The sequence below is a fragment of the Natrix helvetica genome (assembly GCF_964273705.1).
Source record: "Natrix helvetica genome assembly, chromosome: 1".
In the NCBI taxonomy this organism is placed as follows: Eukaryota; Metazoa; Chordata; class Lepidosauria; order Squamata; family Natricidae; genus Natrix; species Natrix helvetica.
In genome coordinates, this window is record NC_138548.1 from 291,726,114 (window position 1) to 291,853,962 (window position 127,849).

The 127,849-nt window shown below is 39.7% G+C and overlaps 7 protein-coding genes across 15 annotated transcripts; 4 read left to right on the plus strand and 3 right to left on the minus strand.

Moving 5' to 3' along the window:
- The first annotated feature begins 1,305 nt into the window (after nucleotides 1-1,305).
- On the plus strand, nucleotides 1,306-22,956 carry SIMC1 (SUMO interacting motifs containing 1). The gene is made up of 10 exons (XM_081934103.1): nucleotides 1,306-1,466; nucleotides 7,944-8,705; nucleotides 11,495-11,736; nucleotides 12,095-12,164; nucleotides 14,364-14,512; nucleotides 16,284-16,472; nucleotides 17,740-17,868; nucleotides 19,915-20,071; nucleotides 20,268-20,352; nucleotides 21,379-22,956. Exons 1-10 carry the CDS (start codon nucleotides 1,323-1,325, stop codon nucleotides 21,597-21,599), a joined length of 2,148 nt encoding a protein of 715 aa, XP_081790229.1. The 5' UTR covers nucleotides 1,306-1,322; the 3' UTR covers nucleotides 21,600-22,956.
- On the minus strand, nucleotides 22,566-45,729 carry KIAA1191. Of its 4 annotated transcripts, XM_081934106.1 has the most exons (10): nucleotides 45,537-45,729; nucleotides 39,380-39,474; nucleotides 39,092-39,174; nucleotides 34,563-34,753; nucleotides 32,760-32,883; nucleotides 28,072-28,196; nucleotides 26,998-27,104; nucleotides 26,541-26,689; nucleotides 23,872-24,105; nucleotides 22,566-22,729 (listed from the first exon to the last, which is right to left on the minus strand). In XM_081934106.1, the coding sequence occupies exons 3-9, from the start codon at nucleotides 39,117-39,119 to the stop codon at nucleotides 23,897-23,899; spliced, it is 933 nt and encodes a 310-aa protein (XP_081790232.1). In that variant the 5' UTR covers nucleotides 39,120-39,174; nucleotides 39,380-39,474; nucleotides 45,537-45,729; the 3' UTR covers nucleotides 22,566-22,729; nucleotides 23,872-23,896. The 4 variants fall into 4 exon arrangements, with proteins under 4 accessions (XP_081790232.1, XP_081790231.1, XP_081790233.1 ...); XM_081934105.1 differs by lacking the exon at nucleotides 22,566-22,729 and having other exon boundaries at nucleotides 22,846-24,105; nucleotides 45,541-45,729; XM_081934107.1 differs by lacking the exon at nucleotides 22,566-22,729 and having other exon boundaries at nucleotides 22,846-24,105; nucleotides 26,541-26,686.
- A 760-nt stretch (nucleotides 45,730-46,489) lies between these two features.
- On the plus strand, nucleotides 46,490-57,739 carry ARL10 (ARF like GTPase 10). 4 transcript variants are annotated; one of them, XM_081970844.1, is made up of 4 exons: nucleotides 46,490-46,599; nucleotides 55,183-55,354; nucleotides 55,971-56,146; nucleotides 56,540-57,739. In XM_081970844.1, exons 1-4 carry the CDS (start codon nucleotides 46,522-46,524, stop codon nucleotides 56,732-56,734), a joined length of 621 nt encoding a protein of 206 aa, XP_081826970.1. In that variant the 5' UTR covers nucleotides 46,490-46,521; the 3' UTR covers nucleotides 56,735-57,739. The 4 variants fall into 4 exon arrangements, with proteins under 4 accessions (XP_081826970.1, XP_081826969.1, XP_081826968.1 ...); XM_081970843.1 differs by lacking the exon at nucleotides 46,490-46,599 and adding an exon at nucleotides 51,080-51,832 and having other exon boundaries at nucleotides 56,046-56,146; XM_081970842.1 differs by lacking the exon at nucleotides 46,490-46,599 and adding an exon at nucleotides 51,082-51,832 and having other exon boundaries at nucleotides 55,186-55,354.
- A 311-nt stretch (nucleotides 57,740-58,050) lies between these two features.
- On the minus strand, nucleotides 58,051-64,830 carry NOP16 (NOP16 nucleolar protein). The gene is made up of 5 exons (XM_081970888.1): nucleotides 64,604-64,830; nucleotides 61,653-61,755; nucleotides 60,903-60,972; nucleotides 60,405-60,511; nucleotides 58,051-59,561 (listed from the first exon to the last, which is right to left on the minus strand). Exons 1-5 carry the CDS (start codon nucleotides 64,708-64,710, stop codon nucleotides 59,421-59,423), a joined length of 528 nt encoding a protein of 175 aa, XP_081827014.1. The 5' UTR covers nucleotides 64,711-64,830; the 3' UTR covers nucleotides 58,051-59,420.
- A 91-nt stretch (nucleotides 64,831-64,921) lies between these two features.
- HIGD2A (HIG1 hypoxia inducible domain family member 2A) lies at nucleotides 64,922-68,770 on the plus strand. Of its 2 annotated transcripts, XM_081970898.1 has the most exons (3): nucleotides 64,922-65,176; nucleotides 66,109-66,323; nucleotides 67,599-68,770. In XM_081970898.1, the coding sequence occupies exons 1-2, from the start codon at nucleotides 65,035-65,037 to the stop codon at nucleotides 66,273-66,275; spliced, it is 309 nt and encodes a 102-aa protein (XP_081827024.1). In that variant the 5' UTR covers nucleotides 64,922-65,034; the 3' UTR covers nucleotides 66,276-66,323; nucleotides 67,599-68,770. The 2 variants fall into 2 exon arrangements, with proteins under 2 accessions (XP_081827024.1, XP_081827023.1); XM_081970897.1 differs by lacking the exon at nucleotides 67,599-68,770 and having other exon boundaries at nucleotides 64,925-65,176; nucleotides 66,109-66,786.
- Nucleotides 68,771-73,351: 4,581 nt separating this feature from the next.
- On the minus strand, nucleotides 73,352-85,578 carry CLTB (clathrin light chain B). Of its 2 annotated transcripts, XM_081936259.1 has the most exons (6): nucleotides 85,193-85,578; nucleotides 81,268-81,317; nucleotides 77,834-77,951; nucleotides 76,992-77,103; nucleotides 76,505-76,558; nucleotides 73,352-74,949 (listed from the first exon to the last, which is right to left on the minus strand). In XM_081936259.1, the coding sequence occupies exons 1-6, from the start codon at nucleotides 85,377-85,379 to the stop codon at nucleotides 74,778-74,780; spliced, it is 693 nt and encodes a 230-aa protein (XP_081792385.1). In that variant the 5' UTR covers nucleotides 85,380-85,578; the 3' UTR covers nucleotides 73,352-74,777. The 2 variants fall into 2 exon arrangements, with proteins under 2 accessions (XP_081792385.1, XP_081792386.1); XM_081936260.1 differs by lacking the exon at nucleotides 76,505-76,558 and having other exon boundaries at nucleotides 85,193-85,566.
- Nucleotides 85,579-96,007: 10,429 nt separating this feature from the next.
- On the plus strand, nucleotides 96,008-120,572 carry FAF2 (Fas associated factor family member 2). Its single transcript, XM_081939857.1, has 11 exons — nucleotides 96,008-96,160; nucleotides 107,690-107,758; nucleotides 108,521-108,655; nucleotides 109,445-109,521; nucleotides 109,993-110,131; nucleotides 111,653-111,738; nucleotides 113,205-113,296; nucleotides 115,016-115,193; nucleotides 117,122-117,293; nucleotides 118,917-119,060; nucleotides 119,802-120,572. Exons 1-11 carry the CDS (start codon nucleotides 96,098-96,100, stop codon nucleotides 119,982-119,984), a joined length of 1,338 nt encoding a protein of 445 aa, XP_081795983.1. The 5' UTR covers nucleotides 96,008-96,097; the 3' UTR covers nucleotides 119,985-120,572.
- The last annotated feature ends 7,277 nt before the right edge of the window (nucleotides 120,573-127,849 follow it).

Sequence of the window (127,849 nt, forward strand, 5' to 3'; positions counted from 1 at the left end):
AAGACACTCATGTAAACCAACAGACTGCAAAGTCAGTCTCCCAACAACTGCTTCAAGTGAATATTTCAAAGACTTAAGCCATTAAGTCAGTAATCATTGCATGGTTAAAATATAGCATTGCTATCATCTAGTAGTCATCTCAATTTTGGTAGCTCCTATCTGGTTTAAATGAGAGCATCTGGCTGATTTCACGTAGCACACTTAAATCTTATTAGTTCAAGATCTAGAGGTTGAACTGCAAAACTTACTAAGTTTGGTTGATTTAATCCTAGTTATTGTTTATGATTTAGCAAGTACTGTGCAAATCAAGAAAATTAAGAACCAAGAGACTTGAAGTATGTCTGTGAACTTGGCCATGTGTCCAACTCGATTACTTAGTCCATTAATCCAAATTAAAGTATCCCTGATAAACAGGTACAGAATCTCTGCTTGAACGCCTCCAGCACAACGATCCCATCCTCCCTCTGGTTTCTTTATGCAACTTCCAGGCTTAATACTGTATTAGCGCCATATTATCTGTTGGAAGAGCCAGTTTGGTGTTGTTAAGGCACTGGGTTAGAAACTGGGAGACTGCAAGTTCTGATCCCAGCCAGCTGAGCAGTTTTGGGCCAGACCCTCTCCCTCAGCCCTAGAAAGAAGACAAGGGCATACCACTTTCGGAACCTTGCCAAGAAAACTGCAGGGACTTGTCTAGGCAGTCGTTCTGCATTAAAACTGATTCGAAGCCATACTTCTTCTTGTTGTTATGCCATATCCGTCATCGGACGTTGGCGATCATGTTAACAATCCTATTTTCGTCAACAGCCGCATGAAAAAGTGACGCTGGGTTTTGTCCAAACCAGCCCCTTAGGTTTTGAAACCATGATCATCTTCTTCTGCCTGGACCTCGTTCGCCTTCAATCTTTCCCTGGAGGATCAAGTGAAGGGTGCCGTATTTTTCTGATCGAAGGCATACACATACACAAAATGTTTCCATTAATATTGAGGTGTGACATCTCTCATCTGTTAAGCTTCCAGTGTCAATATTTTGACATTGAAGCAAAACGCTTGCTTCATGTCAGTTCCTTTCCCTTTTGGAATAAGTGAAAGATTTCAGCTTCACGGCTACCGCTGAGCCTCGAGCGAGAACGTCCTAGAGCTGCAAAGAACACTTTGAAGTTAGGAAATCTAGAACGGATCAGCTGTGTATTAGCCGAGGCGAAGTAACAGAAGCCAACCGCTGCGTGGGCGAGAAGCGGGGAGGGGGGGCGGCTGTCAGGTTGACCGACCACGCCTGTTTCTCGGGCCACGCCCCCTGGAGGCGGACCGCGGAAAGGGGCGCGATGGATGAAGGTGCGCTGCTCCCCGGAGAAGCGCATTCGGGAGAGGAGGATTCTGCGAATCCCTCCCGGCTCCGTCGTGGGCGCTCACTCCAGAGGAGGAAATGGAAGCGAGAGCAACTGAACGGCAGTTTCTCGCAACCCCTGGTGAGTCAGGGAGGGCAGGTCAGGGCGTCGTTTGCCCGCAGTAAAGATGGTGGTGCTTCCTGTTTTCGCTGTTGCGGGAGAGGATTCCCTCGATTCTGGCCGTTCTTTACCGGCGGCTTCTGCCTGTCCCGATTTCACCCCTTGCCGGAGTCCTCCGTCTCTCCTTCCCCGAGCCGCTTCTTTTCTCGGCGCGTTGTGCGGTGATCCCGGGGGGGGGGTGCTTGCAAAAGCCGGGGGGCTCGGGTTTCCCCAGATCAGCTGAGTTTGACGAGCGGGGAAAGATCCGTCCTTCTGATGAAGAGAAAACGCGCTTCTGAAGCGAAGTTGCCTGAAGTGCCCGTTTAATGCTCGGTTTCCCTCTCTCTTTCCCTATAAAGCGAACCTGCGCCGGCTTCGGTAATCCTAGTATGGATTGCTTTTGCGTCTTCTTTATTCTAGGGTTCCCCTATGCGTTGCCCGTTCGCCTCTCGGGATGGGGTATATTGGGTTCTCCTGCGTTGCGTTCTCCTTCTGAATCCCGTCCCGGCGCTCGATCATGTTGCGCTTGTCCTCCTGTCCCTCGTTTTAGACCCGAGCCGGCTTCTCTCCAACCCCTCTTAGAGCCATTGGAAACTGCTACTCGTTTGTCCATCTGTCCCACTGGCAACGGGACTCCGGGGTCTGAGAGACCCCCTTCCCTGTCGCCTGATCGGTTTAGTTTATCAGGGATTGAACCTCGGGTTTTCTGCTTGTAAAATATTTCCTCCGTCGCGTTTCTATAGTAAATGCCCTAACGTCAGCTTGAAAAATAGTTACAATTTAAATGACAATGGCCGATAACGGTAAATCCCATAAAACAGTCTGTTGACAGATTAAACAAGGAAACTGTCCCAATCCTTGAGACTGAAATGTGATTACTTTAATCTTAGAGGAAATCCTTGTCAATTTCGTTGCTTTATGGAACTAGTACTATATAAAGAATAAACGTATTACTTAATTTCTGTCTTGTTGGAGACAGGGAGGGAAATTGGTGAAAGTAACATGACTCTCGCTGAAACTTACTGTTTTTTTTCCCTCTTGGAATGGGGAAGTTTACAAGTGTGTGTGTGTTTAAGTTATCATGATGTAATGTAACTGATTTACAATCACAGGATAGCAAAAACCAGGAACTATCTTAAGAAACAGAAGATGAAATGGATGTTGATTACATGCAAATCCATGAAATGTCAATATTAAAACATATAAAAATGCTACATGCAGACATCTAGAAACAAGTTCATCAGATTTCCCAAGCCTATACAGATAGTCCTTGACCTATTATCTTAATAGAGCCCCAAATGTTTGTTTCTAAGCAAGGCAATTGTTAAGTAAGTTTTGGTCTATTTAATGACCTTTTTTGACCACAATTGTTAAGCGAAACACTGCAATTGTTAAGTTAATGGTGTGGTCATTAAGCAAATCCAGGTTTTCCCATTGTTTGCTTGTCTGGAAGCCAAATGGGATGACATCACTCTTGTCATAAATACTATACTATACTAACTAGCATAAATATGTACATGCTAGTTGCCAAGTGTCCAAATTTTGATCATGTGCCCATAGGGATGCTGCAGTGGTCATAAGTATGAAAAACAGCCATAAGTCACTTTTTCAATGCTCTTATAATTTTGAATGTTCACTAAACTAATGATTGTACATGTGTGATTTGCTGTAAAGAAAAAGAAAAAGAAAAGCCATTAAGCATCACTATGAGAAAGGGGGACGGGACAGGGGGGTGGTATCTATAGCAATTTCTGCAACAATCTTTGCAGCAGAGGATTGACACAAAATGAAAAATGTAATGGCCAAAGTTCTATGCAAGATGATTTAATAGTACTATATTGACCACAGTTATTAATTCTCTAATAAGATCTTGCTAAAATTGGCAGCTCTTTGAAAGCAGTGGAAGTTTAAGCTGCTTTGGAACAGGTTTTTACTGAGGCTGATTGCTGAAACATGACATGCTAGTATTAAAAAGGAATTCAATTGTTTGCCAGTTCACTTTCCCTCAGTTCCAATTCTAGTATGGTCTACAAAATGAGTGGCTCCAGACGAAGGTCGTTCTGAATGTGTATATTTTTAGTGCTCGATTCCAATTGTTTTATTTTATTTTACATGGAACATTTCTTTCTCTTGAACTATGAACGTATTTTAAAATATTTTGAAAGTATTGTTTTTTTTAAAGGGATAGAACTATCTTTGAAATAAATGGTAACTACAATGTTGGAACTACACTTTCCAGAAGTTAAAAATTAAAAAATTAAAATTATCTGGCATAAATATAACATTACCATGCCAAAAGATGAGCGTCTATAATTCCCTGGAGAAAGCCTTCATTTTCTACCTTTTCCAAGATAATGCAGATAATTTAGCATTGTACTGCTTACTAAGCAACCTACCCTATGATGATACCCTCAGGTGCTTGAAAGTTTGTGAACCCTTTTGAATTTCAACATTTCTACACCAATGTGACCTAAAACATCTGCTCTCCACCACAAGTCCTAAAACTAGATAAAGGGAAGACAATAATACATTTTTCCATTTATTTATAGAGGAAAATGAGCCAAAGCTCTCAACACATTCATCCTTGCTGCAGTCCTCATTTATTTCCTCTGTATGATCCTCTTTCAGCTGATCACTCACTTTTGTATCAAGACATGTCACCCATTCATTCTTGACCCCCTTCCTTCTTGTTTTCACACACACACAACCCAAATAATTACTTCCCACTATAGTCGTTTTTGTTTCTCTTGATATACCAAGCTCTTGTTGTCAAATAACAAGGGAGAGATGCAATCTTATGCCCCATTTACACAAAAAGTCCCAGCAGAGGTGTGAATCCTGTTCAGGATCGTCCATTGCTGACATGGTACTTCATAGCTTGGCACCTTTTTTGTGGGGACATTTATATGTCTTCCTATGTCTGGGCATTCAGTGACCCATTTGGCTTTTCATTGGGAATTGATGTTAAAGTTGTCCAGCAGATGTTGTGCCAGTGGGCTTCCTGGATTTGCGTCTTCTGGTTGATAAATGAGGAAGGTCAACATGCATTGGTAGGAGTGAGCTGCTCATAATTTTTCTGTATTCTCTCACAAGTGCATTTTGGACTAAAGCTGGCAGTGCTATTTGGCTCAGAACAGGAAGCCAGCTAGTCAGAGTGGTTTTAATACATCCGCTTATAATCCTCGTAGTGTTGAGACTGACATCTAACTTACTAGTATGGCAGCTATTAAGCCACATAGGGGAACAGTATTCTGCTGCAGAGAAGACAAATCCTAGTGCTGATGACCTCAGGGTGGCATCTCCCCATTAATTCCACATAATTTCTGGAGTATGTTGTTCCTAGTATTGGTTTTTACCACTGTATTCCCTGGGTGTATCTTGTAGGAGAGAGTCCATTACTCCCAGGTACTTTGGATAAGGATCATAGGGGAGTAAGTTGTTGTTTAAGTAGACCTTTGGGGCTTCATATGCTAATTTGTTGTTAAGGTTGGAAGCACATAATTACTATTTTGCTGATGCTAGGAGTGAGCCTGCAATCATTGAAGAATTTTCCCAAGTTTTTAAGATCTTTGGACAGAAGGTTATCAGCTACCTCTATGTGCTTTTCTTGTTCTACTATGGCCAAATCATCAGGGTATCCAAATTTGTGTCTCTTTATCGCCAGCATATCTGATATATTATAAGATGAATAGCTGCAGGAGTTTGCAGCAAGAGCTCAAAAAGGCAGCTTTCAACTCTGTCTTGAGGTTTGACAGGTTTTAGAAGTAATATTATTTTAGCTTTTTTGAATTCTGGTGGGAGGCAGCTACTGGAAACTACATCTGAAAGGAATTTATCAATAGGATACAACAAATTCATTTTTATCACACTATTTTTTGCAATTGTTCTCTCCATTTTCCCTGTCAAACAGAACTATTTTAATACTCAGGATAGTAGCTATTGTCAAATCAGATTGGATTAATATATTGGCGCTCATGGGTATTTTGGCTATTTGAAACATGTTACTATAACAGTTATTGGGGGTGTGTCTTATAATAAGAAATATATTTCCTTTGAGAGTTTGGTGAGCCTTAATATGAAGAAGAGTCAGGCAGCTGGAACATCTGAGAATTAGTAAAATAATCCTCCCCTCCTTTTTTGTGCCTGCTGCAATCAGCTAAATGCTTTTAGAGGTAGCAAGGACAGGAAGGAGTGGGTGGTAAATAAACACCGATGACCCTCAGATTTAACAGACTGACTACAGTACTTGGCCTTCATTCACAGGCAAGGTCATCACTCTTGTGCTTTCTGCATCTGTCAATGGACAGCCAGAAAATTAAGGGGGAATCAACAACCATTTAGGGAAAATCCATCTTGTCTAGGGCTCTTAATATGTGTTTTTTGCTGCTTTATAAAATGAATTGTAAGCCATGTTACAAATGTTGGTATAAGCAAATCTAACCACTATTCATTCAGCAAGAAATTTCCCATTTGGATTCATCTTGTGCCCAACAAGTAGATCAGGACCATTTATTTTGAAAAAAGAGAAGCCAGTTTAGCATACTGATTTCTTTACTCTTTAAAATGCAGCCTTTGTAATTTTTCATGCTTCAGTTACAAATTACTCTTGTTTCATTAAACAAACACTGAGATTTGCAACAAAGCGTAGCAGTGCAAAGTACTTCTGTTCCAGAATCCCAAATTCACTTTCTTCCTGCTCCCCAATCTCTCAATTCTCAATTTTTCCCTTGGATAGCATTTTTAAAAAGCATGCTCGGTCTTTGTTTGGCTATGTTGCTCTTTTTTCTTTTCTTTTCTTTTTTGCTTCCTGCTTCCTTCCTCCCCAAACTTTTTCATCTTAAGCAAACCAGGATATTTCTTAGGCTTACTTCTACTTGGTTCTTTCTCATATAAAAATGATAACAGGTGTGGATATGACTATTTTGACTACATAAGGATCCACATTCAGAGCCTCGGTTAATCTTATGTACAGATACCAATTTAATAATTTAGTACCTTGTAACCAATATAATCAGTAGCAAGACTACTAAAAAGTGACTTTTCAGAAGTATTGAAAAATATTGAATAAGACCAGGTCATATTTCATTATTGTAATCCAAAAATCTGTGGAGAGCATCAGGTTTTCCAATCTCAGATGGTGAATACAGAATTTAGCATTTGCATTTTCTATCTATCCCTGTATATTTAAAGTTTATCCAGGATTTTAAGTGTGTTTTTCTCTTCAGTAGTGTATTCTAATATTCAGAAAACTGATTAACTCTAAAAAGTTTGAAAGACTAGGAAATGCTTTCCCATTGGGGAAAGTAAGTTAAGATCAAAGCTTTTGGGAAATAGGTCAGAGTGGTGGATAGTTTCTTACCCAGTCAATGAAAGTTTGCAGGTCACTTTTCTCCCCTAAAGAAATTTCGTTGACCCACTAATTCTGAGCATCTTTCAAATGCCACAAGATTCTAGCAAGAAGAGTTCAAAAACCTGAAGTAGTGGCAGTTTAGCATGGCAGCCTATGCCTTTTTCAACTTCAAGAAACCATTTCCCCCTTCATCCAAAGGTCAGTTCCTTTGAAGTTAAACCTAGCCTTTTCAAAGACTAACCAATATGAATTTATTCTGAAGTCTTTGAATACGTACTTACAAATGTTAAGATCAAAACAAACCTGGGTGAGAAAGAAAGGGATTTTACCTTATAAATTTGCTACTTGTAGAAGGGTATATATAAGATCCATGTCTTCTATTGATTCATGATGCATCAATCACAAATATCAAATGTATGCAATTCTATATTAAGGCATGAAAAGCCCCTGTTAATAAACCCCCTTTGCTTTGATTGAAGTAATTTGTACTTGGGAGGGAGATGAAAAACCAACTTTGCAAAAGTATTGAGTCTTTCTCAAATCCAGGAACTGGGTTCTTTCCAGCTCCATGCCAATCGTGTGCCTGAATTTCATAGGCAATAACAATGGTTTTCCTTCAGCTCCCCCACGTGAAGCTGAAAGGCTGTGTTTAGGCAGCAGTGTCTTCAGTACCTGGGCTGAAGCAATAGTATCATTTCTACTGATGTGTTAAGGTTCTCAGCATCCTTGTATAACGGGGATCTCCAAACTTGGCAAGCAATCCAGACTTGTGGATTTTAACTCCCAGAGTTCCTAACACCACAAATCTTAAAGTTGCTAAGTTTGGAGACCCCTTCTGTATAAGAAGGAATTATTGTGGTGTTGAGTTCCTGTTTGCCATTCTGTGTAATGCTCCAATAAATTAATAGAAGGTGAAGCAGCTGGCCAGAAATTAATATATAGGGGTTTTCTTTATTTTCCAGATTTCCTGGAGAGTACTTGTTGCTGCATCTAATCTGCCTCAAAGCCAACAAGCGTCTTGGTGTTCAAGTGAAGACTTGAAACAATATATGCTTCTTTGAATCCAATCCAGCATTTTAACTACCTTAAATTATCTCCTCTCTTTGTAGGAAATTATTGATCTCACTGGAGAAGACATAGTTGTGCGAACAGCAGCATGCAATGACTTGGAGATAATTGATCTTACAGAGCCTGAGGAGGTCATGATCAACTCCCTCCAGAACCATAGCTGCTTTGCCTGGGACTTGAAGCCATCAACTTCAGTCTGTGCTGAGCCCATCTGCTCTTCTAATGGTCTCACTGTTGTTGATGCTGAGAGCAAATGTACTGTGCCAGTGGCCATGTGGGTTCAGGACCGTGAGCGATCTTCCCCCAAAGTAGGTGTAGGAAAACTAGACTACCTTCCAAGTAACAGCTTCTTCTGCCATTCCAACTACAGTGAGGAATCTGAAGGCAGCAGTCACACCACTTACAACAGTGATTTGGGCTCTTTGGGAAGTCCTCAGCTAGAATCTGATGTTTTCTCTTTCTCATCAGGCAATGACGGTATTGAACGCCCCATGCCCTTGGACAGTGTAGAGCCTCCCCAGGCTTGCTCATCTGAAAAAAAATCCAGCTTGCAGTTCTATCCCCAGCATCAGAGACCATCCCCAAGCCTCTGCTACTCTTCTTTGAACACTGCCAAATCTGTAGCTGAAGCTGCTCGGCCTTTGCACCAGGCAAACAAGCCACGGCGTGCCATGGAATCAAATGTCCAGGAACAATCCAAGCGGACTGATATCAAGGTCTGGTTGAAAACACTGCAGTATTGTCATGGAATCCCTGTACATCATCCCCTTCTTCAAAATGTGGTGGAAAAGGAGTCAAGAAAGGTAATTTGCAGGAGATAAGCACATCCCAAGCAGGACTTTGAAGTCCACGCCAGTCTGGATTTTAGAATTTCTAAGACTCAGAATAGCCACGAGATACATTGGCTCCACAACTCAAATAGGCTTGGTTTAGATTGCATAGTTTGTTTGCAGAAAGCTATCAGGTTGTCCAGCTCAAATGAATTGCTAGGATACATTTCCTATCAAATAAAACAAACATGAGAAAAGTCATATTTTTTCATCAAAAAGTCAGTGCCACTATAAGTAGATACTGACATGGTGGGAAAAAACAGCCATTGCGGGGGGGGGGGGGGATTGTTTGTTATAAACATTTTTGGGTGTAAAAGTAGTAGGTGATTTTATGTACACACAGATTTGTTCTGCTGAATTTGCAGATCATAGGATTTAGTCTGCCTTTCTATCTAAAGCCAATGGTAGCATCAAAGCTGTTTGCACGGCTAGAGATCTTTTCTTCCAGGTGCATTACATTTACCCCATTAATAAGGCATAAGCTTTTTAGTCCAAAAATAGTAGAATAAAGTTTTGCCATATGACAGAGATGGAATGGAATGGATCAAACTGGGACTTTCAGCAGGCATGGCCAGACATTTGGGCATTATGTTATAATTCCACATTCAAGGCTTTGTTAATAACAATTATGAACATTAAAGCCTTTTCTCTGAGATACACCTGATAAAAGCAGAGTTCCTCTCTGATCTCATTCAGGTATCAGCTAAGCCAAAATATGATTTACTTGATTTTGGCTCAGTATGTTATGGAAATTCAGCCAACTGTATTAATTCAGTAAATTACAAAGGAATAACTTCTGGATTCTCACAATTTGCAAATCTATCAAATCTCAACTATCAGGTGGTGCCTTGTTACATTCTGGTTTAACTGTTTGGTATTGTGTTATAAAAACTTACTAACAATCTCACCTCCTCTAGGAGGCACAAAGTTCATATTAAAGTACAGAGAGCAACATGTTCTAATTCATGTCATCCTAGCAGTGTATGTTTCTTGTTAAATCTTCTTCCTTAATCAAGTTGTCAAACAGAATCTCCAGCTTGGTTACTTAAAGGTGGAAGGCATCACATCAGAAAGGATAAGGCTGAGACCAAGCAGGTTGTAATTGTTGTGGTCCACTGGCAGCCTGCGGAGCTGGCAGCAGAGTCAGACAGTGAGGAGGTTGGGGAGGAACATGGGCCAGTCCTGGAGTCTGGGGAAGGCTTGGACGAGGGCTCTGTCTCGGAGGCAGAGAGGGAGCCAAAGCCATCTGTTAGTTATTTGCTGCCTCCGGAGTCTGACATCATCGAGGCAGAAGAACAGCGGGAGCCTGTTACCAGTGTGTGAGTGCGCAGAGCTGCCAGAAGGCAAGAACAATTAAGAAAACAGGGTTGACTTGGGCGTAAGGCTTGGAAATGATTGGCCCCTCGCATAAGACATAAAAGAGGAGTGAACGGGAAGTGGGCCTTTGCAGGAAGCAATTAGTTCATCTGGTCGGTTCAAGCTTTGAAAAGTTCTGTTTGACTCTGTGTGCTAAGTTTGGCCTTGCTCTGCCTTTGGCAATTGGTCTCTGGCCGCATTCCAAGGGAGATAAGGTGGGTGTTTATCAACATTCCCCTGAAAGACTGTGGCAACTTGAGCAGACATCTGTCGGAATCTTCACAGACTGTTTGTGAAGCCTTGAGGGCTGTGAATGACCATAATTCACAGCCGTATAAATAAAAAAGGTTTTTGGGACTAAGATTGTGATTTATGCTTCCTCAGGAAATCTAGGTCAGAACAGTAATAGCCAACATCCGGATGAGGCTTGAGCCCAATAAGGCTATATGTGTGTTCAATCTAATGCATTTGGCATGATAAACCAGAACTGAGATATCTAATGTGGTACCTGTGGACACCTCCTTTAGTGCTTGTCAGAGCCACTGTACTACTCCACTCATTAATTTCATAAAGACTGTTGAAAAAGCAAGTACCAGCCTGTTTTTAAGAGTCCTTGGAGTCCATATAGACCTCTTAAAAAATAAAAATGGTGAATGGTTGTAACCCACAGCTTTGTTGATAAATATATCTAGTGCGCTGAAAAAGATCAAATGAAGGTGATGAGGAGTATCCTGGAGACAGCAGCATCTGCACAAGCTACAAAGATATTAAAATAATACATGTGAGATAACATAACTATGCAAATAGAATGACATTGAGATGTTTAAAGAAAGTAGAAGAGTCGTGTCATTTGTTTGATGATACTATCATGCAGGTACAGTCATTTCTTCTCCATCCTTACCTTCCAGCCTTATGTACCAATAGGGTGCATCAAGGAATCATATCACCAGCCAGCTAATGGATATTGTATGATGCTGGTTACACCACTATAGCAACCTTCTGAAAATAGACAATTCATACACACCCCCATTTTGTGTGTGTGTGTGAGGGGGTGAAACTTATAATGTGTGTCTGTTGCTCCAAAAGAGGTTAGGGATCACTGAACAACAGCAAACATTGTCTAATCTTCTTTTTTTACTGTAAAAATAGCTTAATTTCCCAGAACATTCAATTTAGTGAAGAGGTTCAATGTAAGACCAAACACACAAGTTTTGCAAGGTTTGAATGAGAAATAAAATTTCAACTAAAACTGAAAGAAATATTCTAACCAATGTCCATAATGTGTATGTAGCAATCAAAATTATTTTTAAAAATGGGCAATCTGAACAATAAAACTATCTGAAGTTTTTCACCCCATATAATTACTGCCAGATACTATATGCATGTTCATCTTCCTTTATGCACAGGATAAAAGACTAAAAATCCAACCTATTCCATTCCGGAGATTAAACATGGTGTCCAGCACAATTGAAGAGAATTTTTTCCAGGGAACTTTGGATTTCCTTATGGACTATGTATCCTCTAAATACTACCCACCAAAAGATGTCACAACCTATGTGGTCAGGCAGATTCTGCTGAGCCCAGAGCATCAAGAGGGGCAACAGGAGATACAGAAGGATGCTTATGTGTTGTTGATGAAAATCCAGGCGTAAGTGTTCTCCCATTCCTCCAGTTACTTGGTAGGATTTTGCATCAGGCCATTATGCCTTTCTTAGCTTTGGGTTATGGTATCAGGTATCAGATCATAACTGATAAGGCAAAGCTTTGTTCCCAGAGGTTTTCTTTGATATTATTTCTAAATGCCATAAGTGCCAGAGCTCAAAAGGATTAGCTATCCCTGCCCTAAACTGAAGGGATTTGAGTATTAATCTTTTTTTTTTAGCAAATACAACCCATAAAGAAACAACAATTAGTTTTAATTTGAAATGTATTACATCTAAACTGTTTAGCAGAAAGTTTTGACAAGTATGTTGTGATGGTATAAAAAGCTTAATTTTAATTTTTAGACTTCATCCAGCAACAGTTGATACAGTGGTGTGGGACTGGCAACTGCTAAACGAAGTCATGGAAGCGCAGGTATGTTGATGAGCCCCCTTTAGATGAGAAGAAAAATCCTTAATATGTAAAAGCAAACAGTTTGAATCAGACCGGTCTGCTTTGAAGATACAGCAGAAAAAGCCACTGAGGTTATTATTAGTAAACCAGAGCTTATTAAGCAATCTATCTTGGAACCACATGACTGTTCTGAAGGAAGAACTGAAATGAATTAACCCTATTATGTGTGGTTTTGATGCAGCAAAATGCTCTGCTTCTTATATCTTGGGCATCTCTACGTGGCCCTTTTATTCAACCTGAAAACCCTAATTGTTCTTGAAAACCTTCTCTGCACAATGTAGCCTCCCTGTCATCCGCAGCTCACAGTCAAGCCACCCGACTTCAGGTTTTCCTGAACCAACGCTGAGTTACATTGTTCACCATCTCTCCGTGTTTCATGCGCTTCCAGATTCCACTTATGGCCACTCACTCATATACTCACAGCCTGGTGGGGCACATGCATCTTATAAGCCCCACTTGTTTTCTGCCTGGGATTTCCAAACAGGTGCAGCTAGAACAGCCAGGAGTCACAGTCCTAGTCAACTGCTGGGAAGTAAATCAGGAACACACACAAATCACTTTCAACTGAGCTCTGGCATGTCAATTCTTTGGAATATCTGGAGTCCCTATACGTTTACAGAAGTAGAAAAACTGGTCTTTCTCCCCCCCCCCCCCTGTAAATTTGTTGATTTGCCAGCAGTTGATAGGATGAAGGGGAGTGTTGGAGCTGTGGTCACGCCCAGCCTTCTTTGTCTGCTTCAGCTGACATTTTCCCTTTGTTTCCCTAATCCTTTGTTTCCTTCTTATCTACTTCCTCCCAGGGACCTTTTTTGACAAAGTTCTTGGTTTTTGTCCTCTCTGCTTACAGCTTCATCTTTAGGTTACGGCAGTTTCAGCCTAGTATCGCATTAGATTATTTGCACCAAATGTTGCTCTTTGGCAGCAACAGAGTTGCTGATGTAATAGGGTGTAGGAAATGACCAGGCTAAGCCCAGGGGAGGGGGTCAAACACATAATCAGTCCTGAGTCCCTTCGCACCCACAAGAGATGGCTAGTTAAGCCCACTTTAAATTCCTTCTACTCTTATCTCCCGCTAATTTCCCTTGGCCGGTCAGATTGTTGTAGAGCTCAAGCTTACAATAAATTAGCTATACCCATTTGAACTGTTGGGATCTCCTAATTTTCCTGGCACTTGACATAGAGGAGGGATTTGCCCCGCAGCTTTTAGTCACTTTCAGTTGGTGAACATGTCAGCAGGCACAACAGCAGATCTTGCACTAGCTAAATGTAAAGGATTCTCCTATTCCCCCTAATGACCCGCAGCACTCTGGGCTAGGGGTGTGCAGGATTGCTTTTCTACCATGACCTTCGTGTTATGAAGATTTCCCCAATATTGATTGCCTGCCTGAAGCTGGTTTAATAGGAGCACTTCTGGAGGGTTTTAGTTTAGTTTAAATGTGGGATGGCACCAATCATGTGACTGTTCTGGGGTGGGGTTCTGTTTTGATTTTTTTTTTTTTTTTAGAATGCCCTAAATAGCTAAGTCTTGAATTCCAAGAATAAAGTTGGATGCTGGATCACCCACAAGATTAGCAAATATTAGTAATTCAATCTTTCTGTCCAGGAAATTTCCTGTTTTAACTGTTCGCTTTCACTGTTGAAAGAGCAGAAACTGTATGGATCACATGCAGCTGGCAGAGTCCTCTATGACTACCAAGCATTGTGTGCAGTACACATCATTTTGCAGCCAAGCCCATCTGTGAATCAGGCCCTCATTCTTGTTTTTGTTCTGGCTGCATGCATAACTTCCGCAAGTACCAACAGGTTCTTTTTAAAACCCTGGCTGGGTTGATTCCCCGTATCTAGCTGCACTCACATAAAATCTATACACAAACAAACAATATTAATGGATTGATAACGTGTTTTATCTAAAATGCTAAAACCACAAACTTTGACACAATTGAATTAATCTGATAGAACATGGTACAAAGCTAGTTATTGAGATATGCCTCATTTTTATTACTTCCTGGTGCAATACCTGTTTTTCACCTCAGTTTGTCCATTATGTTGGTAACCAGTTTACTTGGGTGCGCATTCCACTAAGTAGGCAGAACAATTGCTTTGTAGTGGTACACTAGTGTGATTCATTATTCTGTTTTTCAAATTGTCTGACATCCACAGGAAGAGATGATTCCTGGCCGAATCCTCTTCTTACAGTATGTGATACAGACCTTAGAAGATGACTTCCAAAAGATGATCAGGACTGGTGTTCTGCACAGATCCATTGCCAAGGCAGTGCTTTCGTGTGACAAGTGCTTCGGAAATGTCAAGTAATTTGCATTTTTACTCACTGAGAGGAATCCTGGGGTTCTGGGAAAATCTCTGTTTGCAAATATTCTCCACTGCTTTGATGTATTGCAATAGCAAACTTGGCAATAGCAAACTTGCCTGAGTTTCAGCCAAAGCAATGGGGTTGGAAGGTGTGGGATAAAGTAAATAGCAGGTAGGGCACTTCCTCCTCTCTCTTTATGCTTTTTCTGCTTCTCTTTTTCTTGCTGTGTGCAAGCCTGCCAAATAAGAGACAGACTGCTCTTTTCCAAGGTCTGGTTTGCCTTCATGCAAAGGGCTATGGGATTTAGGATGAGGGATGCAAGTTCCTTACTGCCCACCTTAGAACACTATAAAAATATTGTGAAAGATTAGTCCAAAACCCAACTATATATATGAATGGGACTCACAAAGAAGAAATGACAACGATGGCTGTGGCAGAGTGAAGAGTCAATGTGTAAACCAATTGTTCATAATTCCTCTCTAGATAAGGAGAGGACTTGAGATCACCCACAAATGCTTCAGACAGTTGCTTCTCGTGCAGAGGTTGCAAGCTCTAAACCTGGTGGGTTTACAGCTGTGCGAGATGAGGGTAATCACGGCTGGAAACTGCTTGTTAACTACTTTTCAGCTTTTACAGTGGCAGATGAGTTTCCTTCAAACCTTAGCAAAAAAAAAGTTTTAAATATAAGTTTAAGGACATTCTAAAAAGTTTCTAAAACAAACAGAAAAAGAATGGTTAAAACTCTGATTTTAGAAATCCAGATTTTAGATTTTGCAGACTAAGTGTCCAAATAAATTTGAAATAAGATTTTGGAATTAATTATAAAGAATATTTCCTGTAAGAAAATGCTTTTGTTTTAGATTCTTAAAAAAAACACAAGTATTTAAAGTTTAGACACTAAATGAAATTAAAGGAACAAAAGATTATAGTTAAAAGAGAACTCAAACATGATAATATAGAACGAAGCAAAATTCTTTAACATTGGACAAACTGAAGGATATTTTTGAACAATTGATCCAAAAGTTAATTTTAATTGTATCTATCTCTATAGATTTTGTTTAAAAGATAATATGGAAAAGGAACAAGTTCTACCTGACAAAATCGATTTGGAAATGGAAAGTGTCAGGCTACGTTTTAGAATGACATGAAAAAAAGATGTCACACTGAGCATATGAAAGAAACTGGCTGATGTCTTAATAATTAAAAGAAATATACAAATAAGAAACCAAAAGAGTGACCTGGATAATTTTCCTGCATTGGATATACAAAAGAGGCTGGTTTAAACTTTGAAGAATTTTGTGAAATGGGACAAAGAAAAAGTGAAAAGAAATCAAGTTCTAGGATCTTTGAAGAGATTAAAGATCAAGATCGTTAGAAGTAAAAGAAAGAAATATAAAATTAGTTTATTTGATCAAGGTTAAGATAGATTTTATCTCTGGAGATTCTTACTGGACTTTTGCTGACACAGGACTAAAATGACAAGGCTTTATGGATTTATTTATAAATAAGAGATGGGATATGGAAAAGTTATACTTGTAAAGAGGGGGGGGGGAATCATTTCATTTACTTTATTGTATTATTTTTTTCTTCCTGTTCTGTTTTTTCTTTTGCGCATCCTTATTTTTATTCTTTTGTTCTTAAAGTTCGTATTAATTTTTATTCTTGTGAATTGTATTCTTTAATGTAATTACTATATTTTTAAAAATGTATGAGCAATATGTGAGACTATATATCACATGTGTGCCTCTCTAATTCCGATTTCTGTTTAGGGAAGTGATTAAATGGCTAATAGCTGTGGTCACGGGGGCCAGAATTTCTCAGCACAGAAAATTCCTGCAAGAAACCAAAAATGTATTGATAGGCAAATCCAGAGATCAGAGCTGTAATTCTCTTCCAGAACTGTCCTTAAATGAGACACTGCAGAAAGAGGATGCCTCCATACAATTTCAGGTTCAAAAGTAAGCTGATTCAAAAGTTTGCTTTCTTTGAAATTCATGTTTTTCTCCTTGAATTCTCCTAAATCTGAAATGAAGCAGTATCTGTTGTTTTAGTAAATAAATGTTTCCAAACCTGGGGTGGCCTGAATACACTCAGAAAGTGTTAATTGTATGTAATGTGCTTGGTTATGACTGACTTAAAATGGAACTGTATCTATCTATCATCTACCGCATCTATCTATCAATCATCTATCTTTACCCACCTCACAAGTTTTACTCTCGGTGGCTCATATTAATTAAAAACAACAGAAACAGTAAAACATAAACACTAATAAAACAATCATGGTTGATGAATATAAATCATACATCCATTTAATAAAACAATTGCCAAGACTCACCACTACCGCTGGATCCTCAGGTATGAGGGCACCGCTAAGTCATCAGTCCCTTCATAAATCTACATTTTGGGGGAATGGCCTTCCAGAGGGCAAGTACTAAAAGGTTCTGTTCCTGGGTCTCATCAGATGTCATTTCCTACATAGTAGACAAGGCCTGCAACCTGCCTCCCCCGATGGATCTGATGGGATGGTAGATGTAACCAGGGAGAGGCGGTCCCTTAAATTTCCCTGCTCATTCCACATAGGGTTTTACAGCATCTTGAACTGCACCTGGAAACCAGTGAAGCACCTGGAACAAAATGTAACAAGTGCTGCTCAAGAGTGCACAAAACTGCCTGTACATTTGGCACCAGCTTCCAAATGCAGAAGAACAGCCCAAGTAAAGCATATTACAGCAATCCATTTATTGTATATACCATATGTATTACAGTGGCAATTAAGGTTCTCCTTTATCAATATTTTGGGGAACTGAACAGCACAAAACTCTCATCTAGTTTCAGCCAGTGCCAAGAGAAAAGATCCATAGTCTTTCCTTCCTATTAAGAGGGGTATAAAATAACAGACGTAAGTAATCTGACTGCTGTTCATAGGAAGAGCATTCAGTCCATCCCTGCTATATTGCAGGTCAACCAGGGAAAGTATTTTGATAGTAACTCCACCTCAAGAGCAAATTGTTTGGCTCTCCTTTCATTTGTTCACTATCCCAAGGCTACATGAGTTTCATTAAATTGCAGATTCTAAATGGCACTGTCTAGGGTAATTCAAGAAATGAAATTGGTGTGCTGTGTCTTCTGAAATGACTATGACCTTAAGGTTGTGATGATTATCTTAGTTTTCATACTTCCCCTAAATGGTGGTTAGTTGAGTAACATTTTGTTTCCCTGATTTAGGGAAGCTGCACTTCTACAAAGGATGCTTTCAATAGCAGTTGAAGTGGACAAATCTCCAAATTGCAATGCCACTAAAATTGCAGATATGATTTTTTCTTCTCTGCTGAATATTCCCAAGCGGGGCCAAAGGTAAGGGATAAATAAACTATTGAATTCACTCTTCCTCAGAACTGACTTCTTCTGTATTGATTGTGCAACTTTGCATTAGCCGTGCTCTCATAATATTCCTAGATCTGTCAGGCATTTCTGAGCAAAGAGCAAGTGTTGAAGTATGCTTTTTCTAAAAGGTTAAAAATCTACCACAGAGTTGGAGAGCCATGCCAAGTTATTTCTTTAAATACAGAAAGAACATAAACTGCATGCCTTTGCCTCTTTAACTACATGTTCTCAGGTGTATGCATTTATGTATACACCCGAAAATGTACAGTATGCATACATTATGTATTTTGTAAATATAGGATTCTTTGGAAATCAGCCAAGTGTCAGCCAAGCATATAGCAGAATCATAGCCGAGCTTGTAAAAGTCTATTAAAAGGTGGCCAGGAGAAATAAAAGTCACTGATCATGTCATTAATTGTAAATTCCAAATACTTTCTCAAAGGACCACCATGAATACTTTTGAATTTCTCTCACCCACCTTGGGGGGGAAAAAGATCCATGGAAGATGACGGGAGAGATTATTGACCAGCAGTATGGATCATGTCTAATCACTGATGTTTTTTTCCCATAATTTATCAACGTATCCTGTCAGTAATTACTATATTGTGTGACAATGAATTCCATAATTACATTTCAGAGAAAAAGTATGTGTTTTATTGACCTGAATTTGTTATAATTCAGATATATTGAACGATGGCAACATCTATTGTTGTATGACTGAAAAAAATAACTTTCCAGCAATCCACTACTTCCAGCCCTTCCTCAGTTTTACATACTTCTATAACCTCTCTAATTTAGAATATATATTCTGATAACACAAATTAACAGACTACTAATCCATTTGCCAGAATTTACCTGGTTCCCTCATTCACCCAGTATACAGAAGCTAGGTGGGTCTTTTGCAGTCTGCCTGCCAGATGGTTTGACTGCAATGTCCATTATGCCACGCTTGGGTGCAGTTCAGGACACCTAAAGGATGACCAAGTGAAGAGGACTGGTTTGCTTCACTCCCATGGCAATAAGGAACAATTTGGTTAACATTTAATTTTAAAGCAGTCAGGGAAAATATAGAAAATAAAATTCTTTATTGGCCAAGTGTGATTGGACACACAAGGAATTTGTCTTCGATGCATAAGCTCCCAGTGTACATAAAAGATACAGCTGATGAATCACGGTCATAGTCATCATAAATACATTCATCATGAATCATAAAATACAACAGTGATAGTTATAGGTTACTAAATAAGCAATCAAAATCATACTAATAAAACAATATTATTCGTAAGATACAAGCAACAAGGTTAGAGTCATAAGTAGAAAACGAGATAAATAATAGGAAAGATGAGAAGAAGAATAGTAACACAGTCTTAGCAAATAGTTTGATAGTGTTGTGCAAATTAGTTGTTTAGCAGTGATGGCATGCGGGGAAAAACTGTCCTTGTGTCTAACTATTCTGGTGTGCAATGCCCTAAAGTGTGGTTTTGATAGTAAAAGTTGAAACAATTTATGTCCAGGATGTGAGGGGTCTGTGGTTATTTTCACAGCCCTCTTTTTGACTAGTGCAGTACTCAGGCTAGGAGCGCTAAGAGTGTCTGCTTATCAAACTGAAATCAAGCAGATAAACTGAGAATGTAATCTAACCCAACCGTGACTGAACATTTCCTAGGTATCACAAAGTAAACATCTGCAGCAGGATAGCATGTTTTGAGTTTCCTGCAATAATTGAAGTTTATAAGAGATGGTGTTCAAACCTTTTAGGCAAGCTTCAGGGGTCACAGAATGAACTTGAAATGTTCTCTAATCCAGAGAATTGAGACCATCTGAGCTGCTGATTTATCTTTGTCCCAACAAGTTTCATTTCATCCCTTGATGCAGACCTAGAGAAGATTCTTTCATTTGACATTTTTGTTTTGTTTTATTGTTCCTTTGGTTTAAACATGAGCCTCTTTAAAAATTTCTGCTCCTAAACTAGTGCAGAACATAAAACTTCACTCTTTCCAATGTGTCAACTTGCAGGGACATCTTCCTGAGCACTATGGATTGTCACCTTCTACGATGCAAAGTGTTGGAGCTCATATTGCATCATAGCTGCTCTATACCACCCAACGAGCCTTTGTCTTTGACAAAAATATTGTATTTTCTGAACAACGTTTCCTTGCTGCTAACATATCAGGTAATTTGGGTGCTTTCTTCCTTTATTTATATTGATAGAACTGAAACTCGAAATGTGGTGGGCATCCCTACAATGTTTATGCATTGTTTTAATCTGTTGTTATTGAAAGTTATTTGAAATATAGTATTTTAGAGTCCTTTTAAAATATCAGTGCGTAGCACTTGTGAAATCCTGAATAAAATCCTTCTGTTTACAGGACAGAGAAAAATTGTGGCAGAGGTGGGATGAGATTCTTCATCAAATGAATTTATTATTGCTGAGTTACCGTACAATAGTTCTAGGTAAGGAGCTTGCTTATGGGTCATAAACTTCTCTTTATACTTTCTGAGTAGGGGTCAATACTGTCAGCTAGACTTATTAGGACATCTTGCATGAATTAGCAGAGATACTTAAAATACTGTAAGCTGAAATGGTTATTTCAGGTATTACAAGCTTAGAAGAAAATGTGCCATACTCAAAATGTTGTCCCTAGCTTTAAATAAAGTGTCTTCTTTCATGCATTTTTAAGTTCCAGTGCTTTGCAATTTGCTTATTTCTGTTTGTTCATAATTCTTCCAGACCACAGAGTTTGGGAGAGGCATGAGCCAATAATGTCAGGCACATCTTTTTTATCTGCTACCATTGGTTGGAGTAAATCTTATCTATAATCCATCCATCCATCTATCCCTACCTACCTACCTACCTACATGGTAGTCCATCTCAAACAAATGACCTCCGATGGTGAACAATCATAAAATTAATTTAAACAATTAAATACCCAATGCAAAAAAAAAAAAAAATAGAAGTCAAGAAAAGTATAATAAACACATATAACCAGGAAACAGGCCCCTTCACACATTCAGGCCCCTGGGCCAGGGCACATAACTAGTTTGTCAAAGGCCAACAGATTCGAGGCCATTCTATTAAATGGAAAGAGAATGTTCCAGAGGGCAACTGGAATGGCAGAAAGGTACACCTTGTAGACCTACCAACAGGCATTCCTTGACTGATGGGACTCAAGAGCATGCCCATCCAGACTGTATTGGACAGGTAGAAACACTGGAAGAAGATGGTCCCTTGGGTAACCTGTGAACCATTGAAGTTCACAAAATAGTGATCTTGCACATGTTGAGTTGTTTTGTCATTCAGTTGCCAAATCATGTCCAAATCATTGCAACCCCATGGACCACAGCATACCAGGTCCCCCCGTCCTCCACTGTTTCCCAATGTTCACTTATATTCATTGCTTTGATGACACTATCTAAACTATCAATCTGATGGTAAAACAAACTATAACTTTCAACAATTGCTTCTATCCTTTTTTACAGGGCACTTAAGAAACTCAGTGTATGAACGTATTAATTTAATTATCAAAGCTGCTAAACCCAAACTACAGTCAAAAGATTATATTGAAAAAAGCGATATAAAGCACAGCATTCACAGCATCCAGAAAAAACTCCGCCAGATTCCAGGACAGCCGATTCCCTCCCCCATCAATGAAAAGATTGAATTACTCCAAGTATTGCTTTCCACTGCTATGGATATCTAATTCTTGGAGGACTGTTAGATGCTGACAGATGGACCTCTTCCTAAGTCTAATAAGTTCTTTAAAAAAATTAAAGTATTCTTTCTTTGATTGCAGTAAGTTGCACTGTATTCTCAGTCACTGGATAAGTCAAGGACTTTTCAAGTTTATTCTAAATTTGTTAATAACAGTTTGTCTAGTTTTATTTCTATTTGTGTTTTATACAACTTTTATAATAAATTTTATTAACTGAAAAGAAGAATGAGCTTGGTCTTTTTAAAAGAAAGATCACAGGTTATAGGAGATTAGATAGATGTACAATATTATATTTATACAGATGTCAATCCACTGATAATAGGTCATGGTCCCAGATAAATCTTGGTAACAGATAATACATGCAGGGCTGGGAGCTTACTATTACAGTTAATTCTCAGTTAATGATAGTACTTGGGAGCAGAATTTCTGTCGCTAAGCGAGTGGACCATAAAGTATGATGTCACATGATTGCATTGCTTAGCGACAGCAATCCCAGAACTCCCCGTGCCATCATTAAGGGAGGATCACAGGTCATTAAGCAAGTTTCGGGCAGTTGTAAGCAGATAAAGATGGCTGTTGCCAGGCAAGGGAGGGCGTGCAAGTGATGTGTGAATGTGGCAGGGCTGAGGATGGCTCCTTTGGATGGGAGAGGATGGGAGAGGACTTATTGGAACGACTTGTGGCCTTTTCTGCTGGCTTCCCCATTGACTTTTCTTGTGGGAAACTGGCAGGGAATATCACAAATGGTGATTGTAAGACCATAGAACACTGCAACTGTCATGTCAACTGGCTGCCAAGTGCCCAAATCACAAGACCGTGTGGGTGCTAGGATGGCCAGAACCTTGAGGACCAGTCAAAAGTAGATTCATTCAGTGCTATCACAACTTTGAATGATCACTGAAGAAGTCATTAAACAAGGAGTACTTTGTACACTGTGCAATAATAGCCATACCTATTCATGTTTGTTTATTCTGCAAAAGTATTAGGCATAGAGACATCAGCACAAAACACTACCAAATAAATTAAACATTAACCAAAAAGCAAGATCACTGTCTCCTGGGTACAAGCAGTGATGAACTGACACAGCACAATCAAAGCAATGCAGGTCCAAGTTGCAGCTGTTGTGAAGAAAAATGGATTGTTTAAGTCAGATATAGCAGCACCCACAATTTATGTAATGGATTTAGTAAGATATAGGACATAAAAAGGGTTCATGAAAATCACAAATTTGGTGTTCAAGAAAAAAAGGTTTTAATGTAATGGAATGCTACTAGGTTTCCATCTCACTGTTGTAAAATAACACATTCACTTGACATTTAACATTAGACTAAGAAAACAAACATAATATATGCTTATTTGCCTTAAAGCATAAATATTTTTCATCTTTCAGTGAATGATTCTAAAATATACATCTGTAAAAATAGACATTTACATTTACTCAATCATTAATTGTAACACAAACTGAATAGCTGGATTAAAAATCTTCTCATGTTCTATTAAGTTATTTTATTTTGGATTCCTTTGCCTCCCAAGGAAGTATGTATAGGAATGTCTGGTTTCAAAGTCTTTTCACAGAAGCCACGACTACAATTTTCAAGGGATCTCCAAGGGATCTCAACTCTAGGATCCCTTTATTAAAAATAGAATCCCACTACTTTAGGAATTAAGGAATTTGCCTACATTCCACTTCATGCTGAATCAACAACAAAATGCACCACAAACAATATTTTATTCCATGCCACAAGTCTAGAAGGGGAATTTAGTTCTTAAATGTCCTTAAACATGGAACTTTTATGCATTTGAAGAATTATTATTCCAGAGCAACACCTTAGCAAAACAAAACAAAAAAATCCTTTTCCCCCCTAGATTCTGTTCAAGTTACAAAAAAACTATTTAGATATTAAAAAATAATGCGTTGTCTATTGATAATTTGGCCTGAATAGCAGCACCAAATTTAGTAGTGGGAGCACAAATATTCAAAACAGCTTCAACTATTTTATAGCTATCCTTTTAAAAGTTTAGCTATGTAAAGCAGCACACAATTTGTTGTCCGAATTTCAGTGGTAGATTACTTTGATTTATAATTTACCCAGAGAGCTACTTGAGAGGAAAAAGGCAATAAATTAAGAAAGGTGCCCAGATCTCATTTCATCCCCATTTATAATTCTGAACTAGAAGGCAAAGAGTCACCTTTTAAAATCAGGGATTCATGAGTGGAATGGAATCTACTTAAAGATGAGATCAGATGACAAGAACATACTTGCGCCACTTAAGTAGAAATACTCCTAAAAACCCGAGGGAGCGAGCACATTCAAGTCCCGGGGTTTAAGATTGTGAGAATGTGAAGACCGCCTCTTCTCTTCGATAGGAGGAATATCCATCTTGGGAGGCTTGAAATTTGCAGAGTCCTCTGACATCCTGGTGGCCTGTATACGCATCAGTTCCATTGGAGATGGCTTCTGAGAACCTTTATGTGTCTGAATGGTAAAGCCTCCTAAGACAATGCACAGCAATATGAAACAGATTACAATAAATGCTTCAATATATACCGTTGCTATTACTAGAATTTCAATAAAGATACCAATTTGGAGAGGAAAATATTGCTAACAATGTCTGATAACAGCTGTTCCAAAGTTATCAGGAATTTTTCAACTCTTTGAAGATAACTTGCTATGACACTACGATATTTCCAGACAGACTCCATCCCACTACTCTCTGCAACCATCCTCAAAAAAGGGAAAGTTGGGGACCAAGAGATAGAAATAGCACTTAAGATTTATGTATTGCTTCACAGTGCTTTACAGCCCTCTCTAAGTGGTTTACAGAGTCAACAATCTGGGTCCTCATTTTACGACCTTGGGAAGATGAGTCAACCTTGAGCCACTCAGAATCAAACTCCTGAAGTGAGCAATGGGTTAGCCCTGCAGTACTGCATTCTAACCCATTGCGCCACCATGGCTCAATAGTTGTCAATCTGGCAAGATCCAGAAAAGGCTTCAGGAGAACGCAATACCGCCTCCTCAAGATGGAGGATACAACTGCTACCTCCAGGAGACATTAGCTGTTTTCTGTATCTAGACTCCCAGTTCCCCATTCTCAGTGCTCTCTAAAAGAACCAAGAAGGACATGGATCTAGCACACACACGGCAGAGCTCATCCTGAGAAAATCCTATCATTCGGAGTCCAATCACCTCCTCTGACTTAACCCATGCACAGTCTAAGCCAGAAGTGTAATTATTTTATTAGCAAAATGTTTCCCCAAAATTTTGAAGTGATGCTCAGAAAAATCTTTCTGCATCCCAAACAGGCACGGAGCACCTTAAATAGAACTGCAAGAACACAATCAGAAGTAAAAAGTGAATGGCTTTATCACATCACCATCCTTATTACCACAATTTAAGCTTGTGCATAAGCTCTTATCTATTCAATGAATGGTCACTGCATTGACCCCCCGTTCATATTCACTTCCATATTCCAGAAATCAACCAGACGTTCAAAACAATTGCCTATGAGATTGCTGAGAACATTCCGGAGTGCCCCTGGAATCTATCCAGATCTATCAGACACCTGGGGCAGGTCATTTTAAGAGCGGTTTTTTGGGGGGGGAGGGGGGTTAGAAAAAAGAGTATTGTAATCACCAGAGTATGACTAGCTCTCATATTATACAATACAATAGCAGAGTTGGAAGGGACCTTGGAGGTCTTCTAGTCCAACCCTCTGCCTAGGCAGGAAACCCTATACCGTTTCAGACAAATAGCTATCCAACATCTTCTTAAAGACTTCCAGTGTTGGGGCATTCACAACTTCTGGAGGCAAGCTGTTCCACTGATTAATTGTTCTAACTGCCAGGAAATTTCTCTTCAGTTCTAAGTTGCTTCTCTCCTTGATTAGTTTCCACCCATTGCTTCTTGTCCTACCTTCAGGTGCCTTGGAGAATAGTTTGACTCCCTCTTCTTTGTGGCAACCCCTGAGATATTGGAACACTGTTATCATGTCTCCCCTAGTCCTTCTTTCTATTCTCCAATTTGAGGTCAGATGTCCATGCACAAAAACCAGTACCTTACATATGGCTGCCTATGTGTCTCAGAACTGAGATTAGTTGGAACAAACACAGGATTGCACTAGGACCATGAATTACTAAATCCTCTCAAGACCATAAAGATCCATAACATGAGCAATCAAGGATACTCTATCCCTAGAGCTATAATGAGCACTAGAAAGAATCTTGCTGCCCAGCAAGATGAGTAGTACACAAGCAAGATACCTTGTTCCTATAGCCCAACACAGGAATTCGGCACCTGCAGGCAACCGGCATCTGCAGGTATTCCATCAATCAGCACTACCCTCCCTCCCCTTGGATCAGGAAATCTGGGAAATAGCAACACTGCTGCTCTCCCCCAATCGTAACCTCCTGGGATTTACACACTCCTGTTCAATAATTGAGGATTCCACTTCTATTCTAATCCATTTACAAACATTTTTTCAAATTGTAATACAGAAAACAACACCATCAGTTAGATCTTAGAGAGTAGGGAAATAGTAATAATAATCCTAGAAAGTAGGGAAATAGTATTCAACATTCAAGACAGAGTTAATGCTCCTTCACTATCTAAGTCTAAGACCTGTGTTACCATTTGCAAAAGGCTTTATCCTTGTAACACGATAGAAGTTCTGCAATTCCAATTCAAAACTGCTTCAAATTGTATTTTATTTTTAAAGGTTTTGATATACTTTCTTCCTTCTAGCCTTATTTTTTTAAAATCTAAAGTTGTATTTCTGATCTTAATTTAAACTTTAACTTATCTATCTCATTTAGAAACTGCCCATCTCCCTCACAGAGTCACTTTTTAAAATTCTGAACCTTTGTAAAGTATATTTAATTTGTTTTTTTCTAAATAAAAATCATGTTTTCTCAAAATAATACTATACCCGATTCAGTAGCAGATCTCTGAAGAGCTCTAGGTCCAAAAATGCTCCATTTTTCAGTTGGTACTTTATCACTATCCCCACTGTTGGAATCCACGGGGCCACGATCAGGACTGGTGACCGAAGCATAAGCTCCATGACTAAACCAGCTTCTTCAAGGAAAAAGCAGAAATCAAAACAGGGGAACCAGATTTTGTGCATCCGATTTCCACAAACACCTTTCTCAACAGATATTCACACTCCAAGTAAATTTAAAAGATAACATATGTTTCATATGAAGTGTTTGATGAAACTTTATATGAAGTGTTTGATAAAATACTCAACTGTAAGAACCCTGGGAAATCTTTCATTCTGGAGAATCAAACAGATTCCTAATATGAATGCTTAACATATGCATGGAATCTGGGTAGCCAAGACATTCAGACAATTTGTGATTTTACTTTCCTTTTATGAAATGTACCTGTATGAGCGCTTGGGAGAAGAATGAGGAGTGCTGTTTGGTGTGGACTGGGCAGAAGAGGCCTGTTTATCTTCTTTTACCATCTCTCCACTTTGCATCTTCAAATTCTGTTAGAAAAGCAACATACAAATATCTGGAAACTTTATAAATTTAACCTAGATCCTATCAATAATAAAAAATGATTCCACATTTTTGGTCACTGCAACTTTATGAAAGTGTTTGGTGGTATGTTTTAAAAAGCTTCATTCAAGATTGTAGGTTCTTACGGAAATGAGTATACATAGCTAAGAGCCTACTATTTTGAAGCCACATTTCTCTACTGCTATTTAGCTATTCTGCCCAACTGCAATGGGCAACTAAGAAAAAAGACCAGGTAGTCCTCGACTTACAACAATTCATGTAATGAACATTCAAAGTTACAACAGCACTGAAAAAAGTGACTTTTGACTGTTGACTTATGGTCATAAGTCGAGGACTACCTGTAGTAGAAACTTGAAACGCCTTCCTCAGAAAGGTTAGATTGTGATACTATGGTTTACAGTGTTACTTTCATTGCCAATGCATTGATACTGAATCAAGAATTCACAATACATTGAGGATGTACTACTTCATCAAGAAGAGACCACTGTCATTCCATTTCCCAACAGATCATGCAGTTCTGGAGAAGTAGTTTCTAGAAGTAAATTATCTAGGCCAGAAATGTCTTGAGATGCTCCATTATCTTACATTAGCCACTTCTGGTTCAGAGGATTCACTTCTGGGTACTGCCAAACCACACCCATACAGTAATGGCATAGTCCGGGGGGCACGGGGACGGATGGACAGAATGTTGTACAGTTCGCCAGAATGTTCCAATTCTGGATTAACAAACTTGGCACATTCCCCATTCACGCACACTTTAAACACATAAGCCCAGGTCATCAAAAAAGTACAACACAAAAAATAATGAATCACAGCGTATCAAAGATGCACAGCAATGGATGTCTCTCCCTCCAGACTGTAGAGTAATAACTAACAATCTCTACCAACTAAAGTAACAAACTGGCTAATCACAGGAGGGCCCAAACACCTTACATGGAATGACTCAGCCACACGATGATATTTTGTTTCTTCTGCAGTGAGACCCTTGTGTGGAGTGTAGCCGACATCTCTTAGCCCTGCCTGCTGTTCAAATCGCTGAATGCTCTCCTGGGTTTGTTCTAGAATGGACAACAATACACATTCACACATTTCTCAAAACTCTGCCGCCCGCTACAGTTTTCTAAGAGCGATGTCATAAGCATTCACAATCACTAGCTAGCAAAGCAGAGTGTGGAAATTCTTTAAACCATGTGTAGCAAGTTTTCTAAAACATTCTGAACTTGGAAACTTTAGAAAATGGAAGGCGGGTGTGTTGCAGATTGTAACAGCAAGATAATGTAGTAAACTCTATCAATGGCTTAGGATTCTGTCATACACATGAAAACACACACTTTCCCTCTCCAATTAGTTCTATAATAAGATGGTTTAAGGCTTACCATAGGTGTTTCTAATATGTTCTAATAATTCATTACATATGTTCTATACGTACAAATAAAAACTCGCCAAAGAGGCAACCAAGCACAAGAGCAGTATTAAGTTCTACTACCCCCTTCAGGTTGTTTTTTTTATTTGTTAAGAACACTCCCATTTCCTGATGCTATTTTTGGTTAAAGATGAAGCAGACTATTAAGTCATCTAACTATACTATTTAAATTAATATCAGCTTCCAAGATTTAATCTTTAGCAGGGAACAATGGGCTGTAAACCATGATCCTTAGCTATTCAAATGAAGTATTTTACCACTAGGATATAGAGTTTAAAATATTATAATACTTTTTAATTTTTCTTAAATAAAACATTATCTACATTAAAGCAAACTTTGGAAGACAATTTTAATTCAATGGGAAAGAAAAGTAACCTTGGGTGATAGAGGTTTGTAGAACTCATTTTTTACACTGTTGTGATTAGTAGACAAATAAGAGTTGTAGTCCTGCCTTAGGCAGAAAAAAGCCAGCTGACTAACTTTGAGCCAGTCATTCCCTTTTAGCCCAATTCACCTTACGGCATTATCATTGTTTAGAAAATAGGAAGCAGAAGAGTTATGTGAACTGCCCGGAGTTCCACAAAAATAAAGGCAGCATATCACTCAATCAATCAAATAACTAAAACTCAAGAACAGATGTTTCTAAAGCTAAGGCAGACCAAACACAGAAAGGGGTAGAAAGCTTTAAATTACATTGTATTATAGTCTTAATTCAAGCATTCATTATGAAGTTACACAGCCTATTTTCTAATTATCTGCCCATTTACGGAAGGTACATTATTGCCAACTTTTGATTTTTCAACATAATTCTCCATTTGTCAATATGTTATTTCCCACAAAGATGTAGCAGCTACTAGTACACAAATGGCAAGAAGTTGCCTCTCACAGCCATTTGTTTAAAGACATCATTTGTTGGACAGATGAAATGTGTCAGCTGGAAACTAATGAATGGTAGATGGCAGCAGAGGATCAATACTTTCACTAAAAGTGCAATACAGTACTACAGGCCCTGGTAAACATGTTTTTTTAGTTTTTCACTGAGGTATTGTATTGTATTGTATTGTATTGTATAACAGGTATGAGAATCAAAGGGTTGTTATGACATTTTATTTATAATTTAAAGATCTGTTACCTCCCAGTATGGCATGCAATTTTTCCCTCTGCATAAATAGAACTATGTATGTCATAATTCCGACTTGGCTCAGTTGGGAGTGTGGCTATTGTACCAGCTTCCCTGCTACATGGCAACTTCTTTGTCCGAGTTCCTGATTTCATTCCTGATTGGCAGAGGATTTCCCCAGACTTATGTTCTTGGAGGGGACTTCCATCTGCCTTCCTTGGAAACAGGGTCTAAGAAGGGCCAAGATTTCATAGCTACCATGACAGCTATGGGTGTATCCCAGGTCAAGAGCCAAACATGGGACTGTGGTCACACACCAGATCTGGAATTCCTGTTGGGAGCAGTGGCTATGTGATCCTCAATTGAGGGAGCTTTTGGTGTCCCCTTTGTCATGGTCAGTTCATGCCTTGATTACCATGGGATTCTTTGGCACTAATATGCACTGCAGGGATGCTGGTTCTATTACATTGATCCACCCCTGATGGCTGATGGACCCAAGTGGGATTTCAGCGGGAGCTGAGGGTTGTTCCTATTGCTCTCCTGCACTGTCCTTCCAAACCTTATTTACCACTAGGAATAAAAGGGCAACAGAGGTTTTGGATTAGATCCTGAGTATGCGACCTCTCCCCCTCTCACAGAACTCATCACTCCCTATGGCCGTGATGGCGAACCTATGGCACGCGTGCCACAGGCGGCACGCGGAGCCATTTCTGAGGGCACGCGAGGCATTGCCCTGTCAGCTCCAGTGCGCATGCACCCTCTGGCCAGCTGATTTTCGATAGTTTTTTTTAATCTCCGGAGGATTCCCTGAAGCTTCCAAAGGGCGAAAAACAGCCCAATGCAAAGAGAGCTGCCGGAACGGGGAAAGACAAGTGGCAAGGAAAGAGGCTTCTTTCACTCCTGCTGGCTGTTCTGTTTCCCCCTCCCCCCTGCTACTAAAAAGGATCCTGCCCGATCGCTGAGAGAGCTGCCAGCACGGGGAGACAAGCGGCAAGGAAAGAGGCTTCTTTCCCCCGTGCTGCCTGCTGTGTTCCCCCCTCCCCCCTGCTACTAAAAAGGATCCTGCCCGATCGCTTGAATCCACAGGGAGAGAGCTGCCAGCACGAGTGAAAGAAGCCTCTTTTCTTGCCGCTTGTCTTTCCCCCGTGCTGCCTGCTGTGTTCCCCCCTCCCCCCTGCTACTAAAAAGGATCCTGCCCGATCGCTTGAATCCACAGGGAGAGAGCTGCCAGCAAGAGTGAAAGAAGCCTCTTTTCTTGCCGCTTGTCTTTCCCCCCCGTGCTGCCTGCTGTGTTCCCCCCTCCCCCCTGCTAGTAAGGAAAGAAGAGGCTTCTTTCATTCAACGTGGCTGCTGTTGCCCTTTTCTCCATTTCAGTGCTAGGGCATCGAGGTTGCCCCACCCACCATCGCCCAGGTCCTCGCTTCTCCCAAACATTTCTTTGCCTACCTGATTTCCAGCTCCATCGCGTTTCTTGCCATCGTGTGCAGAGAAACAAAGTTTGTGGGACTAAAAAAAACTTCAATCAATTACAACTTGGGGAGGGGGAAGAGATCTCGCAAAGTTGGAATTGATTGATTGAAAGGAGTTTTTTTTAGTCCCACAAACTTTGTTTTCCTGTCCAAAACGGCAAGAAACACGATGGAAAAATGCTACGGAGGGGAAATTAAATAGGCAAAGAAATGCTTGGGAGAAGCGAGGACCTGGGCGATGGGGGGTAGGGCAGGCTCCATGGAGTGGTGCTGAAATGGAGAAAAGGGCAACAGAGGAGCCACCTTGAGGGGGAAAAAGCTGCTTTTCCTTATTTCCTTGCTACTTGTCTTTCCCTCATGCAGATTGGTCTCTTCCTCATTTCCCTTTGGATTGCAGGGACCAGGCAGGATCCTCTGTGCTAGCACGGGGGAGGGGGGGGGAACAGAGCAGCCACCTTGAGGGGAAAAAGCTGCTTTTTCTTCTTTTCTTGCTGCTTTTCTTTTCCCTGTGCCAGCAGCTCCCTTCCTCATTTGTCTATTGACTGTAGTGCCCAGGATCCTCTTTAATAGAAGGGGAGAATTTAGCAACTGGACTCACACCTGCCATTGTAAAAAGGGCCCAATCTTTACACAGGAGAATGATAAGGGAAGGTTTTTTGACACAGGAGCACACTTGAGCATCCCCCACCCCCACCCCAATCTCTGCCCGTTAGTGGCAGAGCAACTTCTCCCCTCACTGGGTGTTAGCCAAGGGGAAGCAGCCAGAGCAGGGAGTGGCGAGGAAGCCTTGTGCAAAAATGCACGGTCCACACAGGTGAGCGGGGACATTACGTTATGTGGGTCGGCACTCGAGTTCGTGTGATAGCGCGCACGTATGTGCTTTTGGCACCCGAGGCGAAAAAGGTTCGCCATCACTGCCCTATGGTTTACAAAGGAAATGAGAGAAGAGATGCCTAGGGTACCTCAAACAGAGAGGAACTGAACCGAACAAAGGTTAGAGCCTCTATTAAGGCCTACTTTGTGGCAGTTGGAGTGGTGAAGCAGCAGTACTTCTCAGTCTGCAAACTGCCATCCCTCACAGTTCTGTTTTGAGTGATACAAACCCTCTTAGGTAAAGGGGTGTGTGGAACCCTTTGCAGGGACATATGGAAGATCCAACAGAGACGGCATCTTACAATACTCATCTGCTAGTAAACCTTGTTTGGCAGGACCTTGAGGGCGGGCGCCTGCACCATGGAATTTTCTCTACACTGAGAGAAAGGCTGGTTTCACCACTTCTGAGCCTTCAAAGGTCCCTTAAGACTTGGTTATGCCAGCAAGCCTGAGGATCCCAGGGCATTGTAAGACATCTGTTATTTCCTTGTCTTGTTCTGTTTGTTATCCTTTTTATTAAGGTATATTAATTAATGATAAGTGGCTTTATGTACATATTCGCTGTTTTAACTTTGTTATACACCGCCCGTAGTCACTTTTGGTGAGATCTATATAAGTTCAATAAATAAATAATTCAGAAGGTGGTCAGAAATAATTCTTAAAAGGGATACAAGTTACATTGCAAAATTCTCTGCAGAAATTAACTTGCCTACCAAAGAATTGCAAGAGCTCTTACTTGCTATAAGAGAATTCAGGATGATGTGGGTGGCTTTGGCCTTCACTACGGGTGTCTTGTTCCCCTCAGATGAAGATGGGGGGATTTTGGCAGAGGGATGTGTGCTAGTCTCCCCTTTCTCAACCTACACAGAGGAAGCCAGATGCAATTTTGGAAAAAGAGACAACATTAGGAGAATTTCAGCTAAAATTTCAACTCTTGATTTCATGGGCAAAAGTTTTGGACGTTGCATGGAGCACAATGATCTTGAGCTGACATATTTCCATTCTCTTGCCTACAATATGAAACACTATACAGCATTTTGAAACAACCATTCTTGTAGCCATCTGATAATAAGAATTCACCTAAAGAAGCTTCTTTTATTTTCACTAGAAAAAGTCTAGCTACAGAAGTAACTAAAAGGCTTTTTCAGGAATAATTCTCTTTCTCATGCATTTTCTTGCTTAAAGAGACAAGCACAATTTTCGGACTATCCACTATTTTTAAAAAGTAGACCATATATCAGAATAACAATCATAACTGCTTCCTTCCTTTATTAAAAAACCCCATGTTATATAAAAGATACAAAATTAAAACGGAGTAACATAAAGTTATTTTAGTTATTTAAGCCTCTAGTTCATTTATAAATTTCATATCTTTATACAGCTCATATTTGTACTACAAGTATCAATTCCTTCTATATTAAAACAGTAATAAAGAATTTACAGAACGAGTAAACTGGGCTTGCAGATTTTATCTCATTTCCTTTCCATTTAACCTAAAATTTGCAAAATAAAGATTCAGATCACACAGATTATACTCAGTGTAGAAGACATATAATCCTTCTGAAGTTACGCCAGTACTCGAAAAGACACTTACAACCAGTCCTCGTATTTACAACTACAGATAAGTCCTCAACTTACAACCACAATTGAGCCCAAAATTTATGTTGCTAAGTGAGAAATTTGTTAAGTGAGTTTTGCCCCATTTTACAACTTTCCTTGCCACATTTGTTAAGTGAACCACTGCAGTTGTTCAATTAGTAACCTGGTTGTTAAGTGAGTCTGGCTTCCCCAATGACTTTGCTTGTCAAAAGGTTGCAAAAGTCGAATCACATGACCCAGGGACACTGCATCCATCATAAGTCTGAAAAATGGTCAAGTCACTTTTTCAGTGCTGTTGTAACTTTGAACGGTCACTAAGCAAACTGTTGTAAGTCGAGGACTACTTGTATTAGTGTCCCCACAGTCAAGTGACCGTGACTCAGGCCCTTGGCAACCAGCATGTATTTATGATGGTTGCAGCATCCTGAGATTATGTCATCACCATGTCTAACCTTCCCAAATGACTTCTGACAAGCGAAGTCAATGGGGGAAATCAAATCTGCTTAACAACCTCAGCAAAAAAGGGTCATAGAAACGGTCACATGATGACTCGCTTTATGACTGCATTGCTTAGTGGCAAAACTTCCCATTCCAATGGTGGCTGGAAGTCAAGGGACTACCCGTATACTTTTTCATATAAAAGGTTTTAATTAAAATACATTCCTTTGTTCAAAGTGCTCTAAGAATTATACTTGCTCTCTATTGTTGTCTCTCATTCATTTTATAAGAAACATTTTAGCAAGTCTGATCAGTGCAGAACTGTGTCATTTTTAAAAAGTTGTTTACCTCTATGGATTTATGGCTTTAAAAAATGTATCGCCTCTTCCAATCAAATGCTTCAATATGTTTTACTTGTTAGTTAGGAGATGAAGCACCATCTCCTTCAAAGTATCATTAGAAATGTTATGCTCTCTCTTTATTAGCTCAACAAACTGCATACCTGGGAAATCTTTTCATATTTGTGACCTGGAATGACTGGTTCTTTCCATAAGATATTGGTGGTCATGTTTGAAGGAGGAGGAGTCATTGGTGCTGTATCCTCTAAGGCATCATCGTAACTGAATGCCCGACGATTCATTCCAATTGGCTGGGAGATCTTCGCTAGAAGGCTTCCCGAGCCATGTTCTATAGCTAAGGACAGAGATTGAGATTTCACACAATAATTTGGACTTTTAGTGTTTTACCTTTTCATAAGCAGAATAGATAATATTAGCCCTTCTTTCATCAAGGGCCTTCTAGGATCAGTGCCATAACTTTGAAACGCCTTTAATGCAACTAATACAGCATTTATAACCAAATATAGTGCAACACATTATATCATGACCTAATATAGGATGGCAATCTTTCCTGTTGAGGTCCACACTGCTTAGAAAAGACGAACAAGCTTAAAGCAAAGGCAGATAAGGACACTAATTCTAACTGAATCTGCATTTCTTCCTGGCATACCTTTTTACCCATATTCCCGCTCATAGCAGTTACTGCTAGAGAAAAGCATTTTTTTAAACAATCTCACCTGACCCCTTGCAAAATATCTTCTGATATTTCTGATAAATACCTTCAGTCTAAAGATCCCATGTTGCCCTAGGATCCTGGTTTCCCATCCTTGATTTAAACATATTCTGTTTCATACATTTATTTCAAATGTGACGTGTAAAACAATCTATGGCTATAAAATTCTTAGCAGCCTAGCCAAATGTTTTAGAAATGTTGTTACAGCTGAATTACTAAAATACAATTTTTAATGTCAAAAACATTAGGACAGCGTATGAACTAGATATTCTTCTAATAAACTGATTATGTGGCACAAAGCTGGTGCCAACTACATTGATAGACTTTCTCCATGATGATCTTTACCCAACCTGATCGTCCAATGATGCACTGCGTTGCCAGTTAAGCTATCTACTTTGCTGCTAGTCATCCTCTTTTCTTTCCCCCCACTTTTCCTAACCTTCTCTAGAGAGATAGGTCTTTGCATAATGTGTGAAAAAGTAGGATAATTTGAGGCTGGTCATTATGCTTCAAGTGAGAACTCTGGATTGATTTGTTCAATCATCTATTTGTTTGCCTGGATGTCCACAGTATTCTCAGAAAGCTTCTCCAACTCCAAAGTTCAAACATGACAATATTTATTTAATCCTGCTTTTTTGAAGTCCTGATTGTAGATATATGTAACATTACTTCTGTGTGAGCTTCATTGGTTACTAGTATATTTCTGGGTGCAATTCAAGGTGCTAATTGTCATGGCTACATAGCTTGAGATTGGGTTACCTCAGGGATGATCTCTCCCAGTCCAACCCAACCCAGAAGAATGAGCATGCTGCAGATCCTGTCAGCCAAAGGGGTTACAACATGTGCTTTTTCCACAGTGATCCCTGCTTTATGGAACATCCTCCTTTCGGAGATAGAATGGCCTGTTAGCCTTTGTGTAAGGTCCTACGAATCTGGCTATGTTCCCAAGTCTGGGACCTTGAATGTATTAAGGATCCCACTTCCTGGCTGTTTTGCTAACTGGCCAAGTATCTCATCTGCTATGTTTATTTATTCTGGATGTTTTTGTTGTTTTAAGTGTCCTAATTGTAATATATTTTTTGAATTGTAAACTGCCCTTAGTCATTAACTGAGATTGGTGGCTATAGAAAATGAATGAATAAATAATAAATAAATTATAGATACAGCATGGTCTATGAATATCTTTCCAAGGTCTTGATTCATATTTGACTGTACCTGTATTGTTAAGAGTTGGTCCTAAAAGGCAGAAGTTACCCATCTCTCCGATATCCTCACTGTCAATTCTAAGGCTGGTTGTTGGATTTCTTGCCATTAGTTTGTTCTTTGTATTTAGTTTTGGTCCCATTCTTTCAGTGTACTCTTTGACTATCTTAGGTGGTCCCTAGGTTATGATGGCAATTGGACTGAGACTGTAATTGCTAAGCGATGCAGTCATAGAGCGCAATGTCACATGACCAGACTCTTAATGACATGCTAGCCATCCTGGATAACATCATTTCCCCAAGGCATGCGAGTCATTAAAATGAAAGTGACAAGAGTTCCAGATGAGGAAGGCAGGAATGCTATAGTGGGGGAGGCTGGAGAAAGCCCTGGCAGGACCAGCAAAGGCCCCTTATGAGCTAGAAGATGCCAAAGTGTGCTGTAGCACAAATTGGGAGGACACCGGGGTGGAGGGGGTGGCACAATGGGATGTGTATGCAGGAGGGTGGGTGGGAATTATCAGAGTAACTTTAGATATTATTTGCTGGCATCTCTTGCTGACTTTGTCTGTGGCAAACTGGCAGACAAGGCCACAAATGACAATCAGATGACCAAGGACTAATCATAAGTATCACTTGTTCAGAACTATCGGAACTTCGAACAGTTGCTGAACAAGTGATCCATAAGCAAAGGACTACCTGTGTTACTAGATCTTGGAGCTCCTTTGTATTTTCAGCTATCGAAGTAATATCATCAATGTAACACAGGTTTTGGATCTTTCTTCAATTTTAAAACATGTTCAAATTCTTCCAATCCAGTTTCCTTTAATATATGTTCAGCATTAGATTAAATAAATAAGGGGAGATGTTATGGCCTTGTTTTTCCTCCTTAGCCAATATGGAGCCAGTACATTTCACTATGTTCTATCCCAAAACATCTTTTTTTCACTAAGACAACGATACGTTCTGAAATTCCCATTTTCTAAGCACATTCTATAGCTTAATGATTGATACAATTGATATTTCTGTAATCAAGGAAGCCTAGGCTGGCTTCCTTTTGATATTTGTTGGCTTTCTCAATTATACAGCATACATCAGCAACAACATTTGGTGTTACCTTTACTAAAGCCAGTTTGAACACGTGTCATCTCGTTTTCCATTGAGGAATCTCAATGGCATTGGATAATTCTAAGCTTCATTTTTAGTATGTGGAATTGTGGATATTATACAACAGTTTGCATATTCATTTATGTCTCATTTTTGTTGTTATTAGAATATAGATCAGGGTTCCACAAAATGGCCAGTATCAACCCCCCAAGGCTTGATGAGATTGTTGTTGTGATTATTACTATGCCTAATAGCATTAAAGTAACATTTATTAAATCATTTTAATATAATAAATATTTGGGGGTCAATGAACAATCTGAATCTTCATGAAGCGATTAATTAGCTGAAGAGCTTGGGAACCCCTGATAGAGATAGATCTTTAGTTCCCAGACAAGAACACTGTCATTCTCCAAATTTGCTGGATATTTAAGTCTTCTTTTGTGGTTTGACATATTTCTAGTATTTGAGGTTCCTTTAAGTAGGGAATATATCTTGGATGTTTACATCTCTGTACATTTGTAGTGTATTTTAATGTACATCTTCTATTTTTCATCAATCTTTGAATCAATTACTATCTGTCCATTAATGTCCATTAGCACATCAATTTGAGGTTGGAATCTTTTTCTGAATTCAGAAATCTTTTGGAAGACTTTGTTTTTCCATGTCTGTTTCCATCTTCAGTGACTTCAAAGATGCCATTGTAATACTGCTCTTGTCTCTTCTAACAGTTCTCTGAAATCCTTTATTAAATTTCTTCCTGAGGTTTTTGTCTTGTCTTTGTCTTCTCTTTATAGCAATTTCCACAATTAGTTCAGACACCTGGTTTGCTTTCTTCCAAATACCGGAAAGAGAGGCAGTATGAAAAGGCTGAACATTTTACTTATAAATGCATGAGGATTTTGAAATATTTTCTATTGCTGATTAAAGATGTATACTAGCCCAAATCGTGAACTTTTTTCCACATATGGACACGGAACAGAGGCACACTAGCTCTTCAATCAAAACAAACATGCTCAATAGCAATTTAATTAGGACTCAAAAGAATAGAAATTAACATCAGAATAACTAAATACATAAATCAATAGATAGCAAATAAAACTTTTTTAAAAAAAAGAGAATATAAGAACATAGTATTTTTCTAATGACACAGCTACTCATTTTGTATTCTTGATAATTAATCTCTACTTAAAAAAGAAAGCTAACATGCATAACATTTTAGTTCAAAACTGAGGTAAAATATATATTTTTGTAAGAGCAGAGCAAGAATTTCAGTGTATTAGAATCATAGAGCTTTAAAAAAAAACCTTAGACCATCAAGTCCAACCTCCTATCCAAAGAGGAATCCAAATTAAACGAGCCAGAACCCTGCTTAACTTGCTTATTTCTTTTTTTAAATTATACGGCTGCCCCATCCTAAGCCATTCTGAGCAGTTCACAACGTATTCAATTATTCTTGAATAAATTCAGTACAAGAGTCTAGCCATCTATTTCTCTAGCCTTTTGTTCTGTCATATAGACTCCTGGATGTAAGTAAACCCTCCTTAAAACAGTATTATAAAACCCTTCAGAAACGTTAATTGGAAACTAAGTATTTGTTACAATCACTACTGCACCCTATTTCAATATATATGAATTCTGTATCAATTAGTTTTACCAGGAACATCTGTTCGTCTCGAAGTCATGATTGTAACTCCAGATGCTTCACTATTTAGAAATCCAGGACAGGGCTGCTGTTACCTAATAAAAATATAAGATATTTTGGTCTGTAATAATTAGACTAGAATAAAATATCTTGGCTTATGATAAAACCAAGAATATCACAAGAAAGTTCTTTTTTTAAAGAATGCATGCTGCTGAATAATTTGAAGCAGCAATATGAAACAACATGATAAATTATTTTTTCCAGGTATTGTTATGATAAAAAAAGGCCAAAATATCTTACCACAAGTTATGATGACAGAAAGATGTCAAAATAAGGCATTCTCTTGCTGAAGCTGAAACTATCAAATCATTCCCAGGAGCTTCCATGCAGAAAGACTAACAAAAATTAAGAAGCAAGATTTTTTTTTAATTAAAGCAGTAAGAAACATTGCAGCAGATGTTTACATTTCCTAGGTATTATTAGGTATGCTTAGAATTGCTTTAACTACTTTATTTTTTTTAATAAAATTTTTATTTTCAAACATAAACATATAACATAAAAAGTCTCTTCAACTACATACAGTGTGTCCATTGGTTATAAAAATTTTCTCCGTCCTTTCCATAGTCATCACTTGAGCTTTATCAAAAATCACTTATTGTCAATCAAATATCTTCGTATACATTATTATTGTACTTCATTTGTTTAATTATCACTATTGTTTCACCATTTTAAACAAGGTATTCTAAATATGTATCCATTTATATTATGATGATTCATTATATCATCTACAATATATCCAATATTTTTTGCATCCTATTCTAAATCATTCTATTATTTTAGCATTAATAACATTCTCTAATAATTCTCAATTCCATGTTTTTTCCATTATTAGTATCATCAATTTAATATACATTTATACAAATTATTATAATTGTTAAACTTCCATTAAGCATAGCTATTATTACATCCTTTTTATATGGCATATTAAATTTGAAGTAAATTTATATTATGGCATTTCATTACATCATCCTTAAATCATCCAATGATATTACATCTTTATATTCTCTTCTATATAGAATTATTTATCTTTTATAAAAAGGCTTTTCAACATCATTTCCATCATCCTCACAGTTTACATAAATTTTCATATTATCAATCTAGTATATATAAATGCTTTATTATCATTATTGATCATTTATTTGACTATAGCTATTATTACTCTATCTTATACAGAATACTCAAAGTTTAACTACATTTAACTAAATTTTATTGTAACATTTCATTTCATCATCCTGTATCTTTCCAGAAATAGTGCAGTCCAATATTTCTTGCCATTTGTAGAATCTGTATTCTAAGTGTTTTCTTGATAAGTCCTATGTGTACTTCTCTTGACAATTTGTTGTTCATTGGATATCTTAAAAAGAATCCTAAACCTTCCATCTGTTCATCTGCTTGACTTTTGTTATCACTGGTGCTCCTGCCAAAATTACTCTCTTTGTCTCTGCCAAATTTTCTCCCCTATCTTCATCTATGTTTTGACATCTGAGTTCCAGTTCATCGATCTCTCCTTTCCGTATTCCGCATTTATCATTGCCCTCCACACTCAATTTGCTGTGAATGTCAACAATTTTCTTATCACTTTCATATGTCTCTGTAATTTTTTGAACTCTGTCCTCAAATTTCATTGTTGTTTTATAGGTATTCTCAACTTTTCCCTCTGTATTTTCTGTATTTTGATATTTTGTATTTTGATCTATAAATTCAAGACTCTTTTCAATTCTCTCTGTAATTATTAAGAGTTTTTTATTTCTAACATATTTTTTTGCAATATTAGTTCCTTTTCTTCTTCATATAGTGCCATTTTTCCAAGTTATAGACACCGCCACTAAAACATCCAAGGCTTTTGCTAGGTTTCAAACAAATTCAGTGAAGTTTTTTCCACTGACCCTTTCAGTAAACTAAGCCGATAGCTTTGTAATATCAGATGTTGCCAAACCTCTAGCTACTAGATGGCAGTGTTACACCTTTTCCCTCTGTTTTTGGCTCTCTTTTCTAAACTCCGAACTCCGGAAAGTGTTTTTCTCCAGAAAGAGAAAAGGGAAAAAAATTGTTTAAAGATTACGATCCAGCTGAGCCTTGCAAGGAAAGAGGCTTTTAATCCACAAACACAAAAAATGGGGAAAGTATAGAGGACGAATGGGGAAAAAAAGACCAGTCCAGTTTAAAAGTAAGAGGCATTTGTAAAAAGTCCGTCTATAGAAAACAAACAAAATTAAAGTGAAAAAGATAACACGATAGTTTTAAACCAGGGTAAATGTGCTGCTTGTTTCCTTCTGTCTTCGATTTTATTTTAACTGAGTCTTTTGGGTTTTCTCTTCTCTAATAATAAAGATTTTTCTCACCATTTCGACACACTGTCTCTCATGTGCTGCTTCCGTTTCAGGGGCTTGTCCCAACCTTCTGTAGCCATATTGGCTGCTTCTCTTGTAGCCGGCAAAAAGAGCTTTTTCCTGGATCAATTAGGGGCTTTGCGATGCCCCTGAGATCAGCAGGACATGCCCTTCACTATCACCGTTCCTTCAGAACAGTTTAGATCCAAAAGGATCATCCAGCAACAGAGATATCGACAGCAATCCTGGAGCCCCAAGACTGCATGTTGTGTCATTGCAACGTCAAGCCCTGCCCCCTCCCAAATTGCTTTAACTATTTTAAAGACATCTAACTGGGTAATTCTACAATCATGAAATGGCTTCCATTTGGAGATCCTGCAACATTTTATATAATACAACTAAAATATCTAGCTACCAGTAGTAATATCAAAGAAACCTCAACTAGGGAAGAAAAGGACAATTGGAAAAGTGCAAATCCCATTTGATAAAAAATATATTAATACTGGAAAAATAGAATAGCATTATAGCGCTCAGCACATTAGAGCATAATCAGAATCTAGCATACTATATGTAAGACATGTATCCCCTTCCAGGTTCTACCTAAATTTTTGCATCATAGTTTTCAGCCATACTATTAATATTCAGATTTGAAATACATATAATATTTTAGTATCATTTGTGTTAGTTATTTTGGTGTAATAATGGAGCAATGGTTAGAATGCTCCTTCTGCTGACTACTGGCTGCCTGTAATTTGGCAGTTCGAATCTCATCAGGTTCAAGGTTGACTCAGCCTTCCATCGTCCATGGTTGGTAAAATAAGGACCAGATTGTTGGGGGCCAATATGCTGACTCTGTAAACCGCTAAGAGAGGACTGTAAAGCACTATAAAGCGGTATATAAGTCTAAGTGCTATTGCTATTTTGTGTTCTTCTGGATTGCGCATTCCATAATAGCATCACTACAGTATACTGCATGAATCAAATACTGAATCAAATGGGCAGCATATAACAACAAAGTCGTTTAACCTCATTTTACCGATTTAACACAGACATAATCCCCCACAGCACTGTTTTAAGATATGTATGAATAAATACTCTTAATAGAATAAAAGTAGCAATATCTGTAATAATTACCATTGTTTGTCATCTGCTATTCTACCATTGTCATGGTTGATCAAATTTACAGATTTTACTTTCTGGCGTGCAAAGGAATTTAAAAATAGATATGTTAAGAATATTTGAAGCTTTCTAGACACTTTAATTTGATTGTGAAGTCACCCATCACCCAAGTTCCTGGATTATGTGCAAAATATATCCAAACAATACCGGTAGACATTTATGGTCTCATAACAATTTGTCTGTCTTACATTCAGTTAAAAAAATCTGCATAACCAAGCCCATTATGCATTGACAAATCAAATAAGAGGAATATAAACAAAATGACCAATAGAAATTTTGCCAAAGCTTCTCTAAAGAACAGGTAACATGTGAGCCCCAGAGCTTAAAGTGCATCTATATTGTTATGCAACCTTCCATCTAATGTAAAACAACTTTAAATACAGTAGTAACTGGAAAGCTTTACAATTGCAATCTGTTTATCACCAAGAGTAAATGAAGGCTGAATAATGAGCTAGTCACTAGGAGTCAAAAACTACCTGACAGCACATAAATAATCAATGAATCACCACTATCTATGCTGCATTATTCAACTGGAGAATTCACCTCTGTTATTATAATAGCCAAGTTAGGCAGTTTTAAGTGGGGACTAGTTCAGCATGTTCACAGAGGACCCAAGTATCAAAATCAGTGGCTGTTTATTATCCCTTGAAGCAAGGAAGCATGTCCTAAATGCTGGTTCCCGGAAATCAGCACTGGAAAGGAGCCATAGCTATCCAGGGTTGTGAGTTTCCTTGATTACCGGGCTGAACTCCATCAACTACAATACTATTGCCTAATCTGTTTTTTGATCTGCTCCAGCTCTTGATGCATTTGGAATAGGGAAGAAAACGTGGCATTTAATAATACCATGCAATTAACTCTTTTTTTAAAAATCAGCTTTAAGTTGTTAACCACTACTTAGCAGAAAATCTATGTAGAGATTCTCAGTCATCTTTTGTCCCAAAGATGCTTTTTCAGGAGGCAACTGGACTTCTTTGTTTTTCTTTGAAGACATTTTCGCTTCTCATCCCAGAAGCTTCTTTAGCTCTGACTAGAGATGGTGGGGAATGGAAGGAAATAGAAGAGTTGGAAGGGACCTTGAAGGTCTTCTAGTCCAACCCCCTGCTCAGGCGGGAAACCCTACACCACTTCAGACAAACGGTTATCCAACATCTTCTTAAAAACTTCCAGTGTTGGGGCATTCACAACTTCTGGAGGCAAGCTTTTCCACTGATTAATTGTTCTGTCAGGAAGTTTCTCCTTAGTTCTAAGTTGCTTCTCTCCTTGATTAGTTTTCACCCATTGCTTCTTGTCCTGTCCTCCAGTGCTTTGGAGAATTTATATTCCTTGCAAATGACCAGCTGTCTGCAAGGAATCTAAATCCTTCCATTCACCACTATCCAAGTCAGAGCTGAAGAAGCTTCTTGGATGAGAAGCAAAAATGTCTTAAAATAAAAACCAGAAACTCGTTGCCTCTTGGGGGGAAAAACACCTATGGGACATGACTTAGCAGCTGCTAGAGAAAGGGCAGAGCGGAAGGAAAACACGCATACAAGGCTAAGTGTGCCGAGAGAGGAGCCACAAGGCTCCAGTCCTTAGCGACTACTATCAATAGATACAAACTAAATGTAATTCACTCTAATCTTGATTGCAGGAAATACAACTTCAGTAATAGCGTAGTAAATGTGTGGAATACTCTATCTGATCCTGTTGTTAGTTCCTCTAACCTCCATACCTTTTACCTTAATCTGTCTATGGTGGACCTTACACATTTCTTAAGAGGTCCCTAAGGGAGAGTGCATAAGCGCACCAGCATGCCTACTGTTCCTATCCTACTGTCTCCATTTATATGTACTCATTTTATGTGTTTATGGCTAAGTTTTGCTTACTTATATTCATTTATTTGTGCCATTTTTCTTGTGCCCATGTCTATATCTATACTGATACTTATTTCCTTGTACTTGTTGAAAAATAAAATAAAATAATAATTTAAAAAAAGAACTAGAAAAAATAATGAAATATTGCGACCTGGCCATCGAAACTACACAGCTATGGATGAAGCATGTAACAGTGATACCCATTGTCATCGGGGCACTTGGCATCATGTCCAAGAATTTGAAAGGATGCATCAACAAATTGCAGCTCCCTGCAATAACACCAGCGGAACTGCAAAAAACTGCGCTACTCGGAACATCTTATATTTTTAAGAAGGTACTTGGTTGATACCTAGGACGCTGGCAGCAAACTGTAGCAACCATTAGCACCAGTCACTGGTATATGTAATGCAATTTTAAATGTTCAGTTGGCTGTTTCATGTTTAATGAATGAAGTATATAATAATGATGATGATGATGATGATGATGATAAAAGATAAAAGAATAATAAAATAAAATTAAAATTATTATTATTATTAATAATAATAATAATAATAATAACAATAACAACAATAACAACAATAACAACAATAACAACAATAACAACAATAACAACAATAATCAGGGGTCCCCAAACTTGGCAACTGGCTGGAGAATTCTGGGAACTGAAGTCCACAAGTCTTAAAGTTGCCAAGTTTGAAGACCTCTGCCTTAAAATGTTCAACAGCGAGAAAACAAGCCCTGCAGGCGTCGAAGGGCGCCACGGGAGAGGCGTGTTTGCACAGCAGCCACGGCGTCTCAAAGGAGGAGCCGGCTAAGTCGGCCGATTCCGGTTTCATCCTAGAGACGGTACCTTCTGCCTCTCCACGTTTCCCGGCAAGGGAGCTTTCGGGGTCACGCAAAACCTCGGGAAACCCCAACCCGCTTTCCAAGGCTTAGCCCCCACGCCGCGGGCTACCGCCGGGGAAGCTCACTCTTCGCTGGCCGCCAGGCTCAGCAGCCCCCCTCGCTCGCCTCCGCCTTTCAAGGACGTACCTGCCTTGGGCTGCCTGCAGCCCCCGCGCTGGTTTCCCCTACCCGATACTAACAGGTCTGCCGGGCCCGCAGATCGGTCGAAAGAAGGAAAAGGAGGCACGGCAGGCTCCGCGCAAGGAGGCCTGAGCCGCCGAGGCCCCGAGCCGCCATGACGCAAATGAAGCTGGGAAGAAATGAGCTGACAGAACCAGCCCGCCCACCGCGAAGGCGTGAACTTAGAGCCGCCAGCAGGGGGCGTCATAGCGCCTAAGTCTTGCGAGAGCTCTGCTGGTCGCGTTTCTTAGAGCAGGGTGGTGGTGGGGGTCGACGTGGCTGGGGGGGAGGGGGGAGGAATGAAGCTTCAGAGTTGAATGGGGCTAGTGGGAAATCGAGCCCCCGGGCTGGGGATTAAGGCATCATGCCAAAATCCGGGAAAGTGTGAGTGCTGCGTCCTGCCTGAGGCACAAAGCCAACGGGGCTATCTTGGTCATTCATTCTTTCTCAGCCCTAGGAAGGAAACGGCGACAAATCACTTCGGAAAATCTTGCCAAGAAAAATGCAGGGACTGAGTCGCCAGGAGTCAAGCTGACTCGAAGGCAGTAGAATTAAAAGAGGGGGGGGACTAATAGTAGACTAGTTGTTTCCTAGGAAATAAGGGGTAGTGTAACTTGGGTTTTGTTTATGGGTCCCTTGCCTGCCTTTCCTTCAGGAGCTCAAGCCCCTCCCCCCATGTAATACTACTTTGTTGTTAGTTTTGTGTAATTGCGGTGGATTTCATGCCTTTATAAAGGTATGAAATACAGCATACTTGATGTATGTAGTCACTCAGCCGAGATAACAAAAGTGCATATTAAGTGTCCTTAAAGTTTGAAAATAGAAAGCTGATTAGAATTGATGCTACATTTGCAAGTCATCAAGAATTTAATGTGGCCATTTTACTGCAGCCCTTTTAATTCCTTCCAATTCAGCAGAATTGGATGTTGACTGTAGCCAGGAGAACTCTCCAATGAGACTAAATTCCTTGTGGCAGGAAGAGAGTGGCCACAGAAAAGTATATCAGTATATCTATTTGTGGAAAAGACAGGTAGGCAGCAGTTCCTTTCTAAGCCCTTGTGGCCATATGACTCAGAACAGAGCAAATGCTACCTGGATTTCCAGGGACACATTGGGGCACACTGATCTGGGTACAGTTCAGTTCTCAGTAGGCAGCTATTTTTAAAGTTTCAGCATTTCCTCTGAGTCTGTATTGTTTTCTCAACTCAAAGCACTTCCTTTTTGAAAAAATAAATAAATCTAGATACATCTAAAGCATACAAAACAAGGTGGAAATCATACAGAGCATGGTTTCTGGAATTCTTTTCATTTTTTTACACTCATCATGGATAGAAGAATCTATTCCCTCTTGTGAAGTAATTTGTTGAATCTGCATGTGTGTATGTGCTTCTGCTTAGCCTTTATATTGTGTCTGTAGAAACTTGGGAACTGTGTAGCATAAAGATATTAGCTAAGGCAGTTTTTATCATGCTTAAATGCAATTGTTGAAAGTTAACACTGAATACAGTTGGAAAATTCTTTTACACTGTAAAAATAATCAGAATGAGATAAGTGATTACAAAAAGGTATATTGTTATTAAATAGACAATCAAGGATGCAAGGGAATTAGGTTTGCTGAAAAGAAACTGTAATTGAATATATGATGTACAATGAAAGTGAGGTACTTAGTTATATTAGGCAGAAATTTTGTGATTGTATATGTAATTGAAAATATGAATGCACAAACGCATCTGGCTGATGAAGTAGGGGTGGCTCCAAAACGGAAGGATATGGAAAGAGAAAGTGTTTCCAGCTGGTGAGGAATTTTTACTGTTTTAAAAGTGACTGCCTATAAAAAACTTAAAATTAATTTAAATTGGAGAACAGAAGAAATAAGCTGCTGAATTAAATTTGGAATGGTTTTGGACAGTGGGTTATCTTACTTTTTAAACACTATCTTCATGGATGGAATTTATGTAAGCCTTTTAAAACGAATGGATTAAGTTTCCTTCTTTTTTTTCTTTTACTTTTACTATTCTCTGTAATCTATGGACTAAAATTCTCCTCTTTCATTACTGTGGGTGTTTCTCTAACTCATTTAAGAATCAGACTTTTTTTAAAACTTGAAATACAAAAAAGATACAAAAAGAAACAAAGAAATTGTAACATTGCAACACTGCTACACAGAGGCAGGAGGTTTGTGTATTGGAAATGAAACACTTTTATTTTTTTTCACTGATTATCCTGGCTTGGAACTTCAAGGTCTCACAGCTTGTTTATAGAGAGTGATAAGAAGAAAAGCACACATGTTCCTTTGAAATATATTTTTAACCAGAGAAAGTTGAAATGTTACTGTGAATCTATGCTTAATCCTGTTAAAATCTTCTAAACTAGAACAGCAGTGTTTGTTAGCTGGAGATAATGGCACAATTTTAACAGCAGAAAGAACTTTTAAGTCTGCAAAAGATATTCTCAGAAATACAAAAATTATCAGATACACGTGAGAGGATAGAGAAGAAGTTGGAAGATTTAGTGCACCTAACAGCAAAATATGATGAAGAAGTTGAAGATGCTAATCAAATGGAGAAAGTGGAAGTTAAAATCCTAAAAATCAAAGAAGAAAATGAATATAAAGAAATTAAAATTGCTGATATTTATGGTGATTGGTTTGTCTCTGAAAAGGGAAAGAGTGGAATACTGAAAGAGGAATTAAATGGAGGGGAAATCTACCCCAGATGGCAAGATACATAAGAAGAGAAAACAAAAGAATTTATGGATTTAAAGAGATAAATTTTATTAGCAATATCATTGATAACACTACCGACAATCAAAGATAAGCTGATTAAGGAAACAGAAGAAGGGCATCGAAATTACGTGAGATTTTATAAGCAAAGAGTTGCTAAGAGGAGTCCATACAAAGTTGATTAAGGAGATGATTAGAGGACTGATACCACAAATGGCAGAAGATATGAGACTGTTTTGCTTCTGGAAAGATACAGGTTGATAGATGGAAGAGTATAATTTAAAACTAGCTAAACTTAGTGAAATTTAGTGACAATAGATATAGTTAAATAAATAATTGATAATGATAATAATATATACAATGTGTAGTGTTATGATAAGTAATAACTGGATATGAATATTGGATGGTACCCATGAAAGGAAGATTAGAAACCCTTTTGGATTATATATAAAGGTTAATAAAAAAAGAATTAAGTTAGATTCAGTTAAGTCTTGATTATTAGGCGGGAAATGATATGATGCAGGATATAGTCAAATAAAGGAGGGATAATGATAATAACGTATATATATATATATGTATGGGTACAACATAAGGAAATGGGATGTAAATTGTAAACTGATTTGGAAAGAAGGATTAGAAAACTTTGTTATTAAATATTATGGATGTTTAGCTAGAATAGGACATAAGGATTTAGCGTCATTGGAGGATTTTAGAAATAGTAAATGAAATGCCAGTATGTGGTTATGTATTAAATCTTGGTATATTTTATGATGAAGGACGTTTAAACAATTATAGTCAAATGAAAATGGAGGTATGATGACGGTAATGTATAAATATCTGAGTTAAAATACTTGAGTTAATATGAATTATGTTTGTTGACTGTGGAAGAGATGCACGTAAGCCTTTTTGTAACCAACTGATAGACTTTGTACAGTATGTAAAGAAGGATGTGTTGTGTTTGTTTTGAAAATTAAAAATAAAATTAAAAACTTTTATATATGAAAAAAGAAAATGTGGATGCACAAACGCTTGTAACCAAACAACATGCTGTATGTAATGGATGAGAGTTTTATATGTTGTCTTTTATGTTTAAAAAAAAAGAAAGAAAAAGAGAAAAAGTTAACACTGAATGCTTGTGTTGTACTGGGCTGAGAGCCAGAGTGCTGGTTCAAATAGACCGCTTTCTTTTATTGTTTGGGGGTATTCAGGTTAGTTGTTATGTGTAATTAAACAACTTACACACTTCCTTTGCATTTTGTCACTTCAGAGTTAAACATCTCATGTTTCACCCACTGAATTAACCACATTGCTAAGCCAGCATTCCTAATGTTGCAGTAGACAAATTCACTTCATATTTACATGGAAAGAAATTGAAGCTACAGGCGAGTGTGTTCAGAACTGCAATCCTGAATCCAAATGTTTCATTGACTTTAAGCGTACCCAACATGTAGAATTAGGAGGCAGGGAAAGCAATTGTAGGAAGTTATCACCCAGCCCTCTCCCAGAAAAATGAAATATCCTAGGACAGTGATGGCAAACCTTTTTTGGCTCGTGTGCCACAAGTGGGGGGAGCGCGGGGGGGGGGGTCGTGTGCAGGCGTGCCGCACCCATAATGCAGGTTCGCCATTCCTAGGACCTAGGAAATATTGAAAAGGCAGAATATTTCTCAGGATGTGAAAAGGAAGAAACATGTTTTATAAAGACAGAATAGCTCCCTGCAGCTTCCTGCCCCCACCCACTTTGTCAATGGGCCATTAAGAAACCCAAGGCAGTCCTTTTACATTATTATGCCTTAATCCCATCCCCCTGGAGTTGAAGGGGAGAACTCTTAATAAAGACTTCAGCTCCATAGGGATGGGATTAAGGCATGATACTATTGGCCCTTTACCCAACTCACCACGTGGCATCTGAGAACTCAACCAAACCTGGATTCAAAACGCAGCCTAGATAGTTGCCCCTGCGTGGCCCCATGGGAGTCTGACAACCAATCAGAATACAAGATCAAAATCAAAGGCCAGAGAGGGCATAAAACCAGGGACTCAGCTTCTCTTCCTCCCTTTCTCTTCTTCCACCAACATTGAAGCATGTGATCACCTTTTCTGTTCAGGACTCAAGCCACGTGGTCCTGTCCACCATTAAAACCATCTTTCCAAGCAGCCTCCATGTCTCCAGTGTCTTTTTCCCCACTTGGAGCCGAACCCAGAAGGACATGTCTTCCAACACAATAAAGTTTGCTATCGAGGCTGAGATTGAATCAATTTGATGGGGGCGAGGATGCATTCTTTTATATGCAAATGCCCCCCACCCTCATCAGTGACATTTCTCAGCAGAGTAGAGAAACATTCCTTCCTGCAATCTTTGGGAATCCCAGACACAAGAGAAAAATGGTCCAGTATTTTAACTAGGGATAAAGTTAAGGATTTTTATTTTTATTTTTTATGTATTTGTCAATATGTACAAGGCAACAGGTATTAGTACAGACAAGGACATTTTCGCATGAGATTGGTACAAATAGATGGATATAAATTAGTAAAACGTGGCCATGAACTCAAAAATAAAATTATTTGGAACAATAGCAGTTAGTGATATATTAGAAAACGACAAAGAGAAACATGTAGGAACACAAGACTAATAATATAGAGTAAGATTTGGTTTACTGTTTTCTTCTATAAATTTGTTGTACAATGTTAATTAAATGAGCGCCGTGCTGGGATCTCTACCAGCAGTATGAAAGCTGCCAAAAAAATTTGTATACCTATTTACCCTTCCCTATATATTTGAAAACCAATAAAACTTTGTTTAAAAAAAAACGTGGCCATGATATAAGCAGAAAGTGTACACACGCTGACAATGAGAAAAACACAGGTCCTGATTATAACATAAAAATATGTACGTGCAGGACAGTCTGTGTTTCAATCCAGTGTCCTTCCCGAGTGTGGCCCCCATCATTCAAATCAGCACGGACACCTTTCTTTGAAGTTATCACCCAACAGGTGAAGCGCATCACCTTGAAAGCCCGCTCTCAAGAACCCCGGATCCCTTCGTGAAAATTGCGCAGAAGGAGCCCATCCCCTTTAACTGGGCGGGTGACGTCACGATACTCGGCCCACAGCTTGCTGTTGTTGCTATATTGCCGTTGCCACCGGCCGGGAAATTCTCCCGCTGCTGCCTTAGATTGATCGGGAGGCGGTCGGTCACCTGGATCTCCTGTAGGAGGCGAGCCGCTTGAGCTCGGAGGAGGACGCGTGGCCGAATAAAGGAGAGGACCGGCTAAACCGAGCAGTAAGGCGGAGGAGCTTCTAGCCGAGCGGAGGTCGCTGGAGGCCGGTTGCCTGGCCCGCCCATGGCTGCTGCCGTTGCCGCTTTCCGGCACCTGAGCCTGGCGCTGAGCGCAGCGGTAGCAGCCCTCGGTTCGCTCCTTTTCATTGCATGGAAAGTCTACTTCCGAGACGCCGATGACAGCTGCATCGGCTGGAGAAGTCGCTGGGAGCGGCAGCTGGAAGAGGAGCTCCGAGCTTGCAACGCGCGAAAGGAAGCAGAGGTAAGGGAAGCCTCTCTCCCCACCCAGAGGCCGGCTCTTCCGCAGCCTGGAGCAAATGTTTCTTTTTCAGAGAGAACTGGTAGCTGCATCCGGCTCCGTTTTGGAGATGTGGGGTAGAGAACGCTGCGAATTTAGGAAAGCACTTAGCTACTTTTCAGGAAACAAGGTTGCTCTTATGTTCACAGAAGCTTAGAGGTGGTTTGGGCTTACAGTCCCATACCTTTTTATGGGGTCAAAGGAAGACCTTGAGAGTCAGTGTGCTCTAGTGGTTAAAGGCATCAGGCTAGAAACCGGGAAACCATGTGTTCTGCTCCTACTTTACACACACGATCAGTGGCTGTCTTTGAGTTTCTTACATTCCCCTTCAGACACAGGGAGAAGTCAGTGAAATGTTTCTGAGAAAACTGTAGGGACTTCTCGGGGTATTGAGTGTGGGAATGGACTGGGGCTTAAGACACCAGTCTTATAAGCATCAACTTCTAAAGGTAATGGACAAATTAATCATTCACTAATGAGGGCCTAGCCCTAGAAATTCAAGTTCTAATCTGATAAAGTTGCATAATTTGTTCTTAAGATACCTTATCAGGGCAGAAAGCTGCCAGTACAGTATTTATTGAAAGGAGGCCAAAAACAAGGACCAGGAAATAGTAGATAAGTTGTTCCAGTTGAAGAAGTGCAAAACATCATAAAAGGTAGCAGAATTTTGAACACCATAAGAAATAAACATGCTAGGAGGAATTAAAGAGACTTCTAGAAAAGAAAGTCCTGGATCACTTTTGGGGGAATCTTGTAAAATGGTAAAGAACTAGGAAAGGTTGATTCAAAATTATTCTTTATGTACAGTACTTCTTTTAGAAAAACTTTTTCACTGAGTTTCTGAGAAGACTTATGGTAGAATTACATGGGCGTACATATAAGAGAAAGAAAACTTCAAAGAAGTTATTTTGAGCCCAATAACTGCATATAGGATTATAAACTTCAGTCTTAAATTCCATGTGGCAACATAGAAATATATAGAAGAAAAGGCAAAAAAATGTGATTAATTGCTTAGATGTTAGGCTCTTGCGGCCTAACCTCCCTTTTGGGCAGCTGCTGATTTTGCACTTCTAATGCTGCATTCCAAGATCACCCTTAAATGATGAGTGTTGAGAAAGTTAGACAAAAGCCAAACACACAGTTCATTATGTGGGTTCTGGACTATCATCACCATCATCTTTTAATGACCCCATAACCCTTTGTGGGGTGAAGTCCAGGCAAAACTGAATGGTATTTACTGGCTGGATGCCTTTCCTGTCGCCAGTGCAGAGTTTTGTTCAACAGCTATATTCTCATTCTGCCCAGAGAGAGAAATATCTGCCCCTACCTAGGATCAAACTCACAGCCTCCTGATCATGAGGCAAGGGCTCCACCTCTAGGCCACTGCAACACTCATGTGGGTTCTGGACTATGCTACCAGAAAAATGTAAGAATTGCCACTGGGTTGGTGGTGGTGGTGGTGGTTTAAAAAAGGATTAGATTCAAATCAAGTCAGTTATCTAATGTAACCATTCTCAATATTGTTTCCTGGTGAAGATGAACAGGAGGAATACTCCATATTGTCCTCTTTTGTGGGTTTCTCACAGACACATGCTGGGCCTCTGGGAAAACAAGCTTTTGATCTGTTCCATTGGGGCTCTGCTTACATTTTTATTTATTCAATTTATATAACCTCCCACCTCAAATCCTTTTGGTAGTGGCAGCTTTAAGAAGAAAAATAACTTTGTCGCAAAGATTTTGCAAAGTGAGCAGATTTAGAGAGCCAAAAACAAGGGCTGGCTTCTTCATGTGTAGATAATTACATTAATTAAAATCCTCATAATGCCACTGTTTCTCTAATAGTCATGAAAGCTTCCTTAGCATGCAGTGCTAATGAGAACTATGCCTCTTCCTTGACTAAATTAAATTCCTGAGCTTTTATCCAGGCGGCATATGTTGATGCAAACTTATTTCCTGAATAAATGTCCAATTCATTCTAATGGCTAGAGCTAACTACAGTGATCCATATCTCACTCATTTCTAGTTTGGTATACATAGAACTGCTCTTGAAATGTGTTTCACTTATAAAAACCGTGAAAGGTGAGCTGCTTGCTGATTTTTATTTTACTTATGTTTTACTTGAGCTTTGTTTTACTCATACTCCAGTCTTGACTTCCTGCCTGTTTTCACTGGCATAATCCAAGGTGTACTTTTCCTTACAGGGTTATGTGGAGGACCTGAAGGACTGCTACCTCCGTGTATGAGTCTATCCATATGTTTGTAATAATTTTAATTTAATTTTAATGAATTCTTCCACCAGGAAAAGCAATACTGTAATGGAATTTCGATTTAGGAAGGTTGTGTGTTGACTGTTTCCTTGTTTTGTTTGACAAAGATTATCCCTTTATTATCTGTAATATTTATAAACTGCTTTACTCCATTGAGTTTTAGAATACAGAAAATACAGTTAATAGAACACTATTTCATCTCACATTTTCATTTTCATCTTATGCTATCTCCACAATTATTAAGTCACCAAAGGCCTCCAATCTCTGGATTCTGTGACACAGAAGGCGACTTCCTACACTTCTGGTGAAGGAGGAGTCATATTCCATAGAAGGGTAGACATAACTGAGAATGCCTCTGTATATTCTCTGCTATCCTATTTTTTGATGGAAGGGGACCTTTGGATTAGGCAGAATGAATGAATGAATGGAGAGATGCAGTCTCAGCTACCAGGCACTGAGCCCTTTAGGACTTTATGGTTGATGACCAATCCTTGAATTGCATTTGGGGAGAAACCAATAGCCAACACACATATATTGTATCAGATCAGAGGTTTAATCCAATTAATCTTTTTAATAACAACCCATTCAGATTCTGGGCATCTTACAAAATCCAGAAAATAATAAAACCAATTAAACACACATACCCATGCAACCTAGATGAAAAATACCAGAATGGTAACCTGTACAAGACTGTCAATTGGAGCAATTACTTTTATGTATTACGCATATGTGTGATTTATGATCCTTTCAGGATTGGTATCCTAAATTAATCCACCAGCCTCCAAATTAGACTAGGCTGTCATTATTTTTCCCTAAAGCTGTCAAGAATGATTGACCAATTTGCTAAATTTATAGATCAGCTACGCTATTGAGAAGCAGGACTATTCTAAATAGTACCCACAACTTAATTTATTTTTTCCTGCTTGCCTATAGCCTCATTTGAATATTTTAGCACAGCCATCTTTTCAGGGATGAGCCAGAATGACAAGGTTTTCCAGTATTTTAATCAATTATTGCCTGAACTAACCTGAACTCTTTTTCTCATAGCAGCCACATTACTGTGAATACCAAGTTTTGATTCTCGGTTTGGACGGGGCTGGAAAAAGCACCATTCTTCACTATGTATGTAATCCCGAAGCCAAGAAGCGTATAGCACCTACTCAAGGCTTCAACTCAGTGCAGCTGCAGGCCAGTGGGCTCCAGATGGACCTTCTAGAAGGTAAAACCTGTTTGGAAATAGGGCACAATCTGCAACATACTGCAAATGCAGCAAGATAAGGGATATTAATCTGGCACTTGTGCAGGAAAGATGAGTCCGGAACTTTTTCCCCTTCTAGGATAGCAAGCACTGGCTTTGTTCACAGAAACCACACTTAAACTTGTAACTATGTAAGTCAGTTTGTTTACACCATAAACTTATGTCTCAAAAAGTCTGAGATTAATAATATCCAAATAACCAACTTTTAAAAAACTGACCTATGTTAACATAGGTTTCCAATATCATATTGAAGGGGAAACTGTCTTGAAACCCTGCTCCTGAATTGAATTTATGTCTTCTATGCTAGGAATCACATATGTCTTTTTGTATTTTTCGGCCTGAACAATGCACGGGAGACTATAATAGATATTTATAAGTAATAAGAGAACATTTTTCCTTATTTAAACCCACATCTACATTTCGGGCACATGGGGAAAATGCTCACGATTAAAGCTGTAAAGAAATATTTCCTCATAGTTTGTTCCTCAGATGTGGGCACTGCAATGAACCGCTGGAGGACATCAGAATGAGAAAGAATGCTGTTTCAGTCAACTTGTATTTTTGCTCTTTGTTATAGTTGGTGGGAGCCGGAATCTACGCTTCTATTGGAACCAGTATCTGAGCAAAGCCCACATTTTGGTGTTTGTTGTAGACTCTGCGGATGGCCCACGCCTTCCTATTGCTCGGCAGGAGCTCCACTGCTTACTGGCTGAGGACCCTCAGCTGCCTTTGATAGTCTTAGCTAACAAACAGGTGAGTCCCTTGCTATCTTTCACGTGTGACATTCTAAAGTTGTAGGTTGATATAGATCATGGCAGTCAAACTCACAGCGCCGCGTTGCAGTGACGTGACGTTTCATGGTGTTTTCTCTTCATGGAGCTGAGATGTGCATGGCCTGTGAGTGAGGCATCTGGCCCATGGGCCACCAGTTTGACATTCAGATATAGATGGAAGAGCAACTTACAATTATAGAACTGCATGTGACTCTGAGATTCCTTTGACTAGATTACTTTTCTGTAGTTCAAAAAAATCCCGAAGGTTTGCAAGAATGCAACCAAAATGTAACAGTAGATCACCAATAACATGTCTTACTAATTTCAAGGTAAGGCCTAGTTTTTCAAATGATTGTTTGTATATCTATTCTAGGACAAGAATGGTGCCCTGAGTGTGGCAGAATTGCAAGAGGAGTTGGCCTTGCACAACCTGGAGAGTCAGAGGAAATTCTTCCTCTTGCCCACAAGTGCAACATATGCTGGTTTGGCCACTGCAAACAGTGTTCTTCACTTGAAGCACCTGCTGGTCAAAATCCTTGCCCATTCAAGCAAGATGGACCCCTTGTGATTGTGCCTCTCGGCAATAACCTTTTCCACACTGTCAGGAAAGTCTTAAAAGTCCACCTCAGCAGTCACCAAATGCTTTTGGAGAAGGAATTCCACCTGCCAATATAGCCTTGAAGATAACTACTGTCCTGGATATGAAGGAAGGCGGAAAAAGGCAAAGTACATTGCTTGAGGGGGCATCAATCAATCTCGGACTAGCTATTGAAAGCAGCTGCTGCTCTTTTCAAAAATCTAAAGAACTGTAATACCTGTATTTGCACTAAGACTTTGCATTCTTCTTTATTGGATGTACTAGAGTTGACTTTACAATAAGCAGGAAGAAGCAATGCAATGACTTTATATAGTGGAAACTAAGAAAGTCATTTCATAGGCAAAGAGCCTATGAAATGACTTTATTTCAAAAGCTGGGGGATAGTCTTGGCCCATAAAGGGCTATATCATCCTGATTGCAGTTAACAAAGTGTGGGATGTACCAAAACCGATGGCTCATCTAGATTTGAAGAATCCTTAATGGAATCTCTTTTATTTCTGGCTACAAACGTTGGAACAATTGTGCCTTGAACTGATGCCAAAACTACTTCAGTCACTAAGACTCTATCTTCCTATTTATTACTTGATTCTTCTGAAGTAACTTCTAAGAAGCGTAGATGTTTGATATTGGTCAAGAGAATTGGAAAGTCTGGATTAGACCACGATGCACGAAACTGACATTCTTCAAACTAGGTGAGCTCAACTGTCAAATTCCCGGGTTGCCTAGGAAGTTTGAGATGCAGGCCAACACTTGCAGGTGTCCCTGATATGGCAAAATTCTTCAGCATGTACTTGAATATTCCTATTTGATCCCAACCCATTAGAAGTTCTTAAAAGTTATTATTTCTGCTCCATTATAGAAACAAAATGTTATCTATGCAAAAGCTATTGTGAGCTGGTAATGGCTGTTACAACATACAGGTTAGCCACATCATAGGAGCTACCAATACCAATTCTAAATTTCTAAAGAAGAAAACCTCATTTGTCTCACCTCTGTATTAAAACATAATTCTACATGTGCAGGAAGCCAATCCCATCTTTAGGCAATTTGTCTCTACAGCTCTAATGATGTTACAAGTAGGAATGGTGCTGTTTCTTAAATAGGAAAATGATGCATATAATATTACTCTCCATTGCTCCAGCTTCTCTTGGTAGATCAGGATTTTTCTTTGGACTAAGCTCCTTTTACACAATTTATGTTTTAATCCCCCCACCCCCATTTATCCTATTACAGAATATAGGAAACCTGGATAATACATCTTAGCCGTATATGCCACAGACAATTGCTAACAAATGCTTTGTAATTTTTAATCAATAAATCTTGTGTTGTAAGATGTGACTCTGCTCTTCGCCCCTTGAGGAATCCTGCATACAAATCAGCAGGGCAATCACTGCCAATGGCCATTTTCATCAGACTTTACTTAGGATTAGAAAGCTTTTTAGTCCTGTGTTTTCCAGGTGCTTCAACAGGGAATTCAGACGCTTCAATTGCAAATTCCTGTAGTAGCTGCATGACAATATACAACTGCAGTTTCAGTTTTCAGAGAACTAATGCTGCTTCTACTTTTAAAATAGCCAAGGAAAGAAGGCTTTGACAATCCAAAATGTACCACACATTAGGAACTCTCATTCCAACATTGCCATCAGCAGTGACTTCTTCCCTCCCATAAATATGGACCATGCTTATTGAGAGAGTTAGCATTTCTCTGGGACAGACTCTTATTGGAGAGTGGAGATAGCTCTTTTTGGCCCAAGTGTACTAGTTTTGAGCCTTTAATCTTGATATCCACATCTTATTTCTGAGAAACTACTATTTGAGGCTACTATTATTGTGCTGTCTTTCCAAAATGCTCAAGAAGTTGATGTACAATTAACCTCTGCTCTTGTAACTAATATATATATAAACCTAGTGTCAATAATAGAGCATATAATATATATAATATGCTCTATTATTGACACTAGGTTTATATATATATATATGTTACATTAGTAACTACATTAGTTATATATATATGTTGTATTTGTGCTGATAAATACAACATAAATATATATATATATATATATATATATATATATATATATATATATATATATATATATATATGTATTTGTGTTACAACCCCTGGTATGCCCAAATATGGGAGGGAGCTCACTACTCCCCCTTTCTGTCCTTCGGCTCATTAAAGAGGACCATCCAGGCAGAAAACCATATTTTTATTTTTAATGTTGCCTTTTTATATTTGTGTTGTATTTATGCTGATAATTGTGCCTTTATTTATCAGCACAAATACAATATATATATATATATATATATATATATATATATATATATATATATATATATATATATATATATATATAAATTATTGACACTAGGTTTAGAGAAGTCATATGTCAACCAAGGTCTCTACAGGACAAAAATATTTTTGTCACTAAGAGTTATTTTGCCTTGAAGAACCTTCAGTAAATAAATAAATCTGAAAGCTGATTTAAAATTTCTGCAAAACTTTGGAGAATCAAAGTTCCATCTGTATTTTTCTTATCTCTCTTTAGAAGGCAATATTTTATGTAATTCAAGTATCAGTTTTTTCAATCTCAGTCACTTAAATGCATGCTAGCAGATGAAATAATGCTTCAGCATCTTTTCTTCCTCATAATTATTGCTCCATTTTTTCTGGTCGTAATGATGCAATGAATACTTGGTACTCCTCAGGATAGAAGCGTTTGTACACATTGATCTTCCTCTTTATTTGTTTTGGTGTGTCCTGATAATAGTTCTTCTCATCACGAGCCATAGCCTAGGCAGTAAATTACAAGCATAAATTAACAGAGAAGCAGTTTTATATTAACATATAGTTTTAGAAAGTCCCCACACCCATAAAATATGCAATACATTCAACATCCAAGTCTCAAGGACAGTCTGTACATAAAGCAAATGCAAATATAACCACAGAATGCCAATAAAATAAAAGGTAAATTCAGATGCTGGATGCAATTTAACCAGTTGTTCTACAGATATTTTGAATTCTGCCTGCAGCAAAGGATTGTAAGCACTCCAGTATGAACCATTTGAAGGGCCCTAGATTGCTTGCTTCAGTTCAAATGTCCATTTCAGAACAGTCATACATTTTTTCAAGCAAGAAACATTGTTCAAAACAATATGGGAAAATAGAGGAAACAAATCTTTTCCTAAAGCTGCCTATATAATGCATAGTGTATCAATGATTTTATAAATAAATACAAGACTTAACCATCATGAGAGTTATTCATATTAAAACGCATGCCAAGATCTGAATAGTTTCTAAAAATGTGTGGGGAAAATAAAGATCCAATGTGCAACCCAGAAGTGTTTTTCTGGAGAAAATGTAAGTACTGAAAAGATCTTCTATTTTAAATACTTACTTGCCTGTGACAGGAGATCTCTCCTTGGAATAACTGGAAACCAGTGCAGGAGGCAAACGGATTGGCACGATGTAGTAGTAATAATCAGTCCTCCTCACTTTGAAAATCTAGCTATTGCAATTGGGATTATCTAATCTAATTTTCATACCATTTTCTAATGATGTATTGCAGTTATCTAAACAAAATATCATTTGGAAATAATTACAAAATTATCTCTGGTGAAAAGAATCGGTGTCTACCTTAAAATTTTCACCGTGGTTCTGAATCATGTGTTTGACATAGTCAATAAGATCTCTGGAGAGGGTCTCAGATTTTTCCTCTGGGAAGCTGGCTTCATATTCTAATTCTGGGCATAAAGAAAAGAAAGCAAGAAGGTATTAAGAAATGTTTGCACACTGTGAAACCTCCTAAAATAGCTCTACCCAACCATTACTTCATGGAAGTCATACCCTTTCCTCCAATAGGAGACATGTCCAGGTTTGCTTGGAAAAGATGCATTATTTTCATATCAGCAGACACAATTAGTTCTCCCAACCTAATTTCTAATGATTATCCAACTGATTGTAAAGTAGTTTGTATTCAAATCCACAAAAAAGTTTGAATATCTGCTACGTTTGGCAATAAACAATGAAGAAAAGTAAACTGCACTTAATTAGAACAGCCAGACTTCTAATAAAGGATTTTCTTATGAAGAATGACATGTGGGCCAAACTATACCAATAGGAGGTAATACCCACCATTTATTACGTATGGCTTCCTAACAGTTGTTGTCCCTGCCTCTTGTCCATCAAGTTCCATTTTTGAGTCCTGTAATTTAAAAGACATGACAACTCACATTGTACAAAAAGGCATCTAGGAATTATTTTGTATTTTCTTTTTACCACCACATTATCATTTTATAATAATGGTTAACTCATTTTAAACATTTAAAAGGATCTGTAATTTTCTTTTGGTATCTAATTGGATGCAGTGTTACATCACACAGTTTCAAATTATTATACAATACAAATGGTGATAGCTATTTTATAAGTCTCTAGCACTCTACCATTTATTTCTCAGCATAGCTATGGATGTCAGCACCAGGGGACACTAAGTGAATAACAAGACGGTGATTGTCACTTGCCTAAATGAAATGCTAAAAACTGGAAATAGCTCCTCAACTATTTCAATTTCCTAAAAAGTAAGATAGTGGGACAAAAGAAGAAATTATCTCTAAACCAAAATCTAGATTAATGACAGTTTAGTGACAATGTTATTTCTCATGCATACTTTGTATTTAACCAATACCATTGAGATTTACTGTAAAAATTCTACAAACGTTTTCATGATGTACTTTTCTAATCAGTTATGCTATTTTCATTTTCCAATCATTGTATTCCTGGAACAACCCCGAAATAAATAATGCAAGCTCCTAAACTATAAACCTTGGTTTATAGTTTTCATTCATGTGATTAGCTGTTCTTGGAAATTCATACAATACTACTAACCTTTGGAATGGGAATTGCCTTGTTTGGATCAACAGCCAGGCCCATTTCTGCCAAATTCTTAGAAGCTGATTTGGTGCTATCCCAGGCATGTCGGATTTGAGCACTGAAGAGAAATGAAAGGGGGTGGGTGGGAAGAGAAATAAAGCAGAGCATCAATGCTATGTAAACTTGAAGAGATTCCTCCTTTTTCAATAAAACAGATTTTGAACCCAAAGCAAAGCAACAAATGGCAGCCCTCTCCCCCAATTCAAGTGCACCGAACAGTAGCATATTGATTTGATGTTAAAAACCTCAACTATATACAGTATGTCCCCATCTCTTTCCACAATTGTAAAGGTAGAAGAGCACTTTAAATGACAATCTGCTAGTATTTCATGACATACAAAATTGGCAGCCTATGGCAGCTATCTGAGCTCTGTCTCAGGATTGATATGTACAAGTCTAGTGCCTAAAAAAAAATCTATGTATTTCAACATATCTGTCTAAAGATATTCCAAGTACCATTAAGAGGCAATCTTTAGCATGATTTGGGTTTACTTCATTACTTTTTAAAAAAATTTACCCATCTTCTTGAATATTTTACCTTTTTCACACTTGAAAATGAGTTGTTATAGCAATGATAATGAAGTGCTCACCATAACTTTTGAGTTGAGCCATTTTCTATGTTTTTTTAACCAAATCTAACTGTGGCATTATTCATGTTATTCCTCATTCTATCAATTCTTCATTTTAATGATTGTTTAGCCCCAAGTCCAACATTAGTTTTCCAGGGGAAATTAGCATGGAATAGACATCACAGATATTAAAGAATCAGAAAAAGTTGAACCAATATCCTGCATTCCATGGTTTCAATCTCAGTGGGCAAGTACAGGTAGTCCTCAACTTATGACAACTGCATCCAAAATTTATGTTGTTGTGAGAAATTTGTTAAATGAGTTTTGCCCCATTTTACAACTTTTCTTGCCAGAATTTTTAAACGAATCACTGCAGCTGTTAAATTAGTAACCCGGTTGTTAAGTGAATCTGGTTTCCTGATTGACTTTGCTTGTCAGGAGGTCACAAAATGCAATCTCATGACTCCGGGACACTGCAACCATCATAAATGTGAGTCAGTTGTCAAGCATCCAAATGTAAATCAAGTGACCATGGGGATGCTACAACGGTCGCAAGTGTGAAAAACGATAATAAGTCAGTGTTTTCAGTGATATTTAACTTCAAACGGTCATTAAATGAACTGTTGTAAGTCTAGAATTACCTGTAGTTGAAGAGGAGTAAATAGTAGTTATTTAGAAAATGGGAGAAAACGCAGGGATAAAGGAGGAGCTACTTAAAATGTGCAATTGAGGAAAAGGGAAGGAAATGTGAGACAAAAGGGATGTAGGACTTACAATTTTAATTTTATTAAATTACATTAATTTTATTTATTTAATTAATACATTAATTTATGAGAGAGCGAGCCAAGGTTGTGCAGTGGTTAGAGTGCAGCATTGCAGGCTACTTCAGCTGACTGCAAACTGCAATTTGGCAGTTCAAATCCCACCAGGCTCAAGGTTGACTCAGCCTTCCATGCTTCCGAGGTGGATAAAATGAGGACTCAAATTGTTGGGGGCAATATGCTGACTCTGTAAACACTTAGAGAGGGCTGTAAAAGAACTATGAAGTGGTATATAAGTCTAAAGGCTATGTTGTTGCAGTTTTTATAATGTATTATTTTCCTGCCTTTAAGCCACTCCAAACCACCCAGATCCCTTTAGCGCAGTGCTTCTCAAATAGTGGGGCGGGCCCCCCAGGGGGGGCGCGAGGCTCCATAAAGGGGGGCTCAGCTCAAATTATTTTATATATTTTTGTTTTGCAGGTTAAAGTTTTTTTTAATATTGTGTTCCTTTAAATCCTGTGCTCCTTTAAATCTTTTCTGCTACAGTTAATAAAGCTATTCTTTGTTGTAAATTGATCCACATTTCTTTCTTTTTTTATTCTCTTATACGTTAATAAGGATACAGTGTTATGCAGAGGTGTACTTATAACAATTTTATAGACAAATGATACTATTTACAGTCGCGCAGGGGGCGCAAAATGTTTTCTTCTTCCTAGGGGGGGCATGACAGAAAATAATTGAGAAGCACTGCTTTAGCGGATAACATAATACGATCCAAATAAAGAAAGAAATACGCACAATGGGTTGCTTTTGGACTGATCCCATGTTGGCAGGTTTTGAACACGAATTGCCAACTCTATTTTTTAAAAATTATTATTTCAACGCTTAGTTAGAGCAGAAGTGGTGCTGCTATTATACTGTAGAGAAAGCTGGATTAGATGGCCTTCGGGAGTGATGCTCAAACTGGGCAGACAAACTATGAACCAGCCTCCTGCATTTTAAGCCTAGTTAGCATGTTAATAAATAATAATAAAATAGGGATAAGGTGGCTCAGTGGGTAAGATGCTGAGCTTGTCAATCAGAAAGATCAGCAGTTCGAATCCCTAGCACCGTGTAATGGAGTGAGCTCCCTTTACTTGTCCCAGCTTCTACCAACCTAGCAATTCGAAAGCATGTAAAAAGGCAAGTAGAAAAATAGGAACCACCTTTGGTGGGAAGGTAACAGCGTTTAGTCATGCCGGCCACATGACCAGGACAGCGCTGGCTCTTTTGCTTGGAAACGGAGATGAGCACCGCCTCCTAGAGTCAGGAACGACTAGCATATGTGTGCAAGGGGAACCTTTACCTTTTTAGCGTGTTAAATCAGCCCAGATCTTACGGTTGATTCCAGGTGTGTCGCAAACGTAGAAAATCGGCTGAATAAATCCTAGGCACCCTAAGAATGGGCCAGCACGTCGTGCAACCTGGTGCCTTTCAGACGTCTCAAATGACCGAGGACAGTGGGGAGCCCTCCTATCTAAACCGAAGGTCGCCCCAAATAATGACTTTCCTTAATAAGCCACTTTCCTCTACTCACCATTTTATTCGAGGCGCCGACCGTTTGCGGAAAGCCCGGTTCAGTTTTTTGCGGTCGACGTTATAATTATACTTCTTCCGACGCTGCTTCTGCTTGGCTTTCGGCATCGTGGCGGCTCTCGAGAGCGAACGTGCTTTCCCTGCTTCAAGTCCTACGGTCGCAGCCTAAGCATCGGTCGTGCCGACGACCGCAATGGAGGACGGGAGTGGTAGTTCTGCCTGGTCAATCAGCGTAGCCTAGATGCGTTTTAAGTTTAACTACATTTCCCAGAGCGCCAGAGCGCGGAGTGGTGGGGGTGGAGGAAATCATTTCCCAGATTCATGGGAAAAGCGCGATTGGCTGAAGACGGCGGTCGGCGCTTCCTTTAGTCGAACCTCGTTAAAGCGAATCGAGAGGTGACCTTCGCGCGTTGGAATCTGGAGAGATCTGCCATGGCTGAGAGTTCTCCGCCGCCATTTGATCCCTACCGACCTCCGGTTATTGAAGGCTTTACTCCGACTTCTCGGGGGAGTGGCGAACGCTTCCAAAGCAAGTTCGTGCGCAAGTTCCGCGAGAATCCATTTGTGCCCATCGGTGAGCCTGGGCGAATATTCAGTAGCAAGCGAATTGGTCCGGGGCGGGGGGGAGCTCGGAGAGCGCGACTGTTAATAGATTGGGGAAAGCGGTGCGGTTATTATTTCAATATTACATTATTTCTTTAAATAGAAATAATAATAATATTGAATAGTGGAAAAAGAAAAAGATTGCCGTGAAATAAACAGCCGGAAAAAAACAACCTAGTAATCAAATATACCTAAAATGCAAAAACAGTAAAAAAAAGAGGGATTTTATACTAAGAGGGAACAAAAAAGATTATTTCGGACAATAGCTCCGAAGTCAGCCAGCCATCAGAAATGCCTTTTTGCTGGTCTCAATCAAAGGGTCCTAAGAGCTCCTGAGAAAACAAATCCTGCTTAATTTTTTCTCATTTAATTTAGCTTAATGTTTTACAAACTTGGCATCCCTAAGATGTGTGGAGTTCTACTCCCAGAATTCCCCAGCCAGTTCTGAGAGTTGGAAATCCACACATCTTCAAGTTGCCAACTTTGATTGATTTTGTTTTATCAAACAGCATAGATCTTATTGAGAAGGGGAAAATGCACGCATGGCTTAATAAACACCAGTCCTTGAGATTTGAGACTGATCAGGAAAATACTAATATTAAATAACAACAACAAAAAAATCAAATCGGTGTTTGTCCTTAACAGAAACATGAGCCATAAAAGTGGTATAAATTAAGTTTTTCCTGGTGTAAGGGAATGGAAAAGAATGCCCTACCTTAATACTTGTGTTTAGATCTTTTGTTACCCTTTTTAATATGTGAGAACTAAAGGTCAGTGAACCCAAGTTTCTTGGCAGAACTGGGCGCTCTCAAGTGAAAAGATGGGATGGCATATTCAGGAGATAGCCCAAGCCTCTATAACAAAATGTCTTTCTTTTGTTTCCTTTTCTTCCCCTTCCTCCAGGCTGCCTTTGTACAGCTGGGATTTTGACTTATGGACTCATCTGCTTCATAAATAATAAACCCAAGCAATCCCAGATGATGATGAGGGCCCGTGTTATAGCACAGGGCTTAACTGTTGCATCCCTATTAGTGGGCATGGCTGTTACAAACCTGAAGTCATCCAAGTGAACAAGCTGCTACTGTACAATAATATGGAAATATTGTCCACTAACCGGGGTAAGAACAAGCCCGCCTGCCTGCCAGCACACCACATTTTGCAGAATGATATTTCAGTGCTACTTAGGAAGTGACTTTTCTGGTACCAAGGAGGCCCAGTTTTGTTTAATAACATTGTTAATATATCCCATTGACTCAAATTTGCCACTGATGTATAACATTGTGTACCACAGCCATGTTTTAAGCCTGTCTTTCTGATAAAGCCAGCAAGATTACCTGATGTAAATGAAGCAGATTGGACGGAGGGCCTTTATTATCTATTAGGCAGTTGTGTGATTAAAAGTGCATCGAAAGTAACACATTTATTGTGGAGATTGGGTGTGATGAAACACGTTATGATAGTGTTAAAGAATCATTAAGTTCCTATTCTGGATGTTATTTTTCTGAAATTTTGTCACTGTCAAGGGTGGACAGAAGTCAGGAGGAATCTAACTGTGATGTATTAAAACCATTGTTTAAAGACCTACCGAGTTAGTCTGAAACAATTGTTACTTGATAAGGTACTTGTAATCTGCCTCACATACAACTTCTGTAAAACTGCATATAACTAGAGTAAGACCCTTTGGTTAAAATGGGGCAGTGGGTTTGTTGATGTAGCAGCCTTCATGCTGCATGGTGACATCCCTGCCTGAGTTACTTGATTCCTTTCTGTGGATTGGGATGGGGTCACCAAGGCTCATCATCTTTGGTGATTTCAATCTTCCCCCAGGTGGCATTAAATCATGGGCGTCTTAGAATTCATGACAATTGTCAAGCTGACTTGTCATTAAGATCCTGATGCGCATCAGAGGTCTTTACTTTTTGTTTCAGGGAAGTTACTACCTGATGTGAGAGTTGTGGACATTATCATCGGTCTATTATTGGGGACATATGCTCTGATTGCTTTGCATTTTACACCCTTGCAAAATGGGAAGTGGAATCTGTTAGACTAGACCAGGGCTGTCAAACACCCCGCCCATTGTCCGGATGCGTCACGTGCTAGCCATGCCCACCCCCGGTTTAGCGAAGAGGGGAAAGTCCCAATACGTCATGTGATGCCGCCGTGATAACATGAGTTTGACACCCATGGACTAGACCATCCAAGGCAACCAATAAACCCTGACAAGTTGTAGAAGGAGGCTGGTGGTGTTGTTTTTTCTTAAGTATTTGATAAATAATTTGGCTGAAAATTTGCTGGCTGGCTGAAGTGGACATGTGGCAAAGGCCTTAGAACAGATTACACCACTGCATTCTTTCGCTGAGCATGAATCCTGAGGTGTGCTTTGATTTTTCCAGGGCACTTATGAGATGAAATGCCAGAAGAGCCACCTAGAGCACTATTGGAGAAACATGAAGAGTGAATTCAACAAACACAAGTTAGAGCACTCTTCCCCTCCTTTTTAACATCTGCTTAAGAACATTGGGTGAGATCATGAATTGGTTTGGGGTCAGATACCATCGGTTTGGTGATAATACTGAGTTGTTTATCTCACCCCAAAGTTGGCAGAGATCAAACTCTTGTACTTCTTGGAGGCTATCAGGTTGTGTATGTGTGGAGGAAGAGACTCATTCAATTGTAGCAAGCCAAGTGTCTGTGCGTGTTGGAACTGGATATATGTTCCACCCTTTGGCCCAAATGGGAATCCATTTCCTCCTGTTGCACAATTTGAGGATCACCTTGAACTCACAGCTCCAGCTGAAGCAGGTGGCAGCTATGGCCAAGATGGCCTTTGCAGAAATCCATACAGATTGCACCATTTACTGGACCTAGAGGCCTTTCTAACAAGCACTCGTGATTTTGTTTACTTATGGATTATTGCAGCATACACTCCATGTGGCTGCCCTTGAAGACCGTCACAAGATTTAACTAATCCAGAATATAGCAGCATTTTAAGCAATTATGGGCATGCCCATGCAACACCGCTGCTTTGTCAGCTCTACTGTTTACTGGGAAGCTTCCAAGTAAATGCTGGTTATTACATAAACGCATCTCATGACATAGAGACTTTTCCCGTACCTTCTGCCCCTGCTTTGGGATTAAAGAGATTTGTCATATTTTTAGCCATTAAACAGTATCATTAGATGGGACCTGTAAAGCATGTCTTCTTTGTCACAATACTGCCCTCTGGAACAATATCCTCCTATTTGTCTGCATGAAGACCTTGTTTTAAAAAAAGCTTTTAAAAGCTGGCTTTTCACCTAGGTCTTGGGCTGGAATGATAGAGACCTTTGAGTGTTATATGGTCCCTTGAGAAGTTGTTTGTGTGTATGTGTGTGTGGGGGTCCTATATGTCATTTTTTAAAAAACTGGCCTGTTGTCCCCTCCCTCCACCCAACTTCATTCCAATTTAAATCTTGCATTCGAGTAGCCATTCCAAGCATATGAAGAATGGAGTTGCGTTTCATAAATGTTTATATCTTTTAATAAAATTTGCTGGTCTGAAAAGGTGCTACCAGATTCCTGTTTTTTGGCTATCGTGCAGCTCTCTTACAGTGTCAAGGGTGGGACAAATTTCATCTCTTTTCCAGTCTGTTCGTTTTTGAACTTGCTAGATTGCAACAGAATTGTTAACTTGGCCTTGCTAACTAATGGCATTTTCCCCGTGTCATAGCTTTTCTAACAATTTATACCACTTTTTAAAAAGTTTGTAGCAATTCTTTATGCAGTCAAACCACTAAATTACAAAGGAATGCTAGGGAAAAATTATTCAACAATATGTATATATATTTTCAGATATAATTTTATGTTAATATACCTCAATGTAAATCACATTTTGTAGGATTTTAAAATATATTTACAAATACTAAATCTTTAAATATCTTTAAATTTTAAATAGGATTAAATCGGCTTAAAGTTGGGTCATGCCTATTATGTTTGACAAAGTAGATGTTAAAATATATTTTGATAAGAGCCAGAAATCCCAAAGGACAAAAGAATTTATGTTTGCGAGAGAAAACAAAACTTGTGACTAGCAAAAGGAAGTAAATGGAATGTATAAGCATAAATTGTAAAAAGATGGTGAGATAGTAACAGAGAATGTAAAAAGGTTCCAGTAGAAGAGAATATACTGTAGGTAGCTGAGGGTTGAACTAAGGTGTCCTTGGTGTGCTCTGAAATGTTTGCTTGCATATATTTCATTATTTGAATGTTATCAGGTAACATGATAATAGTGTACCAAAGAGTCCACAATGGGGAAATGTCATAATCTCCTACTCTATTTCAGTCTCTCCGAAGGGCTTCTAGGTTCAAATTAATGTAACTAAAGCAAGTGACTCAAGGGAGTGGTAACTCAGTTAAACCAGTACTATAAGCATAGCTTTGTGTCCATGATAAGTTTAATCCCAGCCAAGGCTTTTGGAAGAGTTTGCGTATATTTTAGTGTCTTTTCTTTAAAGATTAATGATGAATAGATGTAATGCCAAAAGTTTAGAGAACAGTAAAACACCCAAAAAATGACCATGGTAATGCCCAACCATTTCGTCTTGGCATTCATCCTGGGAAAATAATTTGGGAACATTTAAAAAAAATAATGCACTGGCCCCCTGCAGGAGTCAGCAGGGTTTAGCAAGTATAGTTAACCCAAAGCAATTTGATAGGCTTTAACAGGAATGACCAGCTTAGTTGTCCATTGCACTATAGTCATAGTGTACTTTGACTTTAGCAAAAAGTTCAGCAGATTCCGAGGAGATTCTGAGAGAGAAGATGGTGGAATACAGGCTGGAATATGCTACTAGAAGAAAGAATTGAACAAGTTTTGTATCAGTCGAGAACAGGGGTGTCAAACTCGCGGCCCTACGTGCTGGCTACGCCCATGTCTGGTTTAGCAAAGAGGGAAAGTCATGATACGTCACATGACAATGCTGTGACAATGTGAGTTTGACATCCCTGATCTAGAAGGAAGAGTCTAGTGCAGGGGTGTCCAAACTTGGGAACTTTAAGACTTGTGGACTTCAACTCCCAGAATTCCCCAGCCAGCCATGCTGGCTGGGGAATTCTGGGAGTTGAAGTCCACAAGTCTTAAAGTTTCCAAGTTTGGACACCCCTGGTCTAGTGGTATGCCTCAGAGGCCTGTTCTATTCAACATATGTATAAATTGCTTGGGCAGAGTTCAAATTTGCAAAAAACACAAAAAAATGATGTAGCAAATACTTTAGGTAGGAAACAAGTGAGACGTATTTTAATAAATGCAAAATTCTACATAGTAAGTGTTCTTCTTTGAAATCATGGGCATTCCTTTATGGTAGGAATTGAGAGTTTCAAGAAAACCTCTATTGGCTGAACTTATGTATCATGCTAAGCCATGGTTTATTGACTAAATGATAATGGCTGGCCTAGCAACATCAAACCTTGGGTTACTGAATAAAACTACAGCTGAATTGCCCAATGCACTCAAATGATGATGTTGATGCATAATCATATTGTTGTGTAGCAATTCTCAGGGGGAAAATCCTTTTTGACCATTTCCTTGCATTGTAGATCAATTTTGGAAGCAGTTTACCTCTGATAATTATTACTCAAATATGTTAAACTGAGGGGGAAAGTTTAGTTTGATTGTCAGAGATGATCACTTTTCTCTTATTGTGCCTATGAATTCTTACAGCCAGTTCATAAAAGCCTCTGCCATCAAAATAGCTTCAAACTACTGTATGTACTTTCCATGCGCTGGTTTAAACAATGCAGAAGTATGATAGCATGCAGAATAGAACAGATATCCAGTATGGTTCTGAAATCAAGGTTAAAAGGAGTAGTGTTATATGAATTAAGCGACTAGATTACACTTCCAGGAAGATAGCAGCATTAGAAAGATTGACTGACTGGTGTCTATAATGACTTTAAATTCTTTGGTGGTTCCTGTAATTATAGTTCAGTATTTTATATTGCATGAATTTAGCTCTCATTGAGTAACACAATATACTACTACGTAGCAGCATAATTGTTCACCATGTATGACTAGCCTACATTGGGCAATTATTACACTGAAGTAACTCTGTAAACTATAGCTTGTTATATTGAAAAAAATGATTTATGCAAATACTAAGGGAAGGAAAAGCTATGACACTGATCTTGTTGCTAGTTTAGACATGAACCGTGAATGTTTGAAAATTTAAACCAAATAGCTCATACCCTAGGAGGTACTGGATTCCTTCCTTCCTTTCTGGCAATATTTGCTTGATAAGGACACTCTTGCAGAAGCTGTTCTGCATCTTGGTTTTATTAGCACCCTAGTATTATTATGCAGGAAATTGTGCTACTAACTATAAGGCAGAAGTAGCTGATAGGATTTGAAGCACAGTAGCCACGTTCTTTTAAAACCTTGTCACAATGCCTGTGTTTTAAGGATTTATTTAAATTCTGCAAGTGGCAGTATTTAGCCAAACCTGGCTGACCTCAGAAATCTAAGCAACTAACCTGGATTGTATTTGGATGCACAAATCATCCCAATCTAGACTAGGAAATTGAAAGGCATCCCCGAAAAAGGCAACAGCAAAATGTTTGTATTACTGCCAAGAAAATTATATAGGCATATCTGCATAGTTCATAAGAAGTCAAAGAGTTCTTTCTTTTTACACGTGCAGAACTCTTACCCCCAAGACTGCCCAATTATATACATAAAATATGCACAGGAAAACTTTTTAACTATTTGAGGAATAGCTATTAAATATATTAACACAGAATTTAAAATTTGCATAAATGTACATTGTGTAATTTTACATAATTATGGAAGGAATTCTAAAATATCCTCATTTTTTAATTCTGATTGGTGTGAGTACTGGTTTACAGGGTTTAGAAAACTACAAGCCTTTATGTGGGGAGATCTTGATGTATTTTTTTTAAAAAAAATTAAGGAATTATTTAGTTGGGTTCTCACACATAAGTGTCTTTAAATGTTTTGAATTGCGTAACTTTTTAATCTTTGCTTCAAAATACTTTGCAGGAAACACAATATTAAGACTTCTTCATACAGGAATCCTGATGGTCTTATGTAACAAATTTTGAAAAATGCATTTTGATGTCATTACTTTAATTATTTTTTTCAGTTTAAGAAACGTAGAAAGCAAGCATTCTGTGATTTTACTCGTGATTCTAGAAGCAGTTGTTAGTTTAGCAGTCTCACGGAAAATTGGGAGAGGAGTTTTAATTTTTGTTAAGCTGAAATGGCCAGTCAGACTGATTGCTACTAGGGGCACTTGCCCATCTTCTTGGGCTATAAATTTCTCAGTAATCAATGATGGGACAAGACATTATCCTTAAAACTGTAATTGTCCCTTCATTCCCTTTGGTAGCCTTGCCATCTTTGCCACATACACCTGATTGAGGAGTCTTTGGCTTCTGATAAAACGATATTCAGTAAACAATTCTCAAAAGAAAGCTTCTGAAAGTATTCAGATTTTCTCCATATTTCTTCTCTTTGCTCCAGTGTTCCAGAAGGTATATATGTTGTAGGATTCCTATGAACTTTTCATTTTAAATGACAATATCTTGGACCCACAGGATGCAAGCCAAGGACATGCAAGAGAAAGACTTGCTAAAGCCTTATTTAAAGGAGCAACCTCTGATGGTACTACCACCAAATGATATGCCCCCCTCCAAAACCACTTTGGGGGACATTATCAGGTCTTCTAGCATAGCACTTTGTGGTATAATATAACCCACCTATGAAAATTACTGAAGTTATCAGAAAGATGTCTTCCCTGCACTAATAACGTCATTGTGTTCTGGCTCTTTACTTTGCAAAAAATCACACATTGAATTTACCCCATTGGGACATTTTACAAGTAAAATATATATGCAAACCTATGCTAAATTAACGTAGTGAACACAACTTGTATATGCTGTATGTACACCTATATTTTCATGAATGTCTGTGTTTCAGCCCTGCTACACAACAGCTAAGGTGAAGTAACATGCCCAGTCTTTCTAATTTTCAAAAACTGATCTTACAGCCTTATACAACTGAATTTTTGTAATCTGTGCATTTGCTCAAGTGAAAAAATCTTCACTAAAGAGGAGCCAAGCTTCCCTTTCCAGTAAAACATACACCCAAAGGTAAATTGGAAGAATTATTGAGTCTTCTTTAATTACACAAAAGAAATTGCAGATCTCAGCTAGTATGGAAAGGAAAAAAAACTGGGGGAAAAAACTTGCATCATCTGACATTGCTGCTGGTACAAAACTTCCTTTAGATAGCTGGCCTTTAAAACCATCCTAGTAGCAAGGACATGTGTTGCTGATGCAAAACCCTGAAAACTGAATGGGCAAGTATATTCTGGAACAAAAGTGGCATATCTATGTCTGAAACCTTACACATATTTACATGGGAGTAAGTCTCACTGTACGTTATGGCACTAAATGCCAAGAAAATGTGAACGTAAAACTTAGTGTTTAGCTATGTGTATTAGTTATGTGAGCAAAACCAGAATTGGCTTCTGTTTGTTTAAATCTACAGCTATCTCAGTGGAGAAGATCCAAAGAAGGTATCTTTTAATAACATCCAGTTTAACTCTACATTGTAGCTATACATTTAGTGTATCCTTAAGCAAATATGCAATAACCTTTGAAGAGAGGACTGAAAGTGAAGGAATCTGCTCATATATTCTTCCTAGACATCAACTAAGCCTAAAGATTATCTCAAAAAGAGAAACAACATTCTCTTCGGTGCAAGCAAATCTTTGTGCAGTGGTTTTAGCTTGGATTGTAGCTTTCAGGTTCATACAAATCTCATTTTCAGGTTTACCATTAAAAATGTACCACACACATCTATTACTACTTCAGTTGTCCATTCTTTCTCTCTCTCTTCTGTACATTTGCTCTTGAAGGACTCATTTTTTAAGAGATCTCTTCAATCGGACTGTGCCTGCGGTGTCCAGCACATGTGGGAAACACAACTGAATCCCAACCCTTTAACTGTTGGCCATTCCTGAGAATCATTCTCATCACTCAGGTTAAAAGAAAAAAGAACAGCAACAGAACTGGGACCAGAATTTTGTTCCCAGTCCTAAACTCAGTTTTAGCACTGCCCCCCACCCCCAACCCACCCCGGGCCAGTCGAGTACAAATGACTAGAGAGGGGAATGATGTTTAACCTATTAAACCAGCCAGGTTTCAGGGGAGTAGATATCGGCAACACTGGTGGAGTGGGAAACTGAGTGACCCAATACTGAAAGTGACCTTGCCTGAAGGCAGCAGGGAAAAGAGCAGTTGCCCAAGGATCACACCATTAATAAATATGTGTAAAAAGATATCAGTGCACCCTTTAAGCAAAGTAAATTCAAGGGGGAGGGGGTAATACAGGCAGCCACCCAATCTAAGTGACAGGAACATACTGAGAAGAGAGAAAGAGGCAGGGCTGGGATGCTTTTGTTTGTTCCCCCATTTTGGTGGCCTTCTAAGCCCCTGGTGGTGTTGCTGCTAAACTGGCTGGCACAAAGAGCCACCAGCACCCTCACTCCAGCCCCAGCCTCTGTTCAGCTAGGCTAGCGGGCCAGAGGGATCTGTTTGAGGGAGATCAACACTGAGCGCATGCGTGAGACATCCTTGGACTGCTTGCTGCTCTTGGGATTGAAGTCGCAGAGTTGGGCCACTTTCTCCCATTCAGTGCCAGTCGTCTCTTCCTTGGACTCCTTTAGGAAGGCTTCCTCTGAGGCTCTGCAGAAGGTAAGTAAGACACTGTCAGGCCAGAAGAGAAGTCCAAGAATGTCTGCCTCCAGACAAAGCCTGGATTGGCACAAAGCATTCAATACTGATAAACTATCCTAAGAGGCATCAAACGAACCACATTTTCTGCATTCACATGGTGTGCTAAATATAAATTAATTAAATAGGCCTGGCTTGCACCACCCAAAAGATTAAATTTGATTGGTGTGTGATTTGGTCTGTTATGTGAATTCAGCCATTGAGAGATGGAAAAGAAAAGGAAAAAAAGAATTTTCCAGGACTGATTTTCCTTCTTTTAAGGAACGTCCTGACTAACAAATTTTGCAACACTGACCACCATGTAAAGGCATAGATTCTAAGAGTCACATCACTTGGGTGTATAGATATAAAATACACTGCCAGCTAAATACAGTTTATTATTAGCTATAGTTCAGATCATGGATAATCATGATCGCGGGCTTGAAAAGTACTCTAGGTTTTCTGCTACCTCAACAAGAAAAAATAAGTAAACGAGGGAAAACAATAAATATATGTATGAGTAACAACAGAGATGGCCAAGATATATACCTTATACTTGAAACCAGGGTTAGGAGCAAAAATATGTAAATCCTGAAACGAATTGCGTAGAAAAACTTGAAACTAGAATGATTATTTAAAAGAAGCACTGCAACTTATTGCAATTCCCAGACTAGTATCTGGCACTGCACGAAAACAAATAGAAAAATAATTACAATGTAGGCCTATGTAAAGAATGCTCATATGACATGCTTTGAAGCACGTATAAATCATCCTAAGCCTTATAATTATTTAGTAATAATAGCAATTTATTAAAGTTAAATGCTCCCCCAACTCCCAGTGACTGAGTAGAATACAAATGTTAAAACATTTTTAAAAACAATACAAAAAAACATAAAATCAGCAGAAGATGAGGGAACAATGATAGAAGAAAGTAAACTCAAAGAGGGGAACAGAAAGGAAAAGGGATATCAGTTGTCTTCTCCAAAGACCTGGGCAAAAAGCCAGGTCTTTAAGGTCCTTCAAAATACTAGTAGGTATTCCTTAATAAGAAATCTGTGGCATAACAGAATATACCTTTGCCATTTTGCTGCTTTACTTCATAGACTCCTCTGTCACTCCTCTACTGTATATATAAGCTTCTATATTTCCAACTGCTTCATCAATTTATGCTTTACCTTTTTTGCTATGCCAGCAAGAAAACTGTTGATTTAGAAATGGAAACAGAAGAGACCCTTCTCCTTTATCTGCTTAACCAAAAATAGTATATATAAATCTATCCTAACCAATGGATGATAGGAAGCGGAGAGTAAACAATATTAAAGCAAGATTGGGAGTCAGGAAACTATATGATTACAATGATTATTCTCACACCACCGTGAATTATGAGAAGAAGGAACTGAGACAATTCTGGGCCTGTTTTTGTTCTGATGAAACACCTAGGCAAAAAGCACACATTGGAGCTCTGCATGCATGGTCCCATTCAGAAAAGTTGCCCCCACCCTCTGAAAAATGAGCAAGAGAGACATACACATAGCCAATCACATCTGCATCTGGCTGCTGGTAAAAGGCTTTGTCAGCAATCCTGTGGCAAGGTCCAGTAACAGGAGAAAGGGCAGAGCAGAATGGAAGCAAAGAGTTAAAGAGAGAAACACAGATTAGTAAATAGCCTTAAAAGTGGAAGAGGCAGAACTAGATGCTACTTGAAAGCATTAGCAGCTCAGTGAGTTAGAGGTTCATTAATCAAATGTATAGGAAAGAAAATGAGAATATTTTATATAGAAATAAACTGCTTGTCATAATGCCCCAACAGTGACAGACTTGGTGCAGAGACAGCTAATTTCTAAGAACTAGAATTAACCCTCCCAAGTTTACCTTATTTACATGCAGCTAAAGTAACCAATGAATGTTTAACACAGTTATGACTGAGTTAAAATTTGCATCCAGGAGGATGCCCTTTTATTTGTTGCAGATCCAGATATAAACAAGTAATTAAGAAACTTCTTTCTTAGCTGTACCTGTTATTGGCCTGGTTCCTCTCCATTTGTTCATTCTGCCTTATGTTCCATTCCTCCAAGTCTTTCTTAGCCTTCTCACGCCATTCCTGTTCTAATACCTTCGAAGCAGCATCTAAAACCAAGAAAAACATCATGAAAGATATAAAGGAAATTCCTAAGGGTCTTAGCAAGTTAACTAGCCTAAATCTAGCCTGGCACGATCCAGCTGTATAGAATGACATCTCCGTCATCTCCAGCAAAAAAAGGGAGGTACCCTGGATAGATGTTGTCATAAAGAACTGTAAGTCATAGCTCAGATTAAGAAGAAGATATTAGTCTTCATTTATTGGAAAAGAGGCAAGGACATAGCCTGACATCTACATGGAATTTATAGAACAGAAAGCACAAACACTACAGTAGTTAGTAAAGAGGGGAAAAATGCTTATTAGCTACATCATCACACTGATGTATTTATTCAGCTGATGCTAGAAATAAAACTTGAAATAATATATCTCATTATTTCTTATTCTACAATATTGTTTTTATTTCTCTTCCCCCTTCCTGATATACTTATATTCATTCTCTACTCTGCTAATCTGGAAGCCCTTTTCAATTCTGCTGCTGTTCTTTATATATAAAGACCCCTTTTCTAAATAAATCCCAGCAGCATTTTTGCATCATTTAAGAAAGTGTTTCTGCTGGTTCAATCTCTTCTCCACCATCTTCTCTGCCGCTATACAAAAATTCTCCTTATACATGCAATCCCCAAAGACAATACAATTTTAAAAATATAATTTACATAAATACTGTATAGTTATATTTGAACTCCAGCTCAACTCCTGAGCAAATGTTTTTATCCCTACCCAATTCCTGCAGTCTCTTTTTCTGCTCCTCTCTCCATTTGCGAATGCTCTCGGGCTCCTGTGTCAATCGGTCAGCTTTGGCAATGGCTGCATAGGCATCTGTAGGTCCATTGGATTCCTTGGGGAAAAAAGAAACCATGGGTGAATTATTGGTCTCCCGCAACAAGGTTAAGAAACAGAACATAGAAGTCTCCAATCCTGCCAAAAAGTCTTTTATAAGTTTGTAGGCAAATCCTAATCCTAGCCGATTGGGGACTTATTTAAACATAATTTAGTATTTCCCCAAAAAATTAATTCAAAGAATGAGAAATAGAAAACTGAAATTACGAGGACAGTCTGAGGGCTCCCTCATGCAGAAACTAGCACAGCTAGCTGCAGTCTTATGAAAGCAGAAGCTTTTCAGAGTTACACATTCAAGCTGATGAATGAGCATCTTCATCAGCCATGTACCTGCCCTCTCTTAATCAACTTGCCTTGTGATTCACGGCCAACATGATTTTCATATCTGTGCTTCAGGTGAATTCCTGAAATTCTAAGGGTAATAGCTGTAAATCAGCCGTTGTGATACAATTCTTATGATGTCACAATCCTTAAAGGGCCAATGTCTTGCTGCAATCTTCTCTGACCAGAACTAGGTGTTGATTTCAGTTGAGTTTTAAAACTGCCATTTGTGTCAACTGTTGTCATGGCAAGAACCATTTTCACAGTCTCGGGCTGAAATCACAAGGGAAATGCTAAAGGTCATCTTCATGTAAAGGACAGTAATGGTAGCAATTAAATAAACCAAATTAGAGGAACCCCTCAATATGGATTCTGTATATAGATAATTTTTAAAATGTTGAATCCAGCATCAGGTTCCTATAGTTATTTCCAGAAACCTGTGCTGTAGCTTGTTTTTACATAAACAAAATTGACCCTATGAACAAACTTTTCCAACTTATCTAGAATCCTCCAAAAGGCTAGCTAGTTTTCTTCTGTATCTCTTATTGCATCCTCCAATATAAAAGAGTAACTGACAGTGGTGTATTAACCATTAAGCAGACTAAGCCCATGCTTAGGGCACCAGGCTCAAAGGGGCCACCACAAAGTTGGGAAAGAAAAAAACCTCCAATGAAGATTTGTACAGTATGTACAAAGGAGGGGGGCACCAAAATTTGTCAGTGCTTAAGGCACCAGTGAGCCTTAATCTGCCACTGGTAACTGAGATTTATACACTGCAGGCAGGAATGCTGATTCTGGATCTACTACTTCAGGCTGGGTTAGATCAGGTTCACCTACAGCTTCAAGTTGGACTAGGTCGTTTACAAGAATAAATTGTCACCTGGAGTTGCCTTCTCTGGAGGTGAGTAGAAGAAAATGAGTGGGAGGCAGATTGCTCAGTCCCAAAAAGGAATTTCTGAGGTATGGGGAAGGTGGTTGTTTTAAGAGATGGGAAGAAGAGGAAAAAGGGACGTGTGCACTTAGAAAACTCTGCTTTTATACTACTGACGCTTATAGTGTTGAACACATCCCAATTCAACCCTCAGCAAACTAAACTGTCTATATTTTTTTCTTCTGTTGAACCATGTCCAATTCTTGGAAACTTCCTGGACATATCCTTGCAGTTTTCTCGGCAAGGTTTTTGAGAAGTGATCTACCGTTGCCAATGTAATCACATAAATCAAACTACAATTATGTGACTCTAAATCACACCAAGAAGAAGCCCAAAGTTTCAGTAATAGCCACTGCTTTTCCCACTGATCTCAGCAGACAAGAGGCTGTCATATGCTGTGGAATAGCATCCCATGTACAGTTAAGCCTCTGATTCTCCTTAGTAGCTCTTTTAAATGAGTTCCCATACACATTGCGCTACAAATGCATGATAATACAGAAAAGTGAGGAAGATAAAGGATTTTGCTTGGAAAAAAACGAAGTGTATGTACAATTCTACTAGCGTAACAGGGTTCCTCTACAATGTAAAAAGGCACATAGTTGCTATTCGATAATTATTATCTTGATATGCAGATTACTTAGTACAGTCAGAGAATTGCCTCAAATAAACTATTGTCTTTTTCAAATATCTACATTATTCAAAGATAGAGGGGAAAGTAGATAAAAACCACACAGAAAAATGTTTTCCGGGTGAATGTGGGAATTAATAATATAATGATATGCCTGCAATTTTCAGGTCAACATTCTTTCATCCAAAATAAAGACACAATGTTAACAAATATATAAACAATGTTGTTTATATTTGTGAAGTGCTTGATATAACTGAAAGTCAGAATTATTGCATTGTTATTTTCAAATCTAAAATCTGTGTTGGATGGAGAGTAATGTAGCAATTCAATTTATTGGTAGTTCCACAAAATTAAAATGGATTTAGTGATAAAGAAACATATACATAATTGGGCTGCTTCATGATTCCCTCAGTACCAACAAACAGAAGGAAAAAAAGAACAATGCCTTTTTTGGGGGCTTTTGAATCTGATAGAATGTTACTACCTTTTCTAATCTAGCATCTTCCAAGCTTTGGCCATATCTGTTGAAAATTAAGGAAGCAGAGGCCTGACTCACCTAGAAGGTATAAAAAAAAGCTATCCATGTCAGTGCTGTCCTTTCTATACTTCCATACCAATGTCTATGTTTAATTGGATATTCAACGTCACAGCAATCTGTGTATAAATCATTCTCTTACAGTCATAATTATCTCCCTCAATAATGTCAGTGCCTTGAAATGGCTTCCGGTTGGTTTTAGAAGAAATATTTATGAGCTCTTACTGTAGATGACCGAATGGAACATGGATTAACACCATTTTTTTCTGGCTTTAATTTTTTATCAGCTCACATGAGCACAACCAATGAAAAGGGACTATGGAAATGGCAGTTCGCAATATCTAGGGCAGGGGTGTCCAAACTTGGGAACTTTAAGACTTATGGACTTCAACTCCCAGAATTCCCCAGCCAGCATGGCTGGCTGGGGAATTCTGGAAGTTGAAGTCCACAAGTCTTAAAGTTCCCAAGTTTGGACACCCCTGATCTAGGGTAAGAGGATGCTGATGGAAGAGAATATCTGTAGCTCAGAAGTGAACTGTAGCGTTCTTGGTGCACTCTGATCTTAGTTGTTTGCTTGCAGACATTTCATTACCAGGCTAGATAACATAATCAGTATGAGTAAATGTGGGGCTGATTTCCTGTTTATATGCAGTAATTTATAAGAGAATTCTATTATGAAGAACTTCAGTCAAAAACTGAAGAAAACTTACTAGCACTGCAGTAAGCATTACTTTCCCTTTCCCCCTTTTTTTGAGTGACCAGCAAAAAAAGCCAAATGCCCCAGATAAGAATTCTTAAAGAATTGCCCTCTTAGGTTTGACTACAGCTATTGTTCTGTACATTACATAAACTTATGAAAGTTGATATGATTCATAGCCCCACTCAATTCAGGCTCTCACCTGAAACACATCACCGTTCACAGTAGTTCCTCCTGTGTTTTCAAAATCAACTGCAACAAAGGGAAAATATTAAAGTATTATTCAATGCTACAGTATCTCTGAGTGTAAGAGAAAACATACAGTTATCAGTTACCTGCAAAAGACAGGCCAGCACCAGACATTATTTTGAAAAGCATCTTCCTGTTTGGCTAGGTGGGGAAGAAGGATATTTAACTAAAGAATAGAAAGACATAAGACCTGTAAAAGGTGATATCGGCCTCCAATAGAGCTGAGGTCAAAAATCTGGGAGAGTTTTAAAAGAAGAGTAACAACTTGTTACAGGAAAAAAATATCCTGCAAGGTGAGACTTTTGATATCTTAATAGTCGTATTCATGTAATATTTTTTGGTGGCAATATAGCTGTGGTTTTCTGTTGCCTTTTTCTGACATATTTTCAGACTTTCAAGTCAAGGAAAAGAACAAATATATTTGTATGGACATATTAAGCCAAAATTATTTAACATTTTGGTTGCAATTGTAGTTAATAATTGTAGAAGTGTTGAATAACCATTGGCTGGTTATTCAACACTTCTGATTTGTAGTTGCTGGAATAAAAGTATAACGGCCCAATTAGGAATAAGGCTATTCTATCCATACATTAAAAAATGAGATGAGAGACAGCAGAGATGCTGCATATGGCTTATGCAATAAGCCATTTAAAACTGTACATCTGTAGTGGTATAGAAGCATTTTGAATAAATTAATACATATTATAGCCATCCATTTTTATATCTAAAAACCATAATGGAAAATTAGCCATATAACAGAGGAATAAATGTATCAGAAATTATGAATACACATTGGGATTAAAACACTTTAGCTATAATTTCATTTTATATCAGGTATAGATATCATGCTTGACAAAACTAAAAATGGTTCATCTGCAGTTTAGCACTCTGAGGTTATATCTCTGCATATAAAATTGTTGTTATCTGTGCATTTAATAGTCCATACTTTATTTTACAATTGTGTTCAATATAATCCTGCCATAAATCATAATTTATATACCCTAATAGCTGGATTCATGCACTGGATATTCTATTTTGCACTCATCCATTTTCTCACACAGACATTTTTCTGTTGGGATCATAAAATGGTAAAAGGGTAGACAGTGACATATTATACTATATAGCTCATTATACAATTTACTGCCCTCTAGTTATTTTGTATAAAAATGCCCATAATCCATACCTAATAAATAGCTGTGTAGTCTGATATATTGGAACGAATATTAAAAATCTGAAAGTGATCAAGCTCTAGATATAATTATTCTACTCCTGGATTGTAGTGGAAGCAAATATTTATCGCTCACACACACCTCTCATTCTTTGGTTTTAAGAGCACGGAAAGTCATCCTGTCCTGATGTTGGCAAATTATAAAGCTTAACCAGTGCCACATGCTATAAAGTTTCTCAAGCTTACCTTGAATTTCCAACATTCACATGATTTTTATTAATATGTGACATTTGGTACCGATAAAATAACTTTATTTCCAAAGCTCCATTTTACCAGACTGTATATCACACTAAACTACATTTTAAATGACACTTTATTGGACATACAGTGTAATCGTTGTTGGGTTTGGATATAATTTAACCCATAAATCATAGGTTATAAAGCACAGGGATTTAATTCACATGCTGAAAAAAGCCATAACTCCAAATAATTGCTTAGCTTTTTTTTTTTAGTATGCGCAACTGAAACAGAAATAAGTCATGCATCCTGACTTTTTTTAAAACAAAACTTGTTTGTTTGCTTGCTTGTTTGTTTATGTGAATTTAATAGCAACTGAGCTCAAATGGATTCCTAACATCCTAGCAACACTTTTTAAATATTTTCTCACTTTACTTTATTGATTTAAAAAATCCAGTTTGGTCTAGTAATTAAGTCATTAGGGTAGAAACCAGGAAACTGAGTTTTGACCCAGCCCTAGGCATGAAAGCTGGCTGGGTGACTTTGAGCCAGTCATTCTCTCTCAGCCTAGGATATTGGGCTTGGGCAGCATGCCAGTCTGACAATTTCTGTCATAATTAATGGATCAACACTTGACTGATCCGAAAAAAAGTGGACCGTGTTCTTCCAGCAATCTAGAGGAGAAGATTGATTAACATCAGTTACTGAATATGGCCTGGATATGGCCATCAGATATGGCCTGCAAAAAAATCTGGCTGACCACTAGACAGCAAAGAGATAAAGAATTCTAAGTCTTACATTCAGCAGCTGTCTGGATTTTGGCAGACTAAGTCTAATATAGTAGCCCTAGGTCTGTATTGTATGGTAGTAAGAAATCTTTATCAACAGTTTAAACAGTTATTGGGATTTTGGGCTCCTCTCCCGCGTCTGTTTGGAAGGACTAGAAATATGAAGTATGAAAACGGGAGCTGGGGCTGAAGAGGTACCATCCTAGAAGTAAGTAGCAAATATTACAAGAAAAAGCTATATACCACATCTCACATATTGGGGAGATCCAAAGTCTCTAACATGAGACCTGACAAAACTATATGCTCTCCACTCTGAAAACGTAAATGAACAAGCAAAAACCAAAGGTGTTAGCATCAATACAGCTTAAACTTCTTGCTGGAAAACCAGGTAAGCGTCATGATTGCTGCCATAGAAGCATTACTTGCTCTGAATCTGCACTTCCAGCAGCAGTAGGGCATACAGAAATTAACCAGTACAGCTCTGTTTTGGCAATACACAGAAAAGACTGCCTGCTAAACATCCAGGGGTTCCAACTAGTAGGAAAGTATGACAGTTTAAAAACAGAGAGCTTTAGATGAATTCAGCTATAAACGAAAAATAGTATTTGGGGTGTGTGTAACATCTTTCAGTCAATTGCAGATTCTTTTTCTTTCCCTTGATATCACCCACATTTTGAATATTTGGGCTGCACCCAGATCTGGTCTGGCAACCTTTACTAGGCCTCCTCCCAAAGCTAAACAAGAAAGTCAGTCTGCCTATGATACATAAGCTTCTAATTGTCATCTCTTCCTTCTGCAGCCTTCTCTTCCCAAGCCCTTGGGCCAAATGCCGTTTCTGCTTGTCCTAGCCAAAAAAACCATTACTCACAAAAACAGGGCTGCTGATGGATCTTGCAGTATCCTTGGTGGCTCTTGCAAGGCCTACATTACAGACAAGGTGTGTTTCTCTTTCCTTCTGTGGTTATCTAAGGAAGAGTCAAAGGTGCTTGCCTCTAATGAGAGGCCCAACTCATAGCTGGTCCTTAACGCAGAGCTGGCTTCAAAGAGGGAAGGGTGAAAAATCATCTAGTTCAGCTAGAGCAGTGATTCAGAGTAACCTCACATATATGCCTGGTATGCTTTGTGCTAAGCCACAATTCAAACAGCTCACAGAAGAGCCTTAGTTGCTTATTATGGAGTCTCAGAACTTTACATCCTGCCTTTAAATAGGGATTAGTGCATACAGCGTCCCTTCCTTTTATTTCTTCTCACAACAACCCTCTGAGGTTGACTGAGCGGGAGGGAGGGTGTAATTGGTCCTAAGTCCAGCCACAGCTGTCCTTTTCACAACTTATGAACAAAAGTGGCCTCCTTTCAGGAAAGAACTGGCAAGAATGCACCCCCTTTTGGAAAGATATATTTAAGACTACAAATCCCATCAGCACTGGACTTGGTGGCTTGGATGAGGCCTCTCAACACACGATTCCTCCGTTTTTGCTGGCTTTCTCTGACAGGCTGAGGCTAGGCAGCCACCGAGATGCCTTCTTCGGGATATATCCCGTTTCCCCGGCATGCTGCTGCTGCTGCTGCCCCCCTCGGTCCCGCGGCGCCGTGCCTGGGCAGGCCACATGCGGATCCCCCCCCCCCCGGGTGGAGGAGACGCCCGCCTCCCTCTCCCTCCCCGCAATTCACCCCCGCGCGCTCACCTTGGGGCTCCCCGGCGGCCTCCTGGCTTCCCCTGCCGGCTCCTTCGGCGCAGCTGATGCCTTCGTCGTTCTCGATGCCCGCAATCTCGTTCTCCTGCTGAGCTAGGAAAGCAGCGGCCGGGTCCTCTTCGGCGGCCTCGGCTGCTCCGCTTTCCGAGGAGGAGAAGAAGCCGAAGTCATCCGCCATGACGGCCGTTTCCCGCAGCTCTCAAGCCCGCCTTCCTTCGGGATGGGCACGACGAGCCACGCCCGCAACCTCGGCGGCCGAGAGAGAGAAGCCCCGGGAGCCGGCCAAGCCAAGCAGTGGGCGACCAGGAACCGCCGGCTCAGCTGTCACTGCGGCGCCTGCGGGAGGAGACTGACGCGGCGAAAGGAGGTGACCTCACCCGCCGAGCTGCTAGCGCGTTCCGGAGCCATTAGAGGGAAGCAGCGGCCGCCCTGGATTTCGCCCAGCGGCAGCATCAGTTCCGAAGGCAGAGAAGTTCCGCTCCCGGGAGCTGGGGCGTGGGAGAAAGGAGATCCAGCCTATTGTTAGGGATAATGTCGCATCCCAAAATTCAAGGGCGTCCTGATGGTCCTCAGAAGAGATGCTCTTTACAAAGCGCACGGACTCCGTTGCTGCTTTGGTGATGCCAAGCCAGCAAATGAAATAGCAATGTACAATCTTTTTAAAGTCAGCCGCTTGAAGAGTTCTACAGGTAGTCCTCGACTTACAACAGTTCAGGTAGTGACCGTTTGAAGTTACAACGGCACTGAAAATCGTGACTTATGACCCTTTTTCACACTTATGACCCTTTTTCTCACTTATGACCATTGCAGCATCCCATGTGACTCAGTTGTCAAGCATTCAGATGCTTGACAACCGACTCACATTTCTGACGGTTGCAGTGCTCAGGAGGCATTTTGCGACTTTCTGACAAGCCAGGTCAATGGGGAAACTGGATTCACTTAACAATCATGTTACTAATTTAACAACTGCAGTGATTCACTTAACAAACATTGGCAAGAAAGTCGGAAGAGGGGACAAATTCACTTAACAAATTTTTCACTTAACATAAATTTTTGGGTCGTAGGTTAAGGACTACCTGCACTTACTTGCTTGTTTGCCTTGTCTCTTCTCTCCAAACATATACAGCGATGACCTCCTTTTTAAAAATGTTCCCATAATTCTGCCTTCATTCAGCCCCTAACCTACAGATAAACCAGCTTAATACTACAGGTAGTCCTCAACTTATGACTACAATTGAACCCAAAATTTCTATTGTTAAGTGAGATATTTGTTAAATGAGTTTTGCCCTATTTTATGACCTGTCTTGCCTCAGTTTTTAAGTGAATCACTGCAGTAGATAAGTTAATAACCCAGTTGTTAAGTGAATCTGGCTTCCCTATTACTTTTTGCTTCTCAGAAGGTTGCAAAAGATGATCACATGACCTTGGGACACAGCAATGGTCATAAGTATGAACTAGTTGCCAATTGTCTTAATTTTGAACAGATGATCATGGGGATGCTAAAAAGGTTGAAACTGAAAAATCGTCATAAGTTACTTTTTTCATTGCCATTGTAACTTTGGTCACTAAATGAACTGTTGTAAGTTGAGGACTACCTGTATTGTATATTAAAATAATCCACACATCTGACCAAATCAGGTAAACAATGGGAGAGGAATCAAAACAATATTTAGTAATCAAGCACTGTCTTACTTGGACCTGATCAGCTTCATAATTGTCTATCTAGAGCAGGGGTGTCAAACCATCATCATGGTGGCATCACATGACGTGTCGGGGCTTCCCCCCCCCGTTCGCTAAACCGGGTGTGGGCGTGGCCAGCGCGTGATGCATCTGGCCTGTGGGCTGGAAGTTTGACAGCCCTGCTCTAGAGAATTGAATATAGCTTTGTTGGCTGATTATCTGTTGGAATTGTGCAACAGTGTTGGGTTGCAATGGATGTTTTAACACTATGGTCCTTGTCAATTTAGAACAATGCTGAAATAGTGAAACAGGCTATTTCATCCAATCTCATCACCTCTGGATCAAGCACACACAGGAATCCAGAAGTTGGCATCTGTGGTCTTTAAAAAGCAAAGGAAAGATAGAGAAATTAAAAATAACGGGACTGCTTACGATTGAACTCTGTGATTCCAATTTATTATTTTTAAAAACAAAAAATAATATTCAGCTTGGGTTAGAATTGGATATCACAGCTATGGCACAGGTAAATGACAAGGTGCTGCAGCCAAAGGTGTCCCAATCCTGCTACAGTGCCCTGACAGATGGATGTTTTCCCCACCAAGCAGACATATGCAAAAGAGGTAGGGGACAGCAGAACTGGCAGAATAAATTTTATCAGGAGTACACATGAAAAATCAGGACAGACATTCAGTGAGTCAGTGTTGTTGACTTTCGAGTCCAGGCATGATGGGGATTACCAATGCAAGCAAGATATTTCATGTTAGTATATTCTCCTGCTTGCTGAAGGATAGTTGGCTATTATTTTACTTCAACAGAGAGGAAAGGCTCAGAATGAAAATGAATATGCCAGTTTATAACAGTACTGTACATTCTCACAGATAAGCCAAAACTTTAGGTGCCAAAATACTGCAAAATTGGGTTGGGCGTATCTACGAGTATATTCAGTAATTTTTTTAAAAAACACCCATATTTCCCACATATGCTCAATTATAAGCCCCTCCATTGATAAGCAGGAATTTTCTAACCAAAAAATATATATCAAATTTTAACCAAAAATTGCAGATCCACAGGTGGTGCATTTTTCATTGTATTTTGGTTAAAAATTCAAAGGTCAGCTTAATCACTGCAAGTTATGTATGGCATGTGCACACAGTATACTAAATCATGTTTTGCAAACTTTTAAGCTATTAAACCATGCTTTATAAACCATACTAACTGGGATCATACATTACATTATCCTAGAATATTGTGTGCAAACTATTTACTAATTAATCATAAATGCCTTGGTTTCTGCATTGCATTAAACTACAAACAAGTCTTCTGTGACTGAATATGGTCCCAATGAATACACTATTTAATGAGTCTGTTCTCTGTAATTTATCATGAACCTCATTGGTGAAACATACCTATGATTCTACAGAGAATTATCTTGCATACCTGATATAGGGGAATTTTGTTCATGAAAGCTTATGCCTCACTATATTTCTTAGTTATAAAAACTGTTGTCCAAACTAGTGAACAAAGCTGCAGTTCAGCAAGTTGGACCTTAACCTTAATTTAGAGTCCATAATCAGGGAAATGTGGAACACAGATTAATTATCTCTAGTTAAAAACTCCTGTAGTATTTATTACCTTTGTAATTTGTTTATATGCTTAGTATAACAGAAATTCTATGAAATTGAAGAAAGTAGGCATCAGATTGCAGCTTTAAAACACCTCAGTAGGTAATGGAGATTCTATATGTTTAATGATTTTTTTTTTTTAAAGTCATACACTAAATTTAGCACAGTTTCAATTTGAGTGATACTTTTTTTGTTTCCAGTTGTGTGCTCGGCCATATTGTCAATAGCCTCCTTCATTCATTTGTTCCTGAAGGTGAAATATGGGATTAAGCCAAAAGCCTCTTTCTCAGGGAAAGTAAAACTGTCAACCAAGCCACAAAACATTTACAAGGTCAGGGAATGCTGATAAGCTTGGAAAAGATACTGAGAAGCCAGCAGAGTTCTGGGAACCAAAAGCAAAGTGACTCCCTAGAAAGAAACTATGCCGTGAAATATTGTCTCTTTGTTCTTTCAAAACTTGTCTTTGTAGTCCTGCCTCATTATACTTATAGCTTCACTGACCTCACTAGGTACATTATATGCTGTGTGCAATCAAATACTTATTGTGCTATCAAAATTCTGTAATTTGAATAAATACATAAAGAGGGATCATACAGTAATCCCTCCCTCCTTTATGACTTTTTTGCCTCCAGCACTGACTATAAACAGTGCAGCAGTGCAGTCTCTGGTTCATACATAAACCTAGGAAAACCCTTCTATACCGTTCCAACTCTTGTTTGCACGTGACTGTGGTGAAAATTTACTGTTTGATTTGAAAAGATACTGGATAAGAGACCTCTCTCTCTCTTTCTCTCCACAGCTACTATTAAAGGGGGCAGAGTGCCATTCCAAGTCCCCTAATATTCTACAATTCCCACCTATCTTGCCTAGAAATCACACTGCTCCCTTGAAGGCAGGGCATGGGAAGGAACACTGAGTCATGCCTCCAAAATTCCCTTTCCCAGTTCTCTTCTTCCATAACAGGATAAAGCAGCCTAGGTGAAGATGCTTAAGTGACACAGTAAACATTTAGTTCATTCAGCCAGATTTATTTTATTTATTTATTTATTCTTCGTATTTCTAAACCGCCCCCTCTCCCAAAAAGGGACTCGGGGCGGTGTACAGTCCACAATAAATAACAGATAAAATACAAATATCTATAAATATACGCATATATGTGGAGGAGGTTAAAATTAAGAGTACTGTACAGAAGAATAAATATGAGGCTAAAAATTAGCCGTAAAAACAATTAAAACTAAAGCATTCCCCTTAAAATAACCAGATAAGAATATACTACCAGGAGTTCATGGATGTAACATTTATAATTATAATTACGCCAGGCCAGCTAGTCGAAACAGGTGAGTCTTCAATTTTTGTCAGAAGGAGCGGAAGTCCGAGGTGGTTCTAATGTCAGGGGGGAGGTCATTCCAGAGGGTTGGGCCCATCACAGAGAAGGCTCTACTCCTTGGCGCCGCCCGCTGGCATTGCCTAGTGGACGGCACCTGGAGAAGGCCCTCCCTGTGAGAGCGGATTGGCCGCAGGGATGTATGTGGGAGGATGCGATCCCGCAAGTAACTAGGTCCTGAGCCATGGAGCGCTTTAAAGATAGTAATCAGGACCTTGAAACGCACCCGAAAAACCACAGGTAGCCAGTGCAGCTCGCGCAGGAGCGGTGTTATGTGGGAGTATCTAGACCTCCCCATAATAACCAGCGCGGCCGCGTTCTGGACTAGCTGCAGTCTCCGGGCGCGTCCCAAGGGAAGCCCCATGTAGAGAATGTTCTAGGTTTACATAAGGCACTGAACCAAATCATATTGGCTGAATTCAACCAATGCATTGTGTACAGTAGCTACCAGTCAGACACATATTGAAGATCCATTCTCAGCAAAGGAAGAACAAAAGAGGGGTGGTTTTTGTAAGATATTGGACCTCTGTCTGGTTTTACCTTCAGACTCAGACTTCCAATGCTGAATTCTTCTTCATCACTGCTATTCAGTAAGTCTGTTTGAAATAAACCAATCATTGAACTTTCAATTTATGGTGTTTCTAAAATGGAAATAAACACCCCTGCAAATATTGTATGTAAAAGAACAACAAAGTGTTACACTTATTTATTAAAGATAAGAGGAAGGGGAGGGATAAATGACAAGTAACCTATCTTTCTTTCATTTGGAAATGAAAATATGCTACCCAGGTGTGAATTTACCTCAGCTTATAATCAAAACTTCAATGGCATGATTCATCTTCCTTCCCTTACAATAGATGGCTGGTGTCTGATTAATACCATATATCATGTCTTTTTGGTGGAGAAACCAGAACAGTTCAGACTTGGCTTGGTATTTTTTCTTATATGTTTTTATTGAAGTTGCTTAATAGGCACTGCACTCAAATTTTAATTTTCAAATACCATTTCCTCCTAATCTGAAGAGTGAAATTGTTTCTGGATACACCAAGAGTGGCTACACACTTGACTGCTTCAGTTTCGGGTTAAATCATGCTCTAGTGGCCAGTAAAGTAAAAGCTCTCTCCTGGAAACTGAAACAGAAGGTTTGGTTTTTGTTAGATATTTTTACTAACTGCAGTGGTTTCTACCAAGGTCCTCTGTTCTGGTGGGAACAGAGGTTTAATCCTATTGGTCAAAGGATCTGACAGCTCCCTATAAAAGGGCTGCTGTCAGACTCAGCCTTCACTGGATTGTTCTCACTTGTTGTACTTAATAAAGAGCTGTTGTTACCGTTAAGCCTGTGTGTGCCTATCCATTACCCAATCTAACACTGGCAACGAGGGTGGGATTGGAAGGCAACTATGCGAACCGAAAAGAGCGTAGCAATCCAGCAAGTACATCCAGCCCGGAGCTCAGCGCAGCTTCGAGCAGCCATTTTTGAGCGCCAAACTCAAAACACAATCTAAGCACAAAATGGCCATGCACGCCTTACCGACTCTGTATGACCCAGTAACTGAGCACTGGGACTCGTATATGCTACGATTTGACTGTTTCCTTGAGCCAAATGACCTCATGGGCCTTTCTGAAGGCCGCAAGAAGAACATGTTCCTTGGGTACTGTGGCCGGAAAGTGTTTGAGACAGCGAAAGATGTCGACACTGCTCCAATCAGTCACCTAGTCCATGCTCCAGCAGATGCTTAGGACTCATTACGCGACCAAGCACGTTTGCCGGCATGAATTCAACATCAGAAATCAGAAGGAGGGCGAGTCAATTAACGAGTACGTTGCTGCGCTCCGCAAGGCCGCAGTGTACTGTGAATTCCGAGACCTAGACGAGCTGATTCTGGACCGCATAATTTGTGGCGTACGGGACATTAACTTACAAAGGAGGTTACTTGCTAAATCTAACCTCACTCTGCAGATTGCCTTGGATGAAGCCAGAGCGTCAGAATCAGCTGTCAAATCAACTGAGACTCTGCAGTGCCAAAGCGTGCCACAAGATGAGCGGAAAAGCACACGCGTACATCGCAAGGCCGCAGAGCCTGAGAGCTCCAAAGAAGAAGATGACAGCTGTCGCATGCGCAGTAGCCGCGCCCAGCCAGTGCGCAAATTCAAACAGCGTCTCCCGCCTTGCACGAGCTGCGGAGACCATGCCAGATTGGGTTGTCGTTTCCGCGACGCAACCCGTCAGCGCTGCGAGCGAAAGGGGCACATCGCCAAGGTGTACCGGAGCGAACTCCCTGCCACTGCCTGGCAGCCAAGAAGCGCACCAAACCGCCAACTGAGGCCAGGCAGAAGCCATCACGGCGCTCAGTGGGTGACGACAGAGTCACCCACCACACATCAATCGGCCAAGTCCACACCAGGTGGCCAAAAAAGCTGAAGGTCACAGTCCTCATCGAGGAATCTCCATGTGAGATGGAGATTGACACCGGGTCATCACTGACCATCATACCGTGGTCTACCCTGAAGCAGGCTATCCCTAGCCTAAAGAAGCAGCATCTTCACACCCCTGACATCCGCCTGCGAGATTTCCAGGGAAACCAGGTCCCCATCGTGGGCCAAGGCACCTTCCAGGTGAAATTCAAACAGTTCAGCGGAAAATTCCCAGTGACAGTGGTCAGCGGCAACCTGCAGAGCCTTCTAGGGCTAGATTGATTCCAAGTGCTGGGCCTAGAGGTGACCGGTATCAACGCCTTGAAAGACGATGGCGCTGAAGCCATCTTTAAGGAGTTCGAGGACATCTTCGGCACCGGTGTGGATAAGTATGTGGGGACTCCAATTTCCTTTAGTTTGGACCCCAACATAGCCCCAATAAGGCTAAAACCCAGGAGAGTACCTTTTGCTCTCCGCCCAAAAATTGACAGGGAAATTGACAAGCTCGTAGGCCAGGGAATCCTAGAGCCGGTCGATCACGCACGCTGGGAGACCCCTATAGTGACACCTGTCAAATCTGACGGGTCTGTCCGCATCTGCACGGACTACAAATGCACAATTAATAAAGCGCTACAACAAAGCACCTACCCTGTACCCATTGTACAGCACCTCCTTCATTCGTTAGGCCCAGGAAAATTTTTCACTAAATTGGACATGGCACAGGCATACCGACAATTGCCTGTAGATGGCGCTATGGTGGAGGCCCAAACCATTGTGACGCACAGGGGTGCAGTCAAATGTCACCGCTTGCAATTTGGCGTTAGTATCGCCCCTGGACTGTTCCAAAGCTCCATGGAACGGCTTTTGCAGGGGATTCCAGGAGTCGTCCCCTATTTCGACGACATCTTGGTATCGGCTGCAAATGAGACACAACTTTTAAAATGTATACGAACAGTTTTAGCTCGAATTAGAGACAAAGGTCTCTGTCTCAAAAAAGAAAAATGACAAATTAACATGCCAAGGGTTGAATTCCCAGGGTACCTAATTGACGGCTCTGGGATTCACCCGACCACACAAAAAATCAAAGCTATTCAGGACCCCCCACACCTTGCAATCAAACCGAGCTGCAGGCGTTCCTCGGGCTCCTTAATTTCTACAGCATCTTTCTTAAACAGAAAGCCACCATTGCTGAGCCCTTACACCGACTTTGCTGGGCCAGATCATGGCCAGACATTCTTAGTAGTTGTGGACGCTTACTCAAAGTGGTTGGCTTCCCTGATGCCTTCGGAGCGCTCAAAACGACCCTCCGAGCAAACCAGATTTCCGGTTTGCTTGGAGGGTCATTTTAAGCATTCCAAAGGCTTCAGGGAAGCCTCCGAACGGTCCCTGAAGCCTCTGGGGGGCCTCTGGGGGGGCGGGAGAGGCTCTTTTTGCCCTCCCCAGGTTCCTATAAAGCCTCTGGAGCCTGGGGAGGGTGAACAAATGGCTTTTAAAAACGGTGAACTCAGCTGGCCAGCGCGCGCATGCGCGCTGGCCAGCTCACAGGGCAACGCCTCGCATGCCCTGACAAATGGCTCCACGTGCCACCACTGGTCTAGGGTGCACATTGACTTTGCTGGCCCAGTTCATGGCCAGACATTCTTAGTAGTTGTGGACGCTTACTCGAAGTGGTTGGAAGTAGTCCTGATGACCTCCACAATGGCAGAAGCGGTCATCAAGGTGCTACAGAGACTTTTTTCCACATACGGCCTGCCCGACATCTCGTTCTCTGACAATGGGCCCCAATTCACGGGCATGCAATTTGAGACCTTCCTAGCAGCTCAAGGAATCAGGCATGCCCTGGTCGTGCCATTCCATCCGGCCTCTAATGGCCAGGCGGAGAGAATGGTGAGATCTGCAAAAGAGGCCCTCTCTAGGATGCGCCTGGGAGATTGGCAAACACGGGTTGACCATTACTTGCTAATTCAGCACATCACACCCAATGCCACTACTGGGAGAAGACCCTCCGAGCTTCTCATGGGTCGCCGGCTAAGGTCCCACTTAGACCGGCTACACCCCAATTATTCTGCCTCATCGCCCCCAGACTCCACAAACAAGATTTGGACTTTTAGCGTAGGGGACTCGGTATACGCCCACAACTACGCCGGTGGAACTCTGTGGATTCCTGCCACAGTGATAGGCATCACTGGCCCTCGCTTTTACCTCCTAGAGCTCAAGGACGAAAGGAATTGGAGGAGGCATATTGACCAACTCCGTGGCCGCATCTCCAACTCCACTCTTAGACAACCAGAGGTAACTCCTGCACGAGTTAGCCAAAGCCCTACCCAAACGGAGCAAATACTCACTCCTTCCACGGCCAGCTCAAGCCCGAGGGTACCGGGAAACTTATCTGGCTTTGTTGCAGGCCCACAGCGAGCTCCGAGCAAACTGGCTCCGGAAGCTCCAGCCACGGCCTGTGAAAGGTTCCAGAAACTTTCACCAAGCAGAGCTGCGGAGCAAACAGGTACATCTGACCTGTCCATGGAAACTCCTCCTACTGAACTGCACAGGTCAGGCAGAGCTACCCAAAAGCCCACCTACCTGCGTGACTAAGTTACCAGTAGGATTGTTCCATCTAAGAGGGGAGGGGTGTTAGATACTTGTTGTAACTACAGTGGTTTCCATCAAGGTCCTCTGTTCCAGCGGGAACAGATGTTTAATCCTATTGGTCAAAGGGTCTGACAGCTCCCTATAAAAGGGCTGCTGTCAGACTCAACCTTCGCTGGATTGTTCTCACTTCTTGTAGTTAATAAAGAGCTGTTGTTACCGTTAAGCCTGTGTGTGCCTATCCATTACCCAATCTAACAGTTTTAGTAGCGCAATCCTATATGGATCTACTCCCAGTGATTTCCTAGTACCTTTTAACAGGATTATAACGACGATCACCTGAAATTATATTGTCAGTTGACAGCGGATGATTCATGTAGGCGGGAAACCGTCCCCTTCCAAGGCTGTTGGATTCCAATTCCCATCACTCCTAGACAGAACGAGTAGCGGTAGTCATCCAAAAGAAAGCATAGTTCAGAGTTTCCAAGGAAAATGTAATTGAACCGACTACCGCCTGAGCACAGAAATACACGCAGGCACGTCTCACGCTCCATTCATTCGCATAAAACCACGTGTCACTAGAGATTTTCAGGATGAGACACGGCTCATAAATAAAACCGGAAACTACGAGCGACATTCGCTAATGTGACCTATGGGTGTGATCATAGACTTGCAATCTCGGAATCGTTTAATAGCTTGGCATTTTGTCTCGAATCTAAGCTAGCCTTGGTTCCACTTGTAACCTGCAATGTTAAATAATGGGTTCCGAGACCTCATTGGCAACTCCGCCCGCTGAAGCTCTCCAGCTGGTTATACGCCGAAACCTGTGCGCGTTAGCAGGATAACGCGCGCGCGCGCTCATTCAACCAAGTTAAGACGAATTAAAAACCACTAAAAGATTACTTCTGCCGATTTCACAGGAAATCTACCACTAAGGATGACTAAACTAAAACGGGGGATTATTATTTCTTCTTCTTCCTTCTTCTTTTTCTTTCGTTTCGCAAATCAAGCAACAAGCTCCATTTTTACAGAGAATTGTACCGACGCTGAAGGGTGGCATTGCGCAACACCGCTCCCTCCACGCTGAGGGGGGTGGGGTTAAGCTCCAACCTCCATGGTGACACGCGTGGCTAGAGTGTAAACGGAAGCTTCGAATTGTCACGTCATATCCGTAGAGTGACGCAACTGCGGGTCAGAGGCGGCGGCAAAATGGCGGCACCGGACGAGCGGGAGTTGTCGGCGGAGCAAACTGAGAAGCTCCTTCAGTTCCAGGTGCTGGCCCGGGTGGGCGGGCCTGGTGAATGGGAGGAGGGCGACGATCCCTGCTACAGCCCTATCGACTTAGTCCCTCGGGGGGTTTCTAGCGTGCAGGGAAAGGCGGGAGCAACTTGGCCATTGGCTGCTGCTGGCCCTGGGATGGCAGCGGGGCCATGTGCGGCGGGGAAGGCTGAACGGGATGGTAGTGCTTGGAAAAAGGGCAGTTTTCGCCCCGAGACTTAGGGGGAGCTCAGTAAAGGCTTCTGCCTGTGTGCGCGCGTGCGGTTTCTGCCGGAGGCTCTGCGTAAAACGAATGACACTTTCCCCCCTAAGGGGAATTACGGGGTCGGTGGGGGAAGAATCTGTAATGTAAAGTCTGAGCTTGCTTGAAATCTACGTATTTATATGTTGCCTTCCAAATTCATTAGTAGGCTGATTAAAGACAACAGGAAATGAGTCAGTTTCCAATCCATTCCAGGTCGGTTGACCGGACAACCCTAAATGATAAGTTGCCACGGAGCCCAATATTATATTTAGTTTAGAATAAGCTGTAATGGATTCCTCCTAACCAAATGTACAAATGTGTAGCACTATTCCTATATTCTGTCTTGTTCTAAGACACTGAGCTATACTGTATGCAGAAATCATTGCATTTCTTGAAAGGGTAAGTAAAGAGCATAAGATGTTCATGTTTACTATACCATAAGCATATTAGGGAGAATATCACCCTGGACAGTTTTGACAACAACTTGTAGAAAAGTTGGCAACTCTTAGAATAAAGCTAATAAATTCTAATAAAACTAATTAGAATTCCTAATTAGTTTTAATTGATGGCATATATCCATTAGGTACATAAGCTTAAAAACTATTGATCATTCCTATAAAGTCACACTTTTATAATTGAGTCTATGGCATTGTTACATGCCTTACAATTTACGACTGCCTTATATTTAGTTTTTATAATAAATTTGGGGAAGCCATTTAAGGCTGCAGCTGCCTCCTTCAGTTTCTTTTGGCTTTTCACAGCAGTTTCCAACATGACTAAAGTGAGAACAGGGTTGTTTTTTCCCCCTGCATATGCAACTTTTGTTCTATTATTCTTGGTTTTTAAAAGAGAAACAAGTGTAACATGGAATATTTACAGTTGAAATCTTAAAAGAAAATTGATATTACTTTAAAAATAAACCCACTACTGTGAGGGATTTGGATAGGTCTTGTGGGACATAGTGTTTATTCCAAGGCCTGCCATCTCAACTGCCTTGGGAATACTTCCACGTTGATCCATAGTGGAAGAAGCTGAGAATTTCCTATCCCTTGTTATTCCATAATACCAATGATTATATATAGATTCAATTTCAACCTCAGCTGTTCCTTTCCTTCCTTAACATTTTTAAGTATTCAGTTTATTGGATTATGTATAATTCAAAAGTCTGTGTATTGTTTTGTAACTAGTAGTTATGCATTGTAATTAGTTTAATAAATGTGTTGCCTTAAAATGAATTTTGGGCATTAAGATGTCTAGTCTTCTTTCATTATCGATTTCTATTACACTTCAATGTTGAACAGAACAAAACTTAAGTTTTGCTTAATTCTGTACATCAGCCTTTCCCAATTTAGTATCAGTTGAGGCTACAGTTCTCAGAACACCTAGCCAGTATCACTTTCATCCATGTTTTTGGAAGTAGCAGATACAGTACATCTGGATAGTGAATGATTGAGAAAAGCTAAACACTTATATCCAGATTTTGATTCAGTTATATCAAATACAGACTGCCCAATCACTACTATAAATCATACTTATTGGTAATGTTCCAGAGTGATAGAATTGTTTCTTTCCTATGCATTTTAGGTAGCCATAATTTTATTTGCTACTGTTACACTGTCCTAATTGCTTAAAGTGATGCAACCTGAGTTGATAAAACCATGCATTCTAGGTTCTTATGGTTATTTTGAATATAAATTTGATGACAAGTTGATTTTTGTTTGTTTGTTGTATCTGTTGAAGAGAACATTGTGCTTTTTTAAAGAACTTTTGATACCCAGTTAAAAATTAGAAAGAGCCTAGTAGCATCTTTTCAGACTTATATATTTTAATAATAGTTATAATCTTTCATGCTGGAACCAATCTGGGTTGTTTACCAGGACTTGTTCATAACCTTTCATGGACCATAGCTGTAGTTGTAGCTGAGCTGTAATTCACAAAAACGTGCCTCTTATTAATGTGTTGAAAATGTATTCTGATTTTTGGCTACTGCAGATTAATATCTCTCTCCTTCCCTGATATTTTAGTAAACTCAGGTGGCTTTTAGTTAAGCTTCTCTAAGATAGATTGTACTCATATTCTTTTACATCACATCCATCTGTAGCTTAAATTGGGCTGCCAAAATCAATTATACTCTATTTTCTGAGCTTCCTGTTTAGTATTTTCTGTAGAAAATAATTTACAGTGTTCAAACTATCTGTTTTTCAAAATAAAATGTTCTAAAAATGAAGGGAGAATATTGCCAGGCACAAAGAGCAACACAATTGATTACTTAGGATATTTTCTTTATAGCTGTTTGCCCATAGGCAAGAGTTTCTGCATACTGAAGTACAAACTGCATAACTATCCTATTGAATAAATATTGTGAAGGATTAATATCTATGGAGGCTCTCAATCATCCAGGTTGTGGTTGTCCCAAAGGTACTTTTTAGAGGGAACTGAACTTTCTTAGTTTTTTTTCTTGAGAGTGCTTTTCCTTTTCCTGCTTTTCCTGACACCACCTATCTTCTGTCTGCAACACAGTCTTCTCAGCAGTCCCGCACAACCCATTTGCACTCTGATTCAGGTGACCTTGATAGTACAGATAAACCCCCAAGTGGCCTCAGACTCCTCAGAGAGCTAACCACCAACTTTTAGAGTGCTAATAATCAGATGACTGCAAAAAATATAAACCCTTCCATTCCCCATCATTCAGTCAGAGCTGAAGAAGTTTCTTGGATGTGAAGCGAAATAGACCAGTTGCCTTTTTTAAAAGCACCTGTGGGAATTGGGAAGATTTAGGGAGGATCCCTTCTGAGCCTCTTTCTGCATACCAAGGACACAAGACTGATTTCCCTCTTAGCTCCTTGTGAGAGACCTTCCCTCTCTCTAGATTCAGTAACAGATTCCACCACAAATAGAAATCAAATAAATAAGCTTCAGCACAGTGACTTATTTAATTCTCCATAGTGAGGGGGAGGAGTATCCAGGATGGGTTGACCTTGTCCTCTCTTGATTGGACTGAATCAGATAAGCTCTTTGGGCCACACCCTGGCCACCAGGTACTACCCAGTTATCAACTCAGTACATCAATGGACGGCTGTGGTCATCCTGAGATCCTGAAGAAAATTAAATCTTAATTTGCTGCAAACTCCATTGCAGTTGTCTCCATGCTGCCTGAGCAATCACTAGAGGCTGAACAAACCCCCAGCGGGGGTAGAAAGCCTGCGCAGCAACCGCTAAGGCGGAGCGCAGCCCAGGTCATAGAGCAAGACCCAGGGCACTAAGTGAGGACTCTCACCGGAAAGTAGGCAAGCGAGCTCCGCAGAAGCCTCTGCAGCGAGGAACACCCGAGGAGGTTCTCAAGGTGCCGGAGGGCTCCGTCGCTCCCCTCAGGGGTTGAGTGACAAACCACGGTGTTTTAAAGCGCCGTGGAGCGCCCACACCTACAGGCGATCGCCGAAAACACTAAGGAGAGCCGGAGCGCCTCAGAAAGAGCAGCGGAAGGCAAGAGGAGGTGAGAGAGAGCCCCCAGCGGCAGTGGAAGCCACGCAGCAGCCTGCAAAGGCACAAGCCACTTCCACGTGCTCCCAGGAAGAGTAGCTTTTTGAAGTTGGAGCCGGGCGCCATTTTGAAACCACATGATCCAAGATCCCAGCTGGCCCCCAGCAGCTCTGAGAATGCCAGCAGGACTCAAATACCCAGCCCTGTAACCAGCAACTCCATCGGAGGCACTGAGGAGCCCTTAAGCAGGTCAGAGACCCTCTCGGAGGCTTCAACCAGGGGCGGGGGAGGCAAGGCAAAGTCCAAAAAGAAGCACATCTCCACCAGGGAGGCCAAGGAAGGAGGCTGTGGATCCAAACCTCCCAAGTCTAGCTCCAAGTACGAAAAGCAGAGGCATCAAACTTTGGAGCGCATCTGCCACAAAGCCAGCAGTAAAATGACACCCCCTGGCTGGGAACCTGAGGAGAGACCATCTGGGCTGCCTTCCCCCAGCAGGCCTGCAGAGGGGAAGCCCACCCCCTACAGGTGAGGATCCCCTTCGGTAACTCGGGCATCTGGGAAGCTGCGCAGGGATGGCAATCACCCCCACGTGCATCAGCAGCGGGACCATCACCTCAGGTCTTCCCCCCCCCCCACGCCTGTGGGCATGGGGACTGGACAGCCAACCACAGCAGGGTTCCCTAACTTCCAGAATATGATGATGCAGGCCTTTCAGCAATGCATGGCACCTGCTTTTCAACAGTCACAGATGCAGCTGTAGGTGGCACCCTTGCCAGGGGACCCTGAGGGGCTGGAGCCCCAGGAGGAGGACCCTCCAAGTCCCCAGGCCTCATCCCAGGAGGACGGTGACTCGGAATCCGAGGAGGGCGAAATCAGAGGACAAACTCTCGGAAGATGAACGTATGCCTCCTCCTAAACCTACCCTTTCCGGATTGTTCCAGCCCTCCCTGTATAAATCTCTGCTGTTCAAGGCCAAGGCAGCTGCTAAACTTGGCAACAGACCAGCAGAAACACCGATTCACCCCCAGGGCTTCTCAGCTGAGAACATCTTTGAAGAGCAGCCCATGGAGGCCAACACAGTGCCCACACCCAAGTCCTTTCTGGAATTGGTTAAGCGACAATGGACATCCCTCACGGCAGGCCCCATGCCCACCTCTACGGACAAGACATTTTTCAACGTGGACAAGGACATGGCACAGGTGCTGTCACAATCCGCCATCGATGCAGCAGTTACGGCCCTGCATATACCTACCAACATGCCCGGGGAACCAGAGGATGCTCTGAAACCGGAAGACAAAAAGGCTGATCTCACATTACAGAGGAGCCACCAAGCGGCAGCCTGGGCAGTGAAAGCAGCTACCACCGCCTCCTTCTTCAACCAGTCTTCTCTTCTGTGGCTACAGGACCTCCAGCAGCGGATCCCCATTTCGGATGTCAGGTCACACCAAGACATCAACAAGCTGGTGGCTGCCATCCAATTTTCTTCAGATGCCACCTTAGCTGCAGCCAGGTTTGCCTCTAGAGCAATCGCCTCTTCTGTGGCATCTCGCAGGTTGCTCTGGCTGCGGCAATGGCAAGCGGATGTGCGCCACAAGTGGCGCCTGGCATTGGCTCCATTCACAGGGGACTCCCTCTTTGGAGCAGCTCTTGATTCCTTCCTGGTAGAGAACAAGGACAAGCAGAAGGACGCCAGCCTGTTCGGATGGGACGCCCATCTGCGAGCTCAGATGCACAGGGACAATGGAGCCGGACGGAACTGACTCCGCTGAGCCTTGCTGCAGTTTCATCACTCTGTCAGAGGCAACCATATTCTAGTCCTCACAGACAACATCACCACCAAGGCACACATAAATAGCCAGGGGGGAACCAAATCAAAGGCCCTCATGCTGGAGGCCAAAAGACTGGGGTGTTGGATTGAAAGACATCTTCTTTCTCTGACTGCAGAACATATAGCAGGGTGAACAACACCAGAGCCGACTGCCTCAGCCGGACCGAGGTGGACAATTCAGAGTGGAAACTGCAGCCAGCAATCTTCAAAGAGATGGCAAAGTGCTTTGGGCGCTCAGAGGTCGACCTGTTCGCCACGCTCCTCAACGCTCAGCTCCCGAGGTTTTACTCCAGGTACCAGACACAGGGAGCGGAGGGGGTAGATGCTCTCCGTTGCCCATGGCCTCAGGGGCTCCTCTATGCCTATCCATTCTTGCCCCTGATCCCCAGGGTCATACAAAAATCCTATGGGAGGGGGCGGAGGTAGTTCTGATTGCCCCACACTGGCCCCGGAGACCTTGGTTGCAGATCTCCAATCTCTCTCGGTGAACAGGCCCTGAAGGATTCCCCTGGAGACGATCTCCCTCAGTCAGGGGTCGCTGGAACACCCGGACCCTCAGTGGCTCCAGTTGACCGCTTGGCACTTGAGCGGAGCATCCTGAGGGAAGACCATTTCTCTCCCAGGGTTATACAGACGATCCAGGCAGCTCGCAGACCTTCCACGGAGCACATTTATGGCACTACATGGCGGGCCTTTTCAACATGGTGCATCTCCAAGGGCTACGATCTGGTTCGGGCAACTGTTGTACAAGTTCTGGACTTCCTTCAGGCGGGTCTGGACAGAGGATTGGCTCCCAACACAATTAGGAGACAGGTCTCGGCCATCTCATGGGTACTGCTGCGCAGTAGATCTCAAACACTGACTCACCATCCCATGGTCAGGCGGTTCCTCAAGGGAGCCTCCATCCTTAAACCGCCCTGCCAGTTCTAACCTCTTCTATAGAAGAGGTTCCACAAATCTACAGTGCCATTTAGAACCTGTTCCAGCTCCCTCCCCTCATCCGTCCGCACATCAAGATGAAGAGCGAGAGGAGGAATTCTGGGAGTTGAAGTCCACAAGTCTTAAAGCTGTCAAGTTTGAACACCCCTGGAGTTTTTTTTCCCTAAACGTTTAGGGGTGCAAGGGTCTTGTAACTTGACAGCTTTAAGACTTGCGTGCTTCAAATGCCAGAGTTTCTGAGCCAACATTTTGGTTGCTAAGTAAGCGTTGTTAAGTGACTTTCACCACATGTTACAAGTTGGCCACGCCCATCTAGTCACATGGCTGGCAAGCCACTCCCACTTGGTCACATGGCTGGCAAGCCACTCCCAACCAGTCACATGGCCGGCAAGCCACTCCCACCTAGTCACATGGCTGGCAAGCCACTTCCACAAAGCAGGCCACATCTACAGAAGAGGTTCAAAAAAAATTTGAAACCCACTACTGGACCAAGCTCAAAGATCACCATAGACCCCTCAATTTATTATTTATTTATCTATTCATTGATTCCAAGAATTTCAAATAGGGAGGTAGCTTTCATTTTAGTTATTTAAATGGTAGAAGATAAGAAAAATCGGCTGATAATATTTCTGGGTATTTTGGATATTTTTTGACAGTTTGTGAAGAAAATACTCCATTATGCAAATCTTAAACAATTCCTGGATTATAACACTGGGGAAAATGTACATTAATAGTCACTTGTTGTCTTTTCAACATCAAAGAAATTACATTTATTTTCACAGAGTTGACATTATTGATGTTCAGTTCTTTCAAAATTATAGAGCATTTGAATGCTCCAGTTCATTGTAATGGTAATTTTATCAGAGAAACTTTATTCAATTGTTTGTGACTCTTGCATTTTGGTACAAAGTCAAGGGAAAGGATATTGGAAATTTAGTTTTAGCTAAAAAGAGCATGCTGCTAAAAGTTGCTTCTTTTTGATGTTGAAACTTACATAAAAATGCTGATGTGTGATGTTGTTAGTTCTCTCACATAAGGCTGCTATCATCTCTTATCTAGTTTAATAAAGAAAGTTCTAACAGACATGCTACAAGGAAATGGGCAATAGAGCCTAGAAATATACAGAATATTAGATGCATTTGTCCAATCAAGTATATGATTTAGCATGTTTATCTATATAGATTTTGTTTTAGCTTAATTAAAATCTTATTTCAGGGAGAGGATTGTAAGATATCTTTAGTATTGAGAGAGAGAATTGAGGTTCTGTTGAAAATTTCATATGCTGATGTTATTGTAAAATGCTGATCAGGTAATCCTTTGGTTTTCAGAGCTTCTACATATTCAACAAAATTTAAGTTTGAAAAGAGATAAAACAAGACCAGGAATACCAGCTTAACAGGGTAACTGGAATGCCTGAGGCCTCCTCTTTAATTTTTTTCAATATGATTGCATGCATTCTCTCAGTGCAGTATGTCACTGAGGATAGAACAGTGTATTCCTGGGGAAAATACCTAGTGATTTTCTTCTCTTAGGTAAAATATATTTTTTTTCATTATAGTGGTGGTAGTCATCGGGCATTCCAAAAGTTGCAATATACAAATTCATGCAGTGGTAGTAAACTATACAATTTAAATAGTAATATGAGATGTGGAGATGGTTAAATAGATCAGCATGCAACAGCATGAAAACAGAAATCATGATATCAAATAATAATAATAACAACAAAGACCACTACCCTACTCGGAACTGCCTGTATACTCAGACACTACCTTAATAGCTCTTAGGTCCTTGGTTAGGACTTGAACAGTTAAGTTTTTACCAGTCCCAGACTGTGAATTGAATTGAAGATTAAATCTCTAACAACAACAACAACAACAACAACAACAACAATAATAATAATATCAGAGGACAAATGATAAGGACTTTAAACTATATAATTAATGGGTACAATGCTTTGCTATTTATGTTCAATCATGAAATGCAAACTCACATCTCTGAATACAGTATATTTATACTACTGCTTGGAATCAAAGTGATTTTTTATCCAGCAAACGATACTGAACATGTTCTAAACAGTATAAAATTCTCAGTTATGGGTTAATATGTAATAATATGCAGTGAGTTAGTTCATAAAATAAATTATAGCCAATTCCGTCTGGTCCTAGAATAGCCCAATTTTTAGTTGTTTTTTTTTTATACAAAAAATAGGTTTTTTTTTAATTTAGAAAAGGAATAAAACATTTTGAAGACTAAAACATTTTGAAGTATATATCAAAATATTATCATTACACATTGTATTTTGGTTACTTGAATGGATAATAAACATAATTACAGATATTGCAGTGACAAATAGGACATAATAGTAGATATGGTGAAGAATTGTCCTGACAAAGTGATTGTTTAGTTGACCTTGAGAATTTGGTGGACATTTGCTGTACTTGGCTACAGAAAAGTCTCCTATAAGATTCTAGTAAAGAACACTTCAAATTTTTAATAGATGATCACAGAGCTGGTTCAAAACTAGTGCGCAATAAGTATTTGTCAATATGTCTTAATGACAATGTGGAGAAAAATGATAAGTGATATATTTCATGTGGAATATTTCTAAAAGTACAAGGTATTTCTAAATATTTCATATTTAGAAATACCTTGTACTTGATACAAAAATAGAAGTAAAATACTTTAAAGGATAGTATCAAAATTCAGGAGAATATTGACAAATTGGAACAATGGGCATTGTTAAGATTAATATTTATCAAATTTATATAGCAACCCATCTCACAATGGGTTGTGAGAAGAGGAGAACAGGAGAATAAAACCAATATATAAAATAATCATTACTAAAAATGTACAGGTGACACTGAATTAAAACAGAACCATCTTAGAATATTTCCAGTTACTTGGGACCTGCAAGTTGATGGATAAACCTGAATTTGTCCATAACAGGGACAAACATTCTACATTTAGACACATACACAAAAATCTAAGACAGTAGAGGTTTAGAGGGGCTCAAATCATACTAGGGGGCAGTTCATGCAAAAAGGATATAGGTGTCTTGAAGGATTAGAAGGTGAACATTAGGGTTAGGGATGTGTGACGATCAAGAGACATCATTTATCTCTATCCTGCATTGGTCAGACAATGCTCAGAATATTGCATCCAATTTTGGACACCATGGCTTACGAAAAACAGTGACAAACTGTATGTAGCATGTTGTGAGAAGAACCAAGGTTCCTGAAAATAAAAACTTTTGAAGAGTGATTGGAAACATAAGTCTGGAGGACAGAAGACAAAAACAATACTTAATAACTGTGTTCAACTATTTAAAGGGTTATCATCTATAACAGGGGTCTCCAACCCCCATTTTTGAACTGGGCCACAGAAAGCATCAGGTCTGTGCAGGTGCAGCTCGCCTCGTGTGAGCGGAGTATGCTTGAAGCTCCCCTTGTGTGAGCACAGGTGGTGCACCTGCTGCTCACACAAATAGAGCTGTGTGTGCATATGCGCACATCCGTCACTCATACACAACCATCCCCTTTCATACATGCACACCCCGTGCTGGGCCACCAAGCCAGAAAGGTTGGGGACTGCTGATCTAGAAGATAGGACAGGATTGTTCAAAATTATTCTAGAGAATGGGGGTGGGGAGGGCGCAATGGTTTAAAATTGTTCAGAAGTAGCTTTGGTTGGACATCCAGGAAGAAATCATAACAATAAGAGGTGTTCAACAATGGAATAGACTACCTTGGTTGGAGGTAGATTCTTCTTTCACAAGAGAGGCTAGGTTACCATTTGTCAGGGATGCATAGGTGTGGATTTCTGTATTGGGCAGAGAGTCGAATCAGATGATCCCCAAGTTTCTTTTCAATCCTTATTTTCTGATTCTATGGAAGAATAACTTTTTCTTGAATGTTGCCTTATTGAGGCAAAAGAGTGGTGGAAAATGTTAATGACCGAGCCAGTTTTGGTTTATTTAGTTTTTGCTTGCTGTGCTATAAGAACTCAACTTTTATAGTTATGGTTTAAGAAGTTTCATTTTTGCCTACGATTTATGACCACCCAATTAGTACTTACAGAAGTAATAAGATAAAGCCTTTTTTGTGTTTAATTCAACTCCTTGTAATTCATGTACAGGTTTATGTAGTTTTCTCAGCCACAATATGATAGTTACTTGGCATTGCCGCCTTCTAAGTTGTTTTTCAAATTCCCAGTCTACCCTATATCTGTTGAAAAAAATATGTTAGTCCATCCAGGTGTTAATAAGATATGAAGAGCAATCAATGTCAGTTAGACTAGGGGGTCTGCCTAACTGTTAGGAACCAGGTTGCAGAGCTGGAGGTGAGCGGCGGATGAGTGAGTGAAGCTTCATCTGTATTTGCAGCCACTCCCTAGCGCTGGCCCTCACTGCCTTAGCTCCATCTCAGACAATCGGGCATTACATTCTCATAGGAACGCAAACCCTAGTGTAAATTGCACATGCAAGGAATCTGCGCACTCCCCCTCCCCCTGATCCATGAAAAAAATGTCTTCCACAAAACTGGTCCCTGATACTTTTACCATCAGTTTTTAAAAGTACATCTGAGAATGGATGAATACAGCTAAATATAAAGGAGAGAAGAGTTTTGATGCAAATTGATATGCCAAAAGGGAATAACTCATGATCCATTGAAATTATTACTGGTGCAAGAGGAATTACCATGAAGCATTTCAACAATTAGGCACACTATTTTCATTTTGGGAGATCTGGCCTTTTTCCAACTAATAGAAATCTAAAAAACAATATTCAGGTTTCTTCCAAGTATTTTTTAAGAATGAAAGGATTTTTTAAAATAAAGCTGAGCATGAAAGGTAAAGTTTCTTTATGCCCTGTTTAGAACCTAGCATTGCTTAATTATTGGTTGTGTTGGGATAAAGTTTGCCAATCCTTAGCTGATGTCTGAATTATGAAGAGAAGTGACTAAAAATAAATGTTAATTAATTCAAGAAATGTGTTTTTTGTGACATTGGTTTTCCCCACTTCCGTTGGCCTTAGGATTTGACTGGCATAGAGTCCATGGACCAATGTCGTCATACACTGGAGCAACACAACTGGAATATAGAGGTATTGTGCCATTTGGCTCTGTTTTCTTATTGCACTGATTATAGTCTTGCATCTGTGACATTGATATGAGTTCCTTCTTTAATGTATCTTATAATCAGATATGCTTAGCTACTAAAACATAGCTATTTCACATAAGTATATTAATAGGCATACTCATACTTACTTTATTTTGCATAATTCTGCTTTGTTTCACTGTGCAGAATTCTTATAATTTGAGGGAGAAGTATTGAATTCAGCAAAATATTGCAATTCTGGTCTATGTCTGATTATTACAAATGTAATTTATTCACATATGGAATCTGTACAACTTTCAAATATGCCTCATTTATAAGAACTAAAAAAAATACTCTATTTTTTAATTGAAAACAGATATATAAGAAGCTAGATTTCTGAAATTTTCAAGTTCTAGAGCCAAAAGGGGTTAATGGATATGGAATGACACCCAAATTCAAACCTCACTCATCCTTGGAGCAGATGGCTTTGAACCACTTACTGTCTTTCAGTTTAATTCATTCAAAGATTATTTTCATGGGGATGAAACTGGGAGGATTTGAATGTATGTCAACTTGATCGTTTCCTTAGCATTTCAAACTGCAAGAACATTTAGTAAAGATGATACCGTTTATTTAAACTTGTTAATAATGTATTTCAGACTGCAAGCTGTTAGTAGGTCTATGTCCATGAGGTCGTTCCTCCTGTATTCAGAATAGTTTAATATTTTCTGCAATAGGAACATAATACATTCTGGATCTCCTTCTGTAGGCAGCTGTTCAGGACCGATTAAATGAACAAGAAGGAGTCCCAAGTGTCTTCAACCCACCACCTTCTCGGCCCTTGCAGGTCAACACAGCGGATCACAGAATCTACAGCTATGTTGTTTCAAGGCCACAGCCAAGGGTAGGTTATTTTATCTGAATGTGCTTGAAAAGGAAAGAGTGGGGTTCTCTGTTGCTAATGTGAAAAGGACCAACAGAAGGAAAGTTCTTTCCTTTTGTGTTTTCTGTTTTATGGATTGTCCATGTGCTACATGTACTCTGCTTGAATCACTAGGAATCCCTTTGTATAGAAGACTTGGCTTGTGAGCGTCCACAATTGGCACATTTCCTCTTGTTATATTACTGTAAATAGTAAACACAGCAGTTATATTTCCAGTAGGACACTTATTTTTGCTGAATTAGTCCATAAAATAGGTACGTTAGAAGCTTCTGGGAGGCTTAACTTGTTTATTTTGTGTAGCAACACATCTACCAATCAAAATAGTGAAGCTGTTCTAGCAGGAAAGGTACCCACTTTTGTTATATGCTAATATATTTTGTATATTCATGAAGTGTTTTATTTTCTGTGTAGAATGAAAATGTCACATGAAGTAGCCATTGATCATTTTAAATAGCTGTTTTTAATGTTCACTAATCTCCTAAAAGCTAATAAATCCCCTTGTTTCCATTTTTTAAAAATCTGGCAATGAGATTCTAAAATTTGTGTCATTGTTATACTATAATACCTTCCACACTGGAGGAGAGAAAGTATAAAGGAGCATTAGTTATGATAGTTTGATGTCTTCTAAGTAATCTTAATGACAGCAGTTTTCCTGATTCCATTAATGTTTCAGTAATATAACTACTTGAAACTACATTAACCTGAGTGTGTAAAAGGAATATACTGATAATTACTTTCTATTTGTTTCAGGGTTTATTAGGTTGGGGTTACTATTTGATAATGCTTCCATTCCGATTTACATATTACACATTACTTGATATATTTAGGTAAGTCCAGCTGAGTTCATATTTGTTTATATTAACCTTATAGTTTATCCTCAACTTCATTCTTGTTAATTAGTTTAATCTGTCACATACACGGGCATGCTCGTGCATACACGCGCGCGTGCACACACACACACGATTGGGTTACTAATGGATAAGTGCCAGATTTCTGGTAAGCCACCCAATAACTATGGTGCTTTAGAAATTGTATAAAAGTGTGAAGGCTAATGAATTGTGTTTTAATCCAACAAGGCATTTCTTACCATTTTCAGCATAAAAATATAATAGAAATATAATCAGTAATCAGCATTGATTGATTCCTAATGCATACTTGTGTTTTGTAAAATTAAATCAAATTTTGTAGCTGATTGTGTAGGAATTAGTTTAGAGCATCTAAGACCATAGTCAGTTCATTCACGTCTTCAGATTCTTAGATAACTAGTGATCAGAATTTTTGATCCTGTTTTCTTTCAGGTTTGCTTTGCGTTTTATCCGTCCTGATCCTCGTAGTCGGGTCACTGACCCTGTAGGAGACATTGTTTCATTTATTCATATGTTTGAAGAAAAATATGGAAGAATACATCCTGTCTTCTATCAGGGAACATACAGCCAGGTTGGTGGAATTGTTGACTCGGATAAATGGAATAATTCTAATCCTGTTTCGTTATCTCTCTTAGAAAGCCACTCTTAAGCTTTCCTTTGAAGCACAACTGCAATTTCTTCTCTTTACAAAAATAATACTGGTAAAATTTAAACATGTAATTTGAAATTCTGATAGTATTACTTGTGATTAGACAGTAATTGCATTTTGTTAAGTTTTCCTTTTTTCAAAAAAATAATTATAAAAAAATTAACAAAAACTAATGAAGAAGATAGGTAGAAAATGGTAAAAGTTGAAAAAGAAAGTTTATAAGGTATTTGCAGTCAGCAATAAATGTAAATCTCTAATTTAAAAAGTCAATTTAGCCATCTCTGCATGTTCTCTTTATCATCACCAACCATTCCTCCATTGTGGGTAGCACTGCATCTTCCCGTTTTTGAACACATAATCCTCTTGCTGCATTTCTTAAATATAAAAATAAAGTTTCATGACTTTTTTCTAATTATCCATTAATCCAAAAAGAAATCTCTCTGGTTTTAATTGTATATTACAGGTAGTTCTCCACTTAACAACCATTCATTTAACAACTGTTCAAAATTAGGAAAATGCTGAAAAAAGTTATAATCAGTCCTCACATTTAACATTGTAGCATCCCATGGTCATATGATCAATATTCAGGTGCTTGGCAACCAACTAGAGGTGGTATTCTGCCGGTCGGTCCCGGTTCGGGCAAACTGGCAGTGGCGGCGATGGGAGGCTGCCCAGACGTCATCACGGACACTCTGGGATTGCGCAGAAGTGACGAGCGCATGCACACGGGCGATTCCCAGTTCTGAACCAATAACAAAGATTAGAGCATTTCATGCCTGCAACCAACATGTATTTAGGGTGATTATAGCATCCCAAGGATAACTGATAACCATTTGCAACTTTCCCAAGTATTTTCCAACAAGGAAAGTCAATGTGGGAAGCTTGATTCACTTAATGGCCATATGAATTGCTTAACGACCATGGCAACCATTGCAGTACTGCAGCCATCATAAATATGAGTCCATTGCCTGCATCCCCGTGGTCATGTGATCAAAATATGCTGTAACAATATGCTGACTCTCTAAAACCGCTTAGAGAGGGCTATAAAGTACTGTAAACTAGTATATAAGTCTAAGTGCTATTGCTATATACTTTGGGCTCAATTGTCATAAATCATGGATTACCTGTATTCAAGTTTAGGCCTATTTGTTCTAAAGCAACTCTGTACCATTTCTCCACTCCTACCCAAATGGTGTATTTCCATCCTTCCCTCTCCCCTACCTTCCCCACCTCCCCTCAGTTGCTTATGTCCCGGGCTTTTCCCCTGTTGCCCAACCATTTATCCTTGGACAACACAGCCTTTTTTCATTCCATGCTCAAATCAAAGCATCCAAAATGTGGCCATTTTTTTAAGGCATAGATCACCAGAAACCTGTCTGTTTTGCAAACTGAACCTTTTTGTATATCTTCTATAATCCCATTTCTTTAATCCTGTTTTTCAAGGCGCTGAATGATGCCAAGAGGGAGTTGCGCTTCCTCCTCGTTTATCTGCATGGTGATGATCATCAAGATACTGATGAATTCTGTCGGTAGGTGTTACTAAATCAGCAGATTATCTGTCGTGTAAATCACTTTCAGTCACGGGAACTATCAGCTTAACCTAGTTTATAAACTTGTTGTTATGTGGGAAAAAGAAAGGAGGAAGCACTATGGACAGTGCTGCGAACTCCTGAGCAAAAGGCTGGATATAAACGTATCAAGTAAACGAATAATATGTTTTGTATGTGGCTTCAAGTACATTATATACAATACAATAGCAGAGTTGGAAGGGACCTTGGAGGTCTTCTAGTCCAACCCCCTGCCTAGGCAGGAAACCCTATACCGTTTCAGACAAATGGCTATCCAACCTCTTCTTAAAGACTTCTAGTGTTGGGGCATTCACAACTTCTGGAGGCAAGCTGTTCCACTGATTAATTGTTCTAACTGTCAGGAAATTTCTCCTCAGTCCTAAGTTGCTTCTCTTCTTGATTAGTTTCCACCCATTGCTTCTTGTTCTACCCTCAGGTGCCTTGGAGAATAGTTTGACTCCCTCTTCTTTGTGGCAACCCCTGAGATATTGGAACACTGCTATCATGTCTCCCCTAGTCCTTCTTTCTATTAAACTAGACATACCCAGTTCCTGCAACCGTTCTTCATATGTTTTAGTCTCCAGTCCCCTAATCATCTTTGTTGCTCTTCTCTGCACTCTTTCTAGAGTCTCCACATCTTTTCTACATCGTGGCGACCAGAACTGAATGCAGTATTCCAAGTGTGGCCTTACCAAGGCATTATAAAGTGGTATTAACACTTCGCGTGATCTTGATTCTATCCCTCTGTTTATGTAGCCTAGAACTATGTTGGCTTTTTTGGCAGCTGCTGCACACTGCTAGCTCATATTTAAATGGTTGTCCACTAGGACTCCAAGATCCCTTTCACAGTTACTACTGTTGAGCAAGGTACCACCTATAAGGTACTTGTGCATTTCATTTTTGTTGCCTAAATGTAGAACCTTACTCTTTTCACCATTGAATTTCATTTCATTAGATAGTGCCCAATGTTCAAGTTTGTCAAGATCCTTCTGTATCTTAAGCCTATCTTCTGGAGTGTTGGCTATTCCTGCCAGCTTGGTGTCATCTGCAAATTTGATGAGTTCCCCATTTATTCCCTCATCCAAGTCATTGATGAAGATGTTGAAGAGTACTGGGCCCAAAACAGAGCCTTGGGGTACTCCACTGCATACTTCCCTCCATGTAGATGCAGTTCCATTGAGGACTACACGTTGAGTGCGGTTGGTCAGCCATTTACGAATCCATCTGGTGGTGATGCTGTCCAACCCACATTCTACATATCTAGTAGTAGGTTATGGTCTATCTTATCAAATGCCTTACTGAAGTCCAAGTAAACTATATCGACGGCATTCCTCTGGTCCACTAATTTTGTCACTTTGTCAAAGAATGCAATAAGATTAGCAATTCTCCTTTATTCTCCTTCATTGTTTATTCTCCTCTTTTTACAGCAGTACACTCTGTGCACCAGAAGTAATTTCCCTCATAAACACCAGGATGCTCTTCTGGGCATGTTCTACCAATAAACCAGAAGGATACAGAGGTATGTCTTGTAATATATCTGGCCTTATTATTCAGAAGCAACGTTGAGTGTATTCATTGGTACTTTTGGCCAGAGTAAAAGTACACTGGAATAGCTGCTGTGTTATACATATTTCCTGGGAAACTAATCCCATTAAATGGTGGTGTGTTCTAAATTTTTAAATAACTTTTAAAGTTATTTAGAAACTTTAAATCTTCAATAGGAGACAAGGTAATTTGGAAAAAGGTATTCTTGAACTGTGAACAATTTACAACTGATGTGAATAAAATTAATTGAAAGGAGTTCCACGGGCATTTCTGACAATAAAAGTATATAAATAATGGGTAGTTATAAAACTTTATATTACTACCAGAGATTTTTAATTAATCCACACACAATTTAGAACTAGGAATAATAAGTTTAAAAAAGAAAGGGATAGTAACCATCTGCAAAATCATGCTTCCAGACTGCAGGGAAGGGCAGTAAAATTGCATGTGTGGTTTTGTGTAAGCAGTAAAAACAAGATTTTTAGGTAATTTTAAAAAAAAATATGGTGGTCGGGTCAAGTATGCAAAGGAAATGTATTTTGGATTATGGTGAAAGGAACTGTCAAATCAGAAAAGAAGGTTCCATATTTAGGATAATTTGGAAAGAAGCTGAATAAAATTTCCAATAATACAGGGACTTCATGAATCTATGGAACAATTCCATTTGGAATTCACATTGAGTATATCATTATATCTAATAAGTATTGATAATAAATTTGTCCTCTTAAAAAATGAAGTTGCATATCAATAATGATCCTGGATTATCAGATGAAGCTTTGCCAAAATGTATTTAATAAATCAGGCTTTCTAAACACGAGCAGGATGTTATCCAAAAGATAACTTTATTTAAGTCCATCTTTGATGGATTTTGGAATCCATAATATGGCAGAAATTTGTTCCTTCTGATTATTGTTTTTTGAAAATCTGCCATTTTTGTATGTTGCTATCTGGCCCTAGATCTTTTGAGAAAGTTCTACTCTGGGTTTCAGAGTAGAAGTACAGATTGTTTGCCATGAAAAATCAGATCTTGGCATCCAGATTATGGCATTCTTACTTTTTGAGACCACATTTCCAATATTCCATTGTTTGATATAAATTGTATTATTCTATTGTGCATTTGGATTACAATAGGGGTCGGCAACCTTAAACACTAAAAGAGCCACAAAGGTCCTAACTGGAAGCCCCCTATTCAATTCTGGAGCTGACCGGAAGTCCAGTTCGCTCACCATAGAGTCTCATCCTAGCACGCCATCCTTTTTCATCTACCTGTCCTAACTGAAAGCCCTATCAATTGTGGAGCCGACCGGCGACAGGGAGCGCAGCAGAAGGATGAAAGAGCCACATGTGGCTCCAGAGCCACGGGTTGCTGGCCCCTGGATTAGAACAAAAAAACAGTTCCATCATAGAGTGGAAATAAATGTGGGAGTTTGAACAAGTCTTTTTTACAGTCCATTATGGAATAAAATCATAGCTCTGTGGTAAGGAATATTTGAATAAAGATCAAACTTGAACTTCTGTCCTCTTGAATTAGAAGATACTTATAGCAACAGAAATAGGAAATGCTTTCCTCTGAAAACTGCCAGAGTGGCTATTAACAAGAATTAAGAGACAAAATAATGTAGTTCAATTTAAATGCTATATATTGCCTTGCATTCTAAAGCTGCAAATAGTGACGCTGCTTTATTTTCCTCAGTGTCTCAGGCTTTGCGTGAGAACACCTACCCTTTCTTGGCAGTGATCATGCTGAAAGATCGTCGAATGACTGTGGTTGGAAGGTTAGAAGGACTTATCCAACCTGATGATCTCATTAACCAATTGACATTCATTATGGATTCCAATCAGACCTACCTGGTGTCTGAGCGTCTGGAAAGGTATTAAGCAGAAAAATAACACCCTTTGTTTTATTCCAGAATATTTTAATATTGAATAAAAAACGGAGTATGATTGTTTCTAACAAATAATGAACTGGTATCTCATCAAAAGCTCAAGGCAGTTTGCATGGATATTTCTTTTCGTATTACATCCTTTTCTGATTTAGTTTGTTCTCAGTCACTGAAAATTGAAATGAACTAGATTCATAGATCATATTATGGCTTATGGTTATTTTAATTATAGATTAATTAAATGCAGTTTGATTGATACGTATAACACAGGAAGTAATAAACCATAATCTGGCGAATTTGATTCGCTCAGCAGAGTGTAAGAAAACTGGCAAATTATGTGAAGTGTTGTATGAACTCAGGCATTCTGAACTCTGAGGACCTTGCTCAATGGGAACCAGGAAGATATTTAATGCCTCACGATATCAGAAATGTACACTATTCAGCTTAGCAGAGAGAACCAGTAGCACGATTTATTGCTATGGTATAGTTACACCAGATTGAAAATATGTGAGCTACAGTCCATCATTTAATTGTGACATTTATCACCCTGACAGTGGAAATCATAGTCTTGCCACTGTGGCCTTTGCCACCCAAAATAAGATAGGGAGAACAGGGAGGTGTCATGGCCCCATCGGAATCTGAGGAGGAAGAGGACGGGACAGAGCTAGGACCAATGGAGGATCAACCCAAGGAGCAAGATGAAGCAATGCTGGATCCCTCGGGCCTGGGAATGAGGGGGAGGGGGCGCAGGAGGAGCAGGCAGGGGGGGAAAGGCAGGCGGTGGAGCAGAGGAGCAATGGAGCTCTGGTAATGAGCAATTACTTCCCTTCCCCCCTCCTGATTCCCGAGCACAAAGAATGGAGAGGAGGCGGGATCAGCGCAGGGCAGTCTACGACTCAGGAGGAGGGCGCCCCACCTCTCTTCACAAGGCTCACCTGGGGAATGAGATTTAAAGAGACACTGATGGGAGGGGCGTTTGTCGGGAACAAGCGTTGAATCCCTGGAGCCTCATGTGCAGTTGCCAACATCTGGGTTTTGCCGTGCTTTGTCTTGTATGCCTTGCCCAGTTTGCCTGCCTCACTGGACTTCTTGCCTGGGTTGCTGTCTTGCTAACTTTGCTTGCTGGACTATTCTCTGGCTGTGTTGCTTCCGTGCCTCGCCCTGGGTCATCATAGGTGTGACAATGTTGCCTTCTGCTGTTGAAAAGTTATATATCCCTTCTCATACTTTTAATCTCTTCCTCGGCCTCAAAGGTAGGCTCCAGGTATCAGATCCAGGGGGCCTTAGATTTATTGGAACTACAATTAGTTTTAGACTAAACTAATTGTAGACTCAGCAATTTGCATTTCCATATGGACAAAATATCTCTGGTTGAAAAGAAGGAAAAAGCTCCTCTTGATAAGTTCTTTATCTTTCATATGTCTAGATTACAGGTTTGAAGTGTTCACCTCTTTTTGGAGTGCTCTTCATTTTTAATGGGAAAGGAAGAAGCTGCTACTCGGTGGGAAGTTCAATTTGAAAATGCTGCTATCTAAATGTGTACGGAGATTCTTAATCATCCAGGTCTTGATCATTCCAAATGTGCTTTTTCCAAAAGGCAACTGGACTTTCTTGGTTATTTCTGTGAAAATGTTTTGCTTCTCGTCCAAGAACCTTCTTCAGTTCTAACTATGAACTGAAGAAGCTTCTTGGACATGAAGCAAAACATTTTCACAGAACCCAGAAAGTCCTGTTGCCTTTTGGAAAACGCATCTTTGGGACCTAGGGCAGCCCTATATATACTCAGGTTGTGATAGAAAAGTGGTCAACAGTCCTAATTCTTAAATGCATCTTATTATTTTAAAAAGTCAGAAATTGCTACTCTAGACTTTCTAATTAAAAAAAAAAACTTGGTTAATTATCCCTTTCTATATTAGAGAAGAACGAAACCAAACTCAGGTCCTGAGGCAGCAACAGGATGAGGCATACCTGGTTTCCTTACGGGCAGATCAGGAGAAAGAACGTAAGAAAAAGGAAGAGCGAGAGAAGAAGAGGAGGAAGGAGGAAGAGGTGCAACAGCAGAAGCTGGCAGAGGAGAGAAGGCGGCAGGTAAGAAAGGACATTGATTGGCTTGCAGTAAATTGTGGATTAGAGGATATAGCTTTTCTAGTTGAATTAGCCTATATATTAGATGTGGTCTGAGCACCCTGCGGGTTTCCCAACTCACTCTTACAGGACACGAAATCAGTGGGTTTTTTGCCACCTATTGAAGATGTTTGCAAAAAAGTTCACTTGTCTCATTATTTTATTTGTTAACGTTTTTTCAAAGAAAATGTTTATGTTAGTATCTATTGGGTTTTAACATTGTTATTTTTACCTGATTCAATAAATATCTACAAATGCATTAATTTTAATCTGGTGAATGTCAATAAATAAATATAATCCATATGAACAAAAGCTGTTTTGGAGTCCCCACCATAATTTTTAAATGGGGCGAGGGGAGGGGTCCTTAGCAAAAGGTTTAAAGAATACTGTACTAGGCTGAATACCAAGTGTCTTCACCCATCAAGATTCAGTGTGCAAGATGGAAATGAGTTAGGAGTCAGATGTTTAAATTTGTACCTCACTCATTTTTGAATTTTTTTTGTTTATGGGAAAGTGTATTAAAACTTCTAATGTATAATAGATTAATTTATAAAGATTAAAAACACTACCTGTAGTCTGGTGTGCTAAGGTGTCACGTTCTGAAATATTTATATATGGAATGGCACAAATTGTTCAAATTTATTTTCCCCAAAGGAGAAAGAGGACCAGGAACTGGTGTGCATATTAAACTTTCTTCTAGAAGTTTGCTGAACTCCTCTGTGCAGTAGAACTTTTTAACAGTTTCACTGAATATATTGGAAAAATTTAACTGCAGATTTTAATACTTGTCAAATTTGATTATTAGGAGTTTGACTCTGGATATTATTGTTAAAATCTCTTGGTTGAAGTGTTGCATTTCCACATTTGAATCCTCATCTGGTATCTAGAGCTGCAGTTTCCAAGCTATTCCAAGACACGGTATTTTACTAATTAATAAATAGAACCGTTAGTGAGCTTGCTCTGGTGCCTCACCATCTGGATGCAGAGTTTAGGAACCTCTAGAGGTGCCATAGCAACATTGCTGAGATGCCGAGGGCATCATGAACCAAGAAAGCTTGGGAGCCCCTCATCTAGAGAATGTCAGGGTTCCAAGTTACACCCCCAACAAAAGAAGACTCCAAGGCTTGACGTTCCATTTTATTAGAGATGTCATATTGGCACATCTGGGAAAACCCGAAAGTTCCAGGTTTTCCCCACCCAAAAGAAAGTCAAAAGATCCATCCCCTGAACCCCTCAAGTCCATCACATGGTCCAATCAGTTCACCGTCCCAACTGGAGACAACCCCTGGTTACTCCCATCCCAGTGCAGGCTGAATACTTTTGACTCCCAGAGAAAGGAATGTTATGGCTAAGCCTCCATCACTCCTTGTAGTCCCCCCTCCCGTTTTCCCAGGCACTAAATGTGGCAGCCCTGAAGCTCCAACGGAGAAAATGGCTTCCAGAGCTGACACAGGGATTGAGATTTGAGAATCTGTTTAAACCCGATGACCGCTGCTACATTGCCCTGATACCTGTGTTTAGGTTTAGATTTTGCTATGGCCTTTGGATTGCTGCTTGTTATTTGTCTTTCTCTAATTAACCCTCCAGAATTTGCAAGAGGAGAAGGAGCGGAAATCTGAATGCCTTCCCCCTGAGCCACACCCTGATGATCCTGAAAGTGTGAAGATCATCTTCAAGATGCCCAATGACTCCAGGGTGGAAAGGAGGTTTCACTTTACACAATCTTTAACTGTAAGAAAAGGAGGGGGGAAATCATCATCTTATGAGTGACAAATGTTTTTATATGACTGACCTTCAAAAATCCCCCCCTCCCCCGCCCTTCAGCTGCCACACCAAACAAGCTAAAATAGCAGCGTGGAAATTATGGGGCTCAGTCAAAGTGTGAAGCAAAGCACAACACTGTGCTTTTTCTTTTTCTTTTTGCAGGGCTTCTGATTGTTCAGTTCTCATCTGACCTAGAATTGTGCCAAATAAGCTATGAAGAGGCACTTATTAAGGAATTGTATCTCAGTTTCCCACGTGGACAACCAGTGTTTATTTTATTGTACCATTCAGGCTCCCAAGGAAGCGAATGGATTGGACATGGAGTATTTTTTTCATGCCACCTCTGTGCTGTACCACCACCTCCGAATATTTGGAGGAATTTTCAGGGGATGGTAGAAAGGAGGAGGAATTGGGAGTGGGGGGATCACTTCCCTTTTTCTCCAGCAGGAGCTATTTGTTAGTGGAGTTTTGTTCACTGAAATCCGGATCTGAGCCAGTATCTTTTTTGTTAAAACCAAGGAATGATTTACAGATCATAGGAATGTTTTATTTAACAAAGGGTGTGACTTCTTGGAGGTCTCTACCGTGACATTTAAGGCTTTCTACTCATTGCACAATACCAGTCTTCAGTGGTATTGTTGTAATGTGAACATTATGATAGCTCATCAAAACAAATCCTTTGACCGACATTTTGTATAATTTTCCCAGGTGATCCATGATTTCCTATTCTCTTTGAAAGAGAGCCCGGAAAAGTTCCAGATTGAGGCCAATTTTCCCCGCCGTGTCCTGCCCTGCCTTCCTACAGAGGAATGGCCTAATCCACCCACGCTGCAAGAAGCCGGACTCAGCCACACGGAAGTTCTCTTTGTGCAAGACCTTACGGACGATTGACATTTATCCAAAATACAGAGATGGAAAGAGAAATTCCTATTATAATACAATATTTTTTTTAAAGACTGCTGCATACAAATGAGGGATCAGAGACTATATGGCCTGGCCAGCCATGTCATGTGACTGCACTGGCAGGAGAAACTGCACACTCGCACACACTCAGCCCCTTTTACATTGAGAGGGCAGACGGGAGGAGCCACAATTGGTGTCCCAAGAGAGGGTCAGAAATGCAGCTTTTGGTAAACGCTGCTTTTATTGGAAACAAGTTACACCATCATTTTGACATTAGAAAATTTGACGTTCTGCTGCTCTTGACAGCTAAAGAAACGTACCTGTGAGCCAGGTTGAGATCTGCCCCCCCACTGGGGAGAGACAGATAGAAGGTTATTTTCTTCCAGCTTCTCACTCTGTAAAAAATACCTTAAGTATATCTTTTGCTTTGTAATGACCAAAGGAGAATGGGTTAACAATGATTTTTTTTTTCTAAATATGGAGCTGTTGATATTCTTAACAACAGAGGTTTTTCTTCTCCAGGGTTGTTAGCTGCATAGTGTAATAAACTCTGCCTCTAGTGTGCCTGTGCTAACACCTGTCAGTGTCTTACTGCCTCTTCAATAGCACGCCCAAATGTACCAATCTGACATAATGCCTTGCCCCAACCATGTGCAGACCTGCAATGGTAGTAGAGCATCATTGTGGAATTGACACACTTTTCGACTTTAACACAGCCTCACTCCATTTTGGATGAGCCTTTTTCTGTGCTAGTGTAAGATGTTTGCAATTTAATCTGATGAATCTGCAGTGGTGACTGAAAAAAATAGAGAAATCAGCATTGAAGCATGGACTCATAATCTTTGTTGAGCCAGGTGAGTAGGAAGGTCATTTGTCAATGTTGATAGGTGTTATGGCCACCTGAAAGGCTTCAGGGATGATGAACTGAACATTGTGATTGGTACCTCTGAATTTTATAGTACTTCATAGTTCACGCAGACAGATCTTCTTAATAAGGTTGTAGCCTCAAAGTTGGATCAGGACATTCTTGCCCATGAAAAGGACTAAGATCTAGCAGAGGTTTCCCAATAGAGGAAGAGAGCTGGATGGCAATTTTTTACAAGTTCTCTTGCCGTTGTCAACTTCTACACAACATATGTAGCAACAGAGTAGGATTCAAAGGGAAAGGGCAATCAAAGAAGCCAACTTTTGACTCTTCTATCAGATGAGCTCTTCTGAATCCAAGTGTGGAGGTGGGGGATTAAGTCAATTATGAATCCTAAAAGGTGGGAGATTAAGTCAATTCCATCTCACAATTTGGGTTCCTTTGATCAGAAAACCATTTTCTCTTGATTTTTCAGCTAACAATGTAATTGATATGAGAATCCTTTTGGACTATAGTGTTTTTCTTTAAAGGTACAAACCTTGCACATAAAATCCACTTGGTTCTAGTATCCCTTCTTGCGATTGAGAAACCTTCAGCCCTCTTGCTTCTGTGTTAACTTGCAAATAATATTGTTTCCTGCAACAGGTAGCATGGAATCAGGCATGAACTCATGCAGTATTACTTTTCGTTTGCTATACTTGGCTTTTCCTCTACGTTCTGTTTGACTTGGACAGAAGTCCACTTGTCTTCTCCTATGTCTTGCCAACAATTAAAAGGGGAAAGCTGTTAAAATAACTTGGAATTAAAAGGACAACTATGAAGTAGGGACTTACTCTCTGAATTGTGTGTGCATATGTGTAGTGAGTTTGGGTGACCTTAATGATGGTATATGTGCGCATGTACTAAAACATATATACATTTTCCTCCATATGCATTAAAAGACATGATGATAGTCACAGACTAAATGGTGATTAAGGTACTGCTAAAGATTGAAAGCATCACATTCTTAGCTTGGGATTTTATGCTTCATTTACCCATTCCCCACCCCCTTTTTAATTTTTTTATGATGATGTAAAGGAGAAATGGGAATGCTGAGAATTAGGATAGGACACTAGTGTAGCACATCATTGGTGAGCCCTTTTACTTTTTATTATTTTAAAAAGTTCCCTTTTTGCCCCTGTGGATGATATGCACTCTCCTCAATCTCGCATCCTCTACCTCTGCACAGTATCTTAGTGGTTCCTAGCACCGCACTATTCTATACAGAGATGATGTTCCTGGAATCCGTTGGAGCTTCTCTCCCAGCTTAGGAGCCACACCCTCAAGTGCTCCTGCCATCACCGGAACCACTTCGGCCTTTACTTTCCACTTCCTCCTCCGGGTCCTGATACCTCTCCAAATTCTTATTTGCCTTCAGGATGTTGCTGTCCCTTAATAAAAATTAACTTTTTTATTAAATAAATGTTAACAAAAATTAAACAAAAAACCTCAGTACAAATGTTGGATAGAAGAGGGGAAAAAATAAGGAAAAGAAAGAAAGTGGAAAAATTAAGCCCCCAAATGAAAAGAAAAAAAAAGTGAAAGCATGTCCTATTTTTGTGGAGGTTGTGTGAGAACGGAGTGTGCTCTTGTGCGTCCTCTACCATTGGAAAGTTGTGCCAGAAGGGGGCATGGTTTTGTGTGGTTTTCAGAGGCCGCAGAAGCCGTGGGAGAGCATTCTCTTAAAGCCTCTTCAAGAACAGAGGCCTTGTGCAGCCCCACAGCTGCTTTGCCTAGGCCACTGGGGCCTGTCAGCAGAAAGAGGACACCGCCAGAAGGTAAGTGGAATACAGCAGATTCCGAGGATCACAACACACAATTGTTTTGTTTCCTTTTGCTAATAAATGAATACGTAAAGAATTGTTTCAGTTTTGTTCAGGGGAGCTGTGTTGACATGCCAGCAGAGTCAAGGTAGGCCTTTTTCCTAATTTTTGACATGGTGAACCCAGAGTGAACCAAAGAGTTCACCATCCCTGGTCTAGTCTGTGGGCATTTATCAGAAAAACTGTGGGCATTTATCAGAAAATAAATGGTCTAGTCTGTGGACATTTATCAGAAAAACCGTTTTGTGCGCTAGTGCATTTTTTCCCATGGAAAATAACATTTCGAGAGTTCATATTTCACGATGAAAAAGATGCATCTAAATAGCATTATTTAATAGGATAACCACTTCACTAGAAGTAGCCAAGTTTGTTTATTTCTTTTGTCATTGTTTTCACAAAGATATACTACTGACATTTTTGTGCAGGTAGTCCTCGACTTCTAAACATTTGTTTAGCAACCATTTCAAGTTACAACAGCCCTGAAAAAATCGGCTTTCACAACCAATATTCTCACAACTAATTGCAGCATCCCCAAGGTTATGTGATCAAAATTTGAACAATTTGTTGTAGTGTTCCAGGTGTTTGTTACCTTTCTAGCCAGGTTCCATCAAGCACTCAGTGGGGGAAGCCAGGTTCAATTAACAACCATGTGATTTGCTTAACTGGCAAAAAGGTCATAAACTCGGGTACAATTCACTTACTAGTCACCTTGCTTAGCAACAGAAATTCTGGTTCCCATTGTGGTCAAGGGCTACCTGTATATCCCAGTGGACAGAGAGATGAATGCAACTTTGTCCTGTGACTGTAGGCATTTATCTTCCAGCTTTGTAAAACAGTTGGATTGGGAGATGAGACTAGAAAATATCACTTTTCTCATCTAAACTAGTTTAACTAAACTAAAACAAGGCTCTAGTCAGTACTTTGTATTTCACACATTGAAACAGGGTTGTTTCATGATATCCTAGATTATCTAAGGACAAAAATGCAGACATTATTTAGGAACCAATGCCTAAACAATTCCTGAGTTCCCATTTGCATTTAAGGGTAATGCTAATTTTAGGATATCAAAAACTCTACTGCAGGAACCTGGATGACCAATAGATGGCAGCAGAGCACTTTACTGCCACTTAGTGGTCATCTGGATTTTGCAGATCAGATCCAGTAGTATTAGGTGATATGAAAGGATGTGGTTAACTGAAAAATTTAATTGCTTTTCAAGTTCATATTTATTTTTGTAGAGGCTTTTGTGGGAGGCATATGAAATAACTACAGCTAACATTTTCTTGGGACTAAATGACTAATCTTTCTTTGAAAGCTATCCTTGAAGGTCAATTTGTTGCCAAAGGGTACTGTAAAGGAATATACATCAACACTAGGACTGTGAACACTTAAAAATGATTTGGAAGAAGTGCTTTGGATCTCTTTCCTTTCCTGGATTCTGTGTGATCCTGACAAAAGAAATGGCTGCTCTAAGAGTTGGATTAACTTTTATGAACTGATTGATTAAAGTATTTTTTTTCATATGGAAGACTACAAAATACAGGGCTGCTTTAATGGACTAGGTAGATAGATGTGGAAAGAGAAGATCCCTACTTTGGAGTCCTACTGTGTTTTAACCATTAGAATAATATCCACACAAAGACTTTAATCATTGTGCTAAAATAAATTCCTGGCCAATTTCTATTTATCAACAGTATTGTCCTGGTTAGATCAACCACAAACCTTCTGGGATAATTCATCATATTAATCATTTGCCAGTACACTGATAAGTTTTCTATTAACGTGCCCAATTCAAATGTTTTTCTCTGTTGATTGAATCCTGTTTCAATAGTGTTAATGACTGAAAAATCTGTTAATGAGATTTAGGGAATGGATGTGCCCTCTGTGCGCAGCTAAAATAGCAGTTTTTAAAAACAACCTTTAAGAAGGCTGGACTAAGGATATTCACAATATCATTCCCAAAATTTTGAAGAAAATGTTTAATTCAAACTGAGAAAACAGGTTTATAGAATTATTTGGAGTTTTTTTAGTCCAACTGTTACTCAGTGCAGAAATCTTCATACTGTACAATTCTCGATGCAAGCTGTTCCACTATTGAACAGATAGCTGTGTTTGGGAGGCAAAAAGGTTATTTTGAAGCATAACAAATTTCATCAATCCTCTGAGGTTCTGAATGTCAAAGCAATTGGGGCCAAGCTACTAGTTGCCATCTTCCTTGATGTTACATCTATGTGCATATTATTTCCCACATATAGGGCTTTTTGGAGTTTTGTAAACACATATACTAAAAATAGTGCTTAGAACCCTTTGTATTTCATGTATCCTGAATTTAATATGCTATAGAATTAAGGGGGATATGTTTTTTCAGGTATCCAACATAGATGGTGAGCAGTGACAATTACAGGGAATTAAGCTGCTTTTAAGTGGTGGAACTGGTGCTTAAACAAGGATAGAAAACATAAAAATTGCATAAAGCTTAATGCAAATGCACAGTGAAAGATATTCAAATATGACAAAATAATATTTATGTACATTGGAAGTTACCAAATTCCCAGAGGCATATGGACTAGATGAAAAAAAAAAATTAAAGGAAGCTAGGTTTCCAGAGATCTTGAATTATTTTCTAATGTCTCCACCTTCACTATAGAAATCTTAAGGAAATTGTAAGAAATTAGTTTTGTATTTGCAGGAAGAGCTTAAGCAAATAAAGATTACATAGTTGATGTTTATAGCTCACAATTTGAAAAATATGCATTCTAAGTGTGGGTCAATTTGCATGTTTTGCGGGGTAGAAGAAACATCATTTTGATTTTCAAGGTGGTCTTTCTAGATTCAATGTTAAGATTGCATGGAATATTGTGACCATGCCAACTGCAAAATAGCTTTGGCTGTATGGTGGCATACTGGCCAGATTGTGTCCAAATTGGTCAGTATCATCTTATTGCTAGCAGTGGATGCAGCATGTGGCACAGGAATGACTAGGACCAGTAACTAAGTTTTTATCTCTCTACCTTGTTAAAAAAAAATTATGTGAGCATCGAAGTTAACAAAAGTCGAGGGATAGAATCTCAATAGCTGTGGTGATATCCACAATATGATGACAATCCTAAGAGGTAAATCACAAACACTATGAATTAATTAAAGAAAAATTTCTGTGAAACTCAAAGGAGACAAGTGTAATAAATCTGAATAATGTGGTCTGGTATTGATGTATATACCCAGGTAAGTGAAAGTGTCCAGGTTTAGCAATGGATGAAGCAGATAAAATATGTCAAAATGTACCTTCAGGTTGGTGGTAGTTGCATGTTAAACTCCAGTGAATGGTGATATAGGAAAAAGAAGAAGTTAGATCTGAGAAAAAATAATGCAACATTATAAATGATGTGGGTCACCAGGGCAATCTAGTTTAATATCAAGTTGCCCCAACTAGATGGACCTAGGAAAGAAACACCCTCGACTCCATTTGATCAAAGTGATAGATTCTTTTACTAAGGATTAGTGGTTGCAAACAAAGCGAGGCTAGAATGAAACTTTCTTGTGTGAAGTGTTACAAATTTCCCCCTGCTCCCTGCCCCCCCCCTTGACCAGTTCATCTTGGTCCAATGAGCTTTGGGATAGTTGTTTTGGGAATGACTCAGATGTTTGCTGCAATTTGCCTTCTTTTCCCAGGCTCCATGGCCTTGAAAACTGGAACAGGCTGGCTTCCATCATGACTGTCACTGGCCCCTTTGCCCATTGCCCATTTCCTCTTCCCCATCCCTTGCGATTCATGACAGGATGCCAGCACTGAAAATGGCCGATCTAATAGCTAGTATCTTGGATGGATGAAAGCAAGATGAGGGAGTACGGAAAAATGATTGAGCCATTCTGGATCCAAAAAAGGATGTAGCTGGTGAATATGTTTAGAAAAAGTCTGTTTTCAGTAAGTGGCTTAAGAATATTCATGTATGCATGTGGCAAAAGAATACATTTGTTTCTAAATTGATTGATTTGATTGTATATGAAGGGTGGCTGAGAGAATTGGTGAAAGTTGCAAGAATGACGAGAAGTTCTGAATGTGAAGCCATGTTTAGGTTATATCAAGAATGGATCTTGGCAAGAAAATGAAGGAAGGAAAAGAAAACACGAAAGAAATGACAGTAACAGAAACTGCAAAAAAGAGAAACAATGAGTCCTGTATGGAAAAGTATTAAATTACAGATTGTCCAACAAAATGAATGAAAAATTGACAGGGATGAAAAATATTGCTTAACGTGTACACAGAAAAAGATAACCACAAGCAATTTCAAGTTAAGATTAAAAGAAGCAAAGAATATGCAAAATCAATTACTGGAAATTAAAATTTGTTTTGGAAGTGGGTAAAGAGAGCTGAAATGAAGACAGCTTAAGCAAGGGTATTTTAAAGATCTGCATTAGAATGATGGTGATACAATGTGAGATCATTGTGAAATGGTAAGACAGATCATATAATCAAAGTTAAACTGAATATAAAATGCTTATGAGGTTTGAAGCTGTATCTGCATGATTGTATGTCAACCATGTTTTCTGTCTAATAATACTGTTCCCCCCCACAGAAATGTAGCTGAACACAAAAAAATATGGAAAAATCAGAGCAGTATTATTTTTAAGTGTGCCTGGGAATGTGTCAGGTACAATTATGATCAAAAAGATGTGAGAAATAACACATCTAAAAACTCTGAAAGGCTGATTATAATATTGATACTACTAATTATTTCCAGACTTACTCTAAAGTTCAGGGTAGTTTACATAGGTATCCTCTCATTTCACTCCTACAATGATCTTGAGAAGCAGGTGCACTGAAATTGACTTGCCCAGGAAGGAAAACGAACACTGCAGTTAAATACTTAAATCTTAAAGCTTCCTGCATTTCTTCATATGCTCCTTCAGGCAATTTTTTGTATTCTTAGCAATAAAATATTAACCCTGATATTTAACATTCCAAAGAGATCCCATAAACTAATAGGCACTATTGTTTGAGCTGTTTTATTTTGCTCATTATTAGAGAACGAACTGCTTCAAACACCACTGAAAATAGTGTCAAGTTAATTGCATAAAGTATACTAAAATCCACAAATCTTCAATTGCGCTTCATTTCCTCTGCCAAA

What these genes read in the sequence shown, in the direction of transcription:
- ARL10 (XM_081970841.1), top strand. Translation starts at nt 51,635, where the DNA reads ATGGCTGCTGCCGTTGCCGCTTTCCGGCACCTGAGCCTGGCGCTGAGC. An exon ending in ACGCGCGAAAGGAAGCAGAG is followed by an intron (nt 51,833 to 55,182) that starts GTAAGGGAAGCC and finishes TTTTTCTCATAG; the next exon opens with CAGCCACATTACTGTGAATA. An exon ending in TAGTCTTAGCTAACAAACAG is followed by an intron (nt 56,147 to 56,539) that starts GTGAGTCCCTTG and finishes TATCTATTCTAG; the next exon opens with GACAAGAATGGTGCCCTGAG.
- NOP16 (XM_081970888.1), bottom strand. Translation starts at nt 64,710, where the DNA reads ATGCCGAAAGCCAAGCAGAAGCAGCGTCGGAAGAAGTATAATTATAAC. An exon ending in AGGCAATTCCCATTCCAAAG is followed by an intron (nt 60,973 to 61,652) that starts GTTAGTAGTATT and finishes TTTAAATTACAG; the next exon opens with GACTCAAAAATGGAACTTGA. An exon ending in ACCACGGTGAAAATTTTAAG is followed by an intron (nt 59,562 to 60,404) that starts GTAGACACCGAT and finishes TTTACTGCCTAG; the next exon opens with GCTATGGCTCGTGATGAGAA.
- FAF2 (XM_081939857.1), top strand. Translation starts at nt 96,098, where the DNA reads ATGGCGGCACCGGACGAGCGGGAGTTGTCGGCGGAGCAAACTGAGAAG. An exon ending in AGAAGCTCCTTCAGTTCCAG is followed by an intron (nt 96,161 to 107,689) that starts GTGCTGGCCCGG and finishes CGTTGGCCTTAG; the next exon opens with GATTTGACTGGCATAGAGTC. An exon ending in GTGTCTGAGCGTCTGGAAAG is followed by an intron (nt 115,194 to 117,121) that starts GTATTAAGCAGA and finishes TTTCTATATTAG; the next exon opens with AGAAGAACGAAACCAAACTC.
- HIGD2A (XM_081970898.1), top strand. Translation starts at nt 65,035, where the DNA reads ATGGCTGAGAGTTCTCCGCCGCCATTTGATCCCTACCGACCTCCGGTT. An exon ending in GAATCCATTTGTGCCCATCG is followed by an intron (nt 65,177 to 66,108) that starts GTGAGCCTGGGC and finishes CCCTTCCTCCAG; the next exon opens with GCTGCCTTTGTACAGCTGGG.
- KIAA1191 (XM_081934106.1), bottom strand. Translation starts at nt 39,119, where the DNA reads ATGACTTCGAGACGAACAGATGTTCCTG. An exon ending in GTGTGGCTGAGTCATTCCAT is followed by an intron (nt 27,105 to 28,071) that starts GTAAGGTGTTTG and finishes CTTTTCTAACAG; the next exon opens with AATTTGAAGATGCAAAGTGG. An exon ending in TCTCCCAAGCGCTCATACAG is followed by an intron (nt 26,690 to 26,997) that starts GTACATTTCATA and finishes TTTTCCTTGAAG; the next exon opens with AAGCTGGTTTAGTCATGGAG.
- SIMC1 (XM_081934103.1), top strand. Translation starts at nt 1,323, where the DNA reads ATGGATGAAGGTGCGCTGCTCCCCGGAGAAGCGCATTCGGGAGAGGAG. An exon ending in GCAGTTTCTCGCAACCCCTG is followed by an intron (nt 1,467 to 7,943) that starts GTGAGTCAGGGA and finishes CTCTCTTTGTAG; the next exon opens with GAAATTATTGATCTCACTGG. An exon ending in ACGAAGTCATGGAAGCGCAG is followed by an intron (nt 12,165 to 14,363) that starts GTATGTTGATGA and finishes TGACATCCACAG; the next exon opens with GAAGAGATGATTCCTGGCCG.
- CLTB (XM_081936259.1), bottom strand. Translation starts at nt 85,379, where the DNA reads ATGGCGGATGACTTCGGCTTCTTCTCCTCCTCGGAAAGCGGAGCAGCC. An exon ending in AGGAACCAGGCCAATAACAG is followed by an intron (nt 76,559 to 76,991) that starts GTACAGCTAAGA and finishes ACCTTGCCACAG; the next exon opens with GATTGCTGACAAAGCCTTTT. An exon ending in GCAGATGTGATTGGCTATGT is followed by an intron (nt 74,950 to 76,504) that starts GTATGTCTCTCT and finishes TACCTTCTGCAG; the next exon opens with AGCCTCAGAGGAAGCCTTCC.